This window comes from Tauraco erythrolophus, chromosome 6 (genome assembly GCF_009769465.1).
Source record: "Tauraco erythrolophus isolate bTauEry1 chromosome 6, bTauEry1.pri, whole genome shotgun sequence".
Taxonomy (NCBI): Eukaryota; Metazoa; Chordata; class Aves; order Musophagiformes; family Musophagidae; genus Tauraco; species Tauraco erythrolophus.
In genome coordinates, this window is record NC_141470.1 from 61,384,268 (window position 1) to 61,526,669 (window position 142,402).

The following is a 142,402-nucleotide window of genomic DNA, read 5'->3' on the forward strand; positions in this document are numbered from 1 at the left end:
CATAATGCGAGCTTGTAAAGCCCTGAGAGATCCCTGAGTAAGGGCTGTTCTACAAGGGCCCATTGAGATTACGAAGTCCTGTTGTGTTCAGAGAAACAGTGAGGTGAGGCAGCATGAGTGACATGAACATTGATAAGATCATGTCTATTTTTAATGTTCGGTAAAATTATTAGAACTACTACTGTTACCAACAGCAAAGATAAAAAAACCCTAAAAGGACAAGGCTACTCTGGGACATCCCATACAAAATGATGCTTGGAGGTTGCACCGTAGCATATGCTATTATGTTACATTTCTACCCATCTAGCATCCCTGCAGCCTGTTCAAAGAACTATAAATAAAACCTGAGCTGCTGATAACCACTGTAAAAAGTAAAACCTTGATTTTATTTAATGGCGTAAGACTTGAGAAGAAAATGGGGGTAAAAACGCAAAGCAGAAAAAAATTTATTAGTAGAGTAGATGCGGCAGAATAATTACAATTTCTGAGAGAGTCTTGGGAACAGCATAAGAAGGCTGGAAAAGAAATAACAGCTTAAATTTTGATTGTCTGTTTGGGGTGATAGTAAAGTCAAGAGTTCTATTTCCAGTCTAAAATCCCTATATCCAATAATAAAAAGCATTAGAGTCTAAATGAGGATTTGAATACAAATGTCTTCAACTCCAGCTCACCACAAAATTAAAGGATCTGTTCCAGGAAATACAGTATCTGCATGAAGAGACCCCCCCCTTAGATCTGTGCCTTTGAAGCTTAAGTTTTAATTCAGGATTTAAAAAAAAAAAAAGTTGCACCAGGCCCTGCAGAAGTCTGACACGGCATCCTGGAATAAATCCTGCATCGCTGCTGGCTGGAGCAGAGCTGGGTTGGAGGTCTCGCTGCTTGCCCGCCCTGCAGAGGGAACGCTGCCCATGGCGACGCTGCTGATGCAAAAGTGATTTGGCTGTGACCAAGAGAAGCGCTGAATCCAGGACAGCGAGAATGGCACACAGGCTGGCTGAGCCCTGATGATGCTGGTTTTAAAGGCAAATGCACATGGTTTGGGTAAAGGCTGGCCTCCCTCTGTCCAAATGTGTTGCAGATTATAGATGATGTGAGCTTCACATGGGTAATTTTTTCTTTTTCATCTTGGGATAAGGCAGCTCAGGAGTCACTATCATGTACGATGGGTGCGTTTTTCTTGTGCTCTGTGTTTCATTTACTCAGAAGAGCTTTCTTAGCATCCCAGGTACAGTGGATGACCACTTTCATTATCCTCAGTGTCGTGCAACATTATTATTTTGTCTGTCCTCTTTTATGTGCAGGCTTGAGCGCACTTGGAAGCACCAGGCACAGCTCACTCATTTAGAGACATCTGCACTGGGATAAAATAAGATATCCAGTAGCTTTTACCATCATGCCTTTACCTCCTAGTGTAGATAGAGCTGGCGATAGGGTCATCTTCAATAGATGTCCATGGGTGGCCCAACCAAACAAGATGCCTCAGCACTCGCAACGCAGTGTCCCAGCAGCAGTGATGGCAGTATCCTGGGATGCAGGGGATGCTGTTATATGAGCTGCTTTGGAGCTGGGGCTGGCCCACAGCTCTAGCACTGGCCCAGCTGGCTTCAGTGTTTGTGGCCTTTGCAGAGTTTTCCCAGGATAGGTGTCACAGACTCAGCAGCACCTGGATGCTCAGCCTCAAGGTGACAGTGGGGAGCCACTGACCAGCCTCACTGATGCTCTGCCAGCTTCCCAGTTGCTCTGTAAGCGATTCTGAGGTTGAGTTTTGTTTCATTTATTCTATTACACAAAATATCCCAGTTTCAAAAAAACCCCAACCCTGAAACCACCCAGAGGTATTTCTAGAGAGCAATATTTTTCATTTGCTCCTGCTGGGCAGAGTCCCTGGCCCTTCAGCCCGTGGTGCAGCAGTTTCCATTTTGAGCTCCAATGTTCTTGGGTGAGACCTGGCTACAGGAGCCTGTTCAAAATAGAGGCTTCCTAAGCCCAGGCCACTTCCAAACACCACTCCAAGGCAAGTGTATACAAACTCACTGGCCGTATTCCTTGTCTTTCTGGAGCTTGTTGTGCAACTGAAGACTGATTTCTGAGTGAGGTCACTGTGCATCGTGAGTCCTGCAGAGAGACGCGTGAGTACAAGCTGTGTTAGTAGAAGGATCTAGTAAACCACGTAAGGGTAAATGACTTTATTTTAGCCAGTGAGAGAATATGTGCCTTGCAGCTCAGTGTGGGCTTTGAGGGCGGCAAAACCTTTGGTGAGGGGGTGCTGTTCAACAGACAAGGCTTATAATTTTTTCACCTGGAAGAGCTGCGTCTTCCCAAAGAGGGAGGCCTCCAAACCCCTTCTGCGACCTCCGGAAAACATTTTAAAAAACTTTTTCAAATAAAGAACTCACTAAGTTTTCTGTTCCTCTGAGTCCCTGTGCTTCCCATTCCCAGAGGCATAACACTGAGCCTAATCACTAACTAGAACAACTGAGGCCTTTATTTTGGTGTAAAGCTGCATGAAAAAAAAAGAAAGTCCCCTGTGTATACAGCGGTAACGCTTGCTTGAGTGTAAGAAAAGTGGAGGAACCCACAAGTGATTTCCAAATCTGCATCTTCCATTTTCGTATGTGTGATGCATAATTTATTTACACAGGCAAGAAAACATACGACGCTGATTATTTTTTTTCTTTCTGTTTGTTTTCATACAGTTGCAGAAGGGCTGGAGCTCCAGAACGCTCAGATAAGAGCCCTACCCTTTCCTTGGTGCGGCAAACACGAGAACATGGAGACGAACGCTAGTACTCACGGTACAACCATGAGGACTTAGTTGGGTCTTTCCAGCAGCTATCAAAAAAAAGACATCTCGTCTCTTTCCTCCTTTTAACAGGAGGAGCATGAGAGCCACGGTGTGAAACGCTCAGCGGTGTTGGGGGCAATCACAGTCTCAGTCACCGAGATACTTGCCCACACCCAGGACTATGGCAATAAACTGCTGACTACAACCAATATTATAAAAATTCCTCCCTGGATCCTGTAGGCACATTGATGGTTTTGCATATCTTGAAGACCCACTGAGCGATCACATATTTCCTCTTTGGGTTGACTCATGAGCTGCTCCTCCTGGTTGCTATGAAAGTTGGAAGCACTTTAACGCTGCCGGCTGTCAGTAGCTTTCATGGATAGGGAGAAAATCTCAATATTATTTCTGGATTCACCAGTTTGACCCTTTCACTTTTGCAGTTGGTGAGCTTTGCCACTTTGACATTTATTAAATAGCTTGTTAGTGGTAGAAGCAGCAACAATAAAATCTGTGTGTATAATTTAAAGCAAACAATCTTGTCTCTTAATCCGGCCTTCAAGGCCTGAAGTAAACAACCGCATTTCAAGGGAACGCTACTAAGGAAAGTCCGTCGAGTGCTACTCTTTTTTAAACCGTGAGACAAAATGTTTAAAAATCTAAAAGCTCTAAGTCCTGAGTTGTTATGGGGAGATAACAGCTCCGTTAATTAGATGATCAAATATTACTTTATTAATAAATTCTTCCATTGGTCTGGCATGGTTTGTGCTTGTTTATGAGACATGCGACTCTCTTCTTTTGAGCATTTATAATGAAATTTTTCCAGTTAAGTTATTTAATGTAATTGCTAAAATTCTCTAATCCATATATTTCCATCACAGTTGAGTGTTGATTATGACCTGGCTCAGGGTATTTATCTGTGCTGGTTTTCAGCAGCTCTTGGTGGGGAAGAAAAACCATCTTCTCGTTATATGCAAGTTTGCCACTGTTTCAGACCTTGCTTTTTGTCACTCATGGGGAGAGCTGAGACTGGTAGATCTGGGTACTTTGGCTCATCCGCAGTTAGCACTGCACCAGCACGTGGGCAGAGGAGAAAGTGAGAAGGAAGAGGCTGGATAAAGCCATTAGGGCAGCTGACAGAGATCAGGAGCCAAGCCAGCTCCTCTGCCACTGACTGGTGAGCAGGGACAGTTTATATGGAGATGGACAACATCTCCTGCTGCGTCTGCTTACCCTGCCCCACGGACAGTTAAATCACCTGCAAGCTGCTGATGGCCAGAGCTTACAGCCTGGTGCTTTAAGGGAAAGAAAAATCACTGCTGACCCACCTTGAAAGGGGGACTGTAGGCAGAGAGCTCAGCGGTGCAGTGAGAGCTGGCACGGGGAGCCGGCGGGATGGTGGAAGGGCTCTGCCAGCAGAAGTCACCCGGCCCTTGAGACAGTGCCTGGCCATCTTGCAGGAACGTGGGCTACCCAGATTGAAATCTCTCGTGGATTTTAATCAGACCTAGCGTTTTGCGATAGTCTCTCCCTCTAGTTCCCTACACAGGGGCCTGTATACATCTGTGCATCGAACAGCTCCTTCACAGCCTGCAGTACTTTTAACGCGTAATATACATGTTTATCTCAAAGCAGGATAGACACCAATTAACACTGCTCGTTAATGAGGGCACAATCAACTTGCATAACCTTGAGCCACCGAGTGCACACAGTGATGTATGAATGAGAGGTTAACTGCAGATGACAGCTCATTTCTTTTTGTTCTTCTGCCCAGAACATCTTGCCAATACACACATTATAAATAATGTGTTCTTGTGATGGTAAAAGAGAGCACTTCAGAAGTGAGTGTCACTTCTTTGTTTTAGGAGCAATTTCATGACATTTGGGGTTTCAGCCTTATTACCATCTATCGCCTTGGCTGCTGGGATCAGCTGTTTCCCCCCAGGATCTCCGCCGCTGGTACCCCTGACCGCAGCCCGGTGCTGCTCTCTGAATTAGAAAGCTGAATGTGACACAGGTTAACTAAAAAAACCTACAGAAAAGAGCAAGTAGCATTTTTTTATGTGCCTGAGACACCCGTGCCCATCTGACTCACAGTTCACAACTCACAGAGCGGTGTCATTCGTAATTTGTGTAAATGCTCACTTGCTCACCCACCCACAGCCGTGTTATAAACTGCTTTTCCATGCAAAAGGCTCAGTCAGCGATGAAGCCCAGTTAGCACCATGCTATCTCCGCTCTTGCATAGATTATGCCACGAGTGTTCCTTCTGTGGGGAACATATTTACTTGCTGTAAGGAGCCATCTAGTGAGGGTTTACTGCACATAAAATCAAAGTAACCATTTCTTTACTGTTTCCAGGCAGTACTGAAAGAAAAAGGGCTGTGCTTTTTTTTTCCTCTTCCTTCCCTCCATGTGCTTCTGCTGTGCTCCAGCCACAGCTAAAGCCAACAGCTGGAGCAGGTGAGGCTGTGTGGGGCTGAACGCTTTATTCTTCTGGCTATCCCTTTACAAAAGACACGGAGCACGTGTGCTTGCCCTTGCTCAGCTCTACGCTTGGGGTACCCACATGGAGTAAAGAAGAGTCCCGAAGGACCTGCCCTCTGCACTGGCAAGAGCGAAAGCAAAGTGAGTGGGTGGGGAATCCAGGGAAGGGCCGCGCTCGGCAGAAGTGAAAGGCCTTAATGCTGGTCCTGTTTTAGTGTACGGTGAGCGGAAGAACAGATCTGGCTGGTGAAGCGCCCCTCGTCACGCAGGGAGCGATGGCATAGCCAGGAACTTAATTCAATTTACAGAAGGCTAAGGCAGAGCCTCAGTCAGCAGGCAGATAAAGAGAGCGGTGTTTGAACGGTGGGCACTTGTGTCTAGTCTGCTTTTTTTTTGTTGCGTTGTTCTTTAAAGAACAATGAACTTCAGTGGACGAGAATGTGAGAGTAGAGCTGAGAGTGTCCGTGTGCTACAGAAATTGGAGGTTATTGCTCCTGGAGCAGCAAAAGGCACAGCTCCAGTGCAAATCTCTATTGTTATGAATTTTACAGTCTGCAGAAGGTACTGAACACACCGAGTTAAATATTAAGCACTCAGTCAGGGAAATGACAGCAGCTTTTCTACAGGTTAGAAGTAAGAGTCTGTGTTGTGCTCTGAAACTATACCCAGCGAGTGTGATGGGTGGAGGGAGGGGGTGCAGGGGCAGCACCACTTGTTTTGGTTGCCCTGAAGCAGTCTCCAGGCTAAATCTGAGCACCCACAGGCGTCAGGGTCTCCATCGGGGTGTCCCTGCGACACTCCAAAGCAGGCAATGTGCTGGAGCCTCCATCGTGCACTCACTGTGGAGCCTCCCCTCTGGCCCCTCCAAGCCTCTTGGAGGGGGAGTTTGCAAGGAAGCAAGCAGCACCGTATCACTTTGAGCAGTTTGTGCTGTGCTGGCACTGGAGTAACCCTCCTCGTCTCCTGCCTGCGTGTTCCCAGCGCTGGTTCTCAGTAGGTAGCTTTTCCGTCCTTTGATAGCTCAGCTCTGTGCTCTCCCGTGTCCTCCTCGGCTCGATTTCCCTAGGCACAACCAGCCAGCCCTCGGTGGGAGAATGCCGAGCGTCAGCTCCTCCGTAAGGCTGCAAAAAATGGCTGGCACACTGGAGGAAAGAGACTCTGAGATGTTTGACACTGCAATACACAATAAACAGGACACTAATTTTTCATAGCTACGCTGCATATCAGGATAGGGAAAGTAATCCAACTTCTATAAACAAGCCTTTATTCTACAAATCCCAGACACTCTCTCATGCACAAGAAAATGCTTTAAATTATGAATGCCTGTCATTTTACAATAACTATGCCTCGCCTTTTTTACTTTTGAAAATCTGAAGATGAAAAATATTTTTTTTTACAGTGAGAAAATCCCCATTCTTATTCGGTGGAAAGTATTTGACTACATCAATGATTAATAGGTTTAATGTAATAGCTGAAACTGAAATTTAAAAAGCAAACAATCCAAACAGAGCCGAATGGTTTTCTTACAATGATTTCATCAGGGATTTTAAAAAGTTTGCTTTATACTTGCAGTTTGTTGTCAGAAAGAATTGGCTGAATTCAGTCAAAATGGTTTGTTCTTTGTCTGTCTCTGGTCACCATAGCTACCATTTCAATCTGTTAACATATGTGGTATTATTTTGTTCCTTTCTCTTAAACTCTATTCACAGATGCTGTCAAGATTTTCCTTTGTACATATCTGGTCGGTTCGTGCCAGGTTTGGCTCCGTGCCTTTTCAGACGAGAGCCTCTATGATGAGGACAAGGTGGTTAGGCACTGGCAAGGTGCAGCAATGGAGACAGAAGAAAGTGGAGTGGAAATGGCTCCTACTTGACTACGGCATGGGATCTGTGCGAAATACCTTGGGAAGACATTGTCAGAGGTGTATCTTTTTTTCTGGAGAGGTAGGTGTTCCCTGGGTGTGCTGTGGCAGATCCTCAGCTGCCGTGAATCAGTATAAATGTGTTCCTTTTAGCGGAGCTGCCGTGCCTGCTGACAGTCTCAGGCCCTATGATGTTGCTCATTACACAGGTTTTGGGTAAGGAGCCAAGAGATGAAGGGAGGCATGGCTACAACATTTTAAATAAATAAGTAATAAGATTGTATAGCCTCTATTCTCTTACTTTTTCCAGTCTTTAAAAAGGTTCAGGTTGCCACTGAGTATGGAGGTGTATCCACTCCGTACAATGGAGGTGATTGGAATGTTTAGTGGAGATCAGATTATCCACATTTCACATTTTAATTGGCATTGAGTGAGGAAAAAAGTCGGTTTTCTCTATTACTGAATGCGGACGTGATTGAGACGGCTTCATTTTCTTTCCAGCTGTGAAGCAGGCAGGTAAATGTATTGATGTGAGTACGTATGTAGTACAGTTTATAGTGGGGAAGCCGTAAGAGAAATCAGATAGTCTGGAAAATATATAATTTTCTTTCACAATAAAGCTTTCACAGTGAAGAGTAAAGTTAAGGTGAGTATGTCTCCTTTTTTTTTTTTTTTTTAATAAATAAAATAAAAGCCTTTGTTTAAAGCTCTGTGGGCCTGACTTTCAGAGCTGCTGAGCACCCCGCTCTCTGATTTCTTTTAACTGGAGATACAGGTATTCAGCCTTTCTGGCAGCAGAGGCCCCTTTACTTATGCCTGCAGAGAGTAGCTGGAGAAAGTGTGAGAAACATTATTGTAATGAGGGGCTAATTCTGCCTCTCCTTCCTGCCTCTCAGCGCAGATGAAAGAGTGCCTGCGAGTCATGTGCATGGAGAAAGGGAATTCTGATTTACTGGCTCTGGCTCCCCAGGGGCAGGGATGCTCTCCTAGCACAACTCACAGTCAGTCACATCTGCATTTCCAGTATAAGGCCCATTTTTAAGGACTCCTAGGTCGGCTATAAAAATTCACTTAGCATGCATGAATAAAAACCAAATTGACAAGATAGACCATAACTGCTCTGAAAGGGCCATTAGTTCCTGTCGTATGAAAAATCCACGTTTTACAAAAGCGAGTATTGTTCACATTTGCACAACAGGCTGTAACTGTTCCTTCTAAGTGATTATAGCCTGTATGGAAATAATCATTTTCAAAATCACTATTGATACCACAGGCACAGAAACAGCAGGAAGCAGATGCCTGTGCTTGATATTAATCCAGAGCCTTCAAGTGCCTCTGAGCAGGTTCGGATCAGTGTAAACTCCAGATTTACACCGATGCAAGAGGGAGACCAGAGTAGAAAGATTTGGTCTGATGAATGAGAGTTTGGTGCAAGGTTTCTGGTGTCCTCAGATGAATCGCAGCAGTGCAGTGGCTGTGAGAGGATACCAACAAGTTGTCCATTGAGAAACACCATCCGTCCCCTGTGCTAAGTGCTGGTGTCGAGCATAGGGGAAATGCATCTGTATTTGGTGCTTTCCATGTTTAATGAGGGAAAAGCCTGGGACAGATAGCAAAGTAGCACTTTTTTAAATTGTAATTTTAAGAGGTATTAGTCAGCATTTTCTAAAATTGTTTATTTTACGTGGTGATTAATCCCTCATTTTATGCCAAATTGGGGTTCCATTGATTTTTTTTCTTTTGTTTTCCAGGTTTTCATGTCTTGCAGGTTTTCTTTAGACAAATAGCAGCGATGAACTAACTTTGATTTTTCTGTCCTCCCCCTGAGATCACGAGCATTTGAGATTTCCAGATTATATTTGGAATGAATGGAAGAGAGACAGTAAAATCAACGGTTGGCACTAGAGTCCTGATGAGTTGTGCTATGCCTTAGGGTGTGTTCACCGAAGGCCTGAGCCTTCTTGTACTGGTTTTACAACAAAGGGAATTTCCAGGGATTTCAGCAGAATGATCCCCATGTTCGTCAGCAGGGTGTGAACAAGACAATTTCCACTCCCACATGTGTGTAGGATCATACCAACCTACATATTTTTACTCACTTACAAAAGTTTGCTTGGATCTACGACTACATGTTTTGAGGGTGATTTCAGATTAATTTCTAACAGTTCCCTTTCCTGTGGAATGCCAGTGGTTAGAGGCCCTGGAGGATACCCCTGGCTGGATTTCCCGAAGATCATCCTATGTCATGGGAAGAAGTTGGGCTGAATGGTGGTGTAAATGGGGCTGTGTTGGCAGAAAGTCAACCAGGGTTTTTTTTTGATAGGATTTCAGGAGCAAGCAGCCGCCTCTCAGCTGGACCTCTCTTCCCCTTTGCTGGGGGAATAGTGGCACAATAAAATAACACGATAGCGACAAGGCAAGTGAAGAGGACCCCCAGGGAGGCAGGAGACCACCTGGCTGAGGGACGTTGCTGCAAGGTTTCTGACGGAGCCCTGGACACTGGTGCACCTCCGTGGGAGTGTGCAGGCAGGGGGCTGCCTGCAAGGCTGCAAAGGTGGGACGCTTCTCTCTGGGCTGCCTTTCTGCTCCCACCAGTGGAACCCAGCAACATGGGCCACTGGAAAGCTGCCACCATGGAGGGTCTCATGGAGAGGACTTGTCCTGCTGGATCCGGTGCTTCTTTTTTTCTGGTAGCTTTGCTGCTAGCAACGTCCTTCAAAGGTAAAGGAACTTCACACACAGCACTGTGTGAGTAGCCACTCCTGGGGAAAGCTTCTTCTGTCACTCAAAAAAAAAAAGAGATTGATTTAAATGCTGAAATGCAAGGGATCGTATTCCTTGCAAAGCTCTAAAAATTGGTATCTATTGTTAAACCCCTGGATCTCTTAATGTACAGCATCCAATCTTTGTCCCATTAGGCCTTGTGACAAAGAGTTCCCTGAAGGGATTGTGTGCATTTCTTGTTTGAAATCTCTTGTGAGGAAAATTAAGTTATTGGACTCCTGGTCACCCTGAAAGTGATGGCAGCCATCCCCTGCAACTCCATCTCCCCTCACAGCCTGCAGCAGTGCACGCTGGCTGCCCCACTGCCCAGATGGTGATGACGGAGAGAAGTGAAATGAAAGAAGTTTATAAAAAGTGAGGGGTATCTGGGGTATCTTCCCAGGTAAGTGCTGTGCTATCTGCAGTCGTCCCTATGATGAAATGGCTCCTGAATAGGAAATCTTTTTGCCCCTCTTGTTTTTTTTAAGGAGAGATGAATCTCTTTGCACGCCGTGTTTCTCTTCTGGTACAGGGATTTTCTACTTAAGCACAGAACTGAGTGGAGCAAACACATCAGCTAGCTGAGGCTTTCTACTCTGACTTTGCTATGCACTTCCTCCTCATCCTCAGGAAGGGAAAGGTGCTGTCCCACCTCCTGTGAGGCTTGGTTTCTGTGAGAAGGCAACAGGTGTGGAGGGCTTAATAAAGCAAGTGCCCAGCTCCAGTCTCACCACCCCCTCACTGCTTTCCCTTCCCACTTTCTCCTCCTGAGCTCTTCTTCAGGGCTGCTCAGAGGTGCAGGGCTCGGGGCAGAGAGGGACTGCCTGCTCTGGATGCTGCCTGCCAGGGGAGGGCCCCGCTCCGGAATCCCGCTGGCTGGGAGGTGGGGGAGCTGAGGTGGAACAGGGCTCCCCAACAGCCTTACATTTAATTAGCTGAGAGAAACCCCCAGGAGGAAAAGGAGAGAGGGGAGTCCTGTGGGAACAACACAGGGCGGGGGGTGGTGGTGGTGGGGAAAGCCCTATGCCCCAGGAGCCGAATCCCTGCCAGGGGCTGCTGACAGCAGCGAGTACAGATGAGTGACTCCTGTCCCCACCAGCGTCCCAAGCTGTGAAACAGCTCCTAGTGCAGACGCTGAAACAAACCCGCTGGGGTCTGCGTTCACACTTCGCTGGGATACACTGGCTGTTCTCTGCAACTCTGCCCACACCCAGATGCCATGTGTTTGTCCCGTTGCTCTTCCTGGCACCACCAGCCTCTGCCCAGGAGAGATTTCAGTCCCATCTTCTCTGTTCTCCCAAGGCCAGCTCTCAGTGCCTCCCCTCCAGGCCAGCCAGGATTCCCACTCCAGGCCAAGACAGGGTTTCCTCCACTGCTGTGGCTCCCCTGGTCCTGCCATGGTGACCCCACAGCTGCCAGCAGCCCTTCTCCTGCCTCCCCTCTGCTGCTGATCCAGCCCCAGCTGCTGATCCAGCCCCAGCTGCCTCTCTGCACCCTCACACTCCCACCACGGTCCTACCCGTATTTTTTTCCCCTGGCCTCCCACTCGCTACAGGATATGAGCCATTCTCTCCAGTGGGAAATAAAAGTTTGGATTAAAATTTGCCATATTATTCCTTCTCTAAAAGCAGCTTTCAGGCTGAAAGGCTCCAAGGACAAATTTCCAAAGGAGTGTAGGAGATTTAGGGACAAATTTTGAAGGTCTTTTAGTCACATTTCACAAATGAAATTAGATACCCCTTGCGATTTTTTCAGCCGAAGGAGGTGTTTTTGAAATTTGCACGTGATGTCTGTTTATGTCTTTTAGGCATCGAAATGCTTCCAGAGATTTGGGTTTTGAACACCTAATTCCCGTTGAAACCAAAGAGACCCAAGCATCAACTTCCGTACATTCCTTTCAAATTCCAGCCAAAATTGTTGTCCAGTGTGGAGCATGAAGTTCTAATGTAAGAGATTATAAACCCGATTTCCGCTCTGCTTTAGCAGGCAGCTTAGCACCAGGGGAAAAAAAAAACAACCCATAGTGTCGACTGTATAAACATCTTGTTCAAAGGGTAACATTTTCCTGATTAATAGCCTTTCAGTATCAAAAACAATCAGCCTAGAAGGTGATTAATTGCCCCTTCCACTACTAGTAACCAAATATATGTGTGTCTATATACATACATACATATATATATATATATACACACTCGTGTAAACACACAGGCACATTCTCACTGGGGTAAGCATTTTTAGTGTGTCTGTTTTCCAGGAAAATACAATATGCAGGAGGTGAGAGCTGTTTTTTACAGCTTGGGAAACAGGAAGGGTTTCAGCACTTTTAACCCTTTGTTGCAAGAACCAGCAGCCCAAGGGTTGCGTGGTGAGCATTGCCATCCTGGTGAAAGGCATGAACTGCTCACCTGGGCAGGGAGGAGACCAAGGAAGAGGCAGAAGATGCTTTGCTTTTTGTCTGGGGAACGAAGTCTGCTCTGTTGTCGGGCATTCCCGTTGCGTTTCTACTTCATCTATGTTTTGCTTGTGGGACTGACAGGGTTAATGACAATAAAAAGTTTTCATTTAAGAGTTGGCAAGGAGAGGTGCTTTTCCCCTGACAAAGATAACCAAATTTCAAGAAATTATTTAAAATTACAGTCCTGCCTGGTCCAACCTGTTAGGCTACAGCAAACACACAACAATGACACTGTCTTTATAAGGAAAAGACTTCCCCCCCCCCCTTTTGCTCTGATACCCAAACAGCTGAACAGGTTAACCATTATGCTACAGTAATGTCCAGAAGTTGCAGTCAAGCAACTTTATGTTGCTTTAGGTGACTCATTCGGCTACAGCTCGTAGATGAAACTCCTGCACACAGCTTGACGAGCCTCGGCAGGACATATGGGTGTGCACAGTCCCGTGTAGGATTGCGACCTAATGTGTCTAAATGGAGTATTGATCCAGGTAAACAACACGCCGTGCCCACCAGAGTCTCTTTTAGTGCTCATGGGGTTTCCTCCTCATCTGTCCCACCTTGCAGAACTTAAAAATACAGATGTTTTAACACTAGGTTTCTCCAGAGCAAGCGGCGTGTGCTGGAGGAGCAGAATTTGTTGCTCTTTTGGCATTTGCAGTAGTCAGAGGCTGCAATAAGTGCATTCACTATCGCTGCTGAAAAATAAAACACTATCCTGTATTTTGTGTACAGGCTTTGTGTACACACTTGCCTACACTCTGCGAAGAGTTTTCTTTATGGCCAGAACAGAATTTTTCAAAGTTTGCTTCAAGAGCAACACCAAAATCTGTAGCGCTGTGTTGGGACACTCTCAAAACTTCAGCCTTTCAGCCTAAGCAGGAAGAAACCCAACGCCACTGTTGAGGAAGCAAAAACAAACACGAAAAATTTTCGCAACAGTTAGAAACAAAAAGCTCCATTGGCATTGGGGATGTTACGTTCATGGCTCATGAGTTTTGGTAGAAAAGTTTGAAAAAGAGAAAAGCAGCCCTGCCGGGGATGAGGACGGCAGTGTTGGCGTGGGACACAGCTGTGCCAGGTGCCAACTGGCCGTACGGTGACAGCCCTGACACTTCCTGCTCTGGGAACACACACACATGCGCAGGGCATCCCCCCGCCCTTGGTACCCAAGGGAGAAGGATCCGTTCCTGTCCCTGGGCATCTCCTCATCTTCTGATGTAGACCAGGAGTGGCCTGGCTGGGGGCATCGGCAGAGCCTGACCGGCTGCGTGACCCTGCGCCAGGAGGGGCAGGGCTGGGGCCGCAGCCTTCGGAAAGGCGAACAGTTGCGAAGCAGTGGCAGTAAATGTTGTTTCAACAGTTTAAAAGAGTAAAATTGTGTTATAAATATTTAGATGATTGACTTTTGGATTTTAATCCTGGGGCCTAAGTGTGAAACGGCTATGAAGGAAGAGGAAAGAGGGATGGAGGGAGGGAGGGAGGGAGGGAGGAAGGGAGAGGAAATGAAGGAAGACCAAAATTAGGCCCTGATTTGCACATATGTGTCTCCATGTAAGCACATCTGCGGTCTCAGGTTCAAGTTCAAGTTGAATACTCAGGTGTGCTTTGGTCTAATTTTTGGGTGAGTTCTTCATGTTTTGTTGTTTTGTTGGTTTTTTGTGTTTTTTTTTTTTTTTCCCCAGGGCTGGGACTTGCAAAGTGGAGTGAAAAACCTTTCCAATTTCACTCAAGCTCATTTTAAAATGGAAAATCAGGTGTTCCCTTCCTGCCCTTGGATTTCTGGAATAGAAATCCTCTGCCATGTTTGCATTTCTGTCTATCACGAAAATGAATTCTGCACTAAAGAACTAATACACTTTGCACCAGGAAATATTTGCAGCTCTCAGTGCTGGGGTTTAAGAGCATCGCTAATTATGCCTCTGATTTAGAATTGGTATTTTTGAAGAGTGTGGGATCAAGAGTTGCTGTCATAAAATTTAGCTTTGTGAGCTAGAAAAAGTTATTTTTATGTAGTGTAAATAAACTTATTGTGTTGTAAGTAAATAACCGTGGAGAATAAACATTCACAGGTACATGCATGTGTACATGAAATAAACCGATTATGCATCTGTCAGTATACACACACAACACATACGGTGAGTATAGAGGGGAAAGTAAATATTGAAGAGGTCACTAGACTGAAAGAAACTAACACGCATTGCAAAAGGTATTTCTTTCTCTAATTTTAATGAAGTAGCGCATGAAAATTAAGGAGGACCCTTTCCAAACTACTACCTAGAAGTAAAATAATTTTGATGATCTTAAATACAATATAGAAAACGAACGGTAAGGCCAGTACTACAGACTGTAGCTCTCCCTCAGCAGCTCTTTCCCCCTCCCCCTGTGCAAATTCTCCTGGATTAAAATGGCAGCGGGAGGAGGGGAGCGGCTGGGGACAGTTTGTCTGATACGAGATAACCGCTGCTAGTCAAATTGCACTTTTAATTGCACGGGCCAATAAAAAAAAACTTGCTACAGAAGTTAATTTGAATGAAAATAGAAGACACGCCCCACAAGCGGCTTTCCATGATTATGTATTGTTTTCCCGCACCCTGCTGTACAGCTCAAGTAGCAAATAAAAGCGAGCAGTTTGTATACTTTTATTGCCCATTTTTGTCAGGACAGGCCTGGACCCCCGTCCTCCCCCCTAACCCATTTTCCCGCTGAAGCATACGGGGTTTGCCGACAGGAGCCTCGTGCAACAAGGAAAGGAAAAGTGGTCTCACTTCCCCTTTTGTTTCCTTCCCTCGCCCCCCGCCCAGGCTCCTTCCCAGTTTTTGGGAGCGCTGCTGTTGGAGGTCGACAGTAGGGCTGTACGGACGCTCCTGGATGAGACTCGGGGAAGGGACAAACGCGGGGGACGGTGCAGTCCCCGACTCCGAAAGCCCCATCTCACGACAGCAGCCATGTGGGAGGGTTCCAGCGCCGTGCCAGGCCCTCCCGGGCTGAAGGGGCTCCTCGGTGGCGGAGCCCCCAGCCGCGCTGCCGCGGTGGCCGCACGGGGCCCCGCGGGCAAGGCACACGCGCGGATTTGGGGCGGGGGGTCCCGTTGCTCACGCTGGGCCCGAAGTGCAGCTCTTGAGTTGGCAGAAGAGCCCCTCGAGGGGAGTGGGGGGGGCTCAGGAGTTACTTGGGAGGACCTCGGGGCGACCACCACCGCGGCCCGCGGCGAGGGCTTCGGCGGCTCCCCGTCACTGCGGCACCCCGCCTGGCCGCCCTGCCTCCGGGGGGGAAGCCGGCAGCACGCTGCTGACGGGGCCCGATCCTGCTTTGGGCTGCGGCCCGCGGGCTCCATCCGTGCTTCCCAGCCGGCTGCTCTCATCCCCTCAGGGCTCCGCTCCCGGGAAGGGCGAACCATCCCCACCGCGGTCCCGCACCCTCAGCGCCGCTCCCCGCCAGTCGGGCGGCGCCCCCGATCTCCTCAGCGCACTCCCGGCCACTGGGTCCCCCAACCCCTCGGAGGACTCTGTGCCCCCCGCGGAGCAGCCGCCCCTGCCGGCGGAGCCCGTCCCGACGGGTTCGGGCAGAGAACTCCAACGCCAACCGCCCCGCCCCGCCCCCGCCACGCGCCCCGGTACCCCCTAGCAACGGCCCCCCTGGCAACGGGGGCTTTGTACGGAATCCCATTCAAACCCCGCAGTAACCTTCCGCCGCGGGGCGGGGGAGGGGGGAAAGTAGTCCCTCGCCACCCTCCTCCCGCGGCTGAGTTCACAGTGGGGCGGCGGACCCCGCAGCCGCCCCCTCCGCGGGCCGGACCGGGTCGGGGAGCGCCGCTCCAGCGGGGGCGTGCGAAACCGCCTCTGCCCCGGTCCGCTCCGCTCCGGCGCGGCCCTCGGAGGAGAGGTATCGCTGGGCGGAGAGATCGCGGAGCCCGCACCACGTATGGCCCGGCGATACGCCTCCACCTAACCCAGCAAACGGAAGCGCCGGGCCGCCGCGATGGACAGGGAGCGCCGTCCAATGGGCAGGCGGGCTCGCCTCCCAAAATGTAGGTTTAACCAATGGAAAGGGGCAAGAGAGGGGGGAGGCGGGGCCTGTCGCAGGCAGCAGCGCAGGTTGAACGGAGTCCCAGCGCAGGGCTGGGATGAGCCTCAAACTTCGGGGCGATCGTGGTGGGGGATGTAGCAGCGCCGCCGCTCACCGGCCCGCCCCGGCTCCCGCCCGCCCTCGGCGCCTCCCCCAGCCCCCCCCCCACCCCCCCGCAGTTTTTAAACTCTGATTCTCCCCCCCCTTCCCTTCTTCTCCACACACCCCCCCGCCCCTTTTCCTCCCCTAAATGCCAGCCATGATCGAGAAGGGCCCGGAGGTCTCGGGGAAACGGCGGGGTAGGAACCACAACGCCGGCGGCGCGAATAATAATAACAACGGCGGTAGCAAAAGTTTATCCGCCGCCCCCAACGGCAACAGCAGCGGCAACTCCTGGGAGGAGGGTAGTTCGGGGTCCTCCAGCGATGAGGAGCACGGTGAGAAGCGGGGGGGTGGCGGTGTGTGGGAACTATGGGGCTGGGGGGGGGGGGGGAGTAGGAGCCGGGCGGGCCCACGCGGGTAACGCTTCTGCCTCTACCTCCCTCAGCTGGCGGCGGTATGAGGGTTGGGCCGCAGTACCAGGCGGTGGTCCCCGATTTCGACCCCGGTAAGTCTTTATTATTTGTTAGGGGGGCGACTTCCCCCCCCCTCCCCCATCCATTGGACCCCCTCGATGAGCGGAGCCCGGGGGGGCATCCCCCCCCCCCGATCATCGAGGGGGTCCAAAAATAATTCCTTCCAATTCCAGTCCCAAACACCCAGAGCAAGAACAAGGACCCCCCTTTTCCCCTCCTAAATTGATAAAAGAAGTCTCGATGCTTTCCAGAGGGCGCTTTGCAGGCAGGGAGGAACAGGGAAGCTGGCAGGGTTAGAGGAGGCAGGAGATGGCAGTTGGGTGGTTTTTTTTTTCTTTCTTTCTTTCTTTTTCTTTTTTTTTTTCTTTTTTTTTTTTTTTCCCGTACCCTCTGCCAGACTTATGTGTCTGTGCGCTCCGTAGTTGGGGTGAAACTAGAAGGCATCAAGTTGTAAATATAATTTTTTCGAAGGTATTTATAAGCGACTTAGGTCTGTATTTTAATTTTCTCCCCTCCTAAGAAGCTGCTCGCCTCCCCCCTCCAAAAAAAAAAAAAATTTTCACATTCCAGCTATTCTGCTGCGGTTCTTTGTAAGCTAATTTAAAGTGGTATGGAAGCAAATTTTGAGCAAACAAAGGAATTGGGGTTGTGCTGAAAGGCAGGTGCTGGAAGCATGTTAGTACTGATGTATCTCCGCGTATAGAAAGACAGGCTGTTGACCTCCTTAGTTTGAAATGTAAGCAATTTTTTTTTTTTTTTTTTTGTATTGTTCCTTTGTAAGTGGAGGTCGAAGCTATCGAAAACCCCTCTCCTGTCTGGAGATCCTAGCGTTTGGAGTTGTCCCTTTGCCCAGCCCAAACTTAATTGAATCCTCTGCACCTCTTGCCTTAAAACAAAAAGAATGGTATGGAAAGATACGGTGTCTCCTTATTGAATAATCTTGAGAGTTACTATTGTGTGGATTCAAGAAAAAGGTTCCTCGTGGATCGTCCTCAGACTGTGCACTAATATGTTGGATGCCTTTTTTATTATTAAATATATTTGTTTGTTCTTACCTCTTAAGATCTTGGCGGGGGGGGTGGGGGGCAAAAAGAGGATTTTTTGTTCTTAAGTTTAATATTACTTGTATTTATATACAGGATCATTGTTTCCCCACTCCTTCTCCCCTTTATTTTCTTGATAAAATAAGATACAAGGTCTTGGCACATGGGAACTCCATTTCTTGGTTGACCAGGAGGAGGAAGGGGGGGGAGGAGGAGGAGGAGAAAAAGTAGGGGGGAGGGAGGGGGAGCTGTTAGTTAGGCAGCAGTTGACACTGTTTTTCAATCTGTAGGTCAAATGCAACGTTTCTTTAACACACAACGTGCATCACACTGGCTATTAGCCAGGTATCACAACAATACTTGGGCTTTTCGGTCACCCCTGTGAATTACACTCTTTTGTGCAATTCATTTCTCTGAGATAATAGATGGAGGGGAAAAAAATACTCTATGCCCCTTTCTCACTGTTATGTGCTCAGTTATACATTGTTCTGGTTTTAGCTTTTAGGCGTACAGTGACCTATGCAAAGGTTACTGCTTTCTGTGCTGCGTGGAGTGGAAGGGAGGGGGAAGTGTGTGATGTGGAGAAGCAAATTTTTTTCTGAGTAATATATACCCTAACACAGCATCAACAGACCCTCTTGTCTGAGTACACAGTGTAATACAGCAAACTCTTAGTAGATTCACTCGAAGTAAATGATCAGTTACCTGATGACCTGAATGGGCATTTGATCCTTCTTTACTGGTCTCTTTTTTTTTTTCTTCAAAGTGAACTTTTTAGTTAACAAGTTTGAGGTGAACTTTTGTCTGCTTTGTATTGAAGAGTTGGTTTTCTGGCCTGTGGAATTACCCAGGAGTAATTTTGCAATGCAACATTATTCCCTGAATTTTGTGATCTCCGTCCTAAAGACTAAATAGCCACTTGTGTTTATTTGTTATGCTTCTTTTGTTTCCATGTTTAAGAAAGAAAACCCCAAATAAGCCTACTGTTGTATCTCACTAGTAATTTCAAAGTTAAATCAATGGAATGGTGTTATCAGAGTGCACAGATGCTGTGTCTGTTTCTCACTAGAAATTTTAGGGACTAGTTGACCAAGGTATCCTAAAGCTTGAAGGTTGCTTGGTGTCATGTTGTGGAGGCTTTCACCTTCAGATTAGCTGGCTGGTAAAATGCAGAGGGCTCATGCCGCTCTAGCTGGGTCTGAGGGGAAAACGGTACAGACTAGGCCTTGTGTGTATTATTTTTCTTTTTAACTTAATCTTTAATTATACCTCGAGTTTGGCTGGGATATATCTGTAACTACTGATTCTTACGTCAGCATTCTTACGTGGGTGTTCCTCTGTCCCCATGCATAGGGGTAAAGAAAGCATTTAATTTTGTTTCACTTCTCAGCCACGTGTGAGCTGTAGCAGAGAGCAATAAAATTAGGAAAGCTTTTCTGAAATCCTTATCTGTGAGACTGTGGGAGAAAAAAGATGTAAAGCAAGGCAGTGGTGGGATGTTGGTTGGGTTTCATGAATTAAATAGCCAGAGAAGAGCAAAAAAAGTGCCAAATGGCATGACCTGAAAGTGAGAGAGTGTCTCCTCAATGATTGCCTAGTTTTAGGGAGGGAAGGGACCTCAGCACCTTTCGGCTAGCATGGAGAAGGATAGTGTGCTTGTCTCTCCCTTGTTTGAACAGAGTATGGGGAAAGTGGTTGTGCTTCTTTGTTTTTGCTTAATCCTTAGAACTGGAAAATAACAAGTTCTCATTCTGGATTAAAATATTTTAGTGCAAGTTTTTAATACTAAAACTAAACTGGCTAAAACTTGCTGTGGCAGTGGCCGAGGAGGGGGCCTGATGTGATTGTTTGACTGTAAAAATGCTTGGCTGGAATCCTCTGTAGGAGGTGGTCCTTACTCACAGCTCCGTTAGTAAATCTCTTTATGGTGGCAAGGCCTATTCCGTGTGCTGGCAGAGCCTATAGCTTCTTTGCCAAAATCAATGTTGCTATCTTTGTTACCTATCCCAATCTCCCCTTGTTTTGGGAAAGTAAGTTCTCACTGCATCAGTCCCACTCCTTTTATTCTCTCCAAAACTTACACCTCTATTATTATTGTTGTAGTACTACGCCTCTGTTATTTGTTTAGTAAGAATAGTTGTACAGTAAAGGCAAGGCTTTTGCAGAGACAACGTGTTTATTAAACAAGCTGGTTCAACTAGGGAGAAGAACAGGCAAAACTTTTTGTACTGAAAATCCCATGCCAGAGCTCTCTAGAATCAGTGAAACTTGCACTTCAGCTGTGTTTCACTGTTTGGCCTTGATTTTGCAGATGCGATGTGAAAAATTGCTATTGTCTCTCCTATTTCTTCACTTATTAGAGCAAATATTTGCCAGCTGAAAATTCTGTGCATTAAACAAAGGCTAGTATCAGTAGGTCAGCATTTCTTGCGAGTTCTTGGTCTGAGACATTGAAGGTTTTACAGAGGGAAAACTATTATGGTTCTTTTAATCCATACAAATGAAACCCACATGTCCTGTTATTGGAAAAACTCAGTGGAAGGAAACATTGCATATCCTAAAGCTAAATAAAAATCTTTCATATGGGGAAGCACTGATACTGTACTTGACTGTTTTACTTGTTACTCATTAATTTATGCTATTGGAACATTGAAAATAGGAGGAAGAAAACATTAGTGACCACTTTAACACAGCCAGTGAATTTAAGTAAAGATTAAAGCTTCCATAATTTTGAGGAGTGTTAAATAACTCCCTGAAGAGAACGGTCTCTCCTGAATTTTGACATGTGTTGAAGGCAGATGAACTTTTCTTTCTCCTTCATAGCACTATAACTTTAGATTCTCTCATTCGTTGCGATGACAGTAAAAATACAAGCCACATCTTGTACCTTTGGACATCAGTTGTGTTGCTCATCTTTGGAAAGCAGCTTCCAGGGCTATTTCCAGTGGAAACATATGAGCAAAAGCTGGTTTGACTCAATTGTGTCTTGAAGAGATTCGAAGTTGGGATGTGTGTCAGTAGGGAGACTTCAATTTCTTGATTACAGTGCTGCTCTCTTCCCAGTTTTTTTTCTGTTGTACTGTAACAGTTAAAGTAAAAATGGTGGAAGGAAATACTCTGTAGTGCTTTCACCTCTAGGTGTAGAAAAGCCTACTGGAAAGTGCTTGCTGCCAGGAAGCGAGGTGGTCCTTCTCTGGTCCACACTTAGCTGGGCTCAGCCTGCTCCTGCACAAACGCTTGGCATTTCCTGGCCTTCTTTCATGGCCAACACTGTGTTGCTTCAGTGTTACCAAAAATGAAGGGGTGGGGGAGAAACTAAAAGCCATTTTCAATGTTTTCAGAAACTTTGTCAGTGTAGTTGTGTCTAAGAAGGGTAGAAAAAAAAAAAAAAATACATTCTCTGCTGTCTCTGATCTGGAATGCCTGATAAGAAAGTGGTGGCGTGGCTGTGTCCTAGGGGAGGAAGCTGGTGCATCCATCCATCTGACTCTGGCTGTTAAAACGTGCCCACCCTCTGTTTATTTAGGATCAAAGGTGAAAATATAATAATGGGACAGCCCCTGGGTGGCTGATTCCCCTGGAATAGCTGTATTTCTCTGGTGGTTGTAAAGGCCAGGTTTCATTAGGTTGTGTCTTCAGCTACTTTGTGGGGTTCTTGGCAGAAGCACCTATTGGCCTACACAATAGGGACTGTAACCCTTTAACAAGAGGTTGTTAAAAGCCCCCTTATGACTTGCACTTGGCAAGTCTAACTCCCAGCCAGCTTGTTCTGTTTCTTTGTTTGCAAATAGTCCTGCTCCTAACAGTCCTAATAGTTCACAAATAGTCTGACTGTAAGAGAAAATGGTGTTTACATGAATGAGCTCATCAGAATGGGGTTCGAAAAAAGTGTACTCTTCAGATGAGACTTTGGGATCTCCATCTAAGCAAGTGGAAAAGTCAAAACCAAGCACCTGAAACTGGAAATACTGGTATCCTGGAAAGCTATCTCATCTCCTCAAGTGACTTTGCCTGAAACGCAACAGGCAGGAACTCCTTTAGTGCAACAGTCTTTTTGGAAAAGAAGGGAGAGTTATGAGGATGCTTGATCTAATCAGAAATACCAAACCATAATGTACTAACACCAAATGTGTTTGGACTGCCAGAGGCTGCCTAGTATCCTGATAAATCAGGCACACCTCGGTCCTTTCACTGCTGACTGAGGAAATGTGCATTGTCCCCAACAAGAGTGTGTTTTTTCCAGTTAGGTGGTGGAAAAGTTAGGTACTGTGGGTTTCCTGTTAAACTTTCTGGTGGGAGGAGAGGAGCTTTTCCTCCTAGTTGTAGTATGCTCAGCCCCTTACTCCTCCATGGGCTGTATTTGTCTTACTCTCTTTCTTCCATAAGTCACAGCCTCTGTATGTGCTGCACTGCAGAGCAGATGAGAAGTTCCTCACCAGGTGCTCCACCAAAAGCTGTTGCTGAAACCTTGTTTTTTTGGCTGTCTCAACCTCATGGGCATTTAGGTACAAGTGAAGGAGGTTCTCAAGGTCAGGCTGGTCCCCAGCAGCCGTGGGGAAGGGGACAGATGACTCCTGCCACCTCCTTACTGTGCTGGCAACTCTGCTGGTGCGTGACTGAGTCTCGGTCTCATCTTGTTCTGTCACTGGTGTGTACTGCTGGTCCAGTCACCATAGCAGGAGAAGGTGCAGTCCCAATGCATCTACGTTAGGAGAATGAAGCGACTTGTAGATGCTGATGCTTCAGCTTATCTTCTGTGTTTTAAATCCACCTTGAATAAAAAGGAGAACAGCAGCGCTCAAGTTGGAGTCTTTGTTATCCATGTGTCTGACACTTTAGTAGGAGCACAGGTGTTGATTTGGTGCCATATCTTTCTTACCTCTGGGCTGCTCGTCCGAAGGAGACCCTTTTTAAGCCTGTGTGGCTCAGTAGTTAGCTTTCACCCAGTCTGTTCATTTGTCCTATGAAAGGGTGCAGAGGCTGCTGGTGGTGAGCAGAACTCCCGCTCCACCTTATTCCAAGGCATGGCATTGGAGCTTTCTCGTTATTCAAATAGTACCAAGAACATCCTTCTCAAACCTGAATGCTGTAGTAAACAAACAAGTCTCGGTGCAGCCAAAGCCTGTGGCTTCCTTCCCTGCCTGGCACATGCAGTGTTTGTATGTGGAGGTAATAGCTGTCTCATGTACTAACAAATGTATTAATGGCTGGACTGGAATTAATACTAGGTAGAGTGAATGCTTTGTTCTTCATAGCTGGTTCCTGCTGCTTAATGAGTTGCTCTTGAAACTCTTGTTTTCAGCCCTAGTTAGGTCTGTGACTTGGCCAAGTGAAGGCTTAGAGCTCCCTGCGATTAGTCATTATAATTAGCTCGGAAATCTTTGCCTCTGTGATCAAGGTGCACTGTATAATGCGGCTTATAGTGGGCTCTAGTCCTGTTGCATACCTTCAGAGTAGTATAAATGACAATGCTTTGTTGGACATCTGTATGTATTTTTTTAACCGTGTTGTGACTTTAATGTACCTTTTTTTTAATATGTACTAGGCAGGTAAATATGAAGTAACTGGCTCCTCAGAAACTTGGGTTAGTGCTAGTCTCTGCTTCCCTCATATATAACAATTTCTGGTCGTGGCAAAGGCTTGCCTTGGCCGTTCCAAGTGTAAGGTAAGATGGAGACGTGGTGACTAGGGGTTGATGGAGTCTAGAGACCAAATCAAAAACAAAACTTTTGGGTGGTTAGAAAGAGTGTGCTCCCTTCCTAGGAAGTCTGTACCTCTTTCTGCACTGGGTGACCTTGTCTTTTGAGGCTTTGACTTGATGGTATAACAAGATGAGCAATTCCATGTTCTTAAGTGTTTAAACTTCAAAGAACAATTTGAAATTCAGTTCTTGAAATATAAAGTTGGTTTGTAAACTAAACTTGGTCTTAAAAAATGCTTTTGTAAGGAATGTTAGATTAGGTGTCTCTGTCTTTAAACTTTATAAGCTTTTAATTTATAGTTCCATATGAAGGTTTTGGCTTCTTTGTGCTTTTCGAAAGTATGAGAGGATGTGCTCAGCCTTAGTGAAGGCAGTGAAAGTTTCTCCAGCATATTCTAGAACTGGGCTGCTTTTGTGCTCCTCTCACTGTTTTGAAATGCAACTAATTGTGATGTGACTGCCTTTAAGTATTGTAGGTCAAACTCAATATATTTGCTTCACTTCTCATGTAAAGTTTTGAGACTAAACAAGTCCTTTCCAAGTATCTTCAAAAATTCAGCTCTGTGCAGCAGCTTGCTCTTTGAACTTCATAAAGGAAGTATTGGTAAATGCTGCCTCTCTGGGGGGAAGAGGCTGCAGCAGTGTGCTAAAATTGCGAAAATCCCCTCTTGGGAGGAAATTCTAGTCTATGCTTCCCCCTTCAGCCCTGTCCTTCTGTCGTGCAGGTACCTCTAGGGGACATCAGCAGGGTCTCGTCTATACTCTATATGTACGCGGAACTAGGTATATCCCTAGAAAAATATTCCTCTCCCCCATTAGGGACAGGAGGAAAAGGTGGTGAGTTTTTGTCCTTCAAGTTATTTCATCTTCCTTGCCACCTCCCTTATCTCCAGGCTCTTCACCTGGGTGGATTTCACAAATAACAATCTGAGAGAGCCTACGGCTTGTTTTCTTAGTGTAGCTGTCTAATTAGAGGAGTCTAACCACGTGTCTGTCCATCGCAGCTTTTCAGTTCTGCTGTCTGTAGGCATCTGCGATAGCCTATCGTGGTAGCGTGTGCATGTACTTTTAGATGACTAGATGTCTTAGCAGGTTGGGGTTTAGGTCATGTAGAGAAAGTTGGATGTTGAGAATAATTATTAGTGTATGTGACCTTGAATGGGTGCCGTTCTAGACTTTATAACTGTAGTGTGAAAGCACAACGTAACAAATGTGTAATCATAGTTGTGGCTTCTGGGTTCAGAAATCCCTAAGGAATATTATAAACAAGGCTTGCGCGCAGGGGCGCGATGCCTGCCCTCTCCTCTTAACTGTTCCCTGGTGAGAGTCACTGGAGAGGGCACAGAGAGCTTCTAGTTCCACAAGGGGATCGGGATGGATAAAGGCTAAGAAAAGCCTCTCCTGAGTAGGAAATGGCCTCCCCTCTTGAGGAACTGAAGCGGCAGGACTGGGAAAGTCTAGTTTGCATAACAGCATTGCTTTTGGAGCAACTCTTTACTCGCAGCTTGCATTGAAATGTGGAGTTTTTCCTCTTTCCTCTGACTTCTCTTGCCCTCTTTGGGGGTCTGAACTTGTCCCTCTGTTCTCATCAGTAACATCAGTTTGAGTCTTGGCCATGTGTGAATGGGGATAGGGGGAGGATTTCTCATCTCCTCCCTGCTTGCATTGACAGCTAGCTGCCCAGTGTAGCAGGCACTGTTGGCTGGAGTTCTGTATAGTTGTGCATTTAGGTTGCTGACAGCTGTGTGAGATGCTAAAAGTGCTGCATCCAAGCTTTTTTTTGCGCTAAACAGTGCGAATGATCTGTAGATGTTCCCCCAGCCGACATCCCTCCATCCCTACGAGGAGGCTGCTCTGGGTGCTTTCAGGGTGGGTAGAGGGGCTGTGAAGGCAGACGTACCAGGTGTAGCATTTGTACTTCCTCGGTATTGTTTTCTGTCTGGGAATCTTAAAGATGTCCCTCCTGGGACACTTGTGCTGATCAGTGCAGCTGCCACTGCACTGTTCATGACAGTAGCCATGGGAACACAAGTAGGATGATACAAGTTTAAAACTCCAACTTGTTGCTAGGCAGACCCAGCTCAATGTGTGGATTAAGTAGTCTTTAACAGCAACAACAACAAAAAAAAACCTATTCTGGTATCCTACCTCTTTCATGGGGGAAGACAACTCTGCTCGCCCCAAATTCTAGATCTTTGTCTTCAGGCTGGCAGAATGAAACTGGCCCAAAAAGGGTCCTTTAACAGCAGCCAGCCTTGGGGGAAACCCCTCTTGTGCATCTGAATGAGTGCATGGTGGCTGGGTGAGTGGGAGTTTCAGCAGGTAGGTTTTGACACAACCTTTTCTTAAAAAATGAAACACCGCAAAGAAAAGCGATGTGCCATCCAATGCGGAAACCATCGTGCTGCTCCTGTAGTCTAAAAGTTGTAGCCTACGTTAAAATAGAGATTGCTAAAAGTGACATATGCTCTAAACAAAGGTCACTCGCTTAAAATATCACAAGATCACTTCTAAACTCAGGCTGTGAAAAACTTAAAATTATGACTAAGGCAAGGTAATCACCTTTAAAACTTAAAATGCTTTTTGCATACTGTTAGAGTAGATGTTGGTATGTGCTGGACGAGCTGGTGTAGACCTTTCAGCTTGGGCAGTCTCTTGTTGATAAGTTGCTTTGTCCCAAGCTTGTGTTTTGGCGCTTCTCGTTCAAGAAATAAGGGCAGCCTGTTGCCTCGTGTTGTTTTTCGTTGTCGATGTCTGGCGAACTGTAGAGGCCTGAAGGGAACTGTAGACCCAAAGTCTAAGGGAGAGATGGACCTCACGTGCTTCTTGAGGGCTGAGCTCCATCATGCTTTTGTCTCTGTAGCTGTTGGCTTCCTGTACCACAGCAGTTAATTGGTTATGCTCTGGCCACTGGTTTAAATGGATCTTTTTTATTTTGTAAACATTTGCTGTGCAGTAACTGTCATTCCTGTTGGAATAAGGCCATTTGTAGAGATGCTCCCAATTACCACCTGCTCTTTTTCTTTCTTAGCAAAGTACACTCTTACCTGATATAACCTCCCACAGCAGCTGCTTTGAAGTCGTTTTCTCTCTGCACCTTGGCTCACTGCTGTCCCTTTCCCCTCTGACCACCCTGACAAACTGCATTTGTCCTTGCTTGTCCTTCCTGAAATTACCTACTTCTGGGGGGAAAAGCTGCTGGCTTTGTTTGCCCCAAATACTTTTGTACTCAACTCTAAGAAAACATTACTTTCCTTTAATATACCTTAGCCTTTTTTTTTTTTGTTTGTTTCCTAAGTTGCTATTTGTGGTTCTCCCACTTTCATTATAATTTGTATACGGTTTTTAGATCCTATCTGTCCACCCTCGTACTAACCCAGCCCAGCTTGGATTTCTGTGCCCTTCTTTCTCTGTGCTCCTGAGCCCTCTTTCCTTGTGCTTTGTACCTCTAGGAGAGACACTTTGTCTGTGCCTGAGCTACATTGTAGTTGTTCTCCTTAGTTCCTTCTCAGGCTGGAAGAAAGTGGTCATGATTTTTACTTTGTTATAATTTTACTCTAAAAGAGGGGAAAACGTACCAAAACTCTGCCCCTTAACCTATTTTATGACTCGCAAGCCTTTCTGGTTATGGCATCTGCCTTACTTTCAAGCATTTAAATAGTGATATTTTTGCCTTTTCAGGCTCCTTTTTCAAGGCTTTTTTTTGTATCACTGAAGAATTTCTGCCTCGGCTTCTCCTGTGGAAGCTTCAAGGCGCTGCTTGCTCTTGTTGGAGCAAATGCTTCCCCTCGCTTTAGCCTGGTAGAGCATCTGTCTCTTTGGCCAGTAGTGTCACTCTTCTCTTGAGCTGTTGCTGCTGTGCGCAAACAGGTGTATGTGAAAGGTGAGAAAGTTGATCTCTCCTGCAGCCAGGGCTGTGCTGGAGGCTGGCTGAGCACTTGGCTGGAGCCTCCAGCTGGCCCCTGTCTTCTGGGCACTGAGTCCAAGTTCCCCTTAGTAGCTCTGAAGCCTATCCTACAAGTTTGGAGAGGAGGGAGAAGAGGTCTTCTCTTCCATTTTGTGCATAAAGCAAACCTTGGGGTTGCTGGCTGACTCAAATCTGCAAGCAGCAAGTTGTGATGCAGTGAGGATGGGCAAGTGCTCTGAAGAGCTTTTCCTCTTCTTGCAGTAGACTCAGCCTCAGGCTCATCGTTGGGTGTGTGGAGTTGGGTGGTGCTGGGGAGAGCTGGGAGGGTACAGCTGGATCTCATTTCAAGTTCTCATCGCCTCTCTTCTCCTGTTAGGCTTTGTATAACTTCTGAACGACTTTGGGGAGAGGCTTGCTGGTGGGAACTTGGTGGCAGAAGGAATATTTTTCAGAGCTGTCCTCTGGCTTTCAGCCCAAGATCTGAGTTGCTTGGCAAATTGTTTCTTCCTGTGCATACTGGCTCTGAGAAGTGGGTCTGCTCTCTGGGAAACTACTGCATTGTGCTCTAGCTCTTTCTATATGTTGGGTGGATTTTTAGTTGTCTTGTCTTGGTTCTTAAGATGGTTCCCCCCTCCAGATTTGCTTGGGAGTGTGAGTGCATGGGATCAGTTTCTTTTGTTTCTTCTCTTGGGCAAATTCAGGTGAAACAGCAAGCTGTCCTCCATGCGCAGGTCAGATGCTGTCCTTGTAGTGCAAACAGGCCAGGCACAGATCCAGCCATTCTGCCAACAGTCTGAAAATTGGCAGGGGTCTAGGGGTATATTTGTCGATTTGGGTGGAAAATTACTTTTTCTATTGGAGCAGAAGCAAAGGTGGTGGAGCTGGGAGGTGTTGCAGTTTGCTCTGGTGCAGCTAGCGACTAAAAAACATCCATGTTCTAGTCCAGGAGCAGAGATGGGCAGCACTTGTTTTGCCTGACAATCCAAGACTGGCAGCTACTGGTTTGAAAGGATGGATGTATATGGAGAGGACCTTTATAAATGTTTAAGCTGTTCAAAGCATGTAAGAGAGTAGTTATGTAAGGCAAATTGATGTCTTTTGTTGTACTCATCTTGCTGAAGTTATTTTGGAGGATGGGGGAGAAAAAGACAGAACTTCTTAAAATAAAGAGTAAAAGAATATTTTTAGAGGTCAAAAACAAATACATGAGGTGCCAGGGGAGTCAGGCTTGGAAGCAGTCCTTATGGCTCTGAAACTTGATGGGAAGGGGGGACTGTTTTCATGTCCTCTTACCTGAGCCCTTGCAAAGAGGCTCTGGGAGAGCCTGATCTCTTCTGGAAACCAACATCTCCAGCTCAGTTCAGTGGAATGCTGCCCTGTCTGGTTACCGCTCGCTCCCCAGCGGCTGCTGCGTTGCCCAGAGCAGTACCTCCTCAGCAGCAGTGTGTCCTTTTGTTTCAGCTCAAGAGAAGGAAACTATGGGGTGCAGTAGTGTTGCTTACAAAATGATTTGAGTGTCTGCTGGGGGAGGGGGTGGGAGAAGATGTGATGAGGTCTCTGTAAGAGATGGGTAGGAGAAGCCTTTCCAGCGACTGTATAGTGCCTATGTAAATAAAAGCAGCGGATTTAATTCATGCTGCCAGAGCTGGGACAAAGCCTGGAGCAGGTGCACATCCAGAGCTTGCTTAAGTTGGATAGATGCCTGCCGAAATGTTTATCAAACATGAGAATAAAAGGAAAAGGGTTTTATTTAACCTTATTTTTTTTTTGATGATGAATTTTAAAAATAACTTATGTTTCTAAAATGAGCAGCAGTTACAACTAGGGTTTGAAAAATTGACTTGGCGCTTGCAAGCCACAGTGGGAAGCACCTGTACTGCAATCCGCCCTGCAGCAGGAAGGGATAAAATGGTTGGGTGCTGCTCGCTTACTGTGCTGTGTGTTGGCTGTTGCAGCGGGTTCTCCTTGTGCGCTAGAGTTGCCTTTGCGCTCTCATTGCTCCTCGTTTCTTGTTCTTTCATCAGTAGACATAATTTGGCTTGATATCTGTGTTTCACTGCTGTTCAAGTGGTTCTCAGCCTCTGGAGTAGGAAAGAATGGATCTAGTTAGTCTTAGCTCAGTTAGTCTTAGCACTGTAAAACTATGGCACGCAGTTGAGGCACTGAAGCTGTCTTCAGCCTAAGGAAGACACTACTGCACTAACGTGCTAATTTTATACTCTCACTTGGCAGGTTGCCTTTGTAATCAAAGGGCTGGAAATTTTTCAGTTTGAACAAAATGTTCTAAGTAGCTGTTCTCTAGGTGGAAATGGATTTGATACGGGATACTGCCTTCAAAAGAAATCCATCTTTCCGTATCATTCTGAGCACAATCATTCTAACTAGAATTATCTTTCCTACTAAGTGAAGCTGTAGTCAAGACCTGGATATGGCTTACCTGTGAAGTTTCCTTAGCAGAGGTGTATCTTGTCAATCTCTATGCATCTGATGGGAATGGAGAGAGGGGATGTTTTCAGAAAGTACCTAGAAGTTTCAGGAATGATAGTTGTAATGAATTCCAACAGAACCATTCTATTAGGTATCATTTTCTTCCTGTTTGGTTAATAACTATTGTACAGACTTCGTAGAGAGCATGGTCAAAACACAAAAGCTTGTTTTAAGCATGTTTGGAAGAGAATGTCCTGGTGAGTTACTTGTACAGTACCTGGCATGTGGGGATTATCCGGGAGGGAGTAGGTATCTGCTTCTCATCAACAGTATAAAAGTAACTAGAAACATCTTTTGATGCCCTTGGGTTTTTTGCCCTTTGTTTTAGGGAATCAGTGAGCGTTGACGAGAGAACATACATATCTGGACCTTTACTTTTTCCAATGAAAACGTCCGCGGGAGCAGAACAATCATAGAGCAATCATATATTTTTAAAGTGGTTTGAAATGAAATGTTAACTCAAAGGCCGTGTTATGTTACTAGAAAGCTTAAAATGAAGCTGGCAGAATTGCTTCCAGGCTGTATGAAACTCGTGTCTTTCTGTTGCCTTTGATTTTTTTTTTTTTCAAAATAGCTTCCAGTGTTTTTGAATCTATATAGAATTTTAAATACTCTATTTTTTTTAATGAGCCTAAAATTTCAACTTCTGTAGTACCATAATGAGAACTGGCTGCTAACTTTGTCGCTTTGAGTTTAAGATGAAACAAAACTCTGTGTGCCATATGTTAAAAGGACAAGCGGACTTGACGACAAGAATGTGTTTTGTCTTCTGCATTTTGGCAAGACTCTGTAGTCTTGGAGAGGAACTCTAAGGAGACAGAAATCACTGAAGATGCAAGAATGATGTGAGAAGGACTCGAGGTCAGCAGAGCTGGAAGCTAAGTGTCTTAGATGGGTGGGGGGAATAGGAAGAGAACCAGCAGACAAGTAGCAGTGGGGAAAATCTTAATTAAAAGAAAAAAATCTCATGCTGTTAATGCCCTCTGCTGAAGACGTTTGGCTACTCTTTCTGTTGTTTTATTATTCACTAGGTTAAACATAGTTGCTGGTTCAGGTGAGTGCAAATCTGCTCTTCCTACAGTTTGGAGAGTATGGTCTTGAATTGAATTCCTGAGATCAGGAGACAACCAGTCTGGTGGAGAGGTGGTGGAAGGGAAGCTACGTTCATGACAGTATCTTACTAGCTGAAGGCTGCTGTATCTGAAGACCTGACACATCCGCATTGACCTGAGCTACTGCTTCTGCCTACAGCAGCTGCTCTTGTCAGTGTTAGGGACTTGCTTACGTGACTGGGTACTGCTCTGGCAACCTGGGCAAATATGCAGCTTTCCTGGTGATGGGAGAGCCAGATGAGGCCTGTCCTTCCTTTCTCTCCTCCCAGGGAAGGAGAGCTGTGGCTTTCTCTGCTCACATGCCCCTGCCAGTCCTGCAGCTGCTGAGGCCATTCAGCTGAAACTCTTCTTTGCTGTGACTTTTGTTCTACCTTACCCCAAAGCAGTTTGCTCAGAAATTGAGGACTTGCATAGTGGGATGCAAGTTGTGTTTGGCACCTGCTGTTATTGCTCTGCCACTTGTGGTTTCCTTTGACCATCAGCAAAGTGTGATGTCCCCACAGCATACCGTTTACTTGGTCCTGCTGTGCTGGGCTTGGTGAAGCTTGGTCACAGTGGAGCTAATGGCTGACTTGCCATAACCTGTGATAAAGGTGTGCGAGGGATTGCAAGTGAGTGTTTCAGCCATCCTGTCGGTATATTTTACTCCTGTTGGTTGTCCTGCCTGTCCTTTGAAGCCAGGCAGCATCCCTTTGTACTGCCGTCGGGGCATGGGGACCTCGTGTGTGATTACCTTCTGCTGGACTTTAGCAGACTGCTGGAAGTGTGAGCAAGTCAACTGAACTGCTGGCTCTGGGGAGTGTGCTCGAGCCAGATGCAGGAAGAGCCAAATACTGTAAGTCACGGTGCAGACTGGCTCTTGGCACAATATTCAGCTGAGTAAAGTTGTAAGACATGTGCTTTGCAGGGCCTAGAGTCTGAATTTACCTCCGAGTGGATCTTCTCAAGTCTTGTTACTTCTGTTGAGGTTTGAATTTGACAGTACAGGTCTCATTCTTCCATCTCTGTGTTTTACTCCATATCAGTTCTTGGCTAAACATTTGTTTGAAGTAAGGGGCCTTTATGGCTTTCTTGCTTTCCACCTCTAACCTCCTTTGTTTTCAGACTCCTTGTTTCATCCCTGAGCTGCACAAAGTACTGTATCTCTTTCAGTGGTGGAGATACTGTTACTACCTGTTTTCCTAGACCTCTCTGAGGCTGGGACAAGCCTCGCCTAACTCGGATCTCCCAGGTCATGCCAATTCCTATTCCTTGTGCCATGCAACAGCTCAACTTCGCCTCTCTGAAAAACAAGCAATATTGCAGTCACTTGTGTGCTGTTCCTGTGCCATGCGGTCAGAGCAGGACCCTCCTCTGCTATCGGGGTTGTCCTTACTGCTGCAGGTGGTTACTCTGGTGCTGAATTTGGCCAGGTGTGCCCAGGACCCTCTTCAGTAAGAGCAGGCACTTCATGATGGTACTGTTAGATAGGTGTGAGATCTCTCATACTTGGATCACAGTACCGTTAACACCCTGTTGTTTCACAATGTGTGTGTGTCGCACAACTGTAGGGTGACAAAGGTCATCTCGTGAAAGCAGATGTTTAAGTGGCTATTTAACTTCTATTGTAGTGAACTATCTCCGTGCAACTATAATGGAGTGGAGCAGGAGTGTGGGCTAACATTGGAGGTGGTGGGAATACTGCCTCCAAATAGCCACGAATGAATAGTTTTTGGTTGCGGCCAAGTGCAGCTAGAGCATTAGTGAAGTAAGCAAGGGAATGAAGCAATGATCGTGGACAGACCCTGGAATGAATTGGACAGAGAATGCTGTCAGCACACCAAAAATGGCCTTTCTGTGTAGATGTCTGACTAATTGGCAGCGATGGGGGAAAGAGCACGTAGGATGCTGGGATTTGATGCTAGCCTCTGAAGGGCTCTCTGGGGCATATCTGACCACTGGAGGTGGCTTGTGAAGCTGGCTGATAGATTCCTTCCAGGGTTTAGATGTGTAGCAACAGAGAAGGTGGGCAGTGGCAGGGGAAGAAAAATAACTTGTTCCCCTCCTTCAGCCATTTGAACTGGAAGAATACAGGCTAGTGCTGGGATTGGGGAAGATGAATGCTGTTACCTGCAGTGTTCATGGCTCTTTGTACTTCCCTCCACATAGAGCAGCTTGAGACATTTGTGTGCCACAGAGAAAGTAGGCACTCTTGTCATTTGGGGCAGTACTTTCAGTCAAGTGAGTAGTTAGCACCTCTGCTCTGCATGTGTGTTCTCCTCAGCTAAGCCTTCATCAAGTTCTTCTGCGTCTTATTCTGTTAGCCCCTAGCTGGGTCACCTCTCCTTGCACAGTGGAGACTGGACTTGAATGAATGAGAAACCAGTTGGGAGGTGAGCCAGCTTGGTATGCAGATAGTGTGATATTTGTTCCCATTCCTCCCTCTTTTGGCCCAGTGGCTGAAAACCTTGTTCTGAAAAAGCATCCTCCAGTTGATAATTTTCAAATGGGGAAAAGGCAAGACTTGTAATAGGGGAAGTTAAGCTTTATCTAGGTTACTTTGCCCTGCAGCAAAGAACACTGACATCTGGAGGTAAGAGGTGGTGGTGGGGAGAAGCCTAAAAAGAGCTAGGTTTCATTAAGCAGTCACCTAAAATCTTGACGTACGAGAATCATTTCCACTTGGCATAGACTGTGGCAGGTGTTTCACCATAGGAAACTCGTTGCTTGACTTCCAGCATGACCTTGGGCAGAAAACTGAACCTTTTAGCTTTCTCTTCTTTATATTAAAGTGACCTATGTTGTTCAGTATGAGGGTGAGAGTGAAGTGGACAAGTATGTGTGTATCTAGAGATGTTAGAGAAGAAACCAGCAGCCTGAGCAGAGCTAGTGCTTTGAGGCAGGGCTGGAATCCCCTGTCTGATTTGGTAGGAAGTAAGATGGGGAGCGGAGGTGTCAGTGTTCGTGGTCTGTCTCATTAACAGGATTGATGCATCTGAAGTCTGGTCTGACCACAGCAGACTCATTCATGTTCTGAAGGTAAAACGGGAAGAAATTTTCCTTTGTAATCTCTTCCAAAAGTCAAAAGTGTTTCTGGCTGCAGGGTAACTCGGGTGCATTAACTATTCCACTGTGAATTCCTCATGGAGACAGTGTGCTTGCTTTAGCTTTACTGCAAAGTAAGGCAGGTGCAGCCAGCACTCAGCTTGCCTGGCCATCTCGGGGAGGAGGCTGCATTTGTGCACTGGATGGGGAGGGAGAGATGTCTCTAGCAGGGAAGGCAGAAGCTATATTTACACATTTCCCTTTCAGGCTGCTTGGAAGGAACAGAAATATATAGCAAATAAATGTGCGTTGGGGTTAGACTGTGTTGTGCCAGACCTGTGCTGTGCCTTATGAGCAGTGTTCACGTGTCTCAAAGTTTAATTCCTTCCCTCTGCCTATAATGGAGTGATGAGGGACTGGGAGGTTTCCTAGACTGTACAGTGCTGCTCATGTAAGGCTATTTCTCTGGGTTGCCTTAACTTCTGGTTTATGATGCTGCCTCTCTTGCTTGCTCATGCAAGAAAAACTGCTCCTAGGGACCGCTGGAGTCAGGGAGTCCTCTGCTCTGACTGCTTTGGCATTGTCCCTGTTCCTGGAATGTCACTTTAGCTGTGGGGTACTCAACATAAGAAGGACATGGAGCTGTTGGAGCGGGTTCAGAGGAGGGCCACAAAGATGATCCGAGGACTGGAGCACCTCTCCTATGAAGACAGGTTGAGACAGTTGAGGTTGTTTAGCCTGGAGAAGAGCAGGCTCCAGGGAGACCTTCTAGCAGCCTTTCAGTACCTAAAGGGGGCCTACAGGAAAACTGGAGAGGGACTTTTGACAAGGGCGTGTAGTGATAGGACAAGGCGCAATGGCTTTAAACTGAAAGAGGGCAGATTTAGATTAGATTCAAAGAAGAAATTTTTTACAATGAGGGTGATGAAACACTGGAACAGGTTGCCCAGGAGTTGTGGATGCCCCATTCCTGGAGGTATTCAAGGCCAGGTTGGATGAGGCTTTGAGGAACCTAGTCTAGTGGAAGGTGTCCCTGCCTGCGGCAGGAGGGTTGGAACTAGATCATCTTGAAGGCCCCTTCCAACCCAAACCATTCTATGATTCTGTGGGTGATGCCTGGCATGGTGGAGCTGCCCCAGCCCTGGAGCAGGAGGATTTCACTGGCTTTGGGAGAAACCCTCTTCCCCTTAAACAAAGGGTTTGGAGGATGCTTCTTGGAAGTTTCTCTTCCAGGCTTTTTTCTGTGACTTTCACCAGAGGGTTTCTGAGACTCTAGAGGCGTGTCCCCTGAAAAACTGGGATGGGAATACAAGCTGTCAGAGAAGGTAGGGAAACTCTTAAGGCAGTGTGTTCTGGCATGCTGGATTCAAGCAAGTGCCTGAAGCCCAGAATTTCCCACACTGAAAGGCCTCATCTACTGTGAAAGCTGGAGAAGTGAATGCCAAGTGATGCTGATAGAAGTGTGTTCAGTTCTCCCGGACTCCTCTCTAGCTGCCTGCCTAAATAAACAGCCTCTGCATCCAGTCTCACCATTGTCTCATGCTTCTGAGCTAAGCTAATTTTCCCAATGACGGTGTAAAACAGGAAATGAATTCCATATCTTTATTAAATGACAACTCCAGCACTATCCCCTGCTAAGCGGTGAGAGGACAGCTGGTCTGTGGAGACACCACAGCATTTGTTGCTCGGCCACATGCAAGGTAGCCAGAGGGTGCCGAGTGTCTGCTGCATCCATCAGAAGTCCTTGATAGTGGAGCTCAGGATTGTTCCAGCCCGCCCTGCACAAGGTGCTTCTATACAACATGTGAGTGCTGGTTGTTCGGAAATCTTAACAGAAGTCGTGTTCAGTCAGGTCTTGGAAGAGACAGATTAAAAGCACATCCTAAATGTGTCTGCTGTGGTCTGTGAAAACCACGGTCTATTGGATGGTGAAATTATCTTCCTAGGCTCAGTTATAACGGAGCCTTAGGGAACCCCGAGGGGAATAGGCTCTTGTTACTCTGATGCAGAGGCATATTTTGAGGGTTCAGGCCTCCTAGTGACCTGCTTTGCCATGAAGAGACACTATCATGACTTGGGCAAGCAGAAGCTGGTCCAAGGCTATGACCAAGTACGCCTTGCTGTAGTTTGACGTGTGTTATGACAGATGAGTACGCAGGTGAGCAGAGAAGAGGGTAAGAGGTCAGAGTAGCTATAAGAGCTTCTTCTGGATCTAGCAGACAAACAGCCGTTGTCCTAATCAGCACATTGTGGGAATGGCTTGCGGAGAGAAGAATGAAACAAACACTGCCTCAGCAACCTTCTTGCTAGTGTGCACCCAAGTGTGTTGAAAATTTATTTCTTTAAGGTGTATTACCAGCTATGCAGAGCATTTCGTGTGTCAAATTGGTCTGTAGCTGTACCTTGGTTATCATAAGGCTTTTTGCACGATATGTCTATCATGCTAATATAAATCATCCATCCACCTAGTGACAAAAATCCCTGCTACTTATTCCTGGAAACTTGCTTTTGAGTTGTCGGAGTGTGAACACTCTGGTGGGCTAAGTAGTAAGTCTGAAGTGCGTGGTGCTGGCTTGGTGCAGTATGCACAAGGGAGCCCGAATGGAACCCCAGGTTCAGCAGCAGTTGCTGGAAGTCTGGCTGCCTGCTGCTTGTGTCTTCTCGGTTCTGTGAAGTCTTATGCTTTTAAGCGAATGATCTTTCTCAGTAATTGGTCCAAGGGCTTGGAAGAAAGAGATGTGCAGCACCATGTTCTGCTGTAGAGCTGCTCGTAGGGGAGCAGAGTGATGTTGCTGGTATTTTGAGAGCAGTCCTTGAGGCCGATTATTCTTAGGTGCACTGTGACTGGCTCTGATTGAGGGCTTGCAGGGTGGCTGTCTTGCTAGTTTGCAGGGTTCTTTCCTTGTGGCTTTATCAATTACAGCTTTAAAAATAAACCTGGGATTATTGGCTGTGTACAAGCTTGCGAAGGTGAGCTCATCTTTGAGATAGAGGTGTGGGTCTGCTGCTGGCAGGCAGAAATCCCTATTGTAGGTGCTGTGTGACCAGCAAACACCACTCTTCTGCTAGCAGAACTTGCTGGGAGGCAATTTGCTATAGTTGCACAAAGCACAGCTCTGCCAATATAGTAGGATACATACTGGGAATGGTTTTGTACTTAACTGCTATGGAGTGAATCCATGAACTTCAGAGTATAAATGCCATGAACCAGAGCCCAGCTAGGTCAGTGGAACAAGTCCCTTTGGGTCGGTAAGATGAGCCTAGTGTTGCCATTTCTCTTCTCCTTCCCAATTTACGATGTGAAAGAATTGTGTGATTCTCCTTGCCTTTTATTTTTATGTGGCTAGTTTTAATCCACAATATTGCCTTATCCTATCACCTGCAATTCTCAAAAATTGTAAATTGGCAAGAGACTTGATTAAAGCTTAGCAATATGTTAAAATCTCTTGAGCTTTTACGATGAGAACAACAAGATTTCTAGAACTTAAGTGTCTTGTCCTCGTTTGTTTAGCTTTTTGTTTTAATAGCTGTCTCCAGTGATCTTTTTCAGGCAGTTCACCTGGTGCGGAGGTAAGACTTGCTGTTCTGAACTTCTCCGTGTCACTTCTGCCCGCCTGCCTCCTAAAGCCTCTGTACTTGGTACCTGCTGTTGCAGCACCTGGTTGGAATAAACTGATGTGGCACACAAGGCAGGACGGACTGAGGAAGTAGGGAAGAAGACTCGTATCTGAAACTGCAAAGGCACAGATAGCTTTGTTTCTTAGGGCCAGTAGCTTACTTTTCTTTCTAGTTCACTAGTTTATTACTTCGTTTTTCTGTGCTTTAGTCTTTGAAATACTGCTAGAAAAGGATAGGCATAGATGCAGTTTCCTCTGTTCTGAAGTTTAACAGAGATAGATCATTAGCTTCTCTCTAACTTATACTTCTTAACTACCGCTTTTTTTTTTTCCCTGGGTTTTCCAGGAGATCTTGCTGACTTGCATCAAAACAGGAAGTCTGCAGTGCTGTAGATGACTAGGTGGTTCAGTCTGATTTTTTTTTTTTTTCCATCCAACATTTTACCAGCCAGAGTTAAAATTCCTATTTATTGGTATCAGTTGTCCTGAGCTAGGGCTAGACTTTCTCTTGGCACGTAATAACCTATCAAGTTTCATTATGGAGAAACATGGGATTTGAGGGAGAGTGGGGTTGGTCCTGCCTTGCCCTTCTGTTGTATTTTGGCAATATTCCCTACAGAAGTACTATGTATGAAGACACTGCAGACTGTCAGTATCCTTGGACTCAGCCTGAAGGTTGCTGTCTGTCTTAACCTGACTGTAGGAAAAGAAGGCTTGGTTCAGCATGAGGAAGAGCACACTAGATGGACACAGAGGATTTCCATTTCCTGGTGAAGTTCTGCTGCTGAATTGGCTCAATTATGCCAGTATAACCATGGAGCAGCGTCGTTCCACTGCAGAGTGAATGCAGTGTGGTGTGACTACTTTTTCACTAATAACTACTCAGTTTAACTTGCTCTTATCTTCCATATCTGTATAGAGATCTGGTTACGTCATGACTGTCTCTCCTTGGGGTAGCAGCTATAGGTAGGCTAACTGTACTTCGCAGTGAGATTCCTGGGTATAAGAACTTCAGGAACTCCTTTTGATAGCTCAGGTATAGAGGTATCATCCTCCTCCTATGTTCTTGTAGTAGTTTGTTTTAAGTAAAGCTTAAGCTGTGTAGCATAACTCTGGCTACAGATCTGCAGAGACATAGGGTTCTGACTTGTTCTTTGCCTATACTAAAAGGCTTTTCCTGTATGAGCTGAGCTAGGGTGTGAATTTAATCTGCTGTAGGCTGTATAACCCTTATGGAGGAACTCTATTCAGTTGTGGATAGCTTGCTTTCCCCTTCCTTTCTTCTCCTTCCCTATGGCGTCTCCCATTTAGAAAGGCATTTTGTGAAACCTTAAATGATATTTGGGAAGCTGCAGACTTTCCTAGATAGACAAGGCATCTTGTATCCTACTAGACACCACTCTGAGGCCATTAGCCCATGAACACCTTCCTTTTGTCCTGCTGGAGTGAGTGATTTCTACTCTTGTTTTGCTTCTCAGGCCAGGAACTGTTTTATGGAGATCTCTGATATCTAGGTTCCTGGCAAGGTCTGTGTCTCAAGCAAAAGGGACACAGCCACCAAGAGACTTGCCCAGGTAACTGGCCTGAAACTAGTGTCTGCCCCATTAGCACTCGAACCGGATGTGCAAGTACTCTTGGTGTCTACACTGGAAAAGTTATGAAATAATTGAGCACAGTAGCTCTCCTGCAGAACTCCACTTTTTTTTTTTGTCCTCCTCAAAAGGGGCATTTTTATAGTTGAATCTGCTGTGGAAGTTGTTCTTCAGCCGACATGGTGGTCTGCCTATGTTGGTAAGCTGTTAATACTGGGTGATTCATTCTTTGGATGTGATGGATGGAAGCCTTCTGTGGTCACCGTTAGCTCCAGGAGGTGACTTGAGCTGACTTTCTGTAGTCATCTCACTTTGAAGTGCACTGTGGTAAAAGTTCCCCCAAGGTCTGTCTTTGCCTGGCTCATGTGTGTGCAGCAATTCTTTCTGCCATGGAGCCCAGAACGCTGTCCTGATAATGGCCTTTAAACTCTTCAGCCCTCTGCACAGTTCTGAGAATTGCCGTGAATTGAAGGCAGGAGGAAATCGAGGCACTGAGGTAAAATGGCTTGCTTCTGCTCCAGGGAACAAAAGGTGGCATCCCACATAGCATCCTTGTTCCACGTTCAGTCGCTTTCTGTGGTAGTCAGAAATAAATCTATTTTCATACAGTTTTTTCCTCAGAACTGCAGTGCATAAGCATTCTAGCAGGCGATCTAAGCTTTTGTTGTAACAGTGCTTGAGAGGAGAAAACATGAGGCTTCTGGCTGCAAAGCAACTTAGCAGGGTAAGGTCTCCATGAATCAGTAATGAAATGCAGGGAGTCCCATTCCAAGGATCAGATCTTTTAGGTCTATGAGAAGAAAATAATTCCCTTGGGTTTTTTGTTTGTTTTAATACATGAATAAAGTGGTTTTTATGGATGTCTTGTGAACTCTGGGCTCAAAGTCAGAAGGTCAGGCTAACACGGATCCTTATAACCAGAAGTAAATGATACCTGGAACTGGTTCATGGATGATAGCGTTGTGTTTCATGAAGACTAGATAGTTCTCTAGGGCAAGATTCAGTACATGAAACAACACTTAATCTCTATGGAAGGGTCATGGATGTGATGTACTAGATGTGAGGACTTGATAGGGAAAAAGAGTAAGTAATTAGTTCTCAGAATCCACTTTCCCCTCCCCAAGTCCAGTGTGGAGAACTCAGAAGGAATATTCTTGAGATATATTTAGGATTAAAAGTGAAAAGCTTTAAATGGAGATGACAGCTGCACCTAAGTTATTCAAAATGTTTTCTGTCACTAATGAATTCAAATGTTTGCTTAATTTAAAAAAAAAAAATTGGTATATATGAAGTTAATTAGTGATAACGTGAGCTCAGATTTACTTTTTGTCCTTGCTGTTTCCATGTCCATATTTGTTTCTTTATGTTTGTGTTATGACACTAGGTCTTTGTTTATGTACTGTTTCAGAGCCCCCAGGATACATAAGCTTCTGTTTGAGTTAACAATATTGATACTTTCTATTTCTGACACTTTTCCTCCCTCCTTTGTCTCATTTTAGAGATACGCCAACTGGCAACAAATACACTTATTACTGTAGTGTGCTATGGTGATCTAGTCTCAATTCTGAATGGTGGTAAATGTACCTGGTATTAAAGAGCGTTCTTTGAAAGCATACCTCATGGAAAATTATGGGCTCACTCAGTTAGGCATGACGTGTTTCTCATTCCTAGATGAGCAAATGAATTTCCAAGCTCCTACAGCTGACTTCTTTGAAGACTTCTGGGAAAGGGCAGGTAGCAAGAAGAGAGAACTAGTTTTCACTCCCCGTACTTCAGAACTTCAGGAAACATTACACCTCTGGGTGATGCATGGGGTGAACAAGACTGGTCATCTTTTCGTTAGGATGTAACAAGACAGGACAGTATCTAACCCGTGAGAACACAGGGGATGGCACAGACCTTTCCATATGTCCTCTGCATGTGTGCCTCGTTCTACCAAGGATTTAGGTGGCTGGGGAAGTTTCCTTTCTAATTCACAAGTCTTCTTTTTAGTGGCAGTGCTAAGAATGATACTGTTGTAGAGGCCTTGAAATCACCGGAACAAAGAGACAGGGGGAACAAGGGAAACTCACCATGTTTTTTGAACAATGGCAGAAGTGGTAGGGTTGTGTGATAGTTTCAAGGGAGTTTTCCACAGAAGAGCCAAGGGAGCCAGGGAGGAGATTGTTAATATAGCTAAATGGCAAACCCAGGGATGATAATTGCTGCTTTTATTAACAAAAAAAAAAAAAAAAGAATTTCCCTTGTGGCATGATTTCTAGTGGCCAAAACTGATGGTTCTGTAGGAACAGCAGAGGAAGGGCTTCTGAAAGCAGAAAAATCTGCTTTCCTAGTGGTGTTGGTAGCATGTCCTTGGCCTATTGAAACCTCTCAGGTTTCAATTCAACCAATGCTCAGGAAGGTGCCAGTATCACAAGGTGAAGTTGAGCAGGACCAATCCTAAACTTGATGAGGGAACAATAACTGACCACCTAGCGAGCATGCATGCAGCTTGTGGGGGATCTGCTCTGCGGTATCCTTCTGTCAGGAGATGGCTGTAAGAGACAACGTGCTTACGTTTCATTTCTGCAGAGCACAGCCTGGTGTGTTCCCCGTCCCTTTTGTCTCTCGCCTGCCTCTACAGGGGAAGTTCTTGCAGTAGAGGAAAGGCATGATGCCCTTGCCTTACACAAAGCGTTGCTGCAGGGCACTAGCTGAGCCTGCTGGCGTGTGACCTTCAGTTTTAGAAATTGAGAAGCAACCTAGAAGCTCGTTGTGAAAGCTTTAACTTTCAGTAGCGTCACCCCAGCAAAGTGGGGCTTGGAAAAAAAAGGTGTAGTTATTCTGTTCCTCTAGACCACTGGGTGGGATCTTCAGGAGGGCTTTGCTCTCGGTTAGGATGCAGAGGAGGGAGGTTGCTTCACCAAACAGTGTCAGATGGAAAGAAATTTTCCAGCCGTACCGACTCTGCACAAAAAGAACTATCCAAGGGCAGTTTGCCAGAGATGTGGAAACTGTACTACTCTGGTGTCATCTTTCCTAGAAATTGCTGCAGAGTTCTCTACTGGAGATAGCACAGGTGTTTAAACTAACTGCATAGAGGAAGTGCTGTTTTTTGGTGTACTGCTATAATCAAGGGTGCAAGGATTCTCAAATAGTAAAGCCCAGGCATCTTATTAGGCATTACTTAATTATTACTCCTTTTTCTTGTGCAGGAATAACTTAAAACCTGCTCTCCCAGCACCTGCGCAAGTCTCATGTGACTCTTCTACATACTGACTGGGCAGTTGCATAAGGAGGTGCTGAGGTTGTGGGGGACATGCCAGGGCTCTGGGACTCCTTGTTGAACTGCTCTTGGATTGATAATGTCTTTTGATGAACCTCTTCATGCTTGTGGCTGAACTGTTGCGTTCCGTGAGAGGGCAGAAATGGAGGCTTTTGGAGAGGACTCTTTGTCAGTTTAGACTGAACTCAGCAGCAACAGGCATCTAAACGGCCACGAAGATGATCCGAGGGCTGGAGCACCTCTCCTATGAAGACAGGCTGAGACAGTTGGGACTGTTCAGCCTGGAGAAGAGAAGGCTCCGGGTTGATCTTATAGCAGCTTTCCAGTACCTAAAGGGGGCCTACAGGAAAGCTGGAGAGGGACTTTTGACAAGGGCGTGTAGTGATAGGACAAGGGACAATGGCTTTAAACTGAAAGAGGGCAGACTTAGATTAGATATAAGGAAGAAATTTTTTACATTGAGGGTGGTGAGGCACTGGAACAGATTGCCCAGAGAAGTTGTGGCTGCCTCATTCCTGGAAGTGTTGAAGGCCAGGTTGGATGAGGCTTTGAGCAACCTGGTGTAGTGCAGGATTTCCCTGCCCATGGCAGGGGGGTTGGAACTAGATGATCTTCAAGGTCCCTTCCAACCCTAACCATTCTATGATTCTATGATTCTAAACTGTCCTGCATGTAAATTGATGCCTGTGGTTCAGCACAGCACTAGATGGAACGGGAGCGTTTTGTTCTGCAAGCCTGCAACAGCTGGCAATGGATCTGGAACACTGCTGTGAGAAAGTGGTCTTTTAAGGAGTTCTGTAAACAGCTTCCTTCTTCCTTTCTCTCTGAAGGTGTAGAAACAAGTAAGGCCATGCAGTCAGCAGGTTGGTGCTCTGAAGTACCCTGCAAAAGGTGGCTACAGGTCTAAGACTGATGTTTTTAGGACTGTGCTGCTGGAGGCCATGTGAGTTGATCTAGCATGTGGTTTACCACCCTGGACACAATGCTGGTACCCTGTGATAATCATGACCTTGAGGAAATTAACATCCCAAATTTCTTGCGGTTTGTCAGGGATGTTTCTGTCTCCCTGCCTTGTGCCAAGGTCTTGCAGGCATTGCTGATGTTCAGGCCTTGCTGGAGCAGAAGAGCTGTTGTTTGTAGCTTATGCTGGATATACCAGAAAAAATACCAGGTGCAAAAATCTACCATCTAGCTGTTGAGAAAGCCTGGGCCGTATTCCTGCTGAATGACGGTTTTTGAGGATAAGGTTTGTCTGGGTCTTCAGAGAGTCCCCCTTCCCTGCTGCTTCTGTGTCTTATGCAGCAGCACATGTCGTGACTGCTCCTGTAGGAAGCTCCCACAGCTGTTGCAGGATAGTGGAGAGCTGTCTGCGGAGGTGTGGGAGGGTGAGCATGTCACCCTACTGCAGCTGGATGCCCTCACACAGGGCTCTGCAAGTGAAGACATAGGAAGTGTTGACAATAATGAGCTTGGAGTCTTGCTTGCATTTGGGCCCAGCACAGCCAGCCAGCACCTTCTGTGGGCACTGCTCAGGTGGGATTTTAGGAACAAGTAGAATACGATGTTGTAGCTCTGTATAGTAAATGCATGCTGCAGAAATCTGCCATGGGAGAAGAGCTTTGGTCGTCTTGTTCAGTGAAGCTGGTTTACTCTTGAGTTTGTGTTAGTTTTATTTTATTTTTTGACTGGAGCTTGGTATCTCTTACAGGCTGTGGACTCTTCCGCCTTTGCTGTTTTATGTTCAGGCTAGGTATTAATGAGCAGAATTATACCAAGAATCACTGCCAGCATCATGACTGTCTGACGACAAATAGTTTTATCGTTAGAAAGTTGGACTGATCGGAGCATGCCTTAAAGGGAGCTGAGGCTCTCAGCAGTGTCCCTGGCTGTGCTAACAAGTATTGGTTTAATGTGTGCAAAGCTTTCGCCGAGGGGCTGCGTGCATGTAAGGAGGGGGAGGTGAGGCTGAGGGATTTCCTAGGGTAGGAGAAGGAGTAGAAGAGAAGTCTGTGGAGTCAACTTGCCCTGAATTATTTTGACACTCATTCTTTACCTTCAACATAGATACAACTGGACTTGTAGCAGTTTGTATTTGAGCGGTGGCACAGAGCAGAAGACTCCAGACTTTCAAATGCGTAGGGTGAAATCAGTGTTGCGGCAGTATCTACAGCTCCCGGTCACAGATCAGGGCTCAGTTGCACTACGAATGGTGGTTGTTAGTCCCTGTTTCATGGTCTCTGTCTTGTAGTCTCTCCTTTAAGGCAGTGAAGTTAAAATAGCAGCCTTTGAAAATCCAGATGTCGGGGAAAATGGTTGTCTTTCAGTAAAAGCAATAACTTGTGCTGGGAACATTATGGAGAAAGTGCAGGCCGGGATAGAAATGAAGAAGACACACAGCTTTTCTGCTGAGGAAGATGCAAGTGTCTCAAAATGCTTGGCAGAGCCCCTCACTACGGGTAAATAGTGTGGATTCCCTGGCCTCCCTTGCCTTGTCGTTTTCTTTGACAGTCTGCTTTCCTCTCTGGTGCCAGTGTGTCTCAGCTTTTCTCTGCTCCAGCCCACATATGCACCTGTAAGGCTCTTGTATTCTCCAAGATGATCTGCACACACTTTTTCCTTTGAAGGCCCAGCAACATTAGCATGGTTTAGCTTCTCAGTCTCTAATAACTCGGCTCTTCTAAATACTGTCCCTCCCCTGAGGCTCCCTGTCCTCTTTATGTCCCTGTGTGTTTTGTTTCCCTTGCTGCCTTGTTCTTGTTGCCGCTCTATTTTTTTTCTTCTTTCTTTCCTCCTGTACGGATGTGTGTAAGCCCCATTAAACGCTTTTTTACAAGCTGGGAAGCTGAGGTTTGGATTTGAAGCGACCTGGTGGCAGAATAAGAGGCTGCTCTGGGTCACTGATGCTCAGGAGGTGATAGTGTGGAGACGGTGCTCCAGAGTGGGTGGCCAGGGTGGTAGCACTGGGTGTAGGAGGACAGGGGTGATGGCTTAATGCCTCCTTATGTGGCTGGAACTCAGTACAGTGCCCTGCGGAGAGCTGCCTGGTTGCTTTTATGGACTTATCCAGTGGTTGCTGGGTAAAGAAAATGAGCTTGGCAGCCACATTTTGAGTTTGTCCAGTGCAGTGTGGGGCAGCATAATTGATGTGCGAGGAGGCACAGCTGTATTCCTGTCAAACAGCTGCTGGGGGTTGGCCCCCTCCTTTTTTTCCATTATATAATTTGTGAGAAGGGAAAATGAAACTTCTGGGCTCTTAACACAGGCAGGGACGCTCTGACTGCTTTCACTATGATGATGATTTTTGGAAGGAAGGGAGAGAAGGGATGTTTTGCCCTGAGCATGAATTATATCTAAAAGGGATTCTCTTTTTTTTTGTTGTTGTTCTTTTTAAATTGGGGAAAACGGAAGAATTTTCAGCCTCGGTAAAGAGGCATTTAAGTACTGGATAGGATCTTGGTCCTTAGATTGGAAAGCCTAATGGCCCTGAACACAGTAAAATTAAGTTAATTTCATAGCTGTGTATCTGTGTGCGAGAGGACCGTGCTGCGGCGTGTGCGGTGTGAGGGACGTGCTACAGGGCAGGTAAGTGCTGTGCAAACCGCCTTCCTCTGCCTCGCCAGGAAGCGTCTCCTCCTTCCGCTCCCGGGGCAGCGCCAAGGCAGGTTCCTCCTTCAGCTCTCTACCAAACCACGCTCTTCTCCGTTCAGCAGGGTCTTGGCTCTTCTGTTTATCTGCGCTGCCAGGCTGGCATTCCGCTCGCTTCTCCTTATCTGCTTAGCCTCATCGTCCCCTTTGTGCTCACTTCCTTGTGGCGATGGCTGGAGAATAAGGCTCGGTCTCCTCTCCCCCCGTCTCCTGGCTGCCAGGCTTTCCCAGCCCTCTCCCCTCTGTCTCCCGCTGCCTCTCAGCTCTTTGTGTGAGCTCTGCTCCTGCCGCTCGCCACGTGGTGGTTGCGTTTCAGAGAGCTCGTAAGGCCTTGCGCCTGCAAACTTCTGTCCTCTTTGTTAAACGAGGTGGGGAAAGGGATTGTGCTTTAGACTTGGATAGGTCGTAACTGGTTTTTGCTTTCCCCTGAAGCGCCTAAGGAGAGCAGAAAGCCGTGTGCTTTTCTGCGGGGTGCCCCAAGCGTGTTACGGGCCTCTTCTCCGTGTTCACCTTTGTGCTCGTGTCCCGATTGATTTCTTTGTAAATATGCTGTGGTATGCAAATGCCAGCACTGCAGAAGGAGCGTTGATAATCCTGAAGCGGAGGCAGCTCAGGAAAATCCAACGTATTTGCAGGGTTGTGCTCCTGTTTTGTTCCTCCAGGCTGCAAGTGTACTTGCTGCTGCTTATTGCTGAGCGCGTCTCTCCAGGGTTTGGTTTGCTGTTACTTGGCACCTTTTAGGATCAGTTATATTCAGCGTAAGGTGGGAATATGGGCAGAGCAGCAGTGCAGAATGAGTGCAAGGCCATGCTTGGTGTAGAGAAATAATGAATTAAGTGTTTAGCCTCTCTCATAGTTATCATACTGCTTTCTTACTCTGAAATTATTAATGTAGATACCAGACAAACGAGTTCTGAGACTCTTTTGAAGGTAGGAGAAGGAGAGGAACCAGATAACTTGTTTTGGATAGTCTTCTACTGAAAGTTGAATGTTAAAAACAAAATTTTAAGATTTGCCATGATCGTTAGCTGCATTTTAAATATAATCCTTGCTGTGCCTTTGAGTTTGGCAAAAATGGGGAAAAAAGCAGACTGACTTGTGAAATCTGTTGGAAAAACGTGATCCAGGAGTTGTCTGTGTTTCAAGGGCACGTTAAATCTCACTTTTTGTGGGGTTTTTTTGGGTATGAATATTATCCTTTCAGCACGCTGTTGAGCCAGGCCCTGTGCAGACAGGAGAGGGACTGTCTGTGCCTTGGGGAGCTTGTGAGCTAATGAAGACAACAGTCAGCTCTGAGGAAAGCTGGAAGCAGGCTGAGTTTTCCAGATCTGATTTGAAGTATTACAAATGTGTTACTTATGGACTCCTATTTGATTTCAGCATTTCTGAGAGTGGGGTGATGAGGAAGGATGACCCACAGTTGGGGCTCTAACACGGGAAACCTGGCTCGACTCCTGCGAGCCTGGCACTCGGCGCTTTGCGTGTGTGTGTTGATAGAAGCTCTCATCTGCTGGTAGGGGTACTGTGAGGATAAGGACATGGAAGACTGTCATGGATGGGGGTGAGAGGAGGATATGCAACTGTCACAGACGTTTAGAAGTCGGATTTGTGTGGGTTAAACTGGGCATGCTCGCAGCCTGTTGATTGCAGTTACACGCCACGTCGGTGCATGACTCAGTGCTGGGTGGGATTTGATACATAAGCTTCTCGTACGCTCGCGTTGGCATGAGGACAGGTGTCTGCTTCAGGAGGTGGCTGCGTCAGGAGAGGAAGCTGTGCCCCCTTTTCAGGTTGCTATCTCTGCGCTCCGTCAGCCAGGCCACTCGTGTAACCTCTGCAAAACCAGCTTTGGGTAAAACTGGCTGAGGTGGTTTCAGTGACTTCAGCAGAGGTGAGGCCTCTCCTGGGCACGCTGGCGGGGCCCGATTCTGCTGCTCTTGGGGAGGGCACTGCCTCCAGCAGGGAGGTGCAGCGGTGGTGCCTTCCTTGGATGTTCAGCCTCTCTGCAGCATTCAGCTGGGTTTGGAAGATGTGTGTCTGGGCTCGTCTGCTTATGGCCTTGAAAAGTGTTGGTGTTTGACCCAGGTTTTAAAGAAGAGTAACAACACTGTGAGAAATCTTTACTGCCTTTGAGAGCTGGCTGTGCTTAGCTGTTGATTGATTCATTCTACTGTGTAAAATGATTTGGTACTGCAAGAGTGCAGTAACATGGAATTTCTCTCATTTGACCTTTTGAGTGGACTCTTGTCTGAATGGAGACACCAGTGTGTCCTATCTGCATGCCCTTCGCAGTACTGTCTTGCCAAGCAGTAACACGTTTGCCCAGCAGCCTTAGTTCATAAGCCATTGACCACAGCTGGTTGTGATTTTATTTTTTTTCCTGAACTCCTGAGATGAGGGGTGAGGAGGAGGAAAAGTGCCCACATCCCAGGAGACCAGGTTCTAGTTAGTCAGATCTGTTCCTGACTATCTCTTGGCAAGAGTTTTTGAAGCGTGGTGGAAAAAAAAAACAACAGTTACTTTATGTTAACCAAGAATCTACATTTTTTTTTTATCACTGGTGCTTTCTAGGCACTTGTTACTTCCACTGTAAGCTGTCTCAAAAGGATGCTATCATGAACTTTGGATGGGTGGGAATAGAAGAGGTGTTGCTAAAAGTATCAAAAAGAAATATCTCTGCTTTGTGAATAGGAGACAGGGTTTTTTTTGGTGGTGGGTTTTTTTTTTTTTTCTTTCTTCTTGCGTTGAGCAATAGAAACAGGCCAGCTGGTCCTTAGTGTGTGGGAAAGATGAGCAGAATGCTGCTTGTTTGGGTTGCCAGTGCTTGTGCAGGCCTATGAAGGCCAAGTTTGAAGCTTTGCAGGGGAAGCCAGGTCTGCTTTATTAGTAAGGAGGTTCAGTGCTTTCCAGAGCCAGGGTGGTGGAAGTGTCTCTTCTGAGCAGAGGCAAAAGCACTGATCCCTCTCCCATTTTCTGTTCCTTTCCTTGTTCCCCAAAGGGTGCTGGGGAATGAGAAAGGGTGACTGGAGCCATGGAATGGGGTGTACTGGGGTCTGTGGTCTAAACAGCATTGCTGTTTAATGGGAAAGGGAATAGGGGGAGCTGCAACGTCTGAGGAAACCCTCCGTTGGCTTCTGGCTCCTTATGTCATGTCTCCTGGGGGAAGAAGCCTTGGGAAGTCAGAGGTATCCTGGAGCTTGGGGTTGGAGAGGAGCCATTGTGCACTTCTCACTCTCTGAATAAAGTGACACTTGTGTAATCTCTATGTCAAGTTATATATCTTGCTATTTTTGTTTCTTGCTTTTTACTACTAACAGCTGGATGTCCGTTTGTCAGTGTGTAAAGAAGTACGTGAATGAGAGGAGAGGGTGGCAGGGAGAGTGTGGTTATCAATAGGGGAAATGGGCAACCTGGTCAGTCTTGTGACAGCATGGCTGTAAAAATGACAAGTGGCACTTGTTATGTGCTAAGCAATATTTGGGGAGGGGGTAGGGTAGGGTGGAACAGCCCTTAACTGAATGTGTACAGCAGTGGTCTCTAAATTAGTGTAGCTTTTCCAGATAAAGATCTTGGGAGTCATAGTGGTTTTTTCATCGACTCAATGGTAATAGTGAAAAGGCAAGTGTATTGTTAAAAGCTGTTATGAAAGCATCTGAGAACAAAACAGAACCTCATTATGGCATGTTTTATAAATCCTGTAGTGTATCTTCTTCTTGAACACTGCGTACAGTTCTGGTTGTGCCCTGTTTCCATCCCTCCCCCATGCACACATGCTTTTCAGAGCTGTAAGATAACTAGATAAAGTACGGGAATTGTTCTTGTTTCCCATCTCTGTATGAGGGAGAAGCAGAAAAACTCAGACTGTCTAGCTTGGAAAACAGATGACCAAGAGGAGCGTGCATGGAGGTGGTGAACAGGGTACAGTTATTCTCTGCTTGTCATAAGGCAGAAAATGGGACCACTAAATGAAATGACTGGGTAGCAGCTTCAGAGCCGAGAAGGGAGTGTGTGCATGGGCTTTCTTTGTTCTCCTTCAGACAACAAACATGTAATTAAATTGTAGCACTCTGCCACAGGATGTTGTAGATGCCAAAATTACAAATGGGTTCAAAAAGGATTAGATGGACGACTATTTTTTTTTTTTTCCCCTCCTCCCATGAAGGGCCATTAAATCCAATGATGCAGATACAGTGCCAGGCTCAGGAAGTCTCTCTGCTGGTCCTGGTCTCATTCTTAAGTGCTGCCTGTGAATAATGGGCAGGACTGGGCCCAAACAGCTGCTCTTGCTCTGGGGGTAAAGGGAACACAACAGAGGACCCCATTCAATGGGTGGGAAGAGCTGAGGGCTGGCTTGGTAAAGAAACGGGAGACCATGGAGGCGTGGAGCTGTGTGTGTAGGAGTTGCTGATTGCCAAGGAATGGGGGAGGCAGGAGAATCAAGATCTATGAAGGAAAGAGGAAGATGTTTGCCTTACCTTTGCTACCTCATCAGTAGACCGTTTGGCTTCCAACAGATTTGGCAGTGCCTAGACGTTTGTCGGCAGTGCCCGTATATCTGTCAGCAGCACAAGATCTGGCACTTGAGGGAACTATCGTATGCTTATTGCTGTTCCTTTTCTGTATATTAAGTTCTATATGTGGATCTTACTTGCATACATGTATCTTACTTGCATACATGTAGGCGTGCTTGTGTGACTTCTTGGTCACCTAAATGAAAGTTGATGGGAAATAGCGTGGAGGGAAAGGAGGAAGGAAATATCATCTTGTTGAGGCGGCGTTCAGGGAGACAGAGCAGAAACCAACAGTAGTTGGCTCATTGTAGCTTGGCTCAGCTTGTGGCTTGGCTCTCAGAACTCATCGTGTGCATGCATTTACCTATTTTTAACAAACTTTAAAATGGTTCATTGTGTGGCTCTGTGGAGATCCTCCACTGATGTTGTTTTTGTAGGGTCGTGAGTGTCCGGAGGTTCCCAGGGTTGGTGGCAGGATGATGGGGCCCAGTGTGGCAACCATGGGTTGTGGGGTGGTAGCCATAGGATGTGTGGGGCCAGCAAGGCCCCATGTGTGGTGCCTGCTTTGGTTGCTGCTGACTGGCAGGGCAGCATGGGTCCAGTCCCATCCTATTCCTCCTGATGGAGCTCTGGAGCTGCTGCGGCTCTGGACTGTGGTTTGGGGCGGCCAGGGGTGCTCTTGGTGATGTCGAGGGGGGTGAAGTGCACGTGGGAGGGCAGGTGAGCCTCGTAGCCCAACCCGATGTGCGCGCTGCAGGCTTTTGCTTTGTTCTGATTGCCTGCTTTTGGGTCGTGCATTCAGGATCACCGTAGTATAGTTACTAGCCCTCCTCCTTAAAAAAAAATAGTGGATGGTGCTGATTTTTATAGTCTTAAAAACGTTTGCAAGAGATCTGTGGTAAAATCTTAATCAAATGTGCATTCTCTCCTCTTAACTTTATACTTAAGTCTCTCTCTCTTTAAAGAAACTCCAACCCTTTCACATTTTAGTGCAAAACCCCAGCCGTGTCTAGACAAAAGCCCGTTGTGATTAGCAGAGGTGTGCTGCTCAATACTGAGTGTGTGTGTGTACATTCATGCTTCTGATGTTATGGTAATGTATTTTCCGCTCCTGTATGGGTTGCAGGGCTTGTGTATGCAGAACTCGCTGCAGAGCTTGGGTTGAAATTGCATGCAAGTAGAAAAAATAATTTTACACACTTAGGATGTATATTGAAAGGCTGTTTGCTTGTATAGTTATTCAGACCTCATCTATGGCTGCACATTGGTGCCACCTGCTTGCAGGAAAGAATGAGTGGACTCCTATTATTCAGGAAAAAAAAAAAAAATCAAGGCGAGGCCTCAACATCTGTTCTGGCTTCATTGTTGGTCTGGCCTGGGCTGTGGGCAAAATGTAGGCCACAATTTTTGCTTCACTACTAGCTCTTAAACTGGAAAGGCATCTTGGATCAGATATGTTCTTAAAAAGTTTAAAATAAAATAAAAACGTACAAAGATGTGAAGTTCAGAGTTAGTATGAGTTGATTACTTTAAAGAAAAGGAAACTGTACTGCTCTCCATGCTCTTTCTCATTTTCTCTTCCAGTTCTTCTATCGGTAATAATTTTTATCACTGCAAAGTGACCTTTGTAATCATTGCTGGATGATTAATCTTTAACTGGGTAATTTTTAAAGCAATATTTTTCACACTGTTGTAATGTGTGATACCATGGGGTTTCGTAGTACAGCACCTATTTGGAGGGAAAAAGGCCCTTCAGCCTGCATTTCCAGTGCTGCCGCTCTGTATAGACACCCAAATAGTTGCTTTTGTTTCTCTAGGCAGATACAAAAATGCCCTCAGAACTTTATTTGCATATAGATTATAGTGCCAGCCGGGCGTAGTCATGTATACGAAGGGCTAACCGCTGCTTAATTTATAAGTTTTTAATTAAAAAACATTCCTCAACTTGCAGGATTCCAGTCTAAAATGTTCTGCTGCATTTTGTGCTGCAATAGTGTGTACAAAGATGGTATTTCTGTAAGGCACCAGCTACTGTATCTAGGCAGTCCTCAGGAAACGCGAATGAAAGGGGATCACAAGCATTATCTGCTGACTCTGGGAGAAGTCACATGCAGAAGGAAGCGGAGATGGGCAGCAAAGTTCTTCAAATGCCTTTGAGTTGCTGCTGAGACACCAGTGCCAGCAGTGGGAAAGGAAGGTGGAAAAAGCCTTTATTCTGTTTTGTTTGAATTCTCTTGTGCGGTGTAGGTATTTTGTTGTTGAATCACAGTTGTGCATTTACAATTGCACTGTGAGCCTGAGTAATATCAATGAAGCAGTGAGAGTGAGTTTTTTAAACTATGGGAGCCAGTGCCTCCCTTGTCTTATTTTGTTTAACAGTCATCATGGGTACTGTAAACAGGGGATTTTGCCCTATGCAATAAATACAAGGTCTGCATTGATTAAAAAAAATGCAAGGTTAAGAATGGAAGTGCTTGTTTAGTCTCACTTCATTAGAAGTAAATATATTTAGACTTGGTCCAAAACTGCTTTAAGCAGCATTCAACAGGTGAGTTATATGTCAGCTTCAGCTCTTCCCCAAACAATAAAAACATCTATTCACCTTTGGGTATTATACAACACGTGTTATATATAATGTGACGCTTACATATTAAAAGGAAGAGGTGTTTCTTAGTCTTTCTTTTAAACCTGCAATATGTGATTTTAAAAATGAGTTAGTACCAGTTATGGGGGGGGATCAGTAAGTGCTGTTAGTAATGCAGTGGCCTTTGTAGGTGAGGATCTTGCCATCCTGTACCTTGGAGATTTCAGATGTTGTGTAAACTTATGTCGTTTCATCTGGAAATCTTTTCTTACCTGTTGTCTTGCAAAAGGTCAGTACCTGAAGAATACACTGTATTTCTACGGGAAATGCTTTTTAAACTTTGATTTGCCCGTATTTGCCTTCCAGAGAAGGTACAGAAGTGTGTGTCTGTATCAAGCACCTGACAGTGGATATACTTTTCTGAGTTACCTTCTACCATTTCTAAATAGCGGAGGAACCGAGTAGCAGCAGATTCCCACTCTTTGTGGTACGTGTTGCAGTGCTCTCGCATAGTGATGTGTTAGTGTGTTTTGCTTTGAAACTTGGAGGGCTTTGGTAGCTCTGAAATGCCTTGTACAAACAGCAACAGCAAAAGCTCACATCAGAGACTATTGAAAGGGTTATCGAGAAGAATGCTGGAGGCCTCGTGGCGGAGCTTCACCTCGACTTGGGCAGGATGGAGTTGAGAGAAAAAAGTATGTTTTGGCATCTGCAGGAGACAAGGATCATCTCTGAGGGATCAGTACAGGTGCCAAAAGCAACGCACTCTTGAATGGCTCATAGCTGCTGCTGGAACATGGAGCATCCTTGGGGAGAACTGCAAGACAGACCAGCTCCCTCAAGTGCAGGAACTTGAGTGGGAGCAGCCACTGCTGCCTCTCATAGAAGCAAAATAACGGATGACAGAGTGATTGGTGGCTCTTCGAATGGCCCTGGCTCCCACTGACTTAATCTGGCACGTTTCTTCTCTAACTTGGGAAGAAAAAAATCAAATGGGATGAGTCAGGCTTGAGCTGTGTGGCGCTGGGCTCCCGCTTGCTGGCAGGCTCCGTTACCTTCCTGACTGCTCTTCATGTGTGCTGTCATTCCACCAGCAGTCCTTAAGACAGTCTAAACTGGTGCTGTGATTGAGGGAGGTGTTCTGCCTGTCTCTGCTTCCTCATTCCCCCTCCTTGTCTCTTAGGATATGCAGTGGAAAACTAGGAATTAGTATGAGTTAAAGCTAACTACTTTTTTTGTTGAATTACTTTTTTTTTTTAAGCTCAGATGGATTCCCTGCTTTGATTTGTCAAGTCAGTGTTGGTTTTGGTGGAAGGGGGAACAGCCTCCTTCCCTTACTCTCTTTTGCAGTGTTGCTGCTGAACCATTGCATTGGGGTGAAGCTCTGCAGGGTGAAGGCAGAGGCCCCTGTCCACGTGGGCCTGCCGCTCCCTGTGCACCCACTCAGCTGTTTGTCTCGTCTTGCAGCCTGCTGATTTGATTTAATAACTGAGGAAAATGCTGTTTGCTTTCTATTTTGCCACATTACTTCTAGCGAATGTGTTTGGTTTGGAGGGATAAATGCCAGAGTCAACACAGAATGGGGAGAGGAGACAGGGAGTATGTGTCAGGAGAGCAGAGCAATGCTGGCTGAGCAGGACCTCCTCTCCCTTCAGAAGTAGTGAGGTGTTGGATGGATTCAAGCTGTGAAGTGTAAAGTTCACCCTTTGGCCTTTTGACACAGTTCTCCAGAGGCTCTTGGTTCATCTCTCCAGGAGATTCAGGTGGGATGAAGAGAGTGATATTCCTGCCAGGTACAGCCTTCCTTCTGTACTCATGCCAGGTGCTTCATGGCTAGCTTGAAATACGGGAGGAGTTGAAAGGATGGGAAAGGTACTCTCTGACCTGTGGAGGGGACTTCATGTGTGTGGTACAGTGACCTTTGGTAGATTCTGTTTGGAGACGTGCCCATTTCCCTTTCCCTGCCGGGTGTCTTGACTTCGCAGCACCCTGGTTGAGGAAAAGCACACTTGTTGCTTTCAGCCCTGCTTTGTTGTCCGTTTGCAGCAACTCTGCCAAGCACGGTGACTGAGAAGCCTGCAGGGCATGTGCGCATGTCTTGGCTCTCTTGCAATGTTCTGGAGAGAGCCTGAACAGAGATCTGTGGCTTCATGTCAACACGAATGTGTTCATGATGACAAACTCTGCAGCACGTTCAACACTGAGCTTATTCATACAGTCCTGATTCCAGCACTGGTACAACTTTGGTTTGCCTAAGAGAAAATTCGAAGTTACAATATCTGCAGAATTCTTCAGATGCGAGGAGATACATGTGTATTTCTCGGTGTAGGGAGGGGGTTCAGACCCAGGGTGTAAGGTAATAAACACATCAGAGGACTCACAAGGGTATTTAGGGCTTGGTCTTCTTTAAGAAGTTCCTTGCAATGAACTGTCAAGTTCCACCTTTCTCCTCTGTTTCTGCAGAAGGTCCTGACAGGACTGACCCTGTGCTCTCTGACTTGGAGTAGATGCAGCCAGAGGAGTGTGGCTCTGGGAGTAAGGGAGTGGGTTTTAAGATTTTTGGTGGGTTTTTTGTTGTGTTTTTTTTTTTTTTTTGTGTGTGTGGTTTTGGTGGTGTTTTTTTTGTATTGACAGGAAAAAAAATTTCCTTGCTCTCACTTTACTCTTTGTTCTCCTGTGTGAGCCGGGATCACTCAGGTGTGGGGTCTAAGGAGGATTTACCCCTGAGGCTTTCAACTTTGTGGGTGGTAGTGGGAGAGCAGGACTGACATCTTTCTGTATGCAAGTGAAAATTGGACAGACAGATGCTTGAGAGTGAGGCTGTCCTGTGTAGTAACCTTCACAGCAGGGGAAAGACATGCTTTAAAGATTGAGATGAGATACTGTTTTCTAAAATCAGGCTGATGCCGCTTGGAGTCTGAACTGACTGCTGCTGCTGGCTGGAACCTCTTGCTTTTTTTTGGTGTAAGGCAGTCTTGCAACAGCTTTCCAAAAGCTGAGGAAGAGCTGTAGCTGCTGCGGGACGGGGTTTCGTGTCCTTGCAACACACGGCTTTTGTGTGTGCCAGGCTGATGCCTTGGCATCAGCAGCCCAGGGAGCCCCCTGGGATGGAGAGCTGGAGAAGTGACGGGAACTTCAATGGTGCTGTTGTCTCTCTGCTATGCAGGTCAATATATTGCTATATGCTGTGTGGTCAGCTGCATGCTGGTGGTGAGATGTGCCCTCACAGCTCCGGGGTGGGACGGGGGGGAAGCCCCCATAACTTTTTAGGATATCGTTGGCTATCCCTTGTTCCAGCTGAACTGTTTGTGCTTGTGCGGTGAACTAGGTCTATAAATGGGACCAACTTTAAAAGTAACCTTTTCTTTACAGAGTGGGTTTTAACTTGGATCAGTTCCCTCCTGTGTTTCAGCATATGATCCGTGGGGTAGGGGTGCATTTAGGGGACAAGGGAAGAGAGGGATGGGAACTGCTGTGTAAAAACCAATGCAATACTGTGCCTGTTTGGGGCTGTATGTTTCTTCTTGGGTAAAGGCAATGGGAGCTTGCATCCCCTGTGAATTCTGGCAGTGGAACAAGTTTAGGGGTCCTGCTTGTAGTAGAGGTTCGTCTCTTGGGGTTGGAGGAAGCATCCATGATTCTTCCCAGACTTGGGACAAATGGGAGAGCCAGCAGTGGGAAAGTGGTTACAAAGTGTTTGCTCCCACAACAGCTGTGATATGGAGCTAATGGCCATGGCAGAGACTTTACAAATGCCTGGTGGGTAGCCTAGATGAAAGTGCAGGATTAACTGAAATGTCAGATGATCTTGTCTGCCGATATACAGCTTCTCTAAACACAGGTTGCACTGGTTTAACTGCAGTTGCTTAAACAAGCAAACCCCATTGATCCTAAATTGATCTGTTCCCCTAAAAAAGAGTAACCCTTGCCCTCCTTATGTGGCTATTTTTATATGAAAAATATAATGGATTAAATTGAATTAGCTTTTTAGCTTTGACACTGAAGTGTAGAGTGTTTGAATTCACTCTGGTATCCTTTGTCCAGAAGCAGGGGATGGGGGAAGGAATTCCCCATATTTGTGAGCCTGGTGGCTGTGCTTGGAGAGAGATGCATTATCCACTCTGCTGTAAGCCCCGTCTTCTCCTCTCATGACTGGTGCTATGAAATAACCATTTCAACATGCTTCCATGTTCTGAGCAAAGTCTTAAGCTCTTCTTTGCTATGTGTATTTATGATGGGGTCAGCACTGGACATGGAAGAGTGCCTGTCGTGTCTGCCTTGCATGTGGGGGACGGTAAATGTGGGGACTGTGGGCCTGAGCAGGAGTGATGGGGAGTTTGTGGTGCTGGAAGGTGAAGGAGCTGGGTGGCAAGCTAAGACACCTGTGATATTAGGGGGAGGGGGGTCTCCGCCTCCGTGAATATTTGGGGACCCCCACCCCACCCTTCTGTGTGTGTTGACCTTTGTAGGTTCTTCTGTCCTCTGCAGAGAAGCATGAATTTTTACTTAGTGTGGCTTGCACTGGCCTTTACCTCTGCTGAGGAACAAAGGCTGAGGGTGGATGGGCATGGGCTTGGGTGGAGAGGCAGGGCAGGAGAGATGTTTCAGGAATACCAGAGGTGATGCTTCATACTGATTTACAAGTACTGTGTAACTTGGCTGGTTTTTGCTACTGAGAGGCTGGAGGGAGGCAGAGGGGAAGAAAGAAGGTGGGCTGTGAGAATTAGGCAGAGGATTGTGTGAAGCCCAGCATCTGCAGGGGGTTCTTGTTCTGGGTGTGCGGCCTAGGGAGTGGTTTACCTCAGCTCGTAGAGAGGGGATGTGGGCTGGAAGGTAGGTAGCTCCTAACCTGAGGCACTGCCTTTGCCCTGAAGTGTAACTCAGAGTTTTAACCAAGGGAGATGAAACTGTGGGTGAGCTGAGCTAGCAGCACTGCTGAAAGGGACAGCCCAGCTGGGACGTGCGCCTGATGACATGGAGCTGCTGGAGCGGGTCCAGAGGAGGCCATGAAGGTGGTCCAAGGGCTGGAACACCTCTCCTATGAAGACAGGCTGAGAGAGTTGGGGCTGTTGAGCCTGGAGAAGAAAAGACTCCGGGGTGATCTTATTGCAGCCTTCCAGTGCCTAAAGGGGGCCTACAGGAAAGCTGGAGAGGGACTTTTGACAAGGGCATGTAGTGATAGGACAAGGGACAATGGCTTTAAACTGAAAGAGGGGAGATTTCGATTAGATATAAGGAAGAAATTTTTCACTCAGAGGGTGGTGAGGCACTGGAACAGGTTGCCCAGAGAAGTTGTAGATGCCCCATCCCTGAAAGTGTTCAAGACCAGGTTGGATGAGGCTTTGGGCAACCTGGTGTAGTGGAGGATTTCCCTGCTTATGGCAGGGGGGGTTGGAACTAGATGATCTTTGAGATCTTCCAACCCAAACCATGCTATGATTCTGTGTGTCGGGGAGGATGTTCAGCCTGCTAAACTAGAAGAAAACTTGTCCTTTTTCCTGAATTAGGTGGTTTTTGCCAGTTAAGTGAGTGAGAGACTGTGGTAAATCCAGGCTGACAATTTGCCTGGTCAGCAGAATTTGGGCATCAGGCTCCTGAACTGCAGTGGTTTGCTGTGGGTGGGGAGGTGCACTGGGATTTGAGTGGAAAGTGTTTGACTTCCTGGAGACCTGAGTGATGATTTCTGTCTTTTGAGTATTTTTGAGATGAGAGCATACTTTTCAGTGTAATGCAAAGTGAGGAGAGAGACTCTTTCTTTCCATGTTTTGAACTCTGTGCTACTCTTAAGTAGTTTGGGACAAACTGGTGTTGAGAGCGAGGAGCAAATGTTCATAGAAGGGAGGCTTAAGGTTGCCTTCTTCTTTGCGTTCCTGACCTAGGCTTGAAACGAGGGAGGAAGTAAAATTTGATCCCCAACAGTTCAAGACTCTTTTTTACTCATTGTAATTCTAAATTCAGACACCTTTTGTATTCTATGTATAGATCTGGACTCCACCCCTGTCTCTTACCGCTAGAGGCTGTTGTCTTTTCTCACTCCTGTTTTTCTGCCTAGTATAGGAAGTAATGAACATACACCGTGCACAAAATATCTTGTGTGCAGTTGCTAACCTTCTTTAAAAAAACCCCAAAACTGTGTGAGAGATAATCATGGTGTTTGTCATGAAAACTGAGAAATTAGTGATGAAAATAAACTTTGTTTTATTGTGGCAAGGAATGAGAAATAAGGTAAACTAAAGTTTGGGCAGTTAAGTAACAAATGTTAATTCAATGTGAATATGTTGCTGGCAACTGGTTATTTTCAATATATGCTATTTGTGCTTTAAATTTAAGGCTAAAATATTTTTGTCATCTAAAACCTGACTTTTTGTAACTGAGCAGATTTCAGGTTAAAACCAGTCAAACCATGGGCCTTCATAGCATTATACTTACTAAACTTTGATGTGTTCAGGTGAGCGGGAGCTGGGTGCTGGCAGGCTTCTGTATCTGCTGACGTCTCTGCTGCAGCAGCAGTGTTCTGAATTCATACCCTGTGCCATGAGACAGCGTGCTGGCAGTGCATCTGTCATGTTACAAGATCTTTTCTGACCTATTTGTTTAATGCATCATGAAGTAGTGGTTATACGTCTAATTGCACAGCACAGAGGACATAGCATTGTGTTGAAATATCGCATAAAACTTCAGCGTTATGTGACATTTTGTAGTGGCAGCAGCACCGTAGGTGCCCTTTCATAACAAGACCTACAAGTTTCCCTCGGCCAGGGTGGGTAGTTGAACTGGCTGTGTGCACGCTGACTCAACGGAGCAAGTTTCTTTCTTTTCTCATCCTCCTCCTCTTTTGACCGCTTGTGACTGAACAACAGCAGATTCACAAGAACTTGCTGCAGAAATGTACCTTAGCTTGAGGTTGCTCTTTCAAACTACGTGCAGCTGTCATTCTTTCTTCACTTGAGACTTTCAGAGCTCTCGTGCCGACCAGGTGTTAAGTTGGTTAAAAACGGACTTGCTTTCCGAGCGTGGGTGTGTGTATGCAGCGTGGGTGTGAATGCACAAGAATTTCCCTGCAGTGGTTGAGCAGAAGACCTGATTCTGACCTGGGGGTCCCAGTGTCACCTTAGTGGGCATCCCTATCTGTATGGGGGATGGATGCGTGTAGGGCTGTTGGAGCAGGGGAGGAGGCACTCAGAAGTGAAACCTGGGAGGTTCATGCATGTGTCTACCCTGAACTATTAATCTAGCTGCACAGTACGGTCTCATGATGTCAAGGGCTTGGAGCCTGCTGCCTTAGCCTAGATCCTCCCTTTTTCATTTAACGATGGCTGGAAGAAAAATAATCAAGTATGCTGGAAGAGAAACATTAATTAACTTTTAATTTAGATCTAACGTATGCTTCTTAGTGTACTGCATGAAAGAGTGAGTGTGCAGTATCTGTCATGTTATATAGGGGGTGATGCATTGAAGAAAAGCCTCAGGTCTGAATGGGAAGATGGGTTTTTAACTCTGCGGATGGGTTTTGTGTCTTGATTAAAAGCTGAAGATGTGTGATAAGTCACTTTTGTATCCATTTTGAATCTGAAATGACTTACTCTGAAACTTGTTTTGTATCTGTTTTCTCTTAAGCCAAACTTGCAAGGCGAAGTCAGGAGAGAGATAATCTCGGCATGCTGGTCTGGTCACCTAACCAGAATCTTTCTGAAGCAAAATGTAAGTCTCTTCAAATACTCTTATTCCCCCCTTCCCTTACATGTATCACTTCAAGAATGCAAAGTTGCCGCTTTCAGCAGAGAGGTTATGTCTGTGACCTTTCCGTTATGATTTGAAGCTAATTTGAAAAAAGAAAAGCCTACAAAGCAGTCCCCTAGAAGAGCTTTGTTCCCCACTGGGCTGCTGCTCAGAGCATCAAATCCATGGAGGCAGGGAAAGCAGGAGAAGTGTGACACACTTTCTTTCTTGGTATGAATTCTTTAAGATACTTATCCACAGTCCTATATGATCAGCTTTTTTGCTGCTGGTGCAGTAAAAGATGACAGAAATAACTGGAGAGAGCAAAATGAGAAATATTTGGGGGAGGGGAATATATGGTAATTAGTAGTACCTTTTTTCCCCACAAATACACGAATAAAATCCACATCTGGAGCCCATGGAGGTTTAAATGCCAGAACAATTGCAGTGCCTTGGAATTCCACGTGAGGGCAATTACCAGTGCTCTATGTGTGTCTGGGAACATGTCTCAGTGCTGCTGCCAGATGGCAGAACTAGTGTTTGAAAGGTTTGTCTAGCTACAGTTCTCCTCATGAATAAGTAGGACTTCTTGATTAAAGGTCTGCCGTTTGAATGCAGTAACTAAGCCCAAGTGCTTTTGGGGGAGGGAGATGAAAGGAGCTATTTTTAACTTTGTGCTCGTACCTTTTTTCCTCCTTTCCGATTCTGGGACCAGGAATAAGAATCTTGCATTCCTGTTCCTCTGCAGTTGTTTGTGGTGGTACTATTAAGTTGATACCTGGTTTTCCCCTAGACCCAAGGACTAAGATGCATCACAACACACTTGTAAGGATGTAGTGGCATTTGCAAATTAAGGCAGCAGAGATTGTGCACAAACTGGTTCTGTCATGAAAGGGCTGGGCTCTGCCCTGGGGCATTTGTTCCACTGAGCAAGTTGCCCCTTTTATTACAGAAGGATGATGGTACTGTGATCTATAGATAAAAAGGGCTTTGCAAGGATCATGTCTGCCTGCTCTCCTCTCCGTGGTGTCTTGTCTGCTCCCTGCTGGCTACTGGATGCTGAACTAAATAAGACTGATGAGGAGAGGGATATATTTAAGTTATCTACAGCTAGAAACATCTAAAAAAGTATAAGGGCAAGAAACTGTTGCCTCCACCAAAAGGAACAACTGTTCATGGATTGTCTGTGACGGAGGATTCCTGTAGCTGCCTCAGGTCTGAGAGTCTTTTGAACCTCAGCGCAACTTTGGAATGTTTAACTCCTGCCTGATAGGAAACAGGTCTTGGAGAGGGAAGAGAGAATGGAGGAGGAAAAGGAGTGGAGATATGTGGAATTGAGTAAAATAATCTATAACTGAATATTTTGTGGTAATATGCAAGGATATTATAGAGCATAAAAAGGATATATCTGTTAAGATGATGTCACAAACTTAAGATGTAATTTAAAATGTAATATGACATTGATAAATAAAACCTAGATGTCAATTGACTGTTGCTGGCCCAATAAAAAAGTTGGGGGAAAAACAATATGAATATAAGAAGAAGGCAAGAAGAAATTTCTCAAAAGACTCAATTTTAGTTAAGAGTGTAGGCTCATCAGTTATTCCACCTTCCAAAAAAGATGCAGAAGAAAATTAATAAATATTTCGTACGATCTTTGGGTGTTTGCCATACATGACACACAAAACATCTCCCAGGTGCCTAATTGATACAGAGGGATGGAGTTGTGAAATTCAGCATCTAGTTGTAGTGAAAAAAACAAAGGAGCATTGAGAGAGGTGGCTGAGAGGACCTTGGGGTGACAGAACTCCAGCAGATGGGGAGAGGGCAGCTGTGCAGGGAATGAGAAAACGGAGTAAGAGTGGGCTGGTTGGTCATTGCTTTGTCTTTTGTCAATTTGAGCTGACACTACAGAAAGGTATCAGTTATTCCTGTCTCTACTTGGCATTACTTAAAAATGAACTGTGAAAAGCAAATCTTGCCGAAGGTAGCTGCTTTTGTTCTTTTTGAGACTAGAAATTGATTGATGGGTAGAAATAACTTTATAGCTCTAATGTATTCAGCCAGCTGTTAGGCATTGATTTGCTACTGCATGAGAGTCTGATTCAATCCCTCTTCCTTTGAAAAGATGGGAACCTCTTCCAAAACACTAGTGCTCTGCAATGACTGTAGAGCACTTACTAAAGGTATTACAAGCAGAGTTCTCTAATCTGTTTTACGGCTTATGAAGAAAGAACATCAGGGGACGGGAGGTCTCTTCAGATATTCTCGAGTTCACTGACAAGTCTTGGCATTGTTGGTAGTGAATCCTAATTAAATGGGGTCCAATGGGAAGTGTAAAAGGACTAATGATGATCAACATTTTCATCAGTGGTATGGGAGTTGGTATAGAATTGCTGTGTAGAGAAATTGAGGATGAGCCATAGACTGACAGGATAGTAGATAAAATGAACACTACCGATAGGACAAGACCCAAAGCACGCTACAAGACTGACTTGAACTGATGCCAGTGCAATGGGCTCTTAATGACCCAACTGCAGGGTTGTGAATCTCAGTACTGAAAGCTCTGGCCATATCTTCTGCATCAAGGCTGATGTCTGGAAAGAAGTGGCTTGAGGACACAGTGGACAGGTTTGAGAAAGCTTCCTGGTGTCCTGCTTGACCCAATGGATGATGTGGGTGTAAAGGGAGTGAGGTAGTCATTGGAACGGTTTGCTGCCTCTGCACCCAGCAATGTTCAGAAAAACGAACCTCAGAATAGTGGCTTTAGTGTTGAAAAACAGGGAAAAGGATGATGATGGGAGCTACTGAAACATTTTGGAAACTGAAGATGAAGCAAACTCCATCTGTTGAGCTTACTGAAAAGAGACTGAAAGGGGGCTATTGTCAATTATTTTCTCAAAGGGAAACTTTGACATAGTAAGAGGCGTGCATAATACAAATAAATGGCTGTAAAATAAGTCCACATGGACTGAAATGAAATACCTAAGTGTGTGTAGGTGTGTTTTTTTTGTGATTGGCTATTGAAAGTTATCCAGAGAAGTGATGGATTCTCTATTTCTTGATGCCTTTTTAAACCATGGATTTTTGCGATGTGTGTTATCCTTTGTGGGGGGAATCGTTGGCAATGTGAAATGGCAAATGGAAGGAGCTGTGGTCTCCAGGAGGTTGGTGTAGCCCCTTGGGCTGTTAAGTACTAGAAATCCTAGCTAGCACATCCATTCTTAATGTTGCTGTTCAGGTTGAAGTGTGGGTGAACAAATCCTTCCAGTCAGCAGCATGTTGGTACCTGTGTCTAGTTACTTTCATTTGTGCTCCAAAGCCTTTAATCCATCCTGTGTCTGTTCTTGTGGTGAACTCTTTAGAAGTCATAGGACTCTTCTCTGTTTCTGTGGCTGGGACTCAACGTGAAGACAGAAGTTAGTGCAGCACAGGTTAGCTCTCTGCTCAGAGTGAACTGGTAGCTCTCGTGAGTAGGACGCTTTTGTGCAATCAGTGAAACTCTGGGAAGCCACCTCTGTTAAAGGTGAATCTGTGCTGCAAAACACTGTGGGCAGATCTGTGACAATGCTCAGAGCAATGCATGCTGATGGGTTTGGCAAAGGGCTGGCCAAACTTCTGGAGGTTGTGGAAGGGTCCTCTGTAAGCTGCTGAAATGAAGTCCTGGAAAGCTTAGTCTGTCAGCCAAGAACTGGTGGATATCTCCATACCTGATGCTCCACGCTCATACAATTAGTTAAAGCTTGTTTGGATTCCATACACCCTGTATGCTGGAGCAATGTTTTAATCACGTTGAAGAAACCTTTTGCCTGGATGCCATGAAATGGATATAGTAGAGAAGTATGTGTTGGCACATTGATCACTTTTTTTTATCCTGTGCCTTGTTAAACATTAATCCTGGGTACAAACCACTTACTGCCTTGTCCATCTGAATACCAAAGTGGAACGCTGCCAGCATGTTCCTTCCCTATCTACTGCCAGGCTTCTGCCTTTGAGGGTTTGCTTGCATAGCAGTTGACACCATTAGTGAGTAGTTCACAAAGTTAGCCCAAAGCCAGAAGTTTGTCCTGTCTCTTTTGAAGAAGAAAGAATGAATTGTCATTGTGTGGTGACTGAACGCTTGGACTTAAAATAACTGTGTTCTCCTAACTCTGCTCAAAGTACCCCGTGTGCTGCGGCTGGTGTTGCACCTCTTACAAAGAGCTTGCTCTCAAAATGAGACTCCTAAGAGGCTCTCTGAGGACTTGGTGCCACGGAGGGCAACTGCTCTGGCTGTGCTGGGACGCTGTCATGGAGGGCAGGAAAGAAGACAGAGAGGGAGGAGGAGGAGGAGCAAGGTCTTGAGCAAGGTGACATTAAGGAGCGGGAACAGCTAGGTGGAAGACAAATCTGTTTTCCTTGAGTGACATGTGGAGAAGGAGGGAAGAAATGGTGAAAAATGCATTGTAATGATGCTGTGGAAATCCTGCACAGGATAGAGCTGGGCCAGCATGAAGCTATTAATAAAACAGCAGTGCCTCTCTCTGTGCCAAGTACGCCAATGGGTGGAACCATAAAAATGACATTGGGTTGGTTTAGAAAATGAGCAAGTGCTGGCATGCTGCAGCTGCCCAGCAGTGAGGGGTGGGAACCAGGCGGGAGGATAGGATGTGATGATTGCTTTTATGCATCTGTAGTTCAAAGGTGAACTACAAGAGGAGAGAGATATATTGTTTTGCTAGTGATAAGCTCTGTTTCGAAAGTAATTTTTCTGCTCTCTTCCTGACAGAATGTGTGTGCCGCTAGATAAGAGTTGTGGTTTCTCACTGATGTCTTGGTGGGTGTCTCCAATGGATTTCTGGGGTGTCAGTGAAGAGGCAGGTGCTGTCCCTAATAATCCTGGGACAGTGCATCGTGGAAGGCAGCTGAGTCCCCTGGTCTTCCAGTTTTTGACCTGCTTGTTTGACCTGATGGTTGATTGGCATGCCAGCTTTGGATGCTCACCAGTCCCTCCCTGCCTTACCCTGTGGCATCTCTTCCTTCGAGGCTGCAGCTGGCTCCCTGCTTTACATTATGCCTGCCTTGGTGCACTTGGAGAGAATTTAGACAGCCTCCTTCCCCCTAAGGAGAGGAGGTAGAAGTGCCCAAGGAACATGGGGATAGAGGAATGCCAAAATTAGGTGAAGCAGTGAGTGCTCCAGCATCCTTGTGATGTGCTTGGCTGACCCCCGTGGCTGGAGGAAAATGTAGGGGGTGGTCCCTAAACATGCTGCAAAACCTGATGCTGGGAAGACAGCAACATGCCAGCTGAGGCTCTGATGGAGGAAGAAGTGCTGGTTGCCATGGTTACTAAAGATATTAACCCTGTGGTGTCTGAATGGGCAAGGTTTAGTTAACTGTGCCACAGGCTGGGTAACGGTTTGGGAGTGTGGAGCAGTGGTGCTCTGCCCTAAGAAGCTACGAGTTGACGTTCCGGATCTCAAAAGCCTATGTCCCAATCAAGTCTAAAGTGTGTCCTGGTCATTGGTGTGTCAACAGTCTTCTTTGGGTGAGAATGAGTTTTGGTAGCCATCCTCTGTTGTGAAGATGAGGTGAATCCCAAAATTTCTGAGGGCAGATTGCAGGTTTAAGTGGCCAAAGTGTCTCCAGCTGTAGTTCAAGGGATAATCTTTGCGTAGAACAGGCTGTGATGATTCTTCAGTTTCTCTTTTAAAGGGGAATGTTAAACAAGCTTGGAAATCACCTTTGTCTGAATTTACTAACTTAAAATGACTGCTGGAGTAGAGGACAGGAAAATTTTTGTCTTCTCAGGTTGCTGAGTGTGTCTGATCATGCTTTGTGTCGCGGAGTGTCTGTTTTCAATGTGTAGCTGAGCCATAACTGTTCTAAGAAGGGCTTCTGCCTGGACATCTCCTTTCGCCCTTGGCTCACTTATTTTGGCCTGTGAATTCTGTGGACATATGACTCCATCAACTATCGTCGTCAGTTCTCATTTCCTTTGGGGTGTAGAGTGCCCTGGCAATAAGTAGGTGTGAGTGGAAAACCACAAATGGAAGGGAGTAGACTGGGGAAAGTGTTGATCCTGAAATCTCCATTTTAGAAAAAGAAACCCCTATTTAACAGGATGCATTTAAAATGGAAGGGATTAATGCTTCAAGGGTACCCAACAGCCACCCCATCCCTGGTGCACAGGCACCCCTGCCCCAGGCAGTAGCAGTGGGGGAGAGGATGTAGTCTGGTGTGTATACAGCATCAGCAAAGCTGCTATTTTAGTCCCTCCTCTCCTTCTCACTGTGAACAGGATCATTGAAACAGTTGAAATTGTGGTTTTATTTTTGGTCCCCTCTCCCCTCCAACCCTTACGGTTCCTGTGACCTGGTTTAAAATACAGCCGCATGAAAGGTTGTGTTGCTGCTTAGTGAGAGCACAGCCACCTTGGTCAGGGATGGGGGAGTGGGAGCTGCTTAGGCTTTGCCTCCAGAGAGAAAAGTAGTGTTGAACCCTTAGCTGAGCCTTTACTCTCTTTTTTTTTTTTTTTTTTTGAGGAGGGGAGGGGGGCCTGGCAAAGTGCTGTGGGAGGTTTTGAAAGATGAAGCGTATGTATTATGATTTTTCTTATTTGAGGTTTTCTGCTTGTTTGTGTCTGAGGGTTTTTTTTATTGAGGTGGGTTTTTTGGTAATAGGAAAAGTGTTAGCCTTAAAAAAATAGCTGCCTGATAGAGCCAAGACTCCAGATCTCTGAGAGGTGGACTTCAGGGGTTATAATTCTAACTTGAAGGTAAGTGTTTACCATTTGTCACTGAAGTGAATATAGCAAAAAAAACAAACAAACAAACTTATGATCTTGCTGTTTGTATGTGCTCCTTCCCTAGAAATATCAGTTTGTTGACTGTCCCAGTGGCAACGAAAAGGACTAATGGAAAAGCAGAACTGGGTTTATGTTTATCCCTAATCCAAATTTCATATTATGCAGTGAACCTGACAGCTGTGAAGCTTGGATGCAAATACAGTAGCTGAAGAATACGACTCCATGAATTCAGAAATGAGAGAACTGGTGTTTAATTTAAGATTCTGCTTGAGTTTAGCTGTAGAAATAATACAGTCATGGCCACTTCTCCCAGCAGCTGCAGTTTCTGCGCTTCAGAAAATGCTCAAAAGATGAAGGTGAAGGGATGCAGTTCTTCATTTTAGCTGAGGCAACTTTTGATGCTTATAGTAGCAATATTGCAACCAGCAAAAAGAAGATACCAGACTTCAAAGGCTGTGGGTGTATCCCAGAAATGGCTGAGTTGCCTCAAACTTAGCTGCAGTTTCCCCTTTGTTTGTCATCTGGTGTGCTAGTTGCTGTTGCAATGCTGTGTGGAAATCTCAGAGCAGCTCTTTCATCATTATTGCTGCAGGTTGATGTTTCTGGATCCTGACTGCATATTTAAATTAAGATGAGGTTTTAACCCTTTCACAGCAGTGGTTTGTATTGGAGCCAGGAAAGCAATTTAGTTTGAATGGATTAGGATGTGTGTTTGGGGTAGATTTCACCCAAAGTACAGTGGATTGTGGTGTGTTTGGGTGTGTGGGGTTTTTTTATTAAAAAAAAACACACAACAAAACAAACCAACCCACAAACAAAAAACTAACGAGAGAATGTGTTGGAGAGTATCCAGGAAAAGGTTGTCTTATCTAAGGTAGCTGTGTTATCCTGGAGGAATTTTTGCTGCTGTGCTGGGAGATGGGGGACAGTCACCGGTTTCTTCATGTGCCTGGTTCTCTCCTGCCACCTGTTTTTTTCCTCCTTTTTACGGCAGTGTGAAACAGGCCTTCTCTGAACGTGTTGAGATGACCCAGTTTGAAAGTGCCAGCTGCCACTACTGTTGCTGCCGTGAGGACTGAACTAGTGCTGGCACTGGGAAGAAGCTTTTTTCCTAAGAGAAGTTTAGAGACAAGATGACGTGGATGTAATGGAGTGATGATAGCTGTGTTAAGAGTTACCCTGGCAGCGAGCCTTGGTCTGAAACACGTGTGGGAACAGCCTTAGCCAGCCTGATAGGCGCTGTGTGAGTTGTAGGACCAGTATGACGAGAACTAGCAGGCTGCAGCTACATCGTGCTGCTTGGACCCAGCCCTGGAACAGGCTGAGTGTGCCCCAGTCTTGCTGATCTTGGTGGGAACAGCACACTTGGAGCATTTCAGAAGACTAGGCCTTTTTTATTGACCTCTTGTCTCTGACTGTAGCTGTGAGAGAAAAAATAAGAAGGCTCAGGGAACTGGAAGGAAACTTTTTTTTCCTTAGAGCAAGGTTAGTCAGCAAATGCACCAATGTGCATGCGTATAGGGATGGGATGGGAGCTGTGCGCAGGCAGGGAGGAGCTCTTGTGGGCTATGTCCTGCACTGAGGAATGCTTGAAGAGGTCATGGTCGTAGCAGCACACGAACTCACAGCAAGCTGTTGAGTGCTAGTGCAGGAGGCAGAGCATCTAGGCTTTCTCAAGGACATGTGCCAGAGCTTCCCTCACCATAATGTGTTTGCTGTGGCATTATTTGCTCTAATTAGGAACCGCTCCTGCTAGTTACTTTTCCTGTACTTTTATTTTTGCACTCCACATTAAGTTACTTTCCCAGTCATGTGCTTCTCATGCAGATTCGTATTATGATAGGGTAGCAGTGAATTTGTTAGCACTGCAAACATCAATAGTAATGCATAATAACTTCTCAGTAAGGAGTGGACTTCTAAATCCTGGCTAAAAGCCATGAACACCTACCACTGATACTCCAGGATCTAGTTAGTGACACTGGTTTATCGTAGGCTTTTCCACTCAGTGTCTTAGGATCAGCCTTGAAGGCTGATGGCCTGCATGTAATCCATGTCTCAGCCATGTGCTATGTGGATCTGTAACCTGACTTTTTCTAAATTGACTTAATGTTGTGTATTCTTGAATACCTTAGTATCTGTTAACATAACACTAATACTTTTGTTTAGAGGCTACTATAAAGATTATGTTGTCCAAGATCTGGCTGTGTAAGCTTGCTGTCTTTATGCATGGACTTCTTGGAGTGGTCAAAAACATTTCTTTGCATCTCTTTGGTTTCAGGCCTGTAGGAAGTAAAGAAGTGCAAGCATGGGTGTATTGAGTGTTAGTGTCTCCCGAAGGCTGGCCTGCCTACAGTAGGGTAATTCATATGAGTTTGTCCATAGGTGGCTTCTGATCTCTGATGGAGAAAGGGCTCTTCACCTAAACGTCTGTTTGTGACCCAGGTTCTCATGTTCTGTGGGGTAGGGTACTGGTAATTTCATGAACCTCTGTACCTTAACCTGCAGTAGGCACTTGCTTATGATGCCTTAGTTCATGGCCTGCCTTATTAAGTGAACAGCTGAACTGATTCTTGTAGAAGCAGGAGTAGGAACTTTCAGGAGAGGGATGGGGCAGACAGCTGAGGGGCAAAGAGCCATGACCACTCTTGAGATAAGCTGTCTGCTTTGGGTTGTGCAGCACTCTGCATCAGAAGCATTTGTCTTGTCTCTGTTGTTCTGCTTCCTGCTAGCTTGTTCACATCCAGCTGATGTGAAAGTGAGGAAAATGGAGTCTTTAAAGCAAGTTTGAGACCTAGTTTTTTCATTCTTAGCACCCAGGTGCAGTAGTGCAATGAGTGGAGCTGTGGAAAGGCCCTTGCCTTCTCAGAAGGGCCAAGCGCCAAATATCTGAAAATAAGTTTTTAACCTTAGATGTAGAAGGAACAAAAGCATCTCAGTAATACTTCAGAAAATATAACTGAAGGGTTAGTTCCTCTCCAACATAAAGCTCCCTTCACTTAATCCCTATCATTGTTCATCTAATTTTGCTGGAAGCAAGTTTCATGCAACTTGTTCACAAGTGCAGATGCCGCCTGGGTTACTGAGACTATTATGTTACTCATATAGCTGGGCTTGGAAGTGAGGGGGCTGGCTGTGAAAAATAACTGAACTTGTAAGTGGTGCTTTTGTGACCTGACAACTCGCCATTCAGGATCACGAGGTTCTCCTGTTCCAGCTGCTGAGGAGCTGGGGGTGGGCAGTTACATCTGGAGGCTCTTTACTCTCCTCGAGCAGCTCCTGGCTCTTGGCACACTTACTGAGGGCTGCTCCTCTGTGTGACTCCGACTCGTCTCCTTCCTTTCCCTGTCTGCTGGCTTGCCTGACACTTCCTTTCCCTCCAAGTGACATCCTTCAAGGGCACAAATTGTTCATTTCTTTTGCCTTTGTATTCATTATAAAGGGGGTCAGCATGGCTTCTACTCTCGTCACAGACTTTGTTATCAGTAACAATAGTAATGAGCTGTAATTTAACCTGATGGCTATTCTGCTTCCACACATCCCTTATGTGTGTGCCCTCATCCTGCACAAAGACCCTGTGTCGTGGAGCAGTGGAGTTACCCATGCTGTTTAGGAAGCCTGGCTCTGATACAGTGCTTTTATTAGTTTGCATTCCTCTTATAACAGGGAATATAACAGTGGATGGTGGAAAATGGACTTGTGGAAGGTTTCACCTTCTTTAGAGGACTTTAAGTCTGGATATTCCATGGTGGCTTCTGAAGCTGGTTGACAGCAGTTGCTTGACCAAGCTTTATGGTAGTCTGCAGTGACTGTTTTGCAGACCAAGGTTTTCAGCATCTTTAGCATGATGTGGATGAAGAGCTGAGAACGTTCCGAGGTAGAGTACTGAAGCCTTGTATCAGACTGCTGGTAGTCTGAATCTGTGGTCTCCCATGCTGACTCTGTCATCAGTGTATGTCAAAGTATTTTTTTTCAAATTAGTGAATCTGGCGTTTGGAAAGGATGCACTGGATCAGACATTCTCAAGGAGTGCAAAAAATAATAATTTCCATAAGATGATCTGCACGAGGGAAGTTTCTTCTAATCCAAGTTATCATGTCCTGCATTGAACCATCTGATCAAATATTTTTTTTAATATTCTACCCTTTGTCACAACTGTATTGTTAATGTTGCTACTTGTGTTGCTTGGACATGTTGCTGCCTGTAGTTGAAGTATATAATCCGAGGCTGTAACCTCGCAGTAGAGTTAACTCAAGCCATGGTTTGACAGCAGAATAAATCTGGCTTTAGGGCTCCTCGGACTGAATTGAGAGCACTGTGCTGAATAATGCAAAGAGCTGTTCTGCTATAAACTCACTTTGTTGTTTGGGCACGTGCTCTGTGCATTTATCCTGTCTGTAACTTCCTGTCTATGTCTTGGAAGGTCACACATGGCAACGAGTATTCCTTCCCTGCCAGAAGCTACTGTGTGCTGGTTTTATGTTTGTACATGGGCTTCAAATCCAATATCAAGCACTGAAGCTAATTACATTTAATACAGTCCAGTTCCTGTGTCTGATTCAGGATCAGGTTTGCACTGCTGAATGATCCAGCCAAGCTCAGATCCTTCATGGTCACAGATTAGGTCTCAAGGTGATCTGACATAGCTATACCTATTTTGTGCTAGGTCCTGGAGGTAGTGTTTCGTCTGTGTTACTACCCTGCTAAATCTTCCTCTTCCTCTTCTCTACCGTGGTGCACATGAAGACATGTGGGCTCATGGTATCCAGGGCTCTGTAGATACTGAAAGCTGTGCTGCTCCTCTAGTAAAGTGGCATTCAGTGCTATGGCAGAGCTAACTTCTGGCTGAATGGTAAATGTGATGCACATGTAAGAAGCAATCCTTCTTTCCAGAGGGTCTTCCATGAGTGTCCTGACAGTGGGGCATCCAAATGGTCTTTCTGAAGGAGAAAGGAGCAGCATCAGAGAGCAAGAGAGGCAAGTGACCATCAGCCAGCTGACTCCTCATGATAATCCTCATTAATCCACTACCCGACACGTATGCACACTGTGATGAGTCTGTGTGATGTGATAGTCTCAGCTGAGGGTGTGACTTCAGGAATGAGCCTACGTTGGTAAAAGCTTTAAAAGAAACATGTATATACTACCAAAAGGCCTTTCCTGATAAATAGTTTAAAATAGTTTTGACAAGCTGCAAAAACTATGCTAGACTTGTCAGTACACCTGTCTGTGGTACAGCCGCCTTGCTGGTATAGTAAAATCTAAAGGTGGAGGAGTCAGGTCTTAACCATCACTGCAGCTTCAGCTTTGGTCTTCTCCTTAGATGGAGACCATGCAAAGAGCAGCACTGAAAAGAAAGAGAAGAAGAAAAAAAAAAAAAAGAAAAAAAAGAAAAAAAAAGAAGCTGTTTCTTTGCTAGCTTGTTAGTGTGAATTGCTTGGGTGGGGACTGGTTGCCTTTGTGTGGGAAAGGAAGCTTTTGGTAGATATTAGGGCTTTTAAAGGGATATATCTCCCAGGAATGAGATACTCCATTTTATTCCTTGTTTTCTGCTCTCTGAGCCTGCAATTTCCAGGTTCCAGGTGTGGTTCTGTGAGCAGCTGTTTCTTCACCAGTGCTAGTTTCCATAGCCATGCCTGTTCATGCCTGCCTGCTCGTCCCTGCTGCTGTGCTGCGCCAGAGTGAGGAACGAGTAGGGCGTTTGGCTGAGCCTGTCTCATCGCTTGTTGGAACTAGGAGGGCTAATCTCTTTTTTTTTTTTTTCAAGCTGGTGTAACCTCCTGGTGAAGTGATTCTGTGAACTGAGCTAGTATACAACCATATAAAAAGTGCAAAACTGTTTTATGAAGCATGCTGCTTTGGTGGTGGTCCATCCATCCGTGTCCCAGGTGGCTCCAGAGCTAATGCAGGAGCAGGGGGCAGCCTGTGTGGCTTGGGCTGGTGATAGGAGGGTCTGGGACTGCCCCTCCAGATAGGTGAGAGCATCTCCATACTTTCAGCCACCACCACTCAGTGCTTGGATGGCTTCGATGCTGCTTGGGTGAGGGAACTAACGCAGGAGGAGAGGGTTGGTTGTTTTTCAGATAGAACAGTTTTCTAGTCTGATTCCCTAGGGGTCCAGGCAAATGTTTGTTCTCCCAGGTGGGAAGAGGTGGCTGGAGGCTGGGGGTGCTTAACCTGGCCCTGCTGCCAAAGGGGACTTCTAATGCAATGGAAGAGTATTAGAGATGATATACAAGTAGAATCTGAGCTCCAGGGAGGCACGTGGGTGGGAGGCTGAGATACACTGTGGAGTCCTGTGACTCAAGGGACCCTGCCCCACTGCAGGGTATTTTCTCTTGCTCCTATTCAATTAGGCTTCTCCCAGTAAGATTTGTTTGCCTTTGCCTTGCAGCTGCATCCAGACTTTTCCCTCACATGCTGCAGATGCAGTGGAGTTGAGGCCTAAATCCTCTCATGCCTTCAGTTGCATTAAGTCATTTTTAGGTAGCTTCTGTGTCCCTGTTCCTAGAGACAGTGTTTAAGGAGGCCGTGTGCCTGCTCAGGTGGGTGCAGCACGGAGCACAAAACACGGCTGTACTCTGGCTCTCTGCTCCTCTCCTGCCCCATGACACACATCACATCTTGCCAAGAAGAGGAAACAGCTTTTCCAAGGCAGCAGACCCTTTTAAATAGGCGGGTTTTACTTTCTTTTAAGTGATTCTGCCCAGGAAAAAATGGTCAAGCCACCTCGCTTCGATATCTGCCTGCTCCCTCTCCACCTCCTGTTGCACCTGGCTTTAGTAAGGCACTTGTCCAAACTGGTGCTTCTTTCAGCCTCCTCTCCTGTGCGCGGACCACGAGGTGGCAGGATTGTTCCACCGATGCTGCCAGAGTGGCGGGACGGCAATGCAGCTGCTCATTTTTATAGCCAAGGCAAAAACTGTGCTTAGTTGTTTGTGTACCGTCATAACTGTATTTTGAAATTTGGAAGAATTTCACATGTTGTGTCTGATCCACGGTCCTTGTTTTCTTTATATAACATTGGTTTCTTCTAGGTCTTGCCTTTTTTTAATTTTTTCCGCCTGTTCTTAAGGGAAATGGAGGGGAGGGGGAGATGTACAGCAACATCCAGAATTCCTCACAGGTTCCAGCATTGATCAAACCCTGTGAAGCACATTACTGAGGCTGAGAAGGCTGCTGCTTTTGTCCTCATTTCACCCCATTCTGTCAGGGTATTGCATCACGTAATATGCAAAGTGTTCAGAGCTCCTGCAGTACCCCAGTAATAGGGGTGAACTGAGGTTGCAGCAACAGCTCTACCTCTGCATTCCTGTTGCTTTCTATAGACTTTAGCACACTTGCTTCTGCTGCAAACCCTCCTTGGGGTCACTGAGTCCACTAAACATGGTTCGATGCTTGTGGGGCCATTAAGAAGCAATTTGGGTAGAGGGGAGAAATTCTCCTGAAATACCGGCTCAGAGAGATTGTTTAGTCTGATCGAATGGTGATGAGGGGAGTCATTGCTTTCAGGCGTTGCTCTTTTAAGAGTTCTTCCACCCCCCTGAAATTAATGCTCCTGTTTTACATCTCTCAATTCGCTGTTCTAGGATGCGGGACTGAAAATCAGCAATGCAGTTGTTTGCTCTTGTTTCTCCTTCCCTCTGTCAGCCAAGAGGGTCCCCTTTCTTTTGCCTCTAGTGAGGAATTCTTGCAGGAAGATCATTAGCAGAAGAAAAGGGTGTATGAGAAAGACAGCTGCAAAACAAGACGACAAAATTCAGGGGGTCAATGGCACTGTTTTGGTCGGAAGCTCTCCTCTCTAGATAGTGAGGAAGAAGCATCTTTCTCTGCTTCCTTTCCCACTCCCTTCTGTTTTCCTTGTCTCTTTGGCTGTGTTATTGCTACACCTGGAGTCATTTGGTTGTCTTTTGGTAGACCTCACTTCTTGTATAAAGGAGAGGTGGTTTTTAGTATCTGAACACTCTGCTCCTCTTTTCTGGTGACAAGATGTATGTGGGGCTCTGTTCCTTTTGTGTCTCCACCTTTTGTGCTACTTCTGCCTTCCTGAGCATGCCTGGCTGCAGGAAGGGGCTCTTTGGGCCAGTGCTCACTCTGTTTTGGTTGTGGGGTGGACACGGGGGTCCTGCTCTCCCTCACACAGCTAAAATGCGTGCAAAAGAAGAAATGTAGCCAAATAGGTAAAGAAATACCAATTTATGATTCTTTTCTCCATCGCTTCCCCCCATCTGGTTTCTAGTAGCAACAAGAGCCTTCACAGGAGCAGCGCATCTCCTGTGTCACACGACTGTTTCTATTCAAGTCTTTTAGGCCTGGTCTGTGCTGAAATATCTTTCTGGCATAGAGAAATGGATGGGAGAGGAGGATGCTATTGACTGCCCTGCTTGGGGAAAAGTTACGCTGGTAGAAAGAGCGTGTGGTGATGTAGTTTATGCTGGGGGAAATGAGACAGGATTGCTTAGCTGCTCTTGGCTTATTCTCTTCTGGAAAGCAGCTAAGAGCCATGCTGGCAAACTGTCTCTTCTGGTGTAAGCAGGACTCTGCCCCAGGCTCCTCTGACTCTGAACTCTGATGTCTAAACAGATTGCTGAGATACAGGCTGAGGGTGACTGAATGCCACTGAAGTGCAGTGGAGCAGAATTTCACGTGCCTGCTGCCCTGGGCTTGCCAGAGGTGTGTGGGGGAGGCAGAGGTGGAAGAGGGCACTTATTTATCTGGTGTGGCATGTGAAGCATTAAGCTTGTGGCAGTTCCAGGCTCTACTGGTATGGGAGACTAAAGAGATCCTGTGGCTCAGCTGGTGCCATGCTCTTGCTCACTTCCTACGTAGGGGGATGGTAAAGAAAGCAATCAGAAGGATTGCTCAAGGGACTGTCATACCTATCAGATGGTGCAAGCATCAAAGTGAGTGAGCCCGCAATTAGCCAAGAAATGACAAGCAGAATGGGCTAAATTGTCAGTAAGCGGGCAGGGAACAAGCCAAGAGCAGAATATGATGGAGTACTCCTTGTCCTTCCTTCATCCACAGACACTCTTTTAGTGTATAGGAGTATTGCTGTGTGGTCATGGTCGGTTTACTGCCTTATTGCCTTTTTCTTATTTTTCTTTTCTCTTTCTTCACTGTAACGATGAGGTGTTACAGACCTCACCATGACAAGAAAAGCATCCTGCCTCCTTTCATGGTGTCTGATCACTCATAGGCTACTGTTTGGCTCTATGGTGTATTGACTTGGTTCAAGAGAAATCCTGTTGATATTGGGGGACCTTGCTAACGTTCTTGCTCAATTAGGAGAGAAAATGCTGTAGTGATTTTTGTGGAGGGTGGGGAGCACGGAGGAGGAAGAATGTTTCCATTGCTTATAGTATCTGGCGTAAGAGAGGTGATATGCTGGAGAGCAGAGCGACCTCGTTTCTTCTCTTTATATATTAAACAATAAGATGCCGAAGTCAAATCAGGAATTGTAGATCTTTCCACAGTGAAAGCGAGCTAGTTAATGCAGCAGTACTTAGCATTCAAGAGCTTAATTCAGCCTTGGACTTCAGGGAATTCAACTCCTTTCCTCCCTCTTCCTTCACCTCCCCCTTAAACAAAATGTATGAGGCTGCATGTGTAATACCTGTCCTAAGGAAGCCAAGAGCATTTAACTAAAGTACAGGGAGATGCTGCACCTAGAGTTTCCCAGCAGCCTTTGTTTTTTTGGTGTGGTTATCAAGTCTGGAAGCATCAGTAGGATGTGGGCAGAAGAGTGACTTCAGATGTTCCCTGCCCTGTGTGGTGTGTGGAGGAAAGGGATGGTGGGTGGGAAGGTGGCAATTCCCTTCTCTGTCCCCATTTTCCCTGTGTGGTCCTCCTGGATCATGTTCTGCTGGGGCGTGATTTTTCCATGGCAAAGCTGATTTCAGAGGTTCCTACCCTTTGGTAGCTCATCATGTTCTGTTAGGCAATGCAGCGATTTCAGCCTAACAAATTTTTATCACTGTGCCTGTCAACCTCCACTTCCTGTGCAACTATTTTTATCATGTTTGCCTTGTACAAGAAAGAGTTGCTTGCAAGAAGGGATAGTTTTTTGTCCCAGTTCAGCATGGTTCTTAGAAACAGTTTGACTTGGAGAGCCAGATACATTTATGCTGCAGGAGTGCAAATGAATGGTTGTGGCTACACCTTTCTCTAAAGGGCTAATAAAACTTTTACTGACTGTGTCCAGAACATGGTTCAACAAACAGGTTTGTCAGCCCTTTGGGAATCCCTGTTGTGTGCAGGTGGGAGCTTGGAAGAGCAAGAACCTCATGGCCTGTCCTTGCTAACGTGGAACTGTGCCTGTATTTACTGCTTGCTCTTCTTTTAGCACAACATATGGCTATGTTAATATTCTCATGGACTTTTCCATGGCACTTAACAAAGCCTTTTTATGCAACACCTTTTTGTGAAAATTAATGCATCTCCTTTCCAAATGAAGGGCTGTCATTGATGTCACATGTCATATTGTCTAGTAAGATGGGATGTCTGCTTTAAGTACCTAGATTTAACTTCTTTGTATGGGTGACAAGCTGAAAATAAGAGACTGATGCTCTCCTGCCGTGCGTTTTCTGATCTGTCCTTTCTGTTTTCCCAATACCTTTTGAGTTCATTGCTTAGTTTCCTCAGCTGAAGGAAGAATTTAGGAGTGTCCTAGCTTGAAGGAAAGGCTTTAAGAAATACTGTGCTATGAGACACCAGAGACTCCATGCAAGAGTCTGTAAAGGCAGAAAACATGGGAGAATCACATTTGAGAGCTGAAGTTAATAATGAGGCCCAAACCGTGGGACATGTAGCTTCCTTAGCTGCAGTGCACACAGAACCGTTTCCTTCTGGAGGCGCTGCGCACAGTCGCCATGAGTTGGGTGCTCAGCGCAGGAATTTGCTTGCATCCCTTCCAGGGTAATTGCAGAGAAGGAAGGTGGAATGATTTTTGAGCTCATTGATAAGTGACTTGTCTTCAAGTCCCAGATTTGTAGAAGAGTGAGAATTCTGGCCATGCATACCAGTTCTAAGTCTTTTGGGTTACTAGCACGTTGGGGATCCTACAGACAACCAATGCTTCCAGCATCTTCCACTCCATTAGGTGAAGTAGGAGCCTCACCTTTTAGCTTGTGTTTTTTGTGTGTTTTTTTTTTTTTTCTTCAGGGGTGTTGTTATCATTACAGTGCATTTAATAATGACCAAGCACAAGGGCACAGAGTTCAGAACACCACCTCTGGTACTGACTTCGATCCAGTCCTCTTAAATAGGTGCTCTTGGATATAGTGTAAGCTCAGTCACTCATACTGAAAGAGACGCTTGGGTTTTAGTCCCATCTACAGAAAATATAATTCCTCAGGGCATCTTCACATTGTAAAGGTTAAAAGTTCATGGGGGCCTAACAATATGTAAAGGTGGGGTTTGGTCCAAGGTGAAAATCACTGAGGCATGAGGGCTGAAAAAGTACCCAAGATACCTGCAGTGGTTGTGCAACACTAGGAGTCTGGCAGTATTGGAATGTATGGATTGTGTTTGGGGGTTTTTGTTCTTAAGAAAACAACTGTTTTGGGGAAATTAAAAAAAAAAAAAGCTGAGTTATGTCTACAGTTTTGGTGAACAAGTTCTGAAATATTATATGCTATGTTTCAGAAATACTGGAACTGGATTGGATATCATGTATCATTTAGGCTTGTTAAAAAAATACATAGTAGTTTGTCTGGTGACTGTTGTTTTTCTTTTTTTCCTTCCTTCCTTTCCTGAATTGCTGGAAACAGCAGATATCCATGAGAGTTCTATGTGGAGGATGCAGTGACCATGACTGAAGTCAAACTGGGTTTTAGACTGGAAAGGGGAAGGGGAGAAGAGGTGAGATCATTATATGAAATGTTCTTACGCCTTCTCTTTGTTTTTCAGTGGACGAATATATTGCTATTGCTAAAGAGAAGCATGGATACAATATGGAGCAGGTAACAACTCTTCGAATACTTACTTTATTTTAAAATCTTTTCCAGCAGGTATTAAAACATGACTTAAAGTGACTGCCTAGAACCGCTTCTTCCCTCTGTACCGTCTGTGTTTTCTCCTCTCCTCCTCCCAAAACGGATTGTTCCTAATAGTAACCTGTTTTACAGGTTATAGTTTATAGTTTTACACCAAGAGTCAAAGAAGAAAACCAAAACATTGTAATTTCTAACACAATTTGGCCATGAGTATTATGCTTCCTATGGCGACTACCTCTTGAACACTTTCCGAACCCCTGAATGACGTTAAAAAGATTGGCTTGTCTTTGGAAAGCTGCCTGATTGCATTGCGCTTTCCAATTGACTGCTCCATCTCTGCTTCATGGATGTGGCAGTTATTAATGAGCTATTGAACAGTCATATGCTTTTCTGAGGCAAACTAATATCCACGGTTATTTACCTTAAAATGTGCTGCGAATCATTTTGCATTTCATAGATGAGCACTTCAGGCGTTGGTGCAGTAGCAGTGGACAACTTCACCAGCTGTCCCTGGCATTAGCCAGTGCCTTTAGCCTAGGGATGGACATCCTGGTCTGAGGACCAGACCTCTCTTTTACTCCATGTGGTCTAGGATTGTGTACTAATCTTCCCTGTGTTAACTAACATCAATTTCAACACTCATCTGAGGAGATGAATGGACCTGTGCCTGGGAAGCTTTTCTGAATTCTGTGGAGTTTCCTTATGCACTAATACTTGCCTGGAAAGGGAAGGCGGGGAATCTCATGAGTTACTGCATTGACAAATTATATACTGTCTCTACAAAGGGATTCTATGAAAATTTGAAAGGCTATGAAATTGTTCAGGCAAAGGCATGAGCTTAGAAACCAATGATTTGGATGGGCAAGGGTTTCTTTTTAAGTGACTCTGCTGTCGTCTTTGAGTCAGACTTTCAGTGGTTGATACTCATGCTGAAAAAGACTTATTGTGGAACAAGAACATTGAAGTTGAGATAGCCAGCAAAATTTCCAGCAAAACCAGGAATGATGAGACTTGATAATTATAGTTTCTAAGAACAGAAAACAGCAATAAAAGGACCACGAAGGCACTGAAAGGCTGGGGAATTAAATGAAAATAAGGATGGTAGCTTACATCAGTTGAGATGGGTATATCCTAGTATTGAATACTGTGGGTAATATTTGCCAAAAGAGATGGTCTCAGGGTAATAAAAAAGTGGGTTTTTTTTTTTAGTGAGGAAGTGTTGTTTGGAGAGTATAGACTCATCCAGAAGACTGATCAAAATGAAGCTTGCAATTTGAAAAAAAACACCACCTGATTTCTTGTGTTTTGAAAAACTTAAATTTGGCTAACGGAGGCTTGCATTCATTTTAATGTTGGAAATACAGACTTCCCACTCATTCCTTGAAGTCTGTCTCTCCATTTTTCTCTTTTTCTCCCCTCATCTGTGTACAGAAATAGAAGTTATGGGACTTGCCACACCAGACTCTAAAGTGGCTGAGCAACTTGTAAAAATGTCCCACCTTCTGAAAATGCTCTCATTCCTTCCCTAGCACTCTCCCATAACACTCTGGAGTTAAACACGTTTCTCAGGTCCTTTGGGATTTCCTAGACAGCTATGCTAGGCACTTCCTAGGATCTATCTTGTATTGCTCTGGAAGGCACATACTCATTTTGTATTACGGGGACAAGTGTTGAGTCTTTCAAATCGGGATGATTTGTTGTGTCACCAAGGGACACTCTCTCTTCAGCAGGTATCATCAGAGTTGCTGTTGGCTGGGTGACTGTGGACAAGCTGATATGGGCTTCCTGGAAGCCAGTCAGAGCTCACTTTAGCATTTGGCCACCCTCTTTGGTCTTTGCTGACCAAGGCAGTCCTTTCCCACGCATGCATCCCCCCCGACAGCCGCTCGCTTTAGACCTCTGTGCAGGTGGCTTGGCTGACAGTCATTGCACAGAGATTCCTGTTCTTCCATCTGTGCCCCCTGCCCAAAACCTACCTTTGCAGACCAAGACGTGTCAGTTTGTGGAAGGGAGTGGCAAGCTGCCTGGCTGGGCAGCTGGAGCGTGTGCTGGCACTCCCCTGCCCAGTGGCTTTCCCGTCCAGCTGGCCGCATCTGCACTGCACGCAGCTCCTGTGTCTCCGTCCTTTTGTCCTTTCTTTCCCCTTGCCTGTGGCCGAGTGCCCCGTTGTTGGCTCTGCTGCTGTGGGATGATGGCTGGAGGATCCAGGCTGTGCTGGTGGGAGTCCCCACAGCCTCGCCAGCTCGAGGGCAGGCAAAGGGCAGGCTCCGGCAGGCGAGTGAGCTCTGGCAGGGTGAGCCCACTTCAGCTGGTGTTGGCAGACTGTGGTAGGTGGTTGTGTTGAGCTGTAGCAGTCACAGGGTTTTGGAAGTGCTGCGGCAAGTCTGACCGTGAGCTGTATGCTCCTGCCAGCCCGTGTCACATGCCTTGGGACAAAGGAGACTGAAAAGCTGTGTATGAGTGCAGAGGTCTTGTAGGGCAGCATGGGGTGGAGGAGGAATACTGCTCTCCTGTTAAACAAGCCTATAAGGAAAACCTTTTTATTTACCTTTTGCTTTGTGCCAGCAGCTGTCCCCTCAGCCCTCACTAGCACCTTAGTGGTATTTAACACTACTCTGCCCTCCCAAAATGTGTGTCTCCTTGTTTTTCCCTTGCTTTCTCACAGGGGTATTTGGTACAGCTCATATCTGAAGCTGAAAGGGATGACAGGGGAGAAGAAAACTCAGTCCTTTGTGACTGCAAAATAGTTTATTTGGGCCCATGCTTGCCACAGTGCATGGAGATAAGTGGCTGTGTGGCTCCTGTGACATCTTCAGTGACTGTGCTGCAACCAAGACTACTTCTTGTTCTGCATGGTGGCAAAAGGGAGGAGAAGGTACCTGGGCATCATGACAGGCCAGTAGAGTCAGAACAAGATCTTGGATAAGATGAATATTTATACGTGTACTCTGCAGAATCTCAGGGGAGCAAGATCACATAAAGGAACTGCTTTTTGCATAGCAAAGCATAACGGGGAATCCCCCAAATTTGGAGGAATTTTGTAGCTCTGAGCAGCCGGGGCGAAACTACTAGATGAGGGTAACTGGCTGCGAAACCCGAGCTGAGTTTGCATATGACAAGCAGGTTACTCTGGTGTTTTACTCAGCATGTTAGGGATTGTTTTCACTTTACAGCAGTTGCGGAAGGCTGGTTTCCAGCTCTGCAGAGTCAGGCCTTCCCAAAATGACTCGCGGTGGTCGCTGGCATGCCAGATGTAGTGATGTGTCATAACGCGCAGGGGCTGCGCACCCCTGGGAGAGGGGTGGCTGAGAGCAAGCATCTCAGATGGTGAGAGGAGGGCGGTTTGCAGGTGGTGAAGCGCAGCGCGTGCACTTTGTCTGTGGAACTGAGAATTGGAGGCTGCAACAGTGAAACGAGGCGTCTCTGGAGGGAACAAATGAGCAGCCCCCAAACTGAGCGAAACTTTTTTCTCCTTCAGGCCAGGGACATCTTAACTGCAAGTCAAGATTGTACATGCCACTTTAGGGAAGTGATTGAGTCACCATCCCTGGAGGCATTTAAAAGATGTGTAGATGTGGTGTTCAGGGAATGGTTTAGTAGTTGACTTGACAGTGCTAGGTTAAGGGTTGGACTTGATGATCTGAAAGGTCTTTCCTAACCTAAACAATTCTATGATTCTATGCTCTCTGCCTTTCCTTTTTCCGGTTCTTCATTCATCCTCTTTGCCTTTCCCCCCTTCCCCTCCGAAAGAAACCCCTAAACAACCATAAAAAATAAACCATCATACTAAACCATCCTCAGAATTGCACAGGAAATGAGAGTTTAGCACTGGCAAGAAGCTTCCTTTTAGTCCAGCTTGTTTGTTAGGTAGTCTTCCCAAGTCTTTACTTAGCTTTCCTGTGCATACCATGATCAGTAAAGTTGGAGTCATTTCTTCAGGATTTTTTCCTCTACCCTTTCTCTTGCTACTGTCTTATTACATTACTACTTGTATGGTTTGGATAAATTTCAAGTTGGTCTTCACAACCTAGCAGGGTGGGGGTCAGATTCCAGTTTCTTGGACACAGCAAAGTGTCTGATGTAGCTGAGAATTAAAATTATATCTAATGTATTGCCTGAGCAAAATGCTGTAGCTCTCCCTTTGCACGCATATTGACTTTCTTGTGATTACAATTGTCCCCTTGGTGTCCTTGTTATTTCTAGGCCCTTGGGATGCTGTTTTGGCACAAGCACAACATTGAGAAGTCTTTGGCAGATCTGCCAAACTTTACTCCATTCCCAGATGAGTGGACAGTGGAAGACAAGGTCTTGTTTGAACAGGCCTTCAGTTTCCACGGGAAAACCTTTCACAGGATCCAGCAGATGGTAAGTGGTGTCACAGGAATGGAAAAGCAGAACAGGTGGTTGGATTGTTGTCCTCAGTGCTGATTGTGCTGAGCTCCTATCTAATGCTCTTGGGAGAGAACAGGCCAAAGGGGGGTGTTAGAGGGAAAAATAACACTGTGAATAGAAAGAAACAACATTGCTTCCAGAGTCTCTGTAGAAGTGTTTTCCTGAAGTGCTTTACTGGTTCAGGATAAATTTTGACTGTGCAATTTTTTTGGTTGGAAATTACAGTTTTCAGTCCCCTGTGTGCTATGGTAGCGTTTGTCTCAGCTGGAGTTCAGGCATGGTCTGTACACACGTGCCCACCTACACACAGAGTAAAGATCATCTCTGTGCAAAGTTGATTTCCTTTCTTACAGCCTGCTTTTTAGGAATTCATTTTATTCGACTGTGAAGCTTGTGCTTAATGTGATTTGGGACTGTCAGTGGATGCTGTAGTGGAGATTTATACATCATTGCAAATATTCAGTCCTTTGCTTTCAGTTGATAGTGATGGGGGTTTTTTAAAACTAGAATTGAAAACTTTAAGGGTAGGTTTCTGCCAGAAAGGGAATTGCTGAGGTGTATGCAATTTTCTTTCGAAAGAGGGAGAGGACGGGATGTAAAATTTTTTTATTAATTATTATCTCGAGAGTTTCTTTAAGTGGTTCATCACCTGGGTGGGAACCAGACTTTGTTCTTTGCTCTGCTTCAGTAAAGTGCCTCTCAAGTGTTCTGGCAGGACCTGGTTATGTTGGTTGTGACCCTTTGAAGTAAGCTTAGGCTGTTGCAGTTTGTGCAGCCTCTTTAAAGCACGTATCAAGGTCTGTGTTGCTGATCTTGCTGAAAAGTGAAAGATGACTTGACTCTCAAGCGTGAAGGAAAACTGCCTGATCCCTTTTCTAAAGGGTGGCAGGAAGAAGCTTATTCTTCTCATGTCCTCTTTGAATGTTCCTTCACTGGTGTTCCTTTCCAAATGTTCTTGGAGTCCCAGAGTCTCCCACTGCCTTGGATCAGCTGACAGGGCTTGCACGTTTTATGGACAGCTGATATAGACAGTCTGGAGAGTTGTGGACTCCTGAAGGGTGAAGCTGTTTTCTTCTTTATTGCTCTGTTCTTACACAGAGTGGGGGGAAAAAGGGGAGGGGAATGTCCTGGGGAAGAAAGAGAACATAAAGCCTGTCCTGTTGCTTGGTTAAACGCCAAAGCGAGAGATTCTCAATTCGGTTTATGTGCAGAAGCATGACTCTGTCCCTGAGTGAAGTGCATTCCAGTACAGGGATGCTAAGCTGTACTGTTCTGTTCCCTAGGTAATGATATTTTTTCACTGTTGCTCCCAGAAAAGCCATCCTGCATGAAAGAAATTAAATGGCCTGAAGCTTTGTGTTTAGCAGGGGACAGGAATCAATGGCTCGAGAGCACGTTAGTTGTTAGTTTATATATGCTGCCCCGTTACCACCAGAGCAGCTTGGAACAGAGGGGAAAAATTATCGAAGCCGGAGAACAAAAAGTGACTTATGTTATTTACTGGAGCTGGTTCTGATATTTTGGCACTCTTAACATGTGTTTGTAGCCGAGTTGATGTTTGTCACGTACAGCCTTGTCCCTGAGTTTGTTCTGTGGAACTCTTTATTTCCAACGTACCAGCCTGCTGCATGGCTATTGGCAACACAACACCGACACAGTGCCTGTGCTTTGCCAGCGCAGATGGATTTATGCCTGTGTGCAGCTGTGGGCCAGGGTGGTAGTTCTGGTGTGGTCCCTTACTGGGACCTAAAGTCAACTGGCAGTCCGAGAACCAGGCTTATCTCAAGTAAAGACGTAAACTGCAGTATCTGAATAAGAGAGATCTGGCTCTTGCTCACAGTTTTGTTTTCCTCCCAACCTGTCCTGCCCTCCAAGCTGAATCCGACACTTATCTAAAACATGTTTTATTCAGCAAGAAAGGCTGGACTTGCACCTTGTAGAAGTCCTGTGAAAGAATATCCATGCAGAGTACCTCAGAAGCAGAGAATTAGTCTTAAATCTAGTTCTATGCTTTTCAGAGGCAGGCTTCATTCATAGCTACAGGGTAATGACATTAGTGTGAGAGGACAAAAAAAATAATTGAGACTTGTGTTTTCCTGTATCCTCAGTTCACCATAAAGTGATGTTTCACCTTTTGAAAACATCTTTTGTTGAGACCTTTGAATAGACTTCATCATGTGAATGGTGTGAATAAGCCTTTTTAACCAAACATCAAAGATATGCTTGGGATGTGGCCTGCAATTTAGCAGTTACTGCGGTTGCCTACACATGCCTGTGTTGGCTTTTAAAACTGTTATCTCAGTTTCAAGGCCCCATTTTGGATTTGCTCTTGCTATGTTCCTCTTCTGAAGGGAACCAGCTACCTGGCTGGTGAGTGGAGGCTAGCTGAGATGCTGTTTAGAGACTTTAATATCCCAAATAGTAGGAACTAATCTGAAACACTCCCCCATAGATCGTTTTTGGAAAGGCTGCAGAGCTGCCTTGCTTGAGCCCTTGAGAGAATCCTGCGTAGAGAGATCAGATGTTCCTTGACAAAAACAGACCGATTGTATGTGAATTCCTGGGGATACTTTACATATAAACATATAAAAGGATACATGTTTAATTTACAGCTTCCTGACAAATCAATAGCCAGCCTGGTGAAATTTTACTACTCCTGGAAGAAGACAAGGACTAAAACTAGCGTGATGGACCGTCATGCTCGTAAACAAAAAAGGGAACGTGAGGAAAGGTAGGTTTGCAAGCAGAAAGGCTGTGTATTGATGCACACTGATTTCTTTAGACTTCCCCAGAGATTCCTGTTAGCTTGTAAGAAACTAGATGTAGGATTTTCCCCAAAATGTTTCCTGGTACCACACCTTCTTTCCCCACCCCTCTTCCCTGCTGTGCATGTTTTGCTTTGCTTAAAGCCAAAGGAATCTGTCGGCAATTAGGTGTGCTCCCTTTCTCAATGCTGTGCAATTTCTGATTGCCCTCTAGTGCAGTTATCACCATCCTATCACTCTAGAAGCTTTTTCTCTGATACCGCTTGAGGGTGGAGAAAATGAAATTAAAACTGTTTGCAAGCTGATTGGCACTGTTGTCAGCAGAGCCAGAAAAGCAGATAAGCAGGACAGTAAAAGGAAGTAATGAAAGAGCTACAAATGTGCTTTTATTTTCTTCACGTGATGCTCAGTAGAGTGAGAACATGAATCTGATGGGGGAACAGGCTCCGGTGCAGCACCCGTCAGCCTGTGCATACGCACACACAGACCCTTCCCTTGCCTTTTACTTAGAAAACTTACCAGTATAAGGCCGTCAGGCCAAGCTCTTTTCTTGAGAAAGATGACGTTAAGGCTGTATTTTCAAGTAAGAAGAGAACAGAGGAACTTACACTGAGTTCTCTGGCAGAAGTGTCCCAAGGAGCGCTGGGTGCATTAGGATTTGGGTGAGGGTGGTGGTGTTTGGGAGGTCACTAAGCTTCAGCAGATGAGCTTGATTCCTACTTATGCAGCTTTGTCTGCAAGTTCACCCTGCTGTATACCTGTGCAAGCCCTTGAAGGTAGGTCAGTCAATGGCCTTGGGTGTATTGCTAGAAGTATTTGTACAGTTAGCACTGGTACTCGGTGCCTTTGTGTAGTTCTGGAGCTGACAGGGCCTGAGAAATGCAGTGGCCTCAGGTGTGTGTGGGGAAGAAAACCCCCTCTGAACAGCAGCAACTCCATCTGCTTTGATGCAGGTGCCTTCTCAACCTGCTCTAAAATGCAGTTAATGTCTTCACAGACCAAACTTGAGGTGCACCTAGCATTGGAAGACTCATAATGTAGTTGGGCAAAATTCTGCAGAAGCAGAAAAAGCTTCTCCTCAGAGGAGCTGCTGTTCTAGCACTTCCCAGGAGCTTTTTGCTGGCTTCAGCACATATGAGCGAGCCCTGTTTGGGAAGGAGGAAGAAATGTGTTTCCAGGATTGAGCTTTACTACACCAATGACTCACTCAACCTCTCCCATCTCTACGCTAGATCAACAATACTTGCTTAGCAGGCAGAGCCAGGGAGAATACTACCAGCCAACTTGTCCGGTATTTGGTTGGCTTTCTCTGAACTGAGTCTCTTTTTCCATTCTGTTCTTTTCCCTTCTCTGCAAAGACTGTCTTGATTTTTCTTCTCCCCATCCTGGTAGTTATTTTTTTGTGGTGTTTTTTTTTGTTCTGTTTTTAAATTTTCCTACTGATTTATGAGGGGAGTGGAACCTCTCATAAAGAGTATGTGTTTGTCTCATACTATGTAGTTTAGGATCTTTTAATACCACCTCTCTGGTGTTGTCCTTTTCTCATAAATGAATTTACTGCAATTTGGAAATACACCTCTCTGGTACCCATGCCTGTTTGCTGGGAAAAGCAAGCAGCACCTCAGACCATCTGGTGATTGGGAAAGAACTGTATGGGCTGCTATGTGCTGTAATTTTGTAACCTTTGAGGAAGACAGCTGGATTGGAAATGCATAATTTGGCTTACATCTGCAGCAAGCTAAAGATCAGGCCATCATCTTGATGTTTGATTTCCCTTCTTCCCCTCAATTATGTAAAATAGTCAAACTCCTACACCCCTGAAGGATTTGTCGGTGCAGCCATGCAGGGTGTGGAAGCAAAGCTGGCTGAGTTTGGGGTGCGTGGATTTTGAGGTTGTACTGTGCCATTGGGTGTTGACAACACTTCAAAAATGTTCTTCGGTTAATAGCGATCATTGTCTAAAACTGCAGAAATGAGTGGGTGGGTTTTGATCTAGCTCATGTCCAGGGAACTTGCTGGTATAGAAGAGCAAACTGAGTGCAGTGAAGCCCATGGAGGTTGGGCCTTTGCAGAAAGGCTAAAATATGAACCTAGGTGAGAACACAAGGAAACTCTTTGGGAGATGGGGGTTAAGAGAAGAGGCAGTCTTGAGGTATCTCACTCAAATACTGCTATATCTCTTCTGTGACTAGGCAGGGAAATTCCCTAACCCCTCAGATTGTCACTAAAATAGCTCTCAGTGCATTTGGGACCAGGTTTTCAGCAGCTGTTCTTAGTTGTGTGCAAGGGGCTTTGGGTGTGCAGCTCTGGGAGGGGGTGCTTGTGAGTTTATTCCCCGGAATCATGATTACAAACTAAATATCTTGTGAATCAGCTTGTGAGCCAGGTGGCTTAAGAAAGTAGGAATGGCTTGTACGAGTGGCTGCTCTCGTGGAGATGCATGGCAGCTCAAGCCACTCACTCAGCAGCACGTTACTCCTTAGACTGTGTCTGCACAGGACGTCGCTGCAGCAGGGAGGCAGGTGCCAGTGAGTGCCAGCACTGCAGCCATGCCCACCAGCACCCACATGCCTGCTGTCCCCTGCTCTTAGGTGAATGCACCCCGGCTGGCTCCAGCACCCCAGCAGCATAGCACAGCTTCTGCTGGGGTTTCTCTGCACAGCCCTGCCGTGCACTGGTGCTGTGACATACCTGCACCACCTAAAGTTCCTTGTCTCAGGCCTATAAAGTTTAACATGACAAAATAGGTTTTTTTTGTTTGTTTAAAAAAAGAAAAAAGAGCTTTGATTGGGTCAGCTTATTTCTTCTGTTTCTGGGTGTTGTCCCAAATGGTGCAATTAAAACTTTAGTTGTGTATGGTACAAAAATTCTAAATGGTGAAAATGTATTTGATTTAATGTCTGATTAAAATTCCAACAAAGCTAAACTGGCCAGATGTGCTAAGGTCACTTTCAATATGGCCCTGATTTCAAACCTATTATTATTTTTTAACTGATAACCTCTTTTTCTTTTCCAGAGGAGAATGAAATGTCAGACTGTCACTGAAAAAAAACCCCAAAACCCTCGAATGTTTTTTATTCTTGTTCTTGAGGGAGTTCATCTTGTGCATGTCTATTTTGCTAAATGTTAAAGAGTTGTCTGAAATCCGTGTTTTAACTACTTGCTGTAATTCTGTGTCTTTGTTTCTGTCTTGGTTTCCCTAAAGTTAAAATTCTCAATGTCCCATGTTCTTTAAAAGATAACTTGTCTAATCAATTTCATGCATCTTGCCTTCATCTGAGCAGACTTACTTTGCCTAAGTACCCTACTGAGAAGTCTTTCTTTACAAGACATGGTCCCCAGTATCTTCACAATTAAGAATTTCTTGACTTAAACCAAAAACAAACAAACAAAATACCCAAAACAAAAAACCCCACCCCAACCCCCTAAAAAAAACCCACTCTGGGAATAAACCAAAGGAAAGCTGTTGTACTTGCTATTGCATCCATGCATTTCTTTTAGCATGCTATTCATAGAAAAAGAGAGTCTCACAAACTAATACAGTTCTGTTTGCTTTTGTCTTCCAGTGAGGACGAAATGGAGGAAGCAAATGGAAATAACCCTATTGACATTGAAGTTGAACAAAACAAGGAGAGCAAAAAGGAGGTATAATTCTTTTCTTACTACTGTACAAATGGAAGTGTTTACTTACTAGCTACTTCATGTAGAAGCTGACAGTATCTAATTTTCTTTTTGTGCTTTGTATAGTTGTCATACAAGAAAAGAAGAATTGTCTTTGGAATTAATTTTAGATCAAGACAAGTATAGACAAATAAGTTGTTATGGATGGAGCTGGGGAAGTTTTAAGACTTTACCATCCCATGATAATGTACTATGAATGTTTCTAGTCTCTTTGATTCCAGATTGTCTGTGTTAGCTTGAACCACCTTCAGTGATAGTTTAAATCAACCTAACTGCATGGAGATGGAGTAGAAGCACTTATGTCTCCACTTAGATGGTTTGCAGGAGGGGATATAGCTTCTTTAATCTGTTCTAGGTGGACTAGCAAGAGCGTGTTTGTTTACACCTTAGATTCTAAGGTAAATTCATGATGTACTGGAATAGTTCTGAGGATGAATGAGGATGAACTGTTCAGTGGTGAACAGTAGAGGAGAAAGCTTTTGTGTGGCCAATCCATTTTTGTCTGGCAGAGAGGCCTTAACCTGTTGTTATGCACAGAATATTTTTGTCCACTTAAAACGTAGTACTTGCACCTTACTTGAAATACTTCATTTTACGCGGACATACAGTTTTAGATGAAAATAGAGCCACACATATACAACAATTTTGAAAACCTAGTCTGTAATGTTCAACAGGAAAGTGTATACTTTTTTTATGTGTATAACCTGCTGGTTATCTGTTACTAAATAAAAAAAGCCTTGCTGTTCAGCAGCAGCGTCGGTTGTATGTATGAGTGAGTGCTACAGGAGGATGTTTACCCTAAGGCCTTCTCTCCTTGAGGTAGCTCCCTTTCCTGATTTCTTTTAGCCTGATTTCTCTCCAATATTCATTCTCTTTCAGTTTTTTAAAGTATTTTTTTAGAAGGGTATATGTAGGAAAAAAACCACTAGAATTATTTAAAAACACGATTGCACTCATGCAAAAACAAGGGCCTAGAGCAGCTGCTTTGTCAGTCAGTTGTCAGTGAGGTTAATTCCTCTAATAAACTATTTTGAATGGAAATAACTGAAAAATCACAGCATTCTAGTCTGTTCTTCACTCATGCCAGAGTGCTCTCTAGACTTTCCAGAGAAGCCTAGCTGTTGCTTCCACCAAAGCAACTGGCATCCCTGATGACTTCCTAGGAGCAGAGTGGATGTGAAGCCACTCATGTTCACCCTTACAAGAAGCTGAGTTCTCAAAAGCCTCAGCAACACGCAAACTGGAAGGGTTCTCACTTGGCTGAGTTGCAACTGCGTACTGCAGCTCTCCAGTGTGTCTTACAAATAATTAATACTATCATCTCATTTCCCATTTTTTAAATAAATTTTGAAGTTTAGATTTTCTCATAAGCTTTTTGAAAGCTTGTGTCTGTGAGAGAGCTCCCCTCAATCCCCTTTATTACTGCTTCTTTCCCTACCAATGCGGACACGCTCTGAACTTGCTGCAGAAGAGGGAAAGGTAGTTCTTCGACAACTTGGCTGCCTCTTTTGTAAGACCAAACCACAGCAGATGGCTGATAGCTACTGTCAAAGACAAGTTTGTGGAAAGTCTTGTATGGGAGGAGGCTGCCTGTCCTCCCTGTCACACTAATACAGGCCATGGCACTCTTAACTGATCTGAGGGAGATCACCAGGACTCATGGAGCATGCATGGTCTGGCTGTGTGTGCAATGGTGGGCAGCCTTGTGGGGGCTCTTCTGGACAGGGAGTGTACTTGTGGGCAAAATGAAGCTGACAACCTGCATAGCCTGTTCAGAGTTAATTTGATTTGATTTTGCGGTAGCTGAGCTTGGGGCTGATTGAAAATGCCCTGAGAGAGAGCAGGTATCCAGGAGGGGTGATATGTTCTTTCTTGATCATTATGTTTCTTTTAATGACGTGGTCAGATGTGCAGGGGTGGTGATGTACCACTAGCCCAAGACTCTTACCGTAAAGAACCTTCTTGTACCAACCCCACAGAGATGGTTTTTCCAGCTCTGAGATGTCGGTTACCATATGACTTGCCAAGTAATACTAGGATTTCTCAGATTATCTGAAATCTCTCATCCGTTTCCTCTTTTGAGGATCATTGGAGCGGGAATCTTCCTTTTTTTTTTTTTCTTCTGGTACTTTCAGTGTTAGTGCAACTGTTCAGGTTTCATCAGATAGTGACTCCATAGTACTGAGGTCACGAACTAGAGCTGCTTTCTCCGCATCTTCCCTGTTCCTGGAAATGCCTCCCATTTCATCCTCTGCTTTTACATGGCTTGAGATAGCTTGGTCTTTTCTTTTTACACTTTGGAATCTGAGGAAGGGAACCTAGTTTGTATGAAGAGGTTTGTAAGACTGAAGTGCGCTGGATAGCAGTGACAGTATCTAAATAAACAGAGAAGCATGGCAAAATCCCTGCATTTGAATTCTTTCTGGTTTTCATGACTTGATTTAATTCTAGAGAGAGATGTGTGTGGCCAGGAAAGCAAGAGTTTTCAAGATAGAGTAGATGTTCAAATTTTCAGAGCCTGTGTGATATCACCGGGCCCCAGAGGCATTTGAAGCTGTCAAAAACTGTTCTGCTGGAGCTCTGGCTTCTCGTCCACAACACGAAAGAGCTTCATATTCTTTGAACTGTGTAACAATCATTTGAAACTGCTTTCATTTTTCCTTAACATTGAGGCTTCTGGGGTATTTGTACTGCAGGCATTGCATGTTGGTCAGCCTACAGCCTGAACCTGTTGAGAGATGTTACTGCATGATCCTGTGAAATTCTGTATGTAGATGAAATATGAATAAATCTGAAATGGCTATCCGTGTTGAATAATTTACTCGGCTCAGTTATCAAAGTTCTCACTTCTGAAGTGGAGCACAGAGCTTACCTCACTTGTTCATAGTTAACCAGTCTGGTTTCTTCTGCTCCCCACTCCCTTCTGCAAAAAGAAATAGGATATCCATCCTGCAGCAGCAACAGTTATTTCTTGCTCTTGGGCTTGCCTTAGGCACCGTCTCTCATGGAGTCCTTTGCACTAAAGGAGTGAAGAAAGAAAGTTGGGAACAGGCAATTGTCCACATCATGGCTCCTGTATGGCTCTGGCTGTTGAGCCCATGAAGAGGGTGCAAGCTTTTATCTGCCAGCAGCTGTGCTGTGCTGAGCTGAGGTCCTCCAGTCTTTGGGAGGCAGAACCTCATGATTATGTGGGGCTTTGTGCTCGGCCTCATCTGGGTTTGAATGGGAGCGTTTTAATGCTCACTAATGAGCAAATCAGCAAACTGTGTAGAAACTACACATAGCTGCAAATGAAGAGGAAAACAATAGTGCTTAGTGAAGCCAATGTGTTTAAAGCTGGCAGTGATCAAGTAGAGGATTTCAGATGTGTGGCCTCCCCTCCCTGCTTTTTCTTTCCCTGCCACCATTCTTCTGTTCCGTGTTCTTGGCCCAGCTCCAGCCACTGGGTAATAAATCTTGGGTATGAGTTGCTTGTTGAAAATAACTTCTGGAAGAGGTGGTTGTTTTGCCATTAGTGAATCAGATGTGCTCTTGAAGGATCTGTAGTAGTGTCCTAGCTAATCTACCCGTTAGAAGTGTGTGCCTAATTTTTTGCTTTAGACAGAAGGCATAAAAATAGTGGTGTGTGAAATATTCCCTTTTCCAAAAGAAAAGTTTTGTGTGTGAAACTGCATCAGTTTAATGGAACAGTTGATATATCAGCGCTTTGCAAGAAAACTTGACTTGCTAGAAACTGTAATGATCTGAGAATTACTTTGTAGTCACCTCTCTCCGTTATCCTTAGCCTTTAAATAAATTTGGTTTATTCCTTCTCCTGTCTTGACATGTAGAAAAACAAGTCTCTGTAAAACTCTTCTAGTTGTGTTCTTTCCCCTGTCTCCAAACTCCACTGTGTTTCCTTCCGGTGTTCAGTTAAACTGATGCGTTGATGCCTGGTGATGATAGCAAGAAGAGAGGTTTCGGAGTGTTTGAAAATAACCAGAATATTTAACTGCTGGAAAATTTGGCATCTGTCTCCCAAAACAGGAGTGAGCAGAGAAGACAACCATTATCTCTGTAAACATTGAATGCTGCCTAGAAGAAAGGAGGGATTTGTCTTAGTGTTTGTATGACGTGCCACTTAAAGCAAAAAATGTCTTCCTGTTTGCAAGCTACCTTTTTCATTTTCCAGACTTTCACAATGGCTGAAAGTCATAGAATCACAGAATGGTTTTGGTTGCAAGATCATCTTTAAAGACCCTTTAAAGATCATCTAATTTTGTGAATTGATTGCTGTTTGCCAGGTGCCGCCCACTGAAACTGTTCCTCAGGTGAAGAAGGAGAAGCACAGTACGCAGGCGAAGAACAGAGCGAAGAGGAAACCTCCCAAAGGAATGTTCCTTTCCCAAGAAGATGTGGAGGCTGTTTCCGCCAACGCAACAGCTGCTACCACTGTACTCAGACAACTGGACATGGAATTAGTCTCAATCAAACGACAGGTATGGATGGGCTAGCTTAAGAATAACTGCTGGTTTTGGTGGTAGTGCCTGTCACAGCCTTCAAAGTTCAAAGGAGTTTGTAGCTTGGCAGTGATGGTGCACAGTACTATGTGGCTTAATTGACAAGCTGCTAGCCTTGTGCTATAAACTAATGCAGCCTTGTGTTTTCCATCTCCTATGTTTTAGTTCTATGGGCAAGCCTACTTTATGCCTACATTGAAGCAAGGAAGAGTCCATAGCAGCGACTTGAAGAAACATTTGTTGGCGTTTAGTGTTTCTTGCAGTTCAGAGTTCCTTATGTTTTAAATATTAGCTTCCCTCAGCTGACATTAGTTTCAACAGTATCTAATTTCTGTGATTTTCCTATGATACTGTTGGAACAGGCAGATGTGTTCGTTTTATTCTCTTAGACAGGCATCATACAAACTTTCCTACGCTCCTTTTGCTTACCTGATGAATCTACCTTTTAAACAAATGTTTTTCAAACGTCTGTTAATAAAGACAGGTTTACTATGTGAGTTTGTTTCTTAGATCTGAACATTTTCACTGTTTTTAAAGCAGAGATCTGGCTCAAGCTCTTTATGAAACTTAATAGAATTGGTATTTTGGCCTAAAGCCTTTTTCTTGGCACTCTGGGAGAAGCGGAGCTCTCTAGCAGTCTTTGATTCATTACTTGCTATGAACAGGGCCTTTCTTCTTATGCTGGGCTTTAAAAAGTCCTGGAAGTTGGGGCAGTTCTTGCTCCAAATGACTTGCAGACAGGATAGAATAAATTAAATGGAATCTCCTGATGTGCCAGCTGCTCCTGCATTCTTTTATTCCAGTATAACACTTCCTTTTTGGAGAAGGGAGGTTGTGAGGAGACTTGGAATGCAAAGCTTGTGGGGTTCCTCCTGGGGCTGCTGGAAGAAGGCTTGTCCGAAGAAATGTTTTTAATCCTTATTAAAGGGATGAAACTTTCTTTTCAGATTCAGAATATCAAACAGACAAACAGCGCACTCAAAGAAAAACTTGAAGGTGGTGTAGAACAATACAGACTTCCAGAGGTAAAATTGTTTTCTGACTTTTGTGTGTTGTGGAGATAAATGCTAATACCAGGGCTAATCATGTTGCCAGTAAACTAGAATCAACGTCCTATCAGTTGTCAGTGTGAATCAAGACTGTTACCGTATTCACTGTTGTTGTGTAATGCAAAAGGGAGATGGCAGGTGAGAAGAGAGCAGTGTGTAACATGTGAAAGTGGTTTCTAACAGAAGTACAAGTATCTCGGATATACCATGTTTTGTCAGTGTTGTATCCATGTGCCCTTGTGAGAGAGGTAGTTCCTTTGTTCTAAATACTGAGAAATGTAGGAGAGGATGTTAATGACCCGTCTTTCTCTTGGCACTTGGTCCTTTTGCTGTTTTCCTTCCAACTCTGGCACCTTATGCTGGAAATAATTTGACCAAGATTGCTGAAGGTGTCTGTGATAAAAACAAGTGGGTGCTTTGGAAGAGTGTGGCTCTTGGTTATCTGCTCGGACCGTTCCTTATCTTTTTGCATTGCCGTGATTTGCAGAGGCAGCGTGTGTCACAGCTAACAGAACGGATGCCATACGCAGTTCTTTATGTTGAAAACATTGTTGCTACTAAAAGGAATGATACAGTTTTACTAGAAGCTAATTCCTTGTGGCTTTGTGAGGTTTTTATGAGCTCTGATACAAGTGAAAGTTGTTGCTTAAGTAAATGAAGTTACCTAATTATTTTTGTTGTCTAGGTTGTTCAGAAATTTAATGCACGTTGGACTACGGATGAGCAGCTTCTTGCTGTGCAAGGTATGGCACTACAAGTCTATTTGTACTTCAGTTGGTGATAATCAAAACTCCACTGCGGTTCAGAGCTGTGTTTCCCTTCAGTGGCTAATGAAGGATTTTGACATTGCTGTGTATTAATACACAGAGAACAGAATTGAACAAGGAAACAGTATCCCCCCGCCCTTCCCCTTGCTGGGCAGTATAAATTGCACCATATGAATGTTTGCAAATAATCTCTGCTTGTCCAAGCTTTCAGAAAGTGAAACTCTGCTGGAGTCACTGCTATGCTCTTTGCCTGTGTAATGTCTCAGGCAGATTTACCCAGGTCTTCTAGATTTGGCTCTGCCCATCTTTACTACGCCTCTAATTTCTTCTCTAGGGCTAATCTTAACTGTGTCTCTTCGCCAATTTAGACTTTCCCTGGATTAATCTGAGAGAGACTTTCACTCTGAGGGTGGTGAGGCACTGGAACAGGTTGCCCAGAGAAGTTGTAGATGCCCCATCCCTGGAAGTGTTCAAGGCCAGGTTGGATGAGACTTTGGGCAACCTGGTGTAGTGGAGGCTTTCCCTGCCCATGGCAGGGGGATTGGAACTAGATGATCTTTGAGGTCCCTTCCAACCCAAACCATTCTATGATTCTATGACTTGACACCTTGACAGAAGTTCAGCTTCGGATCCTTATGCTGTGACTTGAGCCTGATTTGTGGTCTTCGTGGAAATAACACATCGCTTTTGTTTTTGTTGCTTTTAGCAATCAGGAAATACGGACGAGACTTTCAGGCAATCTCTGATGTGATTGGAAACAAATCTGTGGTGCAAGTGAAAAACTTTTTTGTAAATTATCGACGTCGTTTCAACATAGATGAAGTTCTACAGGAGTGGGAGGCAGAGCACGGCAAAGAGGAGACAAATGGAACCAATAGCCAGAAGCCTGTAAAATCCCCTGATAATTCCACTAAAATGTCCGAAGAGGAAGATGAGGTAAATCCAATTTAAAAGTCACGTAGAATTCCCAATCTGAGATCAGTTCAGATAGATGTGTGTGTATACATGTATACACGCTCTTTGCAAAAGCCAGTTTTGACAGTCTTCAATCTGAGCATATTTCATTTCCTCTGGATATACAGATTCCAGTACTGATTTTGGGAATTGCGAATTACAGACATATATGAAAGTGGAAAGAGAACAGTTAATTTGCAGCCCTCTGCAGTATCTGTATCTCATCAGCACATGGACATTTTAATGCCTCTTGCTGCTGAAACCCCATACGTCTTTATTCACTTGGATGTTTTCCCTGCGCTCAGCTCTCCAAGCTGTTCTAGATTTGGCTTTGTGGGACCATACAGTCTTCTGAGGCAAAGCTCCTTCTTTCATTTTTGACAATGGAGTGGTTTCACTTGGGGGAAGGGAAGAAAGCTATAAACAAGGCGAGTGTGAAACTGTTCACTCTGGAATTACCTAGCGACAAAGTTTCCTTGCTTTTACAGCAGTTTCTGTGAAGACAGAAATTCTAGAAACAGCCTCCCCGTGATGGGACTTGACAGAGATAACACTTCTCCAAAGACAATGTGTGTTGAAAGTTAACTAAGAGACTGTAGGGTGTTTAAATATGAAAGTGACTTACAAGAATGTAACATTAATACAGTCTTGCAAAAGAAAGCCTCACTAGAGGTTTGCATGTTAAAAATGTCTGATCTAGGGCTCCCTTTGGGCTAATTTTATAAGACAGCTTGGCACAAAAGCCCTATCTTCTAAATGCAAGCACAGGCAAATTTTGGACTCACATGGACTAAAGACTTTCCAGTGTACTGTATATTTTTTGGTGCCCTGATTATGGTTGGCTCACTTGTACATTGCTGTTCAGACACTCAGAGAGCAGAACTTCATTGCTTCACAAATCCTAATAATGTGTCATTCAAAGATGCTTATGTATGGGGACTAGGTCCAAAGGTATGATAGATGAACAAAACCAAACTCAAAAAAACTTGCTTTCTCAGAAGGGTGTGAGTGAAACTGTCCCGTTCTTCTAGAACTGGGAGGTGGAGCAAAGAAGCAATGGTACTAGTACGTAGCCACCTGTTTAAAAGACAGGTGGCTTGTGTCACTGCCTTTTCCTGTAACCAGTGGAGTTTTATCTGTTGGCAGTGCAGAGCTTTTCTTCTCCGAGCCCTCTGAGATTCTTCCTGGCTTCAAATACACCCTTGCTCCTGAAAGTTACAGTCAAAAAAGGGGACTCTTACTTGAGGTAGAAGGAAATGGTTGCAGCAGGAACTGGAGTGTGCTGATGTGGCCAAGTGTGTGGATACTGGAGCAATGAGGATCCCAAACAAGTTAGCAGAGGAGGAGGAGGGAGAGTGGAGGCATGACAGCAAGGTTTGATGAAATGACTGGTGGAGCAGCAGTCGTGATCCCCAAACTAGTGATGGAAAGTGCCCAGGCTGGATCTGAGCAAGTGCTGAGTGGTGGAAAGAGGACCAAAACAATAGGCTGGTGGGAATAGTTGCAAAGCCTAGAGAAAAGGCAGCTATTGTGAGTTCACTGTACCCTGCAGCACGGTGAGGGATGAGGGCAGAGCCTGCCTGCAGCAGGCTGGCACAGACAGGTGCTGGGCAGGTGACAGTGAGCTGCCAGCTGTGACATACCATGTATGACTTACAGTCGCATCGTGTGGCTTGTGGTTCTTCATGAAGTGTGTTTGGGACAGTAGGAACTGGTGCGTCACAGCTGGGAGGAAGAAGGTTCTGGCGGCATGGAAGGGATTTTAACAACCAAACCTGCAACTTTTTATAAAAATGTACAAGGAAGGGACACAGGGATGTCGCACAGTGGATGTCTAATGTCCACTGTGCTCTCTGAGCGCATCAGATGTTGCCTCTCAGGCTGGCTGTAAATGTGCTCCTGCCTTCAGAGGTAACATAAGCACAGTGCTGACTGGGTGCCCGTCTGAGAAGTTCTGGGAGTGAAGTGAAATGTCATTGGGATTATCACATAAGTGACCTATATGGGCTAGGAGGGGGGTTCCTGGTCCCTCTGGAGCTGCGCGGTACCATGCAGCCGATGCTTGCTCTTGAGAGCACTTGCACAGGCAGCTGGTTTTCAGGTGGACTCAGTCAGCAATAGCCAGGAGAAGACTTTGCTGGCCTGACGCTGAAGTCCCTCGGGTGCTTTCTGCCCTAGTGTGCCTTGTCTACCTGGCTGCCAGCCTAGTTAAAGCTTCGTCAGCCCGCTGACTGCTCTGGGCTTTCCCCTTAAGTGTGTTTTCATAGTAAGTGGCCACAGTTTTTTTTATTGGGGGGGGAGGGGGAAGGGGTGGGGGGGGAGTGGTGTGGAGTTTTTTTGTTTTTTCTTTTTGAAGGTGAGAGATGAGACTGATTATAAAGCAGCCTGAACTCCAGTCTTAATTCTTGTATGTATATGCTCCCAACAAATCCTGGTGTGGCTCAGAATAGGGGAAGCTGCTGCGATTCCTCTCGTGTGCCAGGGTTGTCCATCTTGTCATTTTCAGTACCGTGGATCTGGGGTGATGTTTGGAGATGCAAGAAAGCCTATGTGTATTCATTTTTAAACTAAACATCTCCTTTTTCTCCCCCCTCCCCCTTCCCTCCAGGCTACTTCTGTTCTTGATGTCAGATATGCATCTGCTTCGTGAGAAGATGCTGTAGCCTAGAACAATTTGTGTTGACTACTGTGTTATCCAGGATATCAGGTATCAGCAAACCTCAGACAGCCATCTGCATCATATCTGTGGACAAGCAGCTATTACCAAAAAAAGGCAAACGCTTCCAGTCCTGCGCTACATCTGCCTTAATCTCCCCTCATTCCTCCATACTGCCTCCACTTTCTTTCAAAAGCACCCCGGTAGCTCAGCTCTCCATTTCGTCAACGTCCTGCTTCATTCAGCATGGGGATTTCTAGAACCAGTAACACCTGACTGTAAATTTTGACCAACCTGCAAAACAAGAAGTTCCTTGGCAGCCCCACAGTAACTCTAAACATTAAGAGTTCTTATAATACTTGGTCCATAGGGTATAAGTATGTATTGCTGCATGGCCTTGTGGTCTCCGCTTCCTGTGTATTCTTACGATGACACTATTATTAGCGAGCTTTCTATAAAGGAGAGGCCTATGCACATGCCAGTGGTGTCAGGTTTGTCCTGAAATGACAGGGCATGTTAATAAGCAATCTTGAGTAATGCAAAGTGATGGGAAATGTGATTTCTAACGTTTGGTCAGTCCAAGGTTGTGAACGTAACTCATTACACTTCTGGTCTGTGCAATTCTTTCCACTGTATTTGTGTGTTCTCGCTTCATAGAAAGCTCCCTAATCGAGTATTTTATTCCTGTATATTTTAATGGCTTTTATTTAGTGCAAAAGGGAATACGTAACCTGAAACTGTTTGATACGCTATTTAACCCCTGGCATTCAACATTTGCATTGTAACTTGTTAAATGAGTGCTACACAACTTTCTTTTTCCTGATCCTCTGCGGGATTAAGTCAAAACAACTTTCTCTGGTGCCTCTCTTTTTGGAATATGTGCCTTTTTACATTTGGCTACCATAGGTCACTTTCTGTCCCAGTGTCTCATTCCTCTTCAGAGCGCTGTTTGCCAAAGACATCAAACAACTACTCCTGCTGGAAGTCTGGATGAAGATTGGAGCACAAAATTCAACCTTCAGATAGTTTTTGGTCTCTCAGAAGTTTAATGGAGAAGAACTGGGTTAATTTCATTGGCCATTTTAACCCTTCTGAAGCACACATCGCTTTCATGTTCTGAACCAAAATATGCAATTTAAAATCTTAAGAGGTGCTTTTCCAAATACGTGGTGCATGCAGCTTTCAAATCCCCAGCCCTGTGCTCGGATGACCTGTGCTGTGGCCTATCTGCCTGGCTTGAACTGGAGCTGTTCTCGAAAGTCCTGTACGAGGACTTTGCACCTTGAACGAGGTAGTTGCCGACTGCCGAGCAAACAGTGTTCAGAGAAGCTAGAAGCAGCAGTATTACTTCTTGTCCAGTGGAAAGCTGCAAAATAACACTAGTCACAAAGCATTTAAAAATGGTTAATTTAACGATGTTGGAAGAAACCACCAAGTGTCTTTGCTGGTGGAAAAAAGGACCTTCTTTGCCTGTCTTCCTCTACAGAGGGTTCAAGCCGAGATGGCACACAGCAATGTATGGCACCAGCCTCTCTTTAACACAACCTGAAATGAGCTAGTCCATGTCCTGGCCTGCAGCTGAGGTGCTGCAGCTCGGACTCTAGCCCCGAACTTGGTGCTGATGTTTGAGCTGCTGGGCTGTGCCATGGCGTGTGCTGTGACGGCTCTGTTCTCTGTACCTAAGCGAGGTAGGCAAATGCCAGCTGGGTAGCACAACCAGCTGTGACTGCACCTCCCACAGTGTAGACACAACCCAAGGAAAGGCAGGGGAGAGGTAGCCTTGTATACTGCTGAGGTGGCCTCCTCCTGGGGCCTTGTGTGAGGAAAGTAGTTCAACATCGGAAATAAAGCAACAACACGCAGGCGAAGGAGCAGATAGATGTTTCTTAGGGCAAGCTAGAGTGTGGAGCCCAAAAAGGGCCTGTTTCGACTACTTTGCAGCTGTTGCTGAGCAGTTTCATTCTAGTAGCTCCAGAGAGATCCTTTGAGGTGATGGGATGGAAGGGAGCTGTTCCCTATCCTCTGTATTGGAAACCTGTAATCCCAAGTTTGTGGCAGTGTCTCTACAGCTGTTGATGTGAACTGGCAGCTCTGATGGTGGCCCTGCAGATGTTCCTTCAGTCCTGTGCCAGTTGGAGTTGGGAGTCTCTTGTGGGAAAGGACACTAGGTGTGAACTGGTGTGAATTAGGATTAAAGACGGGCAAATAGCACTGTGAATTCAGGTGACAGTTCTAGTGTGAAGCGATGCCGCTCATGAGAAATACTCTAGTATTAAACCTCTTGCTGGTACCAATGCACAGAGACAAGTCCTCACCAGTGAGAGGGTTGTGTGAGCTTGAATCCTAGCTGGTGAAACTCCTCAGGAGAGGCTTCTGCTGGCGAGTTAAATTACCTGTGAGGACTTTTCATCGGTTTTTGCCCTCAAATCTGTCCATCTTATGATCAGAAAAGTTGTGTTTTGGCTTCATCCCCAAGGGGTGGGGGGAAACATGTCTAATTCATGATATTAGGAAGAAAAAAGTTGTTTAATTACTTTTCAGTTGACTGCTATCTTATTGTAGTTGATACACACAATATAATAGCACTGTATTTTAAACATTTAGGTTTTTTACATTCTCTTTAACTATCTTTTTAAATGCGATAAAATCATTTTAGCTTTTAAAAGTTTAAATGGTTTGGTCTTGCTTAGGTGAAGACCCTCTCTTTCTTTTTTTTTAAGTGGGTCAAGCATTAGATACATCAACTGGTTGCATTCTGATTAGAAGGGTCCACAAAGATAAGTGCATAAGATAGACTATTCACTTAAATTTTGTTTCTTAAACTATCAATGTGAATGTCATAATTATATATATTTTGTGGAAAATGGGAAATTATTTCTCCTAAGTATAAGTTATTGTGCAAAATATGGTATCGTTAAAGAAAATGATAGTTTAAGTTTTAGTTTTAGAAATCTTAAAGATATAAAAGTGTATTGCATATGCATAAACAAATTTCATTTGTTCTATTTAATTTTTATGTAGTTGTGTAAAGTGCTAGGTAACTTCTTTTTTCGCTTATCCATTAAAACAACCTTGTTACTTGAATATTCGTGTTTAACTGGTTTGAAACAGTGATCAATTTTTGTAATATTACCAAGGGAAAAAAAAAAAACACGCCTCAGTTGTGCTTAACAATATAGCAACAATGTACAATCAGATGCTTAAGACCATAGTAGCCATAACTGGTAGTACAACCACAATGGTTGTGTCATGATATATTTAAGACCAATGGGGATAATGAATTCTTAATATATTTTTACAAGTTTGCAACCAGGAAGACCCCATGAGTGTCCACTAGAACACTTTTTTAATAGTTAATACAAGAGTAAAACTCTTATTCTCTTGGAGCAATGTCCTGACAAACATTTTTTTCCTGTATAAAAACATCTGAAACATTATGTATTAAAATATGCTCATTGTCACTTTAAATTCCAGTTTTTATTCTCTAAACCGCTAATATGCTGATGGTATTCTTGCACACCAAATATGAGCCAAACAGTGCATTACACTAACTTGATCACTGGATTTGTGGACATAAATCTCCAAGTCAATGAAGCGCAAAAGCATTGTAGGAGATTTCTCTGGTAACGCGTCTTTTTTCCAGATCGGTATAAAATTATACATAGCCCATTCAGTGATGAGTGGCCTGATATTTACTCTTTTTACAAGGAAAACAAACAAACAAAAACCAACCATAATTTTTATTAGCTCCAGCTTGTGTTCAGCAAGTCAAAATCTAGTGATCTTGTGCAATGCCCCTAAAACTAATACTTTCTGCCACTCCCTGGATTAATGCAGCTTTTCCTGTTGATAGTAAAGCACAATTGCAGTGAAAGTTACAGTTCAGAAGATGGAAGGGTCAGTATAGTCTATGCATGTTGTATAATACTGAGTGTTTACATTCATATTCTCCTAAAATAAAATTTATACTGGAGTGTATAGTATTCCATTATGTAGATTTTATCAATTTTGTTAACTGCTTATAGATTGCTTAAAAGAAGTTTTTTCAAGATTTTAAAAGATGTATAAGGTTAAGTTTGCAAATATAATGGAAATGCTGTATAGCTTTTGAAGTGATAAAATACTCGTTGGGATTTTAAAGAAAGTATGTTGTAATAATGCTGTTGTAAGTAATATTTTAAATGTCTTTTTTGCCTGTTTTCTATTATTCAGCACACTTACTGTGATGAATGTTCATAGCATTATAAAATTGCTTAGCCACTGAAAAGTAACATTTGGTTTTGAATTATTTTACTGTATGAGGAATAATAGTGGGGTAAATTCCTTTGTGAAATTCTACATAATTCATTTTTCTATGATTTCCAATGTTTGCTGACATCAAATAAAAATTTTTCAAGCCATTGATGTAATAAAATATGTAGTAAGATGTTATTGATGTAAAATGTGGTTCTGAAGTGTAATCATAGAATCATAGAATGGTTAGGGCTGGAAGGGACCTTCAAAGGTCATCTAGTCCAACCCCCCTGCAAGGAACAGGGATATCTCCAACTAGATCAGGTTGCTCAGGGCCTCATCCAACCTGGCCTTGAACGTCTCCAGGGATGGAGCATCCACCACCTCTCTGGGCAACCTGTTCCAGTGTTCTACCACTCTCATGGTAAAAAATTTTTTCCTAATATCCAACCTGAACCTACCTCCCTCTATTTTAAAACCATTACCCCTTGTCCTATCACAACTGGCCCTCCTGAACAGCCTCTCCCCCCATCTTTCTTGTAGGCCCCCTTGAGGTACTGGAAGACCACTATAAGGTCACCCCGGAGCCTCCTCTTCTCCAGACTGAACAGCCCCAGCTCTTTCAGCCTGTCCTCATAGGAAAGGTCATAATCGATCCCCTACCTCTCAAATTTTGGTCAGGAGAACCAACTGGGGCTTTCCCCTTCGCGTATCTCTTCGTCCGTGTGCTGTGTCGTTGGAGTGCGGGCTGACTGCTGCTGGAGCCAGCAGGCAGAGTCCCGGTCCCTTGGGAAACTCCAGCAGCCTCTCGTGTGGTGCTACCAGCTGAAGCTGCCTGGTGTGACTCGTGCCAGTGGCTCTGGAGAGCCGGCTGGTCCTTTTTCCATGGTGCGGCGTATTCCTTCCCCTTGCCGTGCTCTCCGCAGTCTGTAACGAGGTGACTCTTGTGTTTGGGAGGTGGTGGGACAAGAGCGCTGGCTGGTCTTGAGTGGGTAGAGCCGGAGCCTGTCTCCAAGGGTACAGATGGAGACTGGCTGGCAGTGTCATCGCTGTTGTAACGAGGACCTGAAGAATAAACTGCTGTCTGCTGCACGCAAAGGGCCAGCACTTGGCTGTATGACTTCACAAGATCGTCATCTTTGTCCTGCGATGGAAGAAATGTGTTCAAAGCACATGGGAGGAGGTGACTCTCGCCCTCGAAGCCTAGCAGTGCGTAGATGTTGCTACCACAGGTGCTCAAAACTGCAGGAAGTTTTGCACTCGGGTTGAACCTTGGGATTTTCAGGAAGGTAATGTTTTCTATCCACACATGCTGGGTGCAACTAAGGCCCACATGCAGAAACACAGGTGAGAAATTACGGGGTGGTTAGGGGAGAACTGCTTTGCGTTGTCTGGTTTCACTGCTTTGGTCCTGTGTGTTAGATGCAGCAGAACTGATAGAGCAAGGTGCTGTGGTGGTTTCCAGTGCTGTATGTAGGGAGGGCAGGAATTAGTCATGCCTTCTATATGGTGGGGAGGGAGACGGGCTTGGGGTTTTGGAAGCACGGATGGCGTTCTTAAGAGTTGAGGGTGTTTCCTCACTGGAAAACATCTTTAATTTTCCTGGTGGTAGAGAATATGGTACCAGTGTTGTAAGGTAGCGATCCGCTTTTTTTAGTGGAGTTGTGTGACTCAAAGACCTTTAGCCCATATCCTTCAGTACAAACCAGCCCTTCCTGCACGTGTCCCCCCCAAACCCAAAGTAAAGCAAAGATAAACAAATAAAAAGGAAGGAACTTCCTCTTTTTTTAATCAGGGAGCATAGGCAGGTGAGGGAACTGGGATTTCCTCTGCCCAAACATACCTGAGGAATCTCCTGAGGACTCCAGGAAAAAGGTAAAGTCGTGGTAATGCTACTGTTTTTAAAAGCACAGGTGTTACATTTCTACCTAGTAATGGTATGTATTTGTAAATGGGAACACAGTGTTGAATTAATGCTGAATGGAGTTAAAATGCTGTATGTAGTATTCCTGATAGCCTGTTTCCTATATAAACACATAACTGGTAACTTCCAGTGTTGAAGCTTTAGTTAAGGCAGCAGCAATCCAGCAACTACTGTGGTTTAGACTTTGAGGTCTGACCTTAATTAAGCTTTGGACCTTGACTAAGAATGGGAATATGTATGTATGGGGAAACTTTAGTTTCCAGAACACATGCACGTGTCTTCCAGGCCCTTCCCATCTCTGCAAGCTGTGGAGTATGAACAACACAGCAGCACCACATACTTCTCCCTTAGGACAGGAGCTGCCTTGCAGGATGAGGTATCAGCTGGAGTTCAGGCTGAAATGGAGGAGTTCAGTGTTGGTGCTGTTTGTGTGCGCTGAGATCTTAATCTAATCCCCAAGTATCAGCTTTATGAAATAACAGTATAAGCGTGGATTTTATTTCATAAACCAACTTCCAGTCTGAAAGACAGAGTGTGATGTTGGAGGGAGAACTGGGTACCAAACCTATGATCTCATTGCTCTGGCTTATCCACCCAAATCGTCTTTGAACTAATAAAAGCAACTGTAATTTCTGGTCTTGCTTTTAGTAAACAGTAAACAAAATGTGCATGTGTATCTGTAAAAACAAACAAACAAAACCCCAACCAAACCAAACAAAAAAACCTCAGCCAAGGGCCTGCGGACAGTGGTAGAGGAATTGTTTGCTTTTGCCGCAGAAGGGCTAGGGAGAAAATTACTTTAAAATATTAAGGGAACTACTTTCTGAAGTCATCAAGAAGGGAAATCTTGAGGACGGTAGCATACAGGAGGTCTGAGCTTTCATCAAAGATGGAGAAATCACCTGTAACTTTCCCCTACTGAAAAGGGCGAAGTTTGCGTGGAAGAAGGCTGCAGGCCTAGCCTAACAAGGGCAGGGACTTGTAAGATGGGGAAAAACATCAATCAGCCAAGGAGTTTACACTGGGGAGATCAGGAAATGTGAGTAAGAGGAGAACTGACATGTGTCATGCTGTCCTCTGTATGTTTCTGACTGGAGATGATGGTGAGGGAGAGGTTGAGGCATTTGTTCTGATTATGGATGGACACTTAGTTTTTGCTAAGGTAGATTGGAGCAGGAGAAGGTGTGTAGGATGATGGAAATGACGTGCACATGTGAGCTGGGAGGAACTTCCCCCATCTGTACACTTTGGGGGAGCAAATACAATTTGTCTGACGCTTTGCACATGAAACTGTATGGCTTAGCAAGACCTGAATAAGCTTTTCAAATGGAAGATGATACTGTGTGACTGACAAAACGGAACAGATTTCGAAAAGAAAAGGATGAATAGGAGATCTAGGCAGCTGCAGACTTCTCGATACTGCAGTGTGTATTCAAGGTTTAGAATAAGTCATGATGGAAAGGAGGATTAGGTGAATTAACAAAGTAGAAGAATGGGCGCAACGGGTTTGCCAGAGAAAGACTTGAGCCTGGCTAGTCAATCACAAGGTGTGGGATTCATCACTGGATATGGATATTGCTGCCTGAGCTGGCTGTCCAGAATCCTTTAGAGAGAAATAAGCTTTTCTAGGGTGTAATTAATTAATCTTAAATTAGATGTCAAAACCTGATCTAATGTATTACATCCTCAAAGTGCTTATTTCTCTCCTTATTATAGGTTATAGGCAGAGCCTAGGGCTCTTTCTCAGGTGTGGAAGCTGGGCTTTAGCCACACTAGTGCCATGGTTGCCTGGGCTTAACCCTGGGAGAAGGCGACAACTTAGACCCCTGACTGCAGCACTGGGCATCGCACTTCCAGCTAGATGAGGAAAGGTTGATGCCATCACACCAATGCCTTGAAAAGCTCCTCTGGGGCATTGTGTACGATCCTGGTTCACCGTCTGGAAGATGGGTCTGCCTGAGCAGATGGAAATGAAAGGAAGGCCCTCTGTGAGGTTGGCTTGCTTGGGCAGGTGGGAGAAGGGCTGGGGGTCATACCCCTTCTCTGTAAATGGCACCCCAGGGCTCACAGAGCCATCTTAACATAATGGCTGTGTTGATGGGAATAAAACTAGGTTGCATTTCAGTCTGTCCATAACATTAGTGAGGTGCTTCTTCCAGGTTTGGGGACAACCTCCCCATTGATCTTAAACTCTGAAACTACGTGAAGGAGATGCTGTGGTTACTGAGCTGAACTCCACATGGCAGAAGATTCTTCCAAGCTCCCTTCTTCTTGGTACAGAAGGGTTATTGGGCAAGCTCTGGTTCACCAGTTGGGTCCACCCTTACTGCCAGCTGGTTTTCTTCCTCCAGGAGATCGGTAGTGTTGAATCACGGGGATTTGTGCTGTTGGCAGGGCCACAGCTTCTAATAGAAGGGTGCTCCAGGAGACATGCCTGCCTCTGATTGTACCTGTAGTCTTCCCCTGTTCTGGGTGCCTGGCTGCCTGCAGCTGGCCCAGCATGTTGCAGAGGCTGAGCAGCTCTCTGGTACGAAATGTGAAGAGAGGTGCTGGGAGCATGTGCTGACTGGGAATTTCGAGTCTGAGCTTGCACCAGGATGAAGCTGCTGATTGACAGCTGTGTGGGTGAGAGCTGGGGATGGAGCGCTCCCTGGGGCTGTCAGGTCGATGGCTATGCTCTGTGTGCTGCCTGCAGGGTGGGATAAATGGCTTTGGGATACAGGGAGACTGAGAGATGCCCTTGTCCAAGTAAAAGTCACATTGTGGTGCTCTGATCTAGATTTAGTGTGTGCTATTCTGTGTGTAGAAGCTGATTCAAAGAAGCCTTCACTTGCTCCACTCACCTTGCCTGCCCTGGACCACAGCCTGCAGCAGCTGCTTGCCACTGGGATGCAGTAACTCATCGTTCTCCCAGCGTCAGATGCAGGACCTCGCTGCTGGTGCGAGGAGGCTTGGGAAGGGCATTCATGGGAGCATCAGCAGATTCCCAGAAATTCCTGCGGTGATGGCTTGGGGATTTTGTGTTGGCTTATGTTTTCTTTTTCCTCATGTAAGATGAATTGAGTTCCTTATAGGAAAGATTGGCTTTGAAGGATTGTGTTTATTTTAACTTCAGTAGCTACTGGATGTTGTGTTTCTCCAAACTGCAGCATGGCATGTCCTGTAGGCTTGTCTCTGTCATCAATAACTGAATGGCTTGTCCTGCTTTCCTGTAGAAAGGATCTCTGCTCCTGTCCTGTGCTCTTTCCTTTAGAAGGATGATTAAATCTGCTTCCTGCCATGAGATATAGCAGGAAATCTGGGGCAGAGTTGGAAACTTCTGGAGCTGCTAAGCAAGTACGTCCTCCTGAAGGTCCTAAATTTTTGTTGCTTGTTGAAATATGCCTCTGATATCAGAGCTACCTCCCCTGTGGCAGGGTACCTTTCAAGTACTTTAGAAACGTACCTGTATTGGAGGGGAACCTCACCAGGCTCAATTTCCATTCTTTTGGGCCCTATATCCCACCTGTCTTGAAGAGGCAGCTCAGGTAAGAGGTGTCAGCATTCGCTAATGCCGAAAATATTATGCTTGTATATTTTCTATCATTTTTAGCCTTTCCAGTACAACTTCAGGGACTTTTCTGATGCCAAAAGTAGCTTTGCACCTCTGGTCAGTATATTGTGCTGTTAATGTTCTCCCTTAAAAAAATAAATTAAAACCAATTATTAAAAAAAACAAAACCAAACCCAAAAGCAGTTAATTGGATGTTCTCCTTTAAGCTAGTTCCCTTTTGCTGCATGGCTGATTCTCTCCCCCTCGCACGATCAAGTCTCACTGGTACAAATATTCTGAGAAGATAACTTTTAAGCTTAATCAAATTCTCCTTTAAAAGTATTTGTATAAAGATTCCAGTTTCTGCAATTAATCACAGGAGGCCCTGGGTTCAGCGCCATGCTGTACTCGGGAAGCAAACAATACCCTGTGTCTCTGCTCCATCACAAGCAGCCTCTTGCTTTGACTTTCAATGAGTGACCCAGAACCACAGTGGGATTTAGCAGCAGAAAAATAATTTAAGAGAATTGTGCTATGCACACAAGGAAGATAAAGTAGTCAAGCAATTTGTTACGAACAATGCTTTTAGCCCAAGGCACGGATGGATAACTTCTCTTCCTCCTGGTTTTGTTTTTGTGCGTTGCTAGCAGTGAGTACTGGGATCTGCCCAGGGCTCCAGATTTGTGGTTCAGAGTCCAGTGTCAAGAAAAAAGATCCATAACAAATAACTATGAACTGACTTGCATCTTCACTGCCCTCAAATGTGCGCTGCCTAGGGCCTCCGTACTGTGAAATACACTAAGTAGTCTTCTTCTGCCAGACCGTCTCTCCAGGTGCAGAGAAAATCTCTTACAATAAGAGGAGAAAACTTAATTTTTATATATATATAAATAAAAATTACTAATGACTCCCTAACTTCTGCTAGATTTCCTGAGATGCTTTTGTATTAATGCTTTAAACTGAAAGTCTCCCACACAAGGATGCCCCCACTACAGGTATTAAATAAATATCATGGAGCCTCATCCGAGCCTTGTTAGGTGCTTTTCCACAGTCTGCAGTAAGAGTCGGACCAGGTGGATAGTAAATAACTTTATAATGTTAGAGCAAATGCAGTTTTAAATGATTACTCGTCAGTCTCTCGTTAGCATCTGGGACCAAGCAGAAACTTGACAAGGAAAGACGTGCCTTGCTAACGAAGGAATGTGTCAGCACGCCGTGAGAAGCAACAAGAATTCAGCAATGCTTTATCGACTTGAGAGAGCATCTAGCACCTCGGAATTGCTTCCTTGTTGGTCACTGAACCTGTTTAGAGGACTTGGAGGAGGGAATTATGTTGCATCCAGGAAGCTCTTTGCTTTTTACTTTGTCCACTGGAGATGGTTGTTTCCTGGATCAAACTGGTTAATCTCAAGGATTTCACTAGTAATATGTGCTAACAAGAGGGCAGTGCCTTCAAACCTGGATGTGGTCCAGTTTTCTGTCCTTCTGCAGTGTTTTGCTTTTGCTCTGGTCTGAAAAGAAAAAGTAATCTGTAAAATGAAGCAAAGAGGGTTTATATAATTTCTGTTGCTGTTCTTGAGTTTGAAAGTTGCCAAAAGGCAGTGGAGTCATCTCTCTTTTTCCTGTAAAGGTGCATTTTTTCATTTAGTAGCTCAGTCTTGTTTCTACAGCCTCCTGGGACGGAGAGGTCACAGTGCTGTATAAATGAAAGCTGAGTAATTGAGATAGTTTTCAATGTTTCTACATTTTACTAAAAAGTTTAATGTTTACTTAATGCCTTGTAAACACTCAGGAGAATATATCTTTGTTTAAAAATTCAGAACCTACTAAAGGCTTTGAATAACTGCTGGTCACCTGGGGGACTCACAGCACTGCTGAGAGTCGTTAACGTGCTCATGGAGGAGGAGCAAAACTATAATTTCTGCCAAAACTAAGTCAATGTTAACTCACCTGTGAGCTCAGGGTAGAGTAGTAATGTCAGTGTGAAAGCGTTGGTGTCTGGAGACGGGAAGCGTTAGAATGTGTCCTTCCTATGGATAAATAAGAATGTCCTTCCTAGAATAACGCCAAATTAGGGCTTGGATTGCCAACCTGTGGGTGTTTGGGAGGTAAAACCTTTAGCTAATGTTGCACAGTTGTGGAGGAGCAATTATGTACCTAAGGAATAAGATATTTCTTAATCCTTGTGATACATGGCTACCAAAGGCCTCATAATGTCCTTTCGGGCTGTGCATTCAGATAAAGTGTTGCACAAGAGGTTTGTGGTAGATGTTGTCTAGTAGCAAAGGGTTATTTTTGACTTGTATCCAATAAGTTCTATGAAAAGTCGATGCTGGCGGGAAGGAGGCTGACCTGAGGAGCTGTGTGTGGTTGTGGCCCTGTTGGAGGAGCATTGTAGAGGCTGGGGTCACGTGTTTGAGCAGCAGACTGGAGGGATGGGTCGTTGGTTGGATGGCAAGAAGCTTCTGGAGAGAGATGTCCTAGTAGGCCTGCTTTCTGAAGGCAAAGTTCTCTGATGCTGGAAGGGTTTTGCCCTTGGTGTTGACTCGCTTCTTGGCAATGATGGTATTTATAGCAGGTTTTTCTGGAAACTCCTAACCAGGGATAATCAAAGCACAGAGGAAAGTTGGAGAGCACAAGAACAATGTCCTCGTATTATACTCATCAACAAGACTGCTGAGCTCTATTCCAGCTACAGACTAGCGTGGGCGATTAGAAATCAACAAAAGGTACCTTGAAACCTACATTGGGAGTAGTGGAAGCACCATCACAGTCTGTGGGGGAGTTGATTGGGACCTCTGCCATGGTCTCATCTCTAAGACTCTGAGTAACTTCTCTCCTGAGTAACAGATGAGCAGTTTGGTCTGTTTTCCATGCTGGGTCTGGCTGCACATCACAAGATCCGTTTTTCACGACAGTCTTTTATAGCAGGTTGTTTCCCTAGAATAGCTGGAGCTTTGGAGAACTCTGTCCGAATTTCTACAGCATGCAACTATTTTAATTCTAAATGAGTTGTTTTGTAGGCAGACCCCAAGGGCTACTTGCCTGGGTGGCTCTCGCTCAGCTTGGTTTATTTTTTGTATACTAATTATTCCTATGAGAATTTGTGATTTCTGTTCAGCTGTTTAGGTGTCTCTGTTGTGAAGACAAAGTAACATGTCATTTAAGTAAATTAGTATGTGAAAACTGTGTGTCCTGAAGTATTTGATTAATGCTTGCAGAAGCCTTTAGAAGCCATGTGCTTGTGGCTGGAAGCCTGGCAGTGTGTGCGTGCTGCTTTCTTAAATATTACCTACAGCAGAAGCTTGGGAAGCATCTGTAGACCCTACAGGAGGAAGGGGCATGGATGTGTCCTCGCATTTCCTCTTTACTCCCCTCAACCCCTCTTCTAAGAAGGTCTCTTGTGTGACAAGCCTGGCGTATGTTGGATTTGCTCCAGACGTTTGAAGATACTGAAATCTACTGTTAAAAAACGCGCCTCTTGTCCCATGTGAAGCTGAGGCTGCGGAAGGGTGATGGCAGGAACAGCGAGGGGCTGGAGGGAGGCGGTGCAAGTCTTTGGGGGATGGAAAGGAGGCATGGGGTGTAGGCTACGCTGTGGGCACAGGGAGCAGCTCAGAGCCCTGAGCTGACAAGATTTATTTCTGCAGGAGATGGTGGACGAGTGGGTGCTTCAGTCCAGGCTGTGTGGTAGGGCTAGAAATTAGCTCTTGATGAAGTCCTGGAAACAAGACGGCAAAGGGAATTCATCATTAGCAGAGCTGAGTGACAGATGCAGCACGTTCTTTATTGCTGTGAAACTTTGAGTTTGATTGTCTTTCTACACAAACTGTTTCTCGACAGCCTGTGTTCGATGCAGGAGTGCCAGGTGGCACCTCCAGCCTGTACTTTGCCAGAGCCAGTAAAGCTCTGAGGAGGAGAGGATGGGGAAGGTGTTCTCAGTGGCTCCGAAAAGCGATTAATCTTATCAGATGACAACCCAAGCAATGCCTAGTCCAAAGGATTGGGAACTGCTTGAATAAATTATGAATCACAAATGATTTATTTGGGGGTTTTCTCTGAAGAGAAGTCTAGATGAGTATAATTTGAGGGGGAGGCACAAGCTGTGCTGAAAGGCATGAAGGACCCACGCGTCTAATGACAAATGATCAAGTGGGACGAGTTCTCGTAGGTTTCGAAGGCTAGAAAGGCCCACAGCCGTGTTTTGTATGGCTTATCCCACCCCTCAGACTTTAATAGCCCTAAAAAAATCTCAGAACCTGCCTGATGACCTCTGCAACAAGAACCCATTCAGATCCCCAGGCTGGCCATGCTCACAGCTCTTCTGCTGCTCCGCGGGGACTCCTGTAGGTCTTCTGGTGTCTCTGTCCCACGCTCATGTCTCTCCGTGGGTGAGTTTTAAACCCACAGCTGACTTTTGATTTACCATGGCGATTTCCACACATTGGACGTCAGCTTGACCTCCCTGGCTCTGCCAGGGACAGTAACATCTCAGGCTCCCACAAGGCAAGTCCACCCTTGCTCAGGTTAGTGGGGCAACGGTGGGAGCAGATGGCGTGTGCGGGGCATGTGTTTGGCATGTCGTACTGGGGTGACCATGGTTTCTCAGAGTTCAGCAGCGTTGGGATTTAGCTCAAGGGCCTCATCCAGCCTCCTGAAACAAGTGATGCCTCAAGAGGACAAGCCATCTATGGAGGCAATTGTGGGAATTTTCCCTAATTATCCCTCTCTCCCCTTTCCTCTCCCACACACTTGAGCAGTTCCCATCGGGTAAGGAATACCAATTTATTCGTAATGACTTCTGCTTGATGCGACTGTTTCCGTGGCCTTTATCATATCTCTGTGCTTCCAGAACATCAGCTCTGTCACACCTGTAATTTATTCTTGAGCTGTAACATAGCTCTTGGAAAGATGCCCAGGTTTGACTTCAAGCAACGATGAATTCACAAGGTCTCTAAGCAAGTTGCTTCAGTAGTAAGTTACCTTTGCTGCCTTAATTTGCCCAGCATCTTTTTTTTTCAGCTTGGTATGTCTCATTGCGTCTCCTTCTGCTAGGTTGAAGACTATTATCAGACACTTCTTCCCAACCTGGTACTTGTAGATGAGAAGTCACCTACATCGCACTCTTATTCTGGATAAATTGAGTAGTATGGGTTTTCCACTGTCCTCATGAAAAGGCAAACTTCACAGAACTGAAATCGTCCCTGTCACCCTCCTCTCAAAACCATGGTGTTTGGCACTGGTAACACATGGAAGTCGATCTCCCTTCCCCTATGTTTCCTGGCATAAATTGTCTGGAAGGTATGTTATCAGACAGATTCCTGTTTTACAGTTGCTTTGAAGCTGCTCTGGAAGTCAGGGAGCCTGTTTAACCTGATCCTATTTACAAGGTTTCTCTTCTACAAAAGGCGATTTCCTCTCTTTGTGCCTGTCCTTGTGCTCTGGCCACAGCTTGCCTGGGAGATGAACGTACGCGTGTGGCGGCTTTGTCTGTTTGAGGAACCTGGCAAGAGCCCATCTCCCTGCATGGCAGAGGATGCCGAGTGCAGAAAGTGATTAAATGTTTGTCTAGCAAGCAGAGCGGTGCGTTTAGCTGCCTGGAGGAAAAGCAGGCTTATGGGACTCGAGCTAAGCTCATTCATTTTCTGATCCCTGAACTAATCTAACTGAAAAAATGAAATACAAAATGAGAGCAATTCTGCAGCCTCTGCAACTCTGTCTCTAATTGGCAAAGTCCAGACAAGAGGTCCCAGGTGTTAAAAGAAGTCCCTGAAAAAAAAAAAAGTGATTTCCTATCGAGGCCCAGGGAGCACTGAGATCGTGAGTCAAAACTGATCCATGGGGCAGGGAGCTGGGGTTGGGCTCCTCTGGGAAGGGTATAGGGGAGGCTCCAGTCCCTGTCCCTTCCCAAGGATCCAGAGGGCACAGCAGGTCAGGTGTGCCGCCTCCGTCCCGCAGCCGGGAGCTTTCTAGATATTGCCTTTAACTAAAATGCAACGCTAATGGGTTTGCGTTCCCTGCAGTGCTCTTCCGTGCCGCCTCTCCACTGCCGAAGGGATAGATGGGGAAATGGTTTGCCGCCGGTGAGCGCAGCAGCGCACTGAGGAGCCTCATTAGTATGCCGGGCATGTCGGCTTCGGCGCTTAACTTGTCATCTTCCTCCTCCTCCCCTGTCTGTCACTGGTACCCACTTGTTGCAAGTTCGATCAAAAAAAAAAAAAGGGTGGGGCGAGGGGGGAGGGCAGAAATGAGGTTCTCTGTGCCCAGGAAAAGGGAGTGCAGATTCCTGACTGGGGGTTCCAGCAGCAAATTTTGAGCATGGCCAGAGATTAATTAATAAGGGGCTCCACATAGTCTTGTTGGCCAAGAAATGCGAGGCACAGAAGAGAGCCTAGTGTCATGGGAAAGGACACTTGTCAGTGTGTAGTGACCGACTGCAGAAAAATAAACATGTTGCTAAAGTGCTCATAAATCTTACCCTGACCATGGGGTCTGTTGGGTTCCAGCTCAAGCCAAGTGCCATTGTCATAGTGGGAAAAGGGCAGTGGGATGCTCGCTTCCCATCGGGAGCGGATGATGGTTCTGGGTTGAGCGTTCCCAAAGGTGACTTTCTACCCAGAGATGGTGGCATTCAAACCTCTCCTGCTGGAGGGATTACTTTGCACTGAAGTTGAGGAAAGCATCTCCAGTGCCTGAAATAATGGGAAAGCTCTGGGATCTGTGGAAGAGGCTAAAGGAAGGATAAATGCAACTACTGAAATTGCCTTCTGCTAATGCAGTGCCGGCAATGTTTCAGCCGGTCGGTTAGGAGGAATGATTATGTAGATACTCGATTCTGACCAAGTGGGATTTATCGAAGTCAGCCTGCTGCCATTCGTCAGCAACGGAGAAAAATTATATTCTCTGCGCTGGGAGAGGAATTTGCAAACCCTGGTACAAAATGAATAATAAGGGTAAATCAATTGGAGATGCGCCGTGCTTGTTCCGGGGACGGCAGAGCCAGCAGTGTAGTGTTTAGTTCAGTTGGTAGTGTTAGATAAAATGCTACATTTCACATGTAGGCATTTACTGGTATTTATTTTTAGGAATTCTCTTGGTTTTTGTAATCATGCTTCATTTTGGTGTTGCAACAGTATTGCTGGGAAGAGAAACAGCAGTATGGATGCCGGATTTCTTCCCGAGCACTATCCCTATATTTCTCTGTGTCTCGGTGGTAATTAGTGCCCAAAGACCTGCCCAATTTACTGCAGCCTGGTTGGGTTATCAAGGGTAAGGTACCTGCATGCAGCGCTCCTCACTGCCGCTGTGTTGGGAGCCTCCTGTGCCCATTACTGAGCCGTCCCTTTGGGCATGTGCCCCTCTCACCATGTGAGCCTCCAAGCCTCTGCTTCCTGCAGGGAGAGCTTGGATCCACCTTCTTTCCAAGCCCGTCTCTTCACCTTCACCATATTGTTTCTCCCTGTGGCTCTTGAAACAAGCCCAGAAGCGTCGGAGCCCTCTTGGAGCCGCACCGCCCTGGGCAGCGGCTGGCTGCCCAGCTCCTGTGGAACATGGGGAGCTTGCTCCAGGCAGGACAGGCTCTCCCAGTGCTGTCCTGTAAGTGCTTTTATATTGGGTTGGAAAAACGGAGCCTTCTGCTTTGCTCCTCCGGGCGCTGCCATTGCAGGAGCCGCTGTCAATCCGTGGGCTGGGGTCCTCTCCCACTGTCCCTCGGGTTCGGTCACTGGTGGTACAGGAAGGAGACTTAAATGGCACAGGGATGATGCTCTTCCTTTCCCACACTCGTGAGAGATGGATTAAAACGATTGTTGCTTTCCCCATTCTCCCCCCCCGAAGTGTAATTAAATGCCCCTTTCCTTAATGTCTCCTGTGGTAATTTGAGACATCTTATTAAAGGCTCAATGGCTGTTACTGCTGCGTAGCGTGCCTCGTGCCCGGCACCCCCAGCAAGGTCAGGGGTCTGTTGTGTGAGATGCTGCACTAATACATGGTAAGATGTGACTCTTGCTTTAATGACCTCATTCTCAGTAGATAGCTGGGATCTGTGAACCCCCAAAGGAGGCTTTTTTCTTTTTTTTTTAGAGATGTTCCCTGAAAAATAGGAGTGAGAAGAATATCATATTTCTCTGCAATTGCTTTTAAAGAGGAAGGGTAAGCCGTTGGAAATATCACACGTGCCTTTGCCAATCCATGCTCAGGCATGTTGATGTGATGGACCAAAAGAGAAGCAGCTTTGTTCAGTGAAACAGTGTTGCTCAGTAGGAAATTTTCTGTACGAAAATCTCCCCAAGTAAGAGCAGCAGCACAAAGATGAAGTGTCAATATGAAGCTTCATCTGTGGAAAGGAAAATATATTACAGCTCTGAGGAGAAAACGAGAAGAAATTCAGCATGCTTTAACATGCATACTTTGCTAGGACTTCCTCCACTCAGACTGACTTCCTCTCCTTTAAAAAAAAGCAAAAAATAGCAGTCAATTAAAAATCAGACTGTCCCATGTAAATGAGTTCAAGTGACTGGGCTGTTTTTTTTTCGTGTTTACTTCATGCACTTACACTAATTGAAATGCTAGTTATATTGAATGAGTCTTTAAAAATGCCCTGGCCTCACTATATCCCAGTAAATGTCACAGGAAGAGGACATTTAATTATAGCCTGCTTCAGGAAAAAAAAATCAAGATTAAATTAATCCTAATGTCTGTTTGAAAAATATAATAAATGTTAACTAGGTGAGGAAGCACGAACAATCGTCTGCAGCTTTGCAGGATACAGCTTTTGCAAATTCATGGAAAATTAAAACCCATTAGCATCTCGAGTACTTTGCAGAGGAGTTTTAGCAGCAGTTGTAGCTCTCCCCCCACCCCAGGCGATGTCTGCCCTGGGCTTGGTCAGCTGGAGCCTTCCTCCTGATGGAGACTCTGGTGGGGTAAAAGAAAGGTTGTCTGCTGTGGTGTTGTCCTCTGCAGGGAAGCTGAGGCTCGGTGGAGCTGTGGTGAAGTGGGCTGGGGGCCTGGGGCAGCACCAGCAGGTCAGCTGGGGACCTAAACCTTGGTGGGAGGGGAGGCTGTGAGTTACGTGTGGCTCGCAGCCACCTGGGACGTGAACGTGTTCCCTTTGCAAGCGCCGAAGCAATAAAACGTACTGAAACAGCCAGCCCAGGGTGCCTGTCAGCCTCCGGATGAGTTTGTACAGGAGCTGATACGTAGCCAAAGTGGGAGGACTTTACTGCCATTAGCAGATGTCGGTGGCTGCCACTCTGAACATGAGCCCGGCTGTAAATCAGCTTTTCTACCTCTGCAGGATTATTTTTTCTTTCTCTAGTTTTTGCTGCGCTCAAAACAGCATCAAATTCTTCTCCATCCCCCTCTCCCTCCTCCATCATCTCTTGTGCCTCTGCCAAGGGCTAAAAATTCCCAGTTTCTGAACGTGAATGTCAAGCTTGCAGCAAACCCCAGAGGTTGCAGCACTCTGGCTGCAGAGGAGCTGCTGGAGACCCGGAGAGGGCTGCAGCTCCAGCAGCAGCTCCATCAGCGACTACTTGGCCCCCGGCAGTGCTGGCCCCTGCGGGACCAGCCTGCTCCCCTGGGTAGCTCGATGACGGAGGTACAGCCGTGGTGTTGGGTGGAAGAGGTTCAGGTGTGGGTAGCAGCTTCTTCACCCAGGCAGTAGGTGTAGGTGATGGTGGTTGTGGTTGTGGGGGGCAGTTGCCTGGCTGGGGCAATGACTTGGATGCAACTTAGTGTAAGATATAAATTGAAAAATATGCCTGCCAGCTGACGAGAGGCATTGTCTGCTTGTCTTCAGCTGCAAACTCTTATTGTTCCCAAAACGACTCTGACTGGGCTGCTCTGGGACACTGTGGTTCAGCCCTACTGCCTTGAAGGAAGGAAGGAAGGCCATGCGTAGCATTGACAAAGCAATTCTACGGGATTTGGTTGTGCTCGGTGCTGGCCGTCTCGCCCTTGTGCACCCCAGGTGTCCCTGTGGTGACCCCCCCAGTCCCCTCCCCGGCGTGATGAGCCCAGCCAGCCGTGCTCTGCAGCTTGGAGAACCAGACCTGCCATCTTCCCTTCCTGTGCATGAACCTGATGAAAGGTTTCCTGTTTCTCCTATAGGTCTTGTCCCCTCTAGTAATCCCTTTAGAGGCACAAGGAGGGTGGAATTGCCCCCCAGCACCCAAAATAACACTTTGTTATACATTTTCACGCTGGGCTGGGGCTGTAGGCATTGCTTCCTATGAGGCAGATAAACTGGAGATCCCAGACAGAGCCAAATTGCTTTGGGCTCAGAGGAGTTTCTTTACAATAATTTTTTTCCCCCTAAAACACTTCAACTTGTAACACTAAAGGTGTGGTTTGTTTGCTGTTGTTTCCATAGTTGTTATGCTACGACTGGCAGGTAGACTTTTAGACAGGACACCACATGGTTACTGGTTTGTAATCTGTAATAATGCTATTTTGGGATTCTAAGAACAATGATTCAAAATCAATATGTATTTTCCCAGCATAAGCAGGTCTGTGCCAGCCTTGGCCTGTGAATCTGGCTTCCTTCAATATGTTCAGAAACATTAGCTTAGGGTTTTTATTATTCTGCCTCTTTTTCACTTTACTTTAGAGGTATCACTTTCTGCATTGCCTTCACCTTCTACTGGGAACTGGCCTTTTATTTTGGGCTTCTTTTCCCTTCTTTAGTTCTGCTTCTCTTTATTTTTCTTCTCCACAAGCTCCTGTCCTATGATAGGAATTTTCATTCAGTAAAGTAAGATGAATCCCACCCTGGTTTCAGACGATGGTGATCAACCAGCTCACATGTAGATACCTGTGTAGTAAAGCCTACCTTTGTATCCGATGGAGAAAAATACTCATGACTAGGATACAGCTCATTGCTTCCTAAGCTAGATCTCTAAACTAGCTGAGATGAACTGCATCCCAGAGGTGCCCTTTCTCCTCCCTTAACCCATGCCGGACTCTGGGCAGGCAGCACAGACGCAAGTTTCTGTGCTGGACATCCTGAAAGCTGGGGGAGATGAACCCAAACACTGAAGCTTAAAATGGTTTCAGCCCTGGAACAGGAACTCATTACTTGAAACAAACTCTTCAACATTTTGTTTTCCTCTGACATCTAACTTGCTTCTATTTGATAGAAATGATTTTCCTACTGTGATAGCCAAGTTCATCAATGAGCACGATTGCATTCTCTTTTCAACCCTTTCACTGAAGCTCTATCTACCCACTCACAGAGTGTTCAATTGATGAGAGCATCACGCTCACACTGACATTTCACTCCCTGCTTGCCTTGGCTTCTTGAGAAATCCCCATGAGCAGTTCTCCTCGTCATCTTTGTGTCAAGGCCATCTGCTCCCTGCAGGGATGGACCTTTGGGATTTCTTTCAAGGTATTTTTCTGTGGGTTCTTGTCAGGTTCTTGCAAAAGCAGCAGAGTTGCAGAAGCCCACATGTACTTCCACACCGGATAGAGAACCCTTTGTGCAAATACACCAGGCTTTGCAGATCTTTCCTTGGGTCTTGCAATTCTGGCTCTGCATCCCCAGTCCCTGGGGCTGCGGTTTGCTCGTTTGGTCCACTGTGGTTTTCTGGCCAGGGTTTGCAGTTGTGATCTACAGCAATGGTGAATCCTTACTGGGCTCTTTCAGCAGGCTCTCTTCCAGCGTTGTGTCTCTGACAGTCCGTACACTCTAGCCTTAAACTAGGCACTTCACTAAGTTGTAGGTTTGATGTAAATCCCCCATCTCAGACCTCAGAAGCTTCTGTCTTCATATGGAAGTGATATCCCTCCAATATTAATCTGTAATATTCTGCAGCGTTGTTCTATTTCTTTTCTACTGTCACCTAATAACCAGCTCTTCCCACTTAGCTGTAGACTATTGAGCAAGACTAATCTTTTTGACTGTGAAAAATTATATTTGTTTTAGAGCCGTGCTTTGCTTGTCTTCCTTTTGAGCATGTCTTCATAAAAATAAAATCTTTCATGAGCCTTTTTGGATGGTATTTCTGGTGCTAGGCGCCTTCCTGTCTCTTATTTTCCAAATTCTCACAGGCAAGAGACAAGTGTTATAATCCATTATTTAATTTCATACCTCGTTTCTCCTTTACCCTTGTCAGTTTTATTCACTCATTGCCCTGTGCTATCAAAGCTCCGTGTGTCAGTGGGCAAACTTCCTGCGATGAAGGCAAGAGATGACTTTTTTTCTGAGGAAAAGCAGTGATTTTAGTAAGTCCCATTGCCTTGGTCTTGCCTGGAGCATCGAGTTTTGCAGCCATCATATATCAGTGATGCAAATCCTGCCTTCAAATCTAGTGTGGCTTTCCTGTGTCTGGTCCCAAACTGCAGCATGGAACTAACTAAAGCAACGCTGCCCCTGGGAAAGGAGATGAGCCTGTGGCATTCTGAGATAGTGCTGGAGAAGACCAGAAGAACAGCTCTTGACCCAAGAACTTCAGATCTGATTCTGTGTTTCCAGAACTACAGGCACATTGTTGTTTTGAAACGCCCCATTTTCGGCAAACCCCTTCTTACCTGGCCTACTGAGAACAATGTACCGTGCAATGCCGGTGCACGATTTACCTCCTGGACCATTTCTGTGAGCTGCCCTGACGGGAATGTAATGATTCAAGCCTGCAGCTGGATCCTCTGGTATACAAAATCCTGAAATGACAAATTAAGCTTTCAGAAACGGTCACAGTGTAATTCCAGAGCCACTACGGAGTATTTTGTGTACATGCTGTTCCCCTGCCTCATCACCTATCACGGGTTATAAGGCTTTTTTCTTCTCCTCCCCTATTATGTGCAGTGAAAAAATGGATTATTCTGAGCATTTGAACAGAGAGTTGCAGCCCTCCTATCTACGGGAAAGAGATGCTGTGATATTTATTAGTCTGTCAATAAGGGTGCCCGGAGAGGAAAAAAAGGAGGTCTGAAATACAAACATGGAAAACAAGCAAACATATATATATCTGGTATGTATACCCCACAAACCAGCAAAGAGGAAGCAAACCAGTGTGTCCATGGTCTAGAAACAGGCTGCTGCAGTGAAAGTATTATCACCTAAACCCTCACAAAAACTGCAAATCAACACTTTCTGAGCTGCACCACTATAAAAGGGGCACCTCTGCATTTCATTTCTAAATTAATTTATATAAAAGCAAAAAAACCCCAACCAACCCCAACCCACACGTGCCAAAACCCTGACAAATATCCAGCCAGCTCCAGTCCATGTTGCAGTGGAGATCATTGCTAATTTTTCTGTAGAATGACTTGGTGCCAGAGCATTTTGCCAATGCCTTTTACTGGGGCTAGAAATGTCCTGCAGCTCCTGTCTTCCCCTCTCCGAGAGCGAGGAGGAGTGCTTTCCGCTCTTCCATGATTAATTGTTTCACATCCTGCAAAATGGATGAGAAGGCGGCAGGTAAAGGGAAAACAGTAATTCCTTGTGACACTGGAGCCAAGGTCATGGATGCATCAGCAGCCAAGTATTTCCTCACGTTTGTTAGCAACAAATCTGAATTTGTTGGTGGCTGCGTGTTGGATTAATGCAGAGTCTTGTGCTGCGTTAGCAGCCAGGATTTAATGAAAGATATTCTTGTGATAAACTGAATCTGAAGAGCATCTGCTCGCTGTTGCATGGTGAAACACTGGGAATGAAGGATATAGGTACCTCCAACCGAATCACTGTGAACTCCATTTGATTTTGAGCAAGTGCTGGAGGCAGAGCACGTGGTGACAATGTGAGTAGAGATGTTGGCTTGGGAAAGGAGAGCTGCGGGTCCAGGCACAGCTGGACAGAGGGATGCATCATGCCCATGTGCACCATTAAGGGACTCGTGGATTTGGCATCGAAGCTCAGGCATCCTCAGTGCTTTGTTCCAGCGACCCTCCCAAAGGCTGTCCTCTGCCACTGCGGGCATCTGCTTGCAGCTTCCAAACCTCACCTTACCCAGACAGCTCCTGCCCTCTGAGACTGGTGAGGAAAAAGCTGTGGAGGGAAATGGAGGTGCAGAGATCAGGGACTAACCTCGGTGGGGGAGCTGCTGCTCCTTCCCTGAGAAAAAGCACAGCTTAGTTCAGTGCTGAGGGCTGCAAATGTCAGAGGCTGGACCCAGCTGGCTTTGGTGGGAACCAAGGGAGGGTTCATGATCAAGGAGAGAGGAGGAAGAGAACAGCAGGAAAAGGTAAAGCAGGAATGAAAGTGATAAAAGGAGAAAAGACAGAGCACAGCAAAGGAAGATCCTCTCTCCCACGGTCCCCTGGTGCAGCTCTTCCCCCCGACTGCGTGGCCATGCTCTTCAGATGGGCTCGTGCCGCAATTGCCAGGGTAGACATGGCTGCTGAGCTGCCCTTGCTCGGCAGTGATGGCTGAGTGCAGTTGGCTGCTTGAGCAAACAAAAGTGTTTCAGAGTGGTAAAACAGAAAATGAGAATGTCACATCCGTTTTGGGTTGTTTTTTGGAGTCAAGTTACAGCCCCAACCTGGAGACCTTGGGGCTGGCAGGTGGCCGGCTCCTGGTGGCAGCCTGGTGCTCAAAAGAGCATCTCAGGCCCCAGCAAGCACAGAGCTCTGGGTCCAGCTCAGTAAATCAGCCAGTTACTTGGAATTTTAATATCCCAAGTTGAGATCCCCTGGGGCAGATAACCCTCTACTGCTACTGGCAGAAACACTAGCTGGGGCAGGCAGGAGCCAGCCAGCCCACCAGCGGCACCAGCCTCCATCCTGCCTGGTCGCCCTTTGCAAAGGGAGCCCACAGAGGACTGTACAAAACAGCCCTGGCCAAGAGGCTTCCAGCTGTGACTTGAGACGCAGCCAGATGCATCGGTCACTGCTGCCAATGATAGTGACTTCATGACCTGGATCGAGCGGTGCTCGCTTCACGGGGGAGAGAGGTGCACAGTGGCCCCGAGCACGCCGGGGTCAGCGGGAGGCGGCGAGGGTTCTTGTTACTAGCTCCTGGACAGCTTGGCAGTCTGCGGTAAGTCTCCTGCCAAATGGTGATGTACAGCTTATTGCAATGCGTGCGGTACAGAGTGCTATTGGCTGGACCTGGCCCTCATGGGGAATGCAAAATGGGTGTTTTAAAGGAACTTCTCCCCTTGTTCATCCAGCACATCATCTGGGTACAGAGAATGAGTGTACCTGTTCTTCCTATAGAATAGGTAGAGCTCTATAGGCACAACTATAGTAGGTGTACTTACTCTGGTGAAGGAGCATGGGACAGGATCTCTGGCTTGTTTTATAAGAGCCCAATGTCAGTTTTACACAGTCGAGACAATTCTGTGCAAATAGCAAGTGCCACCAGCGCATCCGCAGTGGCACATCATCAGGTGCTCTTTGCTTGTTTGGGTTCTTCAAACAGTGCTGCAGTGGGAAGAGAATACAGACAGTAGGTAGGAAAGGAAAATCAGATTCTTATTATCTGTGAGCCTGAAACGGGTCATAGAGATCCTGGGTTGTTCTGCTCCCCCCCACATCTATACATGATTTTCTCTAAACCACTGTTTATTTTTGTGCATCTGTAGAGTATCTGTGACTTCTGGAGTGCTCTTTCCCTCTGCACGTGTAACACAAGTTGTAAGTGATTTTAAGTGAGGCAGCCCTTTAGTGAGACGCTAAAGTAGCGCTCGAGCCGACAACATTTCATTTGGGTGTCTTTTGCTTCTCAGTTCTGGACCACCAGCCAACTGTGACCTGAGTTTTAGATAAGCAGCTAGAGACGAGCCCTTGCAGGCAGCTTCCCCTGCCCTCGTCCTGCGGCTCTCGGGGTGGATGGTCCCCATAAACACATTTAGTAACTTCACACGCTGGGGTGCAGCGATCCAGGGCACTCGCTCTGCGGGCCGGGCAGGAACCCCTTGTCTGCCATCACTGTCTGCACCCCTGGGAGCGATTGCGCACGTTTTTCACCCGGACGCTGTGTCGCTACGCTGTGTGCCATCCTGTGTAGCTCACACATAGGAATCAACCAGAGCAGCCTAATTAATAGGCATGATTAGCTGAGGTCATTAAGGTTTCCTTGGTTTTGAAGCTACTATGCTGAGAGCTTTTAGAGGGAAGTTAGTGTCTGACCAGGCAACGCTCAGTTTTGCTCATCCTGAGCTCGGGGGATGATTTTGTTTTCTTTCGTATAAGCTTTATCGCTTCGTTTTAGAGATAGTAACTAGAAACAAAGTGAGCACAGCAAAAAGTGGCAGACCTGTTTTCTGCTGAGATTTAGGCAGCGCTGGGAATTGGTGAGGGACAGAGATGCCAGGGAAGGCAGGGGCAGCAGGCTCTCACAAGGGCAGAGACGAGGTCCAGGAGGCCACGGAATGGTGGGACAGAGCTGGGAAGCGGCCTGGGTGGGAGGAGGTGACAAAGAAGGGCCGTGACACTTCCTAGGGGTCACTGTGTGACATTGGAAAAGTCAATTATGTATTGAAGATGCTCCCAGGCCAAAGAGGAGGCAGGTGAAGCTGCCTGAGGACAGAAAACAACCATCCTGGCTCCCTGTTTTTGGGGAAGGGGAGCAATGTGTGTGCTGAAGCCTTGCAGGCTGGAAGGCGGCACGGTGTGTTTAAGACCAGAGGTAACCATTAGAGGAGTTATATTTAGCCCATCCTATAAAGACTCTTATTTCTATGGAATATTACATAGAAACTGTTACTATGTACAACACAGTAGAAAAATGTGGTTTCTGTCCCACAGAGCTCGCAATCTGCCTCTGCAAATTAACTTTGCTGACAAAGGTTAAATGGCAAAAAGTAGAATATTTGAATCTGTGAATTACCAAATACATGGACGGTGAACTCGGAGGGGAAGGAAGTCCGGCTTGGAGATTGAGACTCCTGGGCTGATGCAGTCACACTTCGGAGGTGTGAAGGCTCCCCAGGAGCAGAGCTGGACCAGGGGCTCTGCAGAGGGTACCAGTTTTACACAGCAAAGGAAGAGACCTGGGGCAAGGGTGAAGGCCACTAGCTCTGCCTCAGCTTTGATGACATTTTGAGATGTTGACTGAGATTAAATCCCAGCCTGCCAGGATATTACCAGCAGTCAAACATAGGAATAGGGCACCCAGAGGGGATGTAGCATCTCCAGCCATGGAGATACACAATGCCCCACCAAGCAATCTGCTCTGGCCGACCCTGCCCTGGGCAGGGGGTGGGTAGATGGTCTCCAGAGGCCCCCGCCAGCCTCACCCATCCTGAGACTGCAAATTGCCCACTCCCATTGCTCATCTTGCTCCCTCCTCCTACTTGGAGACACAACTAGTCATCGTAGCCCTGTTGTAAAGGTCAAGGAGGATGCTCTGAGCCCCTGAAACACCAAGGAAAGTGGCAATAGGCTGGCCCAGGGTGTGCTGGGAGGCCAGAGGGTTAACTGTGAGAAGCGTGTGCCTTTGAAACTGGCACTGAAACCCGTCTCTCAGCTCGCTGCTCCCCAGGGAAGGCATGCAGCTGCCACTTCCCCTTGTGCTCCAGCCCAGTACCCTGGGGATGCCCCAGAGCCCCCCCCACCCACCCGGCCTCCACCCAAACCTCAGGCCCCGTCTTCCCAAAGATGGTCCGAAAGCATTGTAGGGACTCTTGGCATGAGCTCCAGGATCAGGCTGGGGCTGGGGCAGGGGCAGCCCGCAGTGACCTCCCCACAGGAGCTGTGCTTCCATGTGGAGGTGGAGGCACTGAAGCATCCATCCATCCATCCATCCATCCATCCATCCATCATCCATCCATCCATCCATCCATCCATCCATCCATCCATCCATCCATCCATCCAAACGAGTGCCAAACCCATGCTCTGGGGCAGATGGAAAAACCTGATGAAGGGAGCTGCCCTTCAGGCCCTTCCCACCCCAGGGAAAAGAGTTTGCTGGGAGAAACCACAAGCTCATTGGAGGTCTCCCACGGGGAGGATGCTCTGGAGAAGGTCCATGTCTGGGGCTCAAGTAGCCACTTTCCACCCACCGATGCTTTTGGACCACGATGTGCCTCCAGGCTTTGTGCAGAAAGCAAGGGCTGGGAGAGCACCTTCGGCAAGGGCTCAGAAGATGCTGCCACACATCACACCTCGCTGAGGCGAGGGCTGTGGGTGGCTTGCTTTCAAAAAGCGAGAAAGCATCACCTGGAGAAGTGCCAGACAGCTGTGAGCCGAAGCAGCACCCCGATCTGCTCACCAGAGGAAGGCTGGGCAGGTTGGCAGCCTTCCTCGTGTCCTGTGGGAGCCGTGCCAGGGTCCCACCAGCCTCTGTGCAGAGGGACACAGGATGCCCTGGTGTCTCTGAGGGGGGGACTTTTGGGAAGACTTTGGCATTTATAGGGTCGGGCAGAGGCATGTACAACCCCGAGGCTAACTCCTGGGAACAGGGGTCTGTGCTTTAGCTGGGTGAAAGTTGCTCCTATAGCTCAGCCGAGGCAGGAGCACGCCGAAGGAGACATTGCTGCTGTTTCGGCAGCACGATGCCACTTGGTCCAGGCTGTGGGCGGGGAGGAGCCATTCAGGGTGTCAAATGATAGCAGGAGCTAAGAAAAACGGCAGGGAAATTATTAACCTTGGCTATAAATACTCTGTTAAATTGCCATAAACTGCAGGCAGTGGTAGCATAAGACGCTGCAAACAAATGGTCATTCATTCAACTACTGAGCAAGGCTCCTAAACCACAATTAACATAAAAATGCTCTACCACCAGAAGCCAGTGTTACATCCTAGCGCTTTTCTACTCAGAGCAATATTAGAAGGCTGGAATGTGCCTCACTTTTTAGCCCTTGCCCATGGTAAAGAGCAGACATTTTCAGGCTGTGTTAGAAAGAGTGGTTGCCTGGTTGTATGTCTCCAGCAGAAACGGAATATTGGGGAGGGAAACTCCTCCACTAGCAGCATACCTGTAAGTAAGGTGGTTTCAGATTCGACATGCTGGAAGGAAGGAGTTTGGAGAATTGGTTGCACTTTGTTTTCCACCTGGTCCATCATGGTACCGCAAGCTGGAGGAGGGAAGCCTGGTTAGGAGAGGCTCAGGGCTTTATTCCTTGGGGAAGCGGGAGCCCTACACCTGGCAGCGGAGCAAGCAGCACATCAAGCTGTCACTAGTGATATGTGTAACCAGCAGCAGGAGATGCCAGGGATTTCTTAGCAGGTAACCTCAAGTGTGGATGACTGATTTTGTTACCTCTCTCAAAAATCTGTCTTTTTTCAAGTCTCCTTTAAAATCAATCAGGTTTTGGTCATTGGTATCTGGAACATGCTACAGACCAGTACAATTCACTGCTTGCTTTAGCTTAATGATTTTGAGTCTTCTATTTCCCTGCACGTAGACTGTGGTCACCTACCTAGTAACTGGAAGGCGGATCTCCAACAAATGGACATTAAACAGATTAAGTCCCCTCAGATTCAGTTTCCTACTGTGTATTTATCCAGTCCACACAACCAGACTTGCACAACAAGCGGGATGCCAACTTGGTGTATTTTATACCGAGAAGCACCTCTTCTGAGAGGAATCTTCTTCAATTGATTTCCAGTGAGTATCCGAAGGCACCCAGATTTGAGGAGATCTTGATTTATATGTGTCGACACTCGGTTAGCTGGCAGCTCCGGGCTTTGCGTGGAGAAGCACCTCATCCTGAAAATGATTGTTTTAATTTCATTCTCACACTAAAGGTAGAGGATATTAGAAACCAAAGTCTTAATGGCTCATGATAAAATATGGAATAGCAACTACCCATTACATTTGTTATTGTCTCTTTCTTCTGTAAATCAATATAATTGAATTTCTCCTAACTTCTCCAGTATTGCATGCGGCCGCGTACGATCACAGGGGACATTGCACAGAGACGAATAAGCACAACGCCGTTTTAAACAAACAAAGCACCCAGTAGCCTCTCCGTGACATCTGTTTTGCAGCACACTCACGTTCTCCTGAGCCGGCCTGGCTCTGTCCTAGGGGGAGGACTCCTTTCCTTGCAGCAGCTGGGACTTTCTGCAGTATTTAAAAGAAGCACACGGACTTCTCCCTGTCGGGATTGTGACAGTCTCAGGAGTGGACGAGACCCTCTGCTGAAGGGGCTTTTCAGTGTCAGTGATCAGAGTCAGGGTTGTTCAGCCTGGAGAAGAGAAGGCTCTGGGGCTATCTGATAGCAGCATTCCAGTACCTAAAGGGGGCCTAGAGGAAAGCTGGAGAGGGACTTTTTACAAGGGCATGAAGTGATAGGACAAGGGGCAATGGCTTAAACCGAAAGAGGGGAGATTTCGATTAGATCTAAGGAAGAAATTTTTTACAATGAGGGTGGTGAAACACTGGAACAGGTTGCCCAGAGTAGTTGTGGATGCCCCATCTCTGGAAGGGTTGAAGGCCAGGTTGGATGAGGCTTTGAGCAACCTGCTCTAGGGGAAGGAGTCCCTGCCTGTTGCAGGTCCCTTCCAACCCGAACCATTCTATGATTTGATTCCCAACAGCAGCTTGTCTCTGCCTCAGTTTCTCCAGCTGTGTGGCTTCGCCAGCCAGCTGGCTTGTCACCTGACTTTATTTATTTCTTTTCTCTTGCCCAGGGTTGCTGTTTTCTAAATTGCAAGCAAAGAGGTGCTAAGACCCTTCCTGCTGTTCCTGCTGTTTGGCTGGCTCATCTACCTGCCCCCTCCTCCCTGTCTTCTCCCCAAGGCAGCGCCCGTGTGAGAGCACTTGCAGCGCTTCTCCATACCTGTCAGAGAGCTTACCAGAAGGGTGGCTGCAAGCCCATTTTACAGAGAGGGAAACTGAGGCACGGAACAAGGGGTCTTGTGCTGGCTCAGCAGGAGGTGAAGGTGGTGCTGGAAGCAGAGACTGTGTTTCCTGAGCTGTAGGTCTGTGCTCTCACCTCTGTGTTGCTTCTTGCTCAGATGCCTTTTTCCTAAGTTTGTGCTGGGCTGGCGGCAGGGGAGGTGCAGGGGCTCAGGGGGAGCGTGGCTCCTCCAGGCTGCTGAAAGCCCTTGGTGCAGGACCAGGCTGCCTGCCTGTTCCAGGGAGAAGCCAGGTTTTGCGCTCCACCGCACGTGTTTGTGATTGCCCAAAAGCTCCTGAGGGACCCCAGGAGAAAGCAAACAGTGTCTTGCATGCTAGGAATTCCCCAAACAGGGTCCAAAGCTATGAGCTAAAATGCCGTGTTTTGCTTTCCTTGTCTTCACAGCAAGGCTGCTGGTCCTCGCCTGTCTCTGCTGCTCCTGCCCGCAAAGGCTGCCAGCAGCCAGCTCACTTCTTCCTATCGTGACAGTGCACATCTCCCTTAGATCACAACAGCTAGAGACTGAACCAGCTTTCCATCCTGAGCTAGTCTTTACTGAGGTGCAGGGCAAATTCATTTGGATTTGGAGCCCCGGTCCATGGTCGAGCACTGTAAACCCTTCTGACCAACTCAGATGTTGAGCCTGTAGCTGAGCCCCATCTTGAACCACAGCAGAGACAGGGAGGGGACATCTGCACAGGGCAGACACGGATTGGGCCCGCAGGAACCCACCCAGGCACCGGGTTGAGCTGCTCCCGCGAGGTCCCGCTCCCCTCTGCCGCGGCTGCAGGGTGGGTCTTGGGGGGCTGTTGGGGTGCTGTGCTGCCAGGGGGGCAGCTCTTCCAGCGGGGATGTGGCAGTTCAAGTTCAGCTCTGCGGATCATTGGTGAAGAATTCAGCCCTGTGTTTCACTGGTCTGCAGTCACACTAGTGCTTTGGGGGTGATTAACCATGCTCCCGGGGCATGCACCCCAACAACCCCCTGACACTGTTGCCTCCAGATCTCACTGTGTATTGAAATGGGCACGTCTTCTGCTGGAATGGATTACAGCCAGCACCCGTGGAGAGGGCTTCCCAGGGACCCGATCCCCGCCCGGTGCAGAAGGGCTTTACTTGCTTAGTGTGGCTGGGGAGAGGGCACGGACTCTTCTGCTGGCTCGCTGCGAAGCAGGCTAGTATGCTTATCAGTTGTTAACCTCCTCCCCCACCACTAAGAAAACCCCCTAAAAATCCCAAACCACCATAAAAATGTGTTGGCAGAACAGGAGCGAGTCACGCAGTGATATTTGGAAAACACGATCTTGTTTTCAAAATAGATTAATGATGAGTTTGGTGCCGGGGAGTCTGCCCTCCCTGCTCCACCCCCCCCCCCCCCCCCCCCGAAAAGCATTACAGACAGGTCCGCAGCGCAGCAGTATAACTTCCTAAAAAATAAATAAAAGACTGGCTAATAATAACAGTGCCACTACTATTACTACTAATAGCCCGCTTCTGGCTGGCAGCGTCTGCGCTTTTACGAGCCTGCTCCGAATGAGAGGAGCTGGGGAACAGGGAGGTCGCAAACCTGGTTAAGGGGGCTCCACTCCGGCAGGGGCAGCAGTGTTGCCTGATGGAAACTTACTGGTGAGGTGAAACGGCTGCTCCACCGGATCCCGGAGTGCTCCACGCTCCTCTGAGCGGGAGTTAATTTGATAAATTTGAGGCTTTTCCCTCACATCTCGCTGGAGGCCAGGCTCTGGTCTCACCCCACGGAGCTGCACCGGCTGGAGGTGTGATAAGATCCGAGAGGTTCTCGAGACAACCATATTGGAAAAAGCCCCTCAGATACGCCCCCTGTAGCTTTTTCCCTACTAAGGCTTATTTGTGGTAAGGAAGCAGAGGAGGTGTTGGGTACGTTTATCTGGTAGAAATTCAGTTCTGCAGATGCTGCACCCAGACCCCTGCCCAGGTACAGCCTGGTCTAGTTACCCTGGTAAGACCCCACCAGCGCAGCCCCAGCCCTTACCCAAAAACATTCCCACCTGCCCCAGCAACGTTTTATTCTGCGGCACAATCTGACGGGTCCGAGCACAAGCGCCGCTTGGAAGGATTGATGCCGTGTCTTGCCGTGAAGGATTTCAGCGGTGGTTCGCGGGGACGCAGGGCAGAGCGGGGCTGTCGGTGGCAGCCCGGGGCTGGGGGATTGCAGTCACATGCTGCTACTGCAGGGCTGGAGGAGAATTAGTAAAATTTGCTGCAGGATTCCCACACCCTTGCAGCAGAGACTGGCACTGCATCCCGGGGGCCTCTGATTCAGCTCTTTCTCCCCTCGGTCTCGACTGCCAGCACTACGTTTTTATCAGATGCTACGGACTATGAAGTGATTTTCCTAAAAGCTGCTATTCAGAGCAATTTCCCCCCGCCCGATGCTATTATTTAATGAAATCAATACACAGTGTTGTTACATGTTATGTTGTTTGTAAGCTATAAGCTTTCAAGCTAGGAATTGGATCAACATTATTCAAAGCCTTTTCAATTTGCCGTGCCTGCCAACTTATATGTTGATTGTGGTATTTTGCCCAAACAGCATCAACTTGCTAAACCGTAGGAAGAAATTCAGGCACGTTAACAAGAAGGATTAGAGTCTGCCATTAAGATTTACCTGCGTGTCAGCGGAGATGTGGCTGCGGACACTTTGTTTTTCCTATCTGTTGCTCGGTTTGCTGGTGTGCACGCAGAGCTACGGCACAGCCTCCTCCCAGGCACTGTCTAACTGCACCATGTGCTGTTCCCTAATGTGAAAGCCAAGGTGGGAGCCCACAGAGGCACTGGAAGTTGCATCCGGGCTCCCTGAGCTCTCTGCTGTGCCGAAGCGTCGCAATCGAAGCCGTGAGGCTGTCAGTGTGCCCTCTCCCAGGGAAACCCACCCGGCTCACTGCAGCAAGGCTGGATGTCGGCTGCTGCTAAAACAGCCCCTCAGCTTCCCCTTTTTGAGCTCTTTTTTAAACTGTAATTTTGCAGTTGTCTTAGCACAGAGTTCGGCATTGAACTTCTCTCCTTTTTTTCACAGGTGGGAGGTGGGAGGGCAAACGGGCTTTGCTTAATAATGCTATAAATTAAACAGTCCCCGCTCACCCATGAAGTTCACCGCTCATTAAAGCGGACGGGCTGCAGCCACACTTTTGGCTGTTTGCTTCCTTCAGCCGTGCCCCCAGACCGAGCAGCTCTCGTTGCCCACGCTGGGTCTCCTGTCACACACAGATCATTCAAAGTGTTTTCCTTTGAAACAAAAGCTTTGTAGTTCGCAAGGAGATCCGAGGAGATGCTGTCAGGTTAGGGGCTCGATGAGGTGATGAGTGACCCAGTGAATGAATTGACCTGCAGCATACGGTCTGCGTCTCCCACAGGTCCTTCGGACTTGTTTCCGCTAGATGTTGTGGCTTTATCCACAGGAGGAGATGGCAGCACGTCCCTTCCCTTCCCAGGCAGACTCGAAACTCTGTGTATAAGTGGTGGTGAGAGAGAGCGGGGCTGGAGAAGGTGGACAGAGGAGACAGATGCTAGGAGAGATGCAATGGCCCGTGCTTCTGCTTTGCCAGCTTCATCACGTTGGTCAAAGCAGTGGCTTTTTACCCTTCTCTTGCCAAAGAAAAGCTGTGCTGGCAAATGTCCCAGTGCTGATGCAGTCGTATCCCTTGAAAAGGAATTTGCTGGCATTATTTGCTCACTCTCAAGAGCCAGACTGAGATATTCCTGCTGAAGGACATTGCAATATGCTGCATTTCTGTAAGAGTGTTTGCTGGGAGATGCCACCTGTAGCTGGGGAAGATGGGGATGGTCAGGAAGGAAAAGATAACCTTTTAAAAATATGAATGAACTGCTTGCAAATTTATGTGCATTTCTGCTACCAAAAAAAAAAAAGAAACAAACTCCAGGTTTTTGGGGTGCTCCCCCACATGCTTTTCTCTCTCTGCAGTTACCGAGAGAGCCAGACAAGCACAAGCAGGAGAGAGGGAGTAGTTTTATCTTCACGAGGACAGCAAAGCCGCAAAGACCAAGGGCTTTGTCAGAGGAGTTCCAGGACGTCCCACAGTGGCAGTTTGGAGTCTGCTTGTCTCTATCTGGCCAGCCCAGCCTTGTGTAGCAGTGAATGGGTGTCCCTATTTTGGTTGCGAATGGTCCCCCTGGCAGTAGTGGGCCAGCAAGAAAAAAATAGCAATTGTTATGTGCCCACATAGAGGTGTCCCATTTGAGGTGTGTGACACACTCACATTTTGCTGTTCTGTGCTCTCGTCCAGCACACAGGAAAAGTTCTCCCCAAGTAATGGGGTCCAGGCAGCACATATCCTTCTGCTGTCCTGCCCTCAGTTCCCACAGAGGGCCCAGGAGCTGCAAGAAAAGAGGATGTGACCTGGGCTAAATGGTTACTATGAAAGTGAGATTATGCGCTCATATTATCAGTCCATTCCTCCCTGATTTTAAACTCACTTGACCAAATTGGACAAAATTTCAGGGATATCAGAAGTATCAATCTCCTTCAGTTCTGTGAATATGTAGACCTGTTATAATAGTAGACAGGGAAGGGGCAGAAACTCCTCTTTCCCTGGGTATCTGGGAAGAATCGAGCCTCAGCTTTAAGATATTGTTAGCAGAAAACAAAACTTTATTTTGCTGTGCACAGTATTGTTTGTTTCTTTGATTGCACTTGTCTATTTTCCTGTACAAAGATCTCAAGTAGGGCTCCATCATGCTGAGACTCAGGATTTGTTTAAAGCTCGAGAACAGGACAACCTGGCCAACGTCTGTGCTGGCTGTTTTCATGGCACAGCACGTGGGGAGGTGAGAGTGAAGCAGCTGTTCTTCAGATGTCCCCTATGCAGAAATTTATCAAGAGACTCCGTGGTGTAGCCTGAAGATGCTGACCAGTGCTGATGGCCTCCAGCATGAATAACCAGGTGGTACAGACTAAGATGTCCCTGGCACTCATCAAGGTTGGTTTGGCTGCCTGTGCTGAAACCCAATGCAGCAAGTTCCAGAGAGACCCCTGCCTGGACATGGATGTGGACATGGACCTGGACCTGAACCCACCACTGCCAGTTTTCTTGGTGGCTAAGTCTGTTGAGCAGAAAGGTAACAAAAACCTGCATATGCCTGGAGAAGGACCCTAACGGAGTCAAATTTGGATGATGATAGGTTGGTAGAGATGGGGGTGATGACAGACCGTAATTTCCTTCTTGCATTTCAGAAAGAGGATGAGTGCAAGAGCTTGAGACACGGTTCATGTCAAGGTACCGAGACACCTCAGGACTGTGCTCAGAGCCTGAGTTTATGCGCTGCTGGTGCAAAAACCAGAGAGGGTTTTGCTGTGGTGCTCAGCAGGTATTTCAGGGCTGTGATACGGCAGTGAGGCAGGCAGTGCGGACTGAGTCTCATGCAGACACGTGCACTTCTGGCACCGAGCGGACGTGCCTCTGAGGCTTACGGGACTGGCACGGGTATTACTGGATCAGCTGGTTACTGAATCACAGAGATGAGGGATCGGAAGGGATTTTTGAAATCCGTCTGCCCATTGTCAGTCATACCAACAGCACTATCACTGGCAGCGGGAGCATAAGATGATTCCTTCATGGACCGATGATCACAGGACGTTCCAAGCCCCCCTGTTACTGGTATCATCCAAAAAACATGTGCCAAACTCTCTAGACTCCGAATTCTCTACGGACTTTAGATCCTATTTCTGATCTGATTCAGCCATCAATGTGAGGCACCTGGGAAGTGCTTCCACTTGGAGCGAAGTTTGATCTGCATGAGCTGGAACAGTTCGGAGCATGCATGTGCTACATGGGTGGAGTGTAACCATATGTAACTGAGCGCACTTCTGCAGGCTGTGAATATATAACTCATATATTTAACATCTTTGTTGGTGGCATGGACAGTGGGATCAAGTGCACCCTCAGCAAGTTTGCAGATGACACCAAGTTGTGTGGTGTTGTGGACACGCTGGAGGGAAGGAATGCCATCCAGAGGGACCTTGACAGGCTGGAGAGGTGGGCCTGTGAGAACCTCATGAAGTTCAACAAGGCCAACTGCAAGGTCCTGCACATGGGCCGGGGCAATCCCAAGCACAAGTACAGGATGGGCGAAGAATGGATTGAGAGCAGCCCTGAGGAAAAGGACTTGGGAGTGCTGGTGGATGAGAAGCTCAACATGAGCCGGCAATGTGCGCTGACAGCCCAGAAAGCCAACCGTATCCTGGGCTGCATCAAAAGGAACGTGGCCAGCAAGTCGAGGGAGGTCATTCTGCCCCTCTACTCTGCTCTCGTGAGACCCCACCTGGAATACTGTGTTCAGCTCTGGAGTCCCCAACACAAGAAGGACATGGAGCTGCTGGAGCGGGTCCAGAGGAGGGCTATGAAGATGATCTGAGGGTTGGAACACCTCTGCTATGAGGACAGGCTGAGAGAGTTGGGGTTGTTCAGCCTGGAGAAGAGAAGGCTCCAGGGTGATCTTATTGCAGCCTTCCAGTACTTAAAGGGGGCCTACAAGAAAGCTGGAGAGGGACTTTTGACAAGGGCGTGTAGTGAAAGGACAAGGGGCAATGACTTTGAATTAAAAGAGGGGAGATTTAGATTAGATCTAAGGAAGAAATTTTTCACTCAGAGGGTAGTAAGGCACTGGAACAGGTTGCCCAGAGAAGTTGTGGATGCCCCATTCCTGGAAGTGTTCAAGGCCAGGTTGGATGAGGCTTTGGGCAACCTGGTGTAGTGGAGGGTGTCCCTGCCCATGGCAGGGGGGTTGGAACTAGATGATCTTTAAGGTCTCTTCCAACCCTAACCATTCTATGATTCTATGATTTGGAGAACAGAAGGATCTGGGGACACCTTCTAACAGCCTTCCTGTGCCTAAAGGGGTCCTACAAGAAAGCTGGAGAGGGGCTTTTGACAAGGGTGTGAAGTGATAGGATAAGGGGCAATGGCTTTAAATTGAAAGGGAGATTTTGATTAGATCTAAGGAAGAAATTTTTTACAATGAGAGTGGTGAAGCACTGGAACAGGTTGCCCATTGGAGTTGTGGATGCCCTATCCCTGGAGGTGTTCAAGCCCAGGCTGGATGAGGCTTTGAGCAACCTGCTGTAGTGGAAGGTGTCCCTGCCCATGGCAGGGGGGTTGTACTAGATGATCTTTAAGGTCTAGATGATCTCCAACCCAAACCATTCTGTGATTCTATGATTTGTCTCCTTTTTTCAGGATACAGACAAAGGAGAGAAGGCCAAGTCCATGTCCTCTGGATGCTGCAGGAATTGCTTAGCAGATGTATGATGGATGATGTACTTACATGGGACCACCACTTCTGAGCTCCTGGCAATAGAGAGGTGAGGGAGAAGTGGGGAGCTTTTCCCCAGTCGTGTCAGCGAACCAAAGGGAAGGGCTCACCCTGAGGATGCTGGTATGGGCAGTCACCTAGGCATGACCTATTACTCCACCACAGGGCAAAAGGGATGCATTCCTTTCCAGATGCTGAAATTAAGGGAAAAAAAAAAAACCAAAAACAAAACACCAAAAAATGTCTTTCTTACACAGAAACTTTAAAGTAAGAAATAAAAAACTCCGTTCAAAAACCAAATCCAGACACAAGTCCCAGGGTGGAAGTTACAATAGAATCTGTTTTCCTTTAGTAACATTCATGGCAGAATTCACTTTACTGCAGTGTAATGTCACAGCACACAGTACATTGGCACAAATGACATATTTTAGATAGAAATAAAACTTGTAATTTGAATGTCTTTTAAATTCATCCTTTGTTTTCATGCCAGGGGTTTTCTATTTTTTTTTTATGAAATATCCTGCTTTCCTTAACAGAAGTAGAAAAAAAAACACCCAGCTCAATGGCAGAGGGAGGTGTGTGTACCTTCATTAAATGAGAACACCCCGTTATGTGGAGATAAAGACCACTCTGACCCCCAGCACAAACCGGCAGCCTTTACTAATGCTGAAAGGATGCTACCAACTTCAACATCACACTACTTTTACCTCAAATGATTAAAAGGTCTTTATTTTCCCGGTGTGTTCCATGGGTAAATTTGAGGATATGCTCTGTATAATCGGTTTTGCTGCTACTTTCAGGTAAAATCAGCAATTTTGTTTCCCTTGTAGTTCTGGGTGGCTCTTTTTGATAGTAAGAAGGACGCTCAAAAGGAAACTTCAATTATATATCCAGAAAAGTATGCGGCGGAGAGAAAAGGGTCAGGTGTAGCATGTGAAATTGTCTATATTTTCTACCACTTTCCCAACATCAGGCTGAAAATGTCCCATGAAATTCACAAGCAATCTTAAAATAAAAGGAAAAAAACCCCCACAACATGAAGATTTTCTTGCCTTTGTTCAGACTCTGGTTGGGTCAGAGAACTGCCTGTTTGCACCATTCATGCTAATTATTTTCCCTGAAATAAAACCAGAACAAAACAATGTTGGGATTTTTGTTTTTAATTTGGACTGGCTTTTGTGGTGAGCATTGTGTTTGCTTCTACAGCACATTTTTCCATTTGTTTTCATGTACTTTCATAACTCCTACCAAAAAATAACTTTTGAAGGGTAACTTTGAACAAAGCCTTACTTATTTTAACAGTACTTTTCACAGTACAAGCAATATGCACAGCTCATCCACTGATGCTGTCCTGTGGCTCGAAAGGTGTTTGTTGCATTATCTCACTTAGGTAATTATGCAGGCACTGGTGAACAGCGCTTTGAAATAGTCAATAAAGTAAGGTGAAAACCTTCATTATCTTTGTTTTCACACATTTTGGCATGCTGATAGAAAACTCGAGTAGCAACACCAAGAGGAGTATTGTACGTGTGCATTTAGCCCTAAGGAGTCATCTCAGTTCAGCTCCACAGAGCCCATAGAAGCGGTTATGAGACCAGATGTTTTTCTCATTCATCAGAAACGAACTGGCCGGCACAAATGTCTGTACAGAAAAATGTTGGGATTGATGTAGATACGAGACAGCTTTGTGATTTGAGCTCTGATCTCACACCTGATGCTGCTGTGCGTGTGTGCTGCAGAGCAGACCCTTGGGGCGCGAGCTGTAAAGAAGCCACAAAGCCAACAGGCACTACAGCACATACCCATTAGCCACCAGGAGAAGGGGTGAATTCCTGGCCCCACTGAAGCTGGCAGGAGTTTTCTCATCAACTTCAGCGTGTTTTACTCTGACTGTCTGGTTCTTTGGCTCCAAACCACACATTTTTATCTCTTGAGCAAAAAGAGAGTTCCTGCAGCTGTCAGTAGTAATAAGTCTCTTCAAGTCAGTCGCTGGGGAGCAACTTTTTTCTTTTGTACACACAAAGCCGGTGTGATGCAGGGATGTCAGAAAGCGACCGTGGCCGGCGCCTGCAGACAGGTTGAAAAAGTCAATTCTCGTTGACTTTGGAGCAGCAGGGCTGTATTGACTTCCAAAGAGTTTTCCCTGCAAGAGAATGGTAGGGTTTAGCCTGGAAAATGCTAGAGCCAGTGAAAGGAAAGTGCAATTATAGCTGCTGATGATAGATGAGGAGTGTCTGTTGGGATCCCCCTTCCTTCCCTTTCCAGCCCAGAGATGTTGCTTGGACTGGAAAGGAACCAGCATGTGGAGTATGACATGGGCTTAAACTAAAAGTGTCTTTTAAAGGTGGCCAGTTGTAACACTTCATAGAGAGATGCCACAAGATCTGTTTCTTGTTGCATTGTGGTGTTTTTTTTTTTTAAAAAAAGGTGAACTTTATTTTTCTTGGAGCAATTGAGTATGGTGGCTTTTTAAGGAAATTCAACCCAGATTTTTTTTTTTTTCTGCATTTTTGAATGATAACTAAACTGATGTTGCTGGCAGTGAGAGGGCTGCTACTGAGTCAAAGGATGGCAAAGGTTCCTGGGCTTGCCAGCAAAGCTCCCCTGGGCTCAGTCTGGCGAGGCAAAAAGAGTTCCATATGGTCCCATATATCCACGTGTATATATATATATGTGCGTGTGTGTATATAGATATATACATATTCTTGTGTGTCTGCATATATATTTATATGTAGACAGGAGTTTTTAAAAGCAAAAAACTAAAGTCAATAAACCACTTGTCACATCTCAAAGGGCTCTGCTCATTCAAAAATATTTTTGAGATATTTATGTTATTTAAAAAAATATTTCCCATGAGATGAAGATTCAGAAGTATCATCTCAATAGACTGCATATTTTTTAGGAGTATGGAGGGGATGGAGGGTGAGGTTAAGCTATCAGAAATAACAATGATAGGCTACATGAGCATCATGGCAAGTATCTGAAGAGTGGATTGAATTTTGCGCTGGCTTCCTGGTTTGGTGAAAGGTCGCACCAGTAATTTTTCGCTGGTGCTATGACGAAAAGCTGCCCCTTTGCCCATATTTTGATTGTGGGACAGAAAGGGCTCTATCAGCATTTCTTATCAATAAGGATGAATCCTGCTCTGAGAACAAAGATTTTTTTTTTCTAGCATATGATGTAGGGGGGAAGGGCGGATTAGTTTACTAGCTTTGTGCATTTGGCCCTTTTGCACATACTAATTAAAGTGGTTTGATGGTAGTTTGAGGATAGTATTAGGATCATCTGTTAGTCAGGCTTCAAGTCAATTAACCAGCCAACCCGTTCACACTGGAAGGGGGTCATGTACGATTATGAGTCACTCACTTGGGTAACTGATATTTGTTTATTTTTAGGCAGACTACGAGGCACCCAGACGCTACGGCAATGGGTTCCAGATCAGTACTTTAAATATATGAAATATACTGGTGATTTGGACCTTGCAGATGAGAGGAGTGTCTGCTTGCTCACAACCTCTCCCTTTGTAGATGATGAGGTCAGGCTCATCACATGAAGGCAAATTCTTTATCCTAAGTATAGTTAAGGCTCATTCCTGAAATATACAGAAAGCATTATTTTGGGATGGATCTGTATGTGCTCTTGCAGCCCTTGATTGGCCCTATCTTCCTAAGTGAAAAAGTTGGTCTTATCCGTGTAAAAGTTTAAGTATATATGGCACTACATTAATAGCTTCTAAATTTGTTTAGCGCCTTTCTCCTTTACTCTTGAAGTGTGGTGTTGCTGGGTCCCTGAAAGCACGACAGGTTGGCAAAAGTGAGGTGCAGAAAGCACAGTGGGATTTGGGAACAGAGGTGGGGAGTCTTTGGGACTGCTGAAACAAGTTGCCGGTCTTTGCAGGTGATCGCACTGCGTAATCCCTTTAATGAATGCATCAAGCT

At 45.8% G+C, this 142,402-nt stretch overlaps 1 protein-coding gene across 3 annotated transcripts; it reads left to right on the forward strand.

Moving 5' to 3' along the window:
• Positions 1-16,329: 16,329 nt before the first annotated feature.
• Positions 16,330-101,707, forward strand: RCOR1 (REST corepressor 1). Of its 3 annotated transcripts, XM_086613660.1 has the most exons (13): positions 16,330-16,378; positions 16,674-16,853; positions 16,964-17,023; positions 61,097-61,180; positions 79,893-79,945; positions 84,182-84,343; positions 86,983-87,101; positions 90,702-90,780; positions 95,100-95,294; positions 96,263-96,340; positions 97,050-97,107; positions 97,838-98,067; positions 100,694-101,707. In XM_086613660.1, the coding sequence occupies exons 1-13, from the start codon at positions 16,330-16,332 to the stop codon at positions 100,733-100,735; spliced, it is 1,389 nt and encodes a 462-aa protein (XP_086469786.1). In that variant the 3' UTR covers positions 100,736-101,707. The 3 variants fall into 3 exon arrangements, with proteins under 3 accessions (XP_086469786.1, XP_086469788.1, XP_086469789.1); XM_086613662.1 differs by lacking the exon at positions 16,330-16,378 and having other exon boundaries at positions 16,627-16,853; XM_086613663.1 differs by lacking the exons at positions 16,330-16,378; positions 100,694-101,707 and adding an exon at positions 98,214-98,258 and having other exon boundaries at positions 16,627-16,853.
• The last annotated feature ends 40,695 nt before the right edge of the window (positions 101,708-142,402 follow it).

Bases quoted from the DNA above. Each gene is read 5' to 3' on its own strand.
- RCOR1 (XM_086613660.1), top strand. From the start codon at position 16,330: ATGGACAGGGAGCGCCGTCCAATGGGCAGGCGGGCTCGCCTCCCAAAA. The intron at 97,108-97,837 runs GTATGGCACTAC...TGTTGCTTTTAG, and splicing joins GCAGCTTCTTGCTGTGCAAG to CAATCAGGAAATACGGACGA. The intron at 98,068-100,693 runs GTAAATCCAATT...CCTTCCCTCCAG, and splicing joins TGTCCGAAGAGGAAGATGAG to GCTACTTCTGTTCTTGATGT.